At 38.5% G+C, this 144,179-nt stretch overlaps 1 protein-coding gene and 1 long non-coding RNA gene across 5 annotated transcripts; one reads left to right on the forward strand and one right to left on the reverse strand.

The window, feature by feature from the left end:
* Positions 1 to 33,811: 33,811 nt before the first annotated feature.
* On the reverse strand, positions 33,812 to 116,230 carry UGT8 (UDP glycosyltransferase 8). Of its 4 annotated transcripts, XM_087437696.1 has the most exons (8): positions 115,556 to 115,843; positions 103,004 to 103,105; positions 90,167 to 90,239; positions 87,977 to 88,800; positions 45,854 to 45,996; positions 44,297 to 44,373; positions 41,242 to 41,461; positions 33,812 to 36,408 (listed from the first exon to the last, which is right to left on the reverse strand). In XM_087437696.1, the coding sequence occupies exons 3-8, from the start codon at positions 90,183 to 90,185 to the stop codon at positions 36,045 to 36,047; spliced, it is 1,647 nt and encodes a 548-aa protein (XP_087293822.1). In that variant the 5' UTR covers positions 90,186 to 90,239; positions 103,004 to 103,105; positions 115,556 to 115,843; the 3' UTR covers positions 33,812 to 36,044. The 4 variants fall into 4 exon arrangements, with proteins under 4 accessions (XP_087293822.1, XP_087293825.1, XP_087293824.1 ...); XM_087437699.1 differs by lacking the exons at positions 103,004 to 103,105; positions 115,556 to 115,843 and adding an exon at positions 116,056 to 116,230; XM_087437698.1 differs by lacking the exon at positions 103,004 to 103,105.
* A 17,834-nt stretch (positions 116,231 to 134,064) lies between these two features.
* On the forward strand, positions 134,065 to 138,518 carry LOC147915872 (uncharacterized). The gene is made up of 3 exons (XR_015553842.1): positions 134,065 to 134,855; positions 135,580 to 136,356; positions 136,675 to 138,518. It is a non-coding gene; the product is annotated as an uncharacterized LOC147915872 (long non-coding RNA).
* Positions 138,519 to 144,179: the final 5,661 nt, after the last annotated feature.

Below are 144,179 nucleotides of genomic sequence, written 5' to 3' on the forward strand. Positions count from 1 at the left end.
CTCTCCTCAAAACCCTCACATCAATTCCCCCATTACTTTAGGTCAATAGCCTTATTTCATTAAGTAAAACAATCAGAAGATTACATCTGCATGCTAACGCCATTCTATCTATCCACCTTCCCATATCTGTGCCTTGTAATTTCTCTTCTATTACTATGGATGATTCACCTGTACTTCTAGCTAAAGCCACATCTTTCACTTGGATACTAGATCTCATCTCCTTTCACCTACTCCAGGATATCAATCCAGAAATTCTCCTGTGTCCCTGAAGCTTCCATTTTCCCTCTCTACTGGACTATTTCACTTTATATAAGAACACGCTGTTATTTCTCCTACCTTAAAAATTAAATATCTTCCCTTGGTTCTCCCAACCCTCTCCATAGCTGCAGCATTTCCTTCTTTTAGCTAAACTTCTCAAAAGAGTTGTTGACCCTCATTGTCTTCCATTCCTTACCTCCACACCTCCTATGCTCTCTTGAACCCACTCCAGTTAAGTTTTTCCTCAAACACTACAAAATAACAGCTTTTGTTAAGTCACCAATCACCCTGTATTCCAAAATCCAAAGGTACTTATCAGTCATCATTTTGCTTGACTTATCAATAGTGTTTGATCGTGCAGATCACTCTCTCTTTCTGAAAGTACTTTTTCACTTGGTTTCAAGGTCGCCATCCTTTCCTGGTTTTCCTCTTATTCTCAGTGGTGTCTCCTTCTTCATATCTTTTGCTGTGTCCTTCTCATATTTCCACTATTTAAACAGTGCTGTGTCGCAGATCTCACTCGTTGGACCTCTTCTCTATCTGCACTCATTTACTTAGTGATCTCACCCAATCTCATGGCTTGAATATGATGGTGAAAATGTTAAATTAATATCTCTACCCAGGAACTCATCCCTGAACTCCAGCATCTTATATTCAAGACTTTCTCCACAACATCAACATTTGGATGTTTAATAGACATCTCAAACAAAATATCTCTCTTGACTCTTCTTCTCACTGACACACACACATACACACACACACACAATACCTGCTCCTTTTGAACTCTTTACTTCTCACATCTCATTAGGAACTCCATTCTCATAGTTTCTCAGGACAAAACTTTGGGTGACAATTTAACACTTCTCTTTCTATAACATTGATATTCTGTTGGTTCTACATTCAAAATATTTTCAGAATCTGATCATTTCCCCCTTATGTTTACTGGAACATCCCTGGTCAGAGCTTGCTTGGATATGGCAGTAACCTCCTAACTGGTCTCAACTCAGCCATCATCAACTGGCTTCTCATCCCAGTTGGTGAAAGGCAAAACCAAATCCAGCCCATCTGAGCCTTTGTACAAAACATTATGAACCACCCAGGATCGCCAACACAATATTGAAGGAGGGCAACAAAATTGAAGGACTGATGCTACCCAATTTCAAGACTTACCATAAAGATACAGGAATATAAAAGACAGTGTGGTATCAGTGAAAGAACGGACAAATGGATAAATGGAACATAATAGAGAGCCCAGAAATAGACCCTTAGAAATATAGTCAGCTGATCTTTGACAAAAGAGCAAAGGCAATACAATAGATCAAGGATAGTCTCTTTAACAAATGGTGCTGGGATGATTGGACATCCACATATGAAAACTGAACCTAGACACAGACCTTACACGTCTCATAAAAATTAACTCAAAATGGATCATAAAACTAAATGTAAAACTCAAAACTATAAAACTCCTAGAAGATAACATAGGAGAAATCCTAGATGACCTTGGGTATGGTAATGGCTTTTTAGATACAACACCAAAGTCATGATTCATGAAAGAAATAATTGATAAGCTGGGCTTCATTAAAATTAAAACTTCTGTTCCGTGAAAGATAATGCCAAGAGAATGAGAAGACAAGCCATAGCCTGGGAGAAAGTATTTGCAAAAGACACATCTGATAAAGGACTGTTATCCAAAATATACAAAGAACTCTTAAAACGTAACAATTAGAAAGCAAAGAATTAGATTAAAAATGGGCCAAAGACCTTAATAGACACCTCACCAAAGAAGATATACCAATGGCAAGTAAACATATAAGCAAACATACAAATAAGCATAAGATGTTCCACATCATATATCATCAGGGAAATGAAAATGAAGACAACAATGAGATACCACTACACACCTATTAAAATGGTCAAAATCTGGAACAGTGACAACAGCAAGTGCTGGGGAAGATGTGAAGCAATAGGAACACTCACTCATTGCTGGTGGGAATGCAAAATTGTAGAGCAGCTTTGGAATACAGTTCAGTGGTAGTTTCTAAAAAAACTAAACATACTCTTACCATATGATCCAGCAAGTGTGTTCCTTGGTATTTACCCAAAGGACCTGAAAACTCACGTCCAAACAAAAACCTCCACACAGATGTTTAGAGCAGCTTTATTCACAATTGCCGAAACTTGGAAGCAACCAGGATGTCTTTCAGAACATGAATGGATAATAAACTGGATGTAGTACATCCAGACAATGGAATATTATTCAGTGCTAAAAAGAAATGAACTATCAAGCCATGAAAAGACATGGAGGAACCTTAAAGGTACATTACTAAGTAAAAGAAATCAATCTGAAAAGGCTATATACTGTATGATTCCAACTACATGAAAGTCTGGAAAAGGAAAAGCTATGGAAATAATAAAGATATCACTGGTTGCCAGGAGTTAGGGTGGAGGGAGCGATAACTAGGCAGAGTATAGAGGATTTTTAGGGGATTGAAACTACTCTATGATACTACAATGGTGAATATATGTCATTATATTTTGTTCCAAACCTATAGAATGTAACTTACCAAAAGTCAACCCTAATATTAACTATGGATTTTAGGTGATAATGGAAAAGAAAATAACCTTCCTCAGTAAAAAATGTACTATTCTGGTGAGTGATGTTGATAATGGGGGAGGCTATGCATGTGTGGAGTAGGAGGCGTATGGGAGATTTCTGTACCTTCCTCTCAATTTTGTTGTAAACCTAAAACTGCTCTAGAAAAATAAAGTCTCAAAAAACAACATTATAAACCTCCCCATTCCTCTAGCAAATGCAGCCCCATAACAGCGCACCTGGCGTAATCAGAGCCTTCCCCAACCACCCTATTTATAATTGTGACTCCTCTCCTCAGTCCCACTTCACCAGAACTCCCCTTCTTCCTTCTTGACTTTATTTTTCTCCATCGCTTATTATGTATCTCACTTGTTTATTTTGGTTATTTTCTCTCTCCTCCCTCTAGAATGCAAGCTCCCTGAGGATAGATATGTTTGCTTGTCTTGTTGACTGTTGTATTGCTAGTGCCTAGAAAAGTGCCTGACACATAGCAGGTGTTCGGTTATATTTAATTAATTATATTTTTGAATAAGAAAGCCTAGCATAGTTGAAACATAATGAGTGTGCTCAATCAGCAAAAATGTTTAGAATGAGAAAACAGGGCAGTGGAGACAAGGAAGGACACTGAGAAGGAATGGTTAAAATATCTGACTTGATTCTCAAATTCATAATAAACCAATTGCTTCATATGATAGCATGAACCATGCTGATGATTCTCAAAGTTGTCAAATTACTTCTAAAAAATATTATACAAGGACTGTGTGAGTGTGATTGTGTGTGTTTGATGGGGAATTAGGGGAGGGAAAGAGATGACTAACAAATTTAGCCTTACCTTCAAAGGTCAGAAATTTGGGGAAATTCACACCAACTGATGGACTGGCATGTATGTTTGGAAACCTCAGGCTAAAGTAAATAAAAAACAAATGCTCAGTTTCATTCTTGTTTATCTTTTCTCTGATCACTGTGAGTCTCTCTCAAAGTACAAAACCACGAGCAGTGAAAATATATGTTAACAGCTCAAAAATCAAAGAAACTAGCACTCATATTTGGAAAGCAGGCAACAACCCTTTGCCATATCTTTTTATAATAGAAGACTTAAATTTTGAACCTCATTGACTTTACTAAAACTTCATTCCTTTGAGTCAACGTATCTTCCTGGTGCTTAAAGGCAAAATCGTCCAGCTGCACAATTATATGCATAATTTATCAGATCAGTTTCTTTCTATGGAAAGATTTGTGAATTCTCTGTTCTATGCTGTCAACTCTCAGGTTTGTATTATTGTTCACTGTCATATTACTTGCTGAAATGAATCCAAAAGCACGAGTCCCTATCCTGTGACATTGGAGTCCAACTGCAAAAATACCACTTGCCATGAACAGCATGCTCTAGCTGTCTGCTCAGACATGACAGACTGTTCAAGCCAGGTCTTTTCTTTGCCCTTTCCACTGGCCTAACATTTGTCCTGTTCCACTAGCCAACTTGTATAAAATTAATTGCTTAGAAACGGCCAAATGATGTTTAGACTATATAGAAAGCAACCTGGTAGGTGTTTTCCCATTTAAAATAATTTGTTGGACAAACATACTATAAAAGACATTTTGGGGACCACTGGCAAAATTTGACAGTGGGCTGAGTGTTGGATGACATTAGGAATTTTTATGTTCAGATGTGGTAATGTTGCTTTAGGTGAGTGTGTGCTTATTTTTGTAAAGATGCACATTGGAAGTACTTAGAGATGAAATGTAATGATGCAGGTAATTTATTCCACAATAGCTTAGCAAACAAAAAATGGAGTTATAAAGTGAAAAAGAAAGCTATCAATTCCCAAAACATAATTGATGATTTCCATTAGTTCTCATGTTGGCATACATTCTTCCAGTTATAAAATAAGCATGACTACCTGCTAGTTATTGAGTGCTCCTTATGTGCCAGGCACTCTAATACAGTATTCCATGATCTCATCTAATTATCCAACTAACTTATTGGTTAGGTAATAATATTCTCATTTTAAAAATGGGAGCAGTACCTTAGAGACATTAAACAATTTTCCTAGATTACACAGTCTGTCAGTTATCCTCTGTGTATACACACACACACACATATAACAAGAACATGCATACCTCCCCACAGGCATTCATTCAAATGTGATTTTTTTTCTTATATATATATATATATATATATATATCCCTCACTACTTTCTAAGTACCTTAGACACTTCACCTGAGCAGACCTCTAAAGGCATCTGGGCTTGCACCCCCAGATTGGAGCAGTGATTTTCAAACCATCCATTGCAGAGCTGTGGGTTCCATGGAAGACATCAGGATCAGGGGTCCCACCTCGGTCAAAGGAGATTCCCCTGGGGGAGATGTCTCTCTTAATCCATTTTACTTATGAGGCTATGTGTAAAATTCCATTTTATAAAAGTATTTTGCTACGAAAAAGAGTTTGGAAAATAAAAATCTAGATGAATAGATGGATGATATAATCTTCATGCAGTCCTTTATGACTATTATTTATCTCAGCCAAGCTTTTGAAAGTGATTGAAAGACAGTCAGGTCAAGATTAGACTGGTGGGAAGTCCCTCGAGGGCAGTGGCTTTCCTGTGGGAGTTAAGTGGGGCGCTGCATGCTTCAATAGGCAGCTGTGGGAATAGGCTGATGTCCTCTTGTAACAATTAAGAATCCTGAAAAGGACATGTACCTGACTAGAGGGGCTGCTCATCTCTGCTCCCAGGTGAGCCAGGGAATACCCACGGGTAAAACTAAGATTATCATCAGACAGCAGTTCTGCGTGAGCTCTGATACAGCAACAACTGGGCAAGCAACCTTCTCAATTCCAGACCGTAGAGCAGGACTGAATAATTTTAGCTTAGGACATGTTTATAGGTTACTACCCATTGCCCCTTAAACCATATAAAAATGCCCAATAAACCACACAGAGCATGGGATGAGCCTCCATAAATTAATATGCAATAAGATGTGAATAAGCCAAACATTTTACTCAATATATTAACTTCCATTATAGAATATTTTTTTGCAGCTCTTTTTTTCTGCCAGGAAATAAATAGGTAGTTGGAGCTAGCCTCTATTAAGACCACTATTAAATCCTGGTAATAAAACAAATTCATTTTCATCCTACAAAATGTTTATCATTCAATTGTCTGCAGCAGGGGAATATTCATCTAGAGATATAAAATATTTATAGAGTATGTTAAAATGGGGGGAGAGAGAGTGACCAGAACACATCTCGATTTCCTTCCTCTAGAAGGCATTATCCAATGCATCAACAACCCATTCCTACTGACTTCGATTCTCTTAGTGGTATTACAATGCAAATCTTTATACATTGTTAACCAGTTGATGGTAATCAGTGCAGTGCAATCCTTAATCATCTCTGTCCACAAATTTAAAGACTGAGAAAACATCAGTGAAAGCCACAGCCTTAGATCACGTTCTATGGAAATGTTTGGCGACCAAGTGGTACAAAGTTTATCGGTGGTTAGTCCTGGAACAGCAGAGCCTAAATAGAGCCTGCGGTTCCTACAGAATGTTGGCCTGAGACATTCGTACTTGTATGAAGCAAGAAAATAGCACATATTTTAGATTGAAATCTTAATGGATTCATAATTTGGGTGAAATGAAGAGCTGCCTTTTAAAAAATAGGATGGACTACGTTTAGTTATACCAAATAGGAAAATAGTGATAAAAGCCAAGCAATTATGAAAAATCTTTATGCAGTCGTAAAAGAACCACTTTCCCCATCCCCAATACACTATTTAGCCCGACCTTGTTATTTCAGCTCAATTACTATGTGGGTCCCAATCAGAGAGGAGCTAAGAATCTGGCAGTTGGTATTGACATGTTATACTGAGAAAATTAAATCACTCCTGTGTGAATTTGTATCTGAGCTTCGACAGCTTACCTACCAAGTTCATATATGGATGACATGTCTCCTTATCTATCTATCCTCCCTCTTGGATATATCCACCATGTTGGGATGCCCCCACGGAATTTTTTGAACCAAATTGTAAAGTAAACATATACATTTTTACGTTTAATCAGACTCTGAATGACCGCCTCCAAGTTGAACAGATAAAATAACTGTAGGTTACTGATCCCCCCTGGTGGGAAAGGAGAAGCTCTCCCTCGAATGCCGAGAGAGTTTTCCGTGGTCTGCAAGGAGCAGCAAAGCTCAGATACAACCTGAAAGCACCTTCATCCTCTTAGCATTTTCTGCTCCACCCATGTCTTGCTCAATTCAAATTTGTGTACAGAAAGACCCCATATTATGGGGAAAAATGTACTACTTAAAATTATGCTTAAAACCACCCAACCCCTTTCATCTGTTCCTGTCTCAAATAACCCAGCATCAATATCTTTTTTGTGTGTGTGTGAGGGAGATCAGATCTGAACTAACATCGACGCCAATCCTCCTCCTTTTGCTGAGGAGGACTGGCCCTGAGCTAACATCCGTGCACATCTTCCTCTAATATCTTTTATTTTTTTAAAAATAATAGAAAAATACTCTTGCAAACAGTAAGACACACTCTAGCACCCAGTAGACACTCAATAAGTACATGTTGAATTGAATTTTTGAATAAATGAATGAAAAACTACTGTTAATCTGACCTTCCACAGTCTAGCGTAGACAAGCTTCTCTTACACTTTTCCACTGTCTTGAACTCTTTTATTTTTCATTAAACCTTCCAAAAGAATTAGAAGGAAAAGGAGAAAAAAACAAATTCATATCCTTAAATTCACCACATCCAAAACATTGAAGGAAAGGCAAAAGGCAAAACGAAGAAAAAATGAATAAACTCTTTGGTTGAGATGTTTATGTAAAAAGAAAACCCAAACTTAAACAGATTCCTTAGGGTATTAGAATCTCCTAGACATATTTTACACTTGGTTCTGTGTTTGTTAGTGTTTTCCTTCTTGTTTTGTTTCTGTGTTCTTCCTGGTTGGCTGTGTGCAGGAGACCATCTGGTCTCAGTGGACACAGTCTCTGCACCAGCCAGGACGGGTACCCAGTGTGGGTTAGATTTATGTTACAGAGGTCAACTCCTTCATAAAACATAAAGAAAAACAAAAACATAAGAAGTGACTTGCTTAAGATGACTGAATTGATTAGTAAGAAAATTATTAATAGAGGCCACCCAGATGTCCTCATACCTAATTTACTGCTTTTTGACTTTCTATTAATACTATCTTTTTTCTGCGTGGATAATAGAGGACAAGTTTCATTTTTTTCTTCAAAGGGAGCCCTTTGTGAAACGAAGAGATATATTCTGGTAGTCTCAATCCATGATTTTAAAGAAGTCATTATGATTTGTTTCAAAATTGTTATGCCAGTCATCAGTATGTGGTTCACGGCATTGTTTGGGTTTCTTTCTGTTATAAGCAAAGAGAAAATAAGCCTATAATTAAACTAAGTTAGGTATACAAATAAATGTATTAACTCATGCAACTAAAAAAATCCAGTAATGGTTTCAGGTCTAGGTGGATCCAGCGATCCAGAGCCACTGTGTCTAAAGTGTCTGTCTTACAGGTTTAGCGATCCTGGCAGTCTGAAAAGATGGCTTCTGCTGGGTTCTTGTGCTGATCCCTGCACTAACCACTTCTGGCAGGAGATGAATTCCTCAGACTGGCCAAGCATGGCTCACATGCACATCCCTGTCACTGGGGGGAAGGATCCTCCCTCCAACTACATGGAACCCCACAATAAAGAGGGATTCCATTATCAAAAGAACGAGGAGGTATCTTGAATAGGAAAACACACATAAAGATGTCCATCATGGCTTCCTTTCCAAATTTTCTTTCAGTGTGGCTCTTTAGCTCTCCAACTAAACTCTCAAACTTACCCGAGTTTTGAAAAGAATCCATTCATTCCTGTCGGGCAGCATGTACATTGCTTTCTGCGGAAAGGAAAACAACAGGCCTGAGGTTCTGATTTCCACCGACATCAGTAGCTTTTCAGAAACATTCATTGACACAGGCTATGATTTAGTACATCAGCTCTAATGGCTCTTTCATATTTTTTAATTGTTAAAAGACATCCAATTATGTAATACTAGAAAATCAACAGAACATTGACTCACCCCAACCCTACCAAATTATGGGGAAAAAAACGTCCATAATAACTGCTTCTCTTTAGGATGAACAACATGTCTTTTATAAATTCCTTTTAATGTCATGAATATAATTATGGATAAGCAAATGATATCTATTTACTTAGTGACAACAGCCTGATGAACTAAGACACAAGCGTTTGCTTACAGCGTTTCCAATGATCACCCACAATGCAAAGAGACTGCAACAGAAAACTTATGACGTATTTATACAACACCTATGTTGATGATTTTAACACTATTTTAAAGGGACGACACAGAGATATGAATTTATGAGTTGAAATCGAATGAATTCTTCAATGTGGACAATTTCTTAGAAATAGCATAAACAACTCTCTTCTCTCTCTTCAAAGGAAATAAACAAGGTTTAATTTGTCTCTCCATTGAATATCAGTATTGTACCACCAAAATGTCACTGGCACCTTTACCTTGCTGAAAAAGAACTTGATATTTTACCGGGAAACTCAAAAATCAAACGGCTTCAAGTAATTTTACTGCCATCCAACTACCGTCCTCATTGCTTTTGCCTGGTGTAATGCCTTTGTGATGCCTTTTTCCAGCAGCTACAGAATCCTGCTGGTTCAAAAATGAATGCATTCGAAAAACGACTTGAAAATGTCACTACCACTTTGAATAACCTTCAAAACCACTTAGAGGAGGTCAGTACTCTGTCTAGGTTGGTGCACAAGTGAGGATGATTAATTTTTTAAAAGGATAATAATTCAATTTTAAAAGATACACAGTTACTCACCTTGAGTGCAATATCCTATTTGTTCATTTTGGAGGTGGTTGGCAGGAAGCTACACAACGGTTTCTGAAGCTGCAAACGGAGGTATATAGCATATCATAATATATTTATTAAGGACTATTGCAAACCACATTGAGTTATAGGAAGGAAAATGTATTCCCCAGAGCTTAGAATTTACTGAACATGAAGAACTCAAACGAGATTGTTTAGTGAGAAGGAGGAGGAATTTCCATACCTACTGCCCCAAAGAAATAAATCACTACCTATATCCTGGGAATGTTTTCAAATAGCCTATGTTTAATGATACGAGTAGTATTAATAACTGAGTTTATATTCACTTGTCTTTTCTGCTTTACTTTTCAAATGTTTACTTCAGACTAGGACTGCGAATACCTAATTTATGTTCAAGACATAATGCCAGGGTATCAAGGTCAGTTACCCTTGAAATGTCTTTTTGTGCTTAAGACGGTGGCAGAGTGGCTTCCCTGAATGGCTAGCTTGTACTCATCCATAAACAGCACCGAATAATTCCGTGCAATGGCACAAAAGCATCTTTGAAATCATCCCTATTCAATTCCAGAGGAAAGGGTCAGTGGGCTAAATAGAAGAAAGAAGGCTTTCTTTCACAGATTTGCTGTCTGTTCATGCCATTTTGTTAAAAACTTTTTCTTTGTTTCTGAGTCAGTGTCCTGCTGCTGATTGATCAAATGTTAAGTGACTCAACTATGCAGCCATGTAGCTCTTCTTGGAAAAAGTGCTGCCTTGAAAGGGTGATGCTATGTTTTCAGAAGTCCCTGCACGACATATCTGAGATCAAACATATTTTGGAGACATTGAACAAAATTGCATTGAAATGAACAAAAAAACAAAACGTAAAAGACAGATACCTGGACTTGATGTCAGAAGATTTGAGTGCCAATTAGCTTAACAGGAGAAAAAACATATTAAAAATTATAGCCATTTATTTAACAAATATTCCTGAAGGTCAGTGATGGACATAGCATGTAACAGGATGAAACCTGAGCAAGAAGAAAAACAGACCCCTCAACAAGACACAGATATCGGTCCTGATAAACTTAAAACCTCCCTGCGACAAAGAAAGCATGGCCAAATCAGAGTGAGGAAAGCACATAGTAAAATATGTTGGAATAATTGTTTATCAACTTGGGAGAAAATTAGCTCAGGCAAATATCTCACATCAAACACTAAAATTAATTTATATTGATGAAAAACTAAAATATTCAAAATGAAACAACATACAACAAAAATTAGAGCTAAAAGGGGCCGGCCCGGTGGTGCAAGCAGTGAACTGCGCGCATTCTGCTGCAGCGGCCCGGGGTTCGCCAGTTCGGATCCCGGGAGCGCACCCATGCACTGCTTGTCAAGCCATACTGTGGCGGTGTACCATATAAAGTGGAGGAAGATGAAGGCACGGATGTTAGCCCAGGGCCAGTCTTCCTCAGCAAAAAAAAAAAAAAAAAAGAGAGAGAAGGTTTGGCAGATGTTAGCACAGGGCTGATCTTCCTCACAAAAAAAAAAATTAGAGCTAAATATTTATCAACACTCTAGAGGGGACAGAAGTAGCTTTGTAAGTCTGAAAACAATGGGAGAATTCATAAAAGAAAAAATAGATTAAAAAAATTTAAACTATTATGCACAAACATTAAAGTCAATAATACAGTAGGAGACATATTTGCCAGAAAATATGAAAGCTTATAGAAACCCTGAAGAAAAAATTTAAATACTAACAGATAGACAAGAAAATATATACAAATATCTTTCTTAGTGAAGAAATGAAAATTGAAATCAAACTGAGACACGATTTTCACTTAGCAAACTAGCAAAAGAAAAATCAAAAGCTTAATTCCTAATAATGATGCATGATAGGAAAAAAGGTACTAGCGATGTTATAAACTGTTGAAGTTTTTCTGGAAAGCAGTTTGACAAGCCTATCAGGTGCCATAAAATATTCCTCTCCATTGATCAGTTGAATTTCAGTTCCAGGACTCTATCCTAACAAAATAATGCAAATATTGCAGATGTAGCAAACACAAAGGTATTCCTGAAAGCATTTTTCATAATAATAAACAATGGGAAAGGAATATACAACAGAATAAAGTTATAGATTTATATAAATAGATATATATACAATGATTAAGTAAGCTATGACATATATACTCTGATGGACTATTTCACAAGACTACAACTGATAAATATAATCCTTAGCAGTGTGGAAAAAATGTATACCCTACAATGCCAAGTGAAAAAAAAAAGCAGAAAAATGATATACATACACTACTGTGATTATGTTGATTAAAAAAGCATAAGCTCTTTAACAAAGCCAAGAAAGAATACTCTAAAACAAGGACACTCCCCTTTGTCGAGTTATGTTTTACGTACTGTTTTGTTTTATCTTCATTTTTCCAGCTTTGTTAGTTCTATGTCACTCAGCCTTTCTCAGTTTCCATTTCTTTACATATAAAACCACGTGGTGGGAATAACATAACTGGGGCAGGCTGGGGCATATTAGGGCCTCAATTACAGTGGGGGATCTGAATCTGATGGCCCAAGATACCAGTTGCAGCTTTAAAATCTGGATTTGGGGGGCAATAAGACAAAAATTTGTCCACTCTTCTGGAAAATAGAAGGGCCTAAGAATCATATATGACAACAAATCAGAAAAAAATTAAATACTACAGGAGATATTCAAAAACAAAGGTAAGGACTTTGGTTTTCTCAACTTTGATGTTCATGACAGACAGACGGCATTAATACCCTCTCACAAGCCTGTGAAATTCCTGATGCACCAGCTATAGACGCTTTCCACCCCACTCACCAAAACATCAAAACAAATGTGAGTGAGAATAGCATTTGTGGTGACTCTGAGTTGGCTCTACATTTTTGGCGGGGGGGATGAGGAAGATTGGCTCCGAGCTATCGTCTGTTGCCAATCCTCCTCTTTTTGCTGAGGAAGATTAGCCCTGAGCTAACATCCGTGCCCATCTTCCTCTATTTTGTATGTGGGATGCCGCCACATATAGCTTGGTGAGCGGTGCATTTGTCGCACCCGGGATTCAATCCTGCCAACCCTGGGCCACCGAAGCAGAGCGTGCAAACCTAACCACTACGCCACCTGGCCAGCCCCTGCTCTATTTTTTTTAAAAAGTAAGTCATTGTGGCACACGTTGCAACTGATCCTACCCCCAGTGTGTTTTAATCCCGTATTTGAATAAAGTTCTCACTTTCAGTTCCCGCAAGAAGGCAGACTAAAATAGCTTGAAAATCTTTGGCTGAGAGGCATCTAGAAATAGTGGATAAAATATACCTCTTAAATATGCATTCTAAATTTCCTGATAACATTAGAGTCTCTTGTTATTGTAAATTCTCGTGGGGTCTCACACTCGTATTGATTCTAATTTTGTCAATGCCCTTTTCCCAGCTAGACTGAATGCGTGCTCCTGAAGGTTTGGTCTGCTCTTCTCCTTTGTCTCTCTAACACAATGTGCTTGGCACTTAGTAGGTACTCAGTAAACATTATTTGAATGAATTAATAAAAATGATAACTAAAATTTTGACAGTGTATTTCAAATATTCCATTGTTCATTTAAAGTATGATTAATGCAATGGGGCTTATTTAGTGTAAAGAAAACATTTCCTCTGAGAAATGATAGTAATTTGCATTATTACATACTCTCTTATTACTTCCCTGTCATTTCACAGGGCTAAATCAACATTGCAAAGTGCAGATTAAACATTAAATTTAATCAATACAGGCACATTAATGTAGGTAAATGAGGCTATGAAAAATTGAGTTTGGATTTAAATGCCTAAAGTAATTAAATTAACTGGATAATTAACAAAATTCCAATTCCACTTGCAATGTGTGGACACAGCATTTAGAAGTATAATCGCAATTTTTTTTTCTACTCTATGGTAGAATTTTGTTCCAAAGAGTAAATAAAGCAGGTAGTCATAAAAGTCAAAGAAGATTGGGATTCAGAGGGAGCTTGGAGTTTATCAAATCCAATATTTTCATTCTAAAAATAAAGTCCAAGCTTAAAGATATTAAAAATTTGGCCGAATTTCTGTTAGGAGATATACATCTCGATACAGGCCCTGACTATCTCCAGCACAGTGTTTCAACATGGTGACTTAAGCTCTAAATGAGTTCATTTGTTAAAAATAACAGATAATTTTGTCCCTTACAGCCTAGTGAAAATCAAAGACTTCATTGTTTGGCAAGTTATTTTGCTTAAATAATATATAAAATGGAAACGTAGGTCAACAACGTTTGCTGCCACTAATTATAAGTACATCTTTACTCCATCATCCCCAAAATATAATGGTAATAAAGTATAATGAATAATGGTAGATTAAGGAAAACGGAAAATATATACATCTGTCCTCTTTTGGCTCCCATCTAAATTCTCTTAGAAATCCACATTACTGGAATTCACCTAATCAGAACAATGTCTGGTACTTCTACTCAGAATTGGAGAATATCCACATAAGCTAAATATAATTGCAAAAATAAATACATTTATAATATAAGCTGGTGAACAAATTATTTTAAATTTTATTCTCTACACAAATTTCTCTCAATAAAATATAAACACCTTTGGTAAAAGTTTCTTCTTCTCTTTTCTGCTTTCCCTTCGTTCTTAATTAGTTTTAAGGTACTTTTTCTGAACAACAAAAGTTTAGTACATTTCTTCATTTTGTTCCAAACTCCAATTTATCTCAGCATCTCTCAAGATTATATGCAATATTGGCAACTTAAAACTTTGAAGTGAATAAATAAATCTGTATTTCACCACTAGATGTCACCAAAGACTCGTTCATAACATCAGTGACACAGCGCTTAGCCATCTGACCTCTCTGGCTCCTGTCAGAGAAATTATTTGTTCTATTTCTCAGCACAACCAAGAAACCGTAATTTTAGTAAAGTATTATTCATGATATCTAATTCCTCAATGCTTAAATAATGTGTTACCAAATGCAACAATATCTATAAAATATATAAAAGTAGCTCAAGGACATATTAACAGAGAAGTCGCTGTTTATCATTCCAAAGTTCCTAATAGATCCAGCTGTTGGATCCAGGTGTTGTCAACCTGAGAGTTATTTCATAATGAATAGATATATATATTAACATATTCATAATAAATATATATGAATATAACTTCTCTCCAGTTGTCATTAGAAAATAAGCATAGGTTGGCATCTTTCATCCATGAGATACCTCAGTAATGTGGGAAATTATAACACTATTTGCCATTGAAACTATTCATATCACTGTGAATATTATTACGAGCCCAAGATGGAGAACTTAACAATTAATTTTACATGTTTAATTGCCTTAAATAATTTGAATATATGCTTTTTATCATCGGATTTATTCCCACAAGAAATAATAATGGAATTATTTGCTTCATAAGGTTTTATAGTAGAATTCCTTTAAAGAGCAGACTTCCATGCCACATGTATAATTTTGTTTGAAAAATCCAATCTAATCATCTCTTTTCTTTGTTTAGGGTGAGTAGAGTGAGGTTCACAGATTAGCAGACTTTTAAACCTAAAAAGATAAAGAAGGAAAAATTGAAAATAAAATAAATTAAATAATGAATAAGTTCTCTTGAATACAGATTTTATTCTTTATAATGTGCTTTCAGAAATCACTTTGGGTATGACGTTTTCCCTGGATGTGCTTTGTAGCATCTCTTTTTATAAGACATAATGTGATAAAACTGAAACTATTTTGATTGAGCATTTTTTATCTTCCTTTAACGACCAACTAATTATAATTTGCTTTCTAGGACCTAGATGACGTTTTTTCGCAGCTTTCTCAACTCAAGGATAATCTCCATGTTTTGGAGAATACATTGAATATAACCAGGACAGAACATTTAAATTCATATCCATCATCAACTCAGTCCTTCCAAGAAAAAGAAAAGTTTTCTACTCCAGGACTGCCATGTGTAATGTCTAGTCAAAATTATATTTCTGGTATGTTGACTGTTGGTTATACTGATAATTTGTGTTAGCAGGATAGTCAGAAAACAGTGGACTTGGTATATGTGTAATTCATTGCCTAGCTTCAGGCATATTTCTTGGCACATATTAGGAAATTTGTATGTGTTTGTTGAAAGAACGAAGAAATGTGTGAATACTACATGACAATAATCATGAGAAGAGAGACTTTGAGTTTTTCCATTCCAATCCCTACTTCTGTAAATAGTCCCAATGCCACATGTAATATTAATGACAGTAGCTACTGGCAAAATATTTTAACCTGGGCAATATTTTATTTCCACAACTTACACTTGCAAGTAGGCAGAGATTATTATCAACAATTTATGAATGAGAAAACCAGGGGCCTGAGATAAGTAAATTGAGAAATCAAGTCAAGGTATTTAACAAGACTTTCTCTGAAACTCTAGCACGGATATTCCATATCCCTTGCAACCCAGTAGTTTTGGTATTCAAGTCCATGTTGACCAGGGGTAGAGTTTGGAGGGAGTTATTGTGCTTTAAGGAATGTATTGTTTACTTATATTTAAGGAAAGGATATCTACAAGATTCAATGTTACCAACAGAGAGAATATGGGTTGTCTCTGGTTGTTCTCACACTTTATTGGAAACATCACCTCTTTAACCTTCACTTACCAATGATATTTACTTAATAAGTACCAAGTACTAGCCACTACCCTGGTCACTGGGGACTCAGTATTGAAGAAAATCTCTGCTCTCATGGAGACTGCATTCTCACTGAAAGAAATAAACAAACACAAGAGAGAAAGAAATGCATAAATAAGATGATTTTCGATAATTATAAGTGCTATGAAGAAATTGAGAAAGAGTGATTAGATAAGTCGTCACTGGAGAAGGGTGGCTCAAACTGAGTGAGTGATCAGGAAAGGCCTCTCTGAGCAGAAGGCATCTGGACAGAGGCCTGAATGAGAAGAAAGGGCGTCCACTTGGAGATCTGAAGGAGGGCCATTCCAGGCAGAGGGAACAGCAGTATAAAGACCTTGGGGAAGAAATGAGCTCAGCATGTTTGAGAAACAGGAAAAGTCCTGTAAGGCTGAAGCTTAGTGAGAAAGCGGAAAGTGCAGCACAGCTGGTTGAAAGCACGGATGATGGCAAGAACATGTAGGACCAGGTGGGTCACAGTAAGACGTTAGGGAAGCCAGAGAGTTTTGACAGGGGAGCAAAATGACAGGACATAAGTTTTTTGAATAGGACTCCAGTTGTTGAGTAGAAACTAGATATTAGGAAGCCAAGAATGGAAGGCGAGAAGTCTTTCAGGAGCTTTGTGCAATAGGCTAGAGGAAAGGCATTGTGGCTGAGGTGGAGAGAAATGAAAGGTTTCAGGAAAACTTCTAGTGGTAGAGCCAACAGGACTCAATTGCTTCATTGGAGAATGAGAAAAATATAACAATCTAGGTGTTTGAGTAACTAGGTGAGTATTAGTACTATATACAATATGGGAAAATCTTGGGGGAAACTAAAAATTCTGTCTCTGACATTTTAAATCTGAAGTGCTATTGCACTTAGAAGTGAAGATGGGGCCGGCCCTGTGGCTTGGTGGTTAAGTGAGCGCGCTCCCATGCTGGTGGCCCGGGTTCGGATCCCGGGCGCGCACCGAGGCACCACTTCTCTGTCCATCCTGAGGCCAAGTCCCACATACAGCAACTAGAAGGATGTGCAGCTATGGCATACAACTATCTACTGGGGCTTTGGGGGGAAAAAATAAATAAATAAAATCTTAAAAAAAAAAAAAAAGTGAAGATGCCACATAGGCACTTAGTTGGGAACTGTAGGGGCAGGTAAGGGCTAGAGATACAGATCTGGGACATCAGCATATGTATGTAATCAAAGGCATGGTGCTCAGTGAGATCATATAGGAAGAGAGTTATGATAGAGAAGAGAAAGGCCCAGGACTCCAGTTCTGGGGAGCTCCAACATCTAGAGGTCTGATGGCAGAGGTGTAGCCAGAACTCAAAATTGAGAAGTGGTCATTGAAATAGGAAGGGAAACAGGACAGTACATCTTAGGAAACAATAATAGCTTTCATTTATTGAGAAATATTATATGCCAGGCACCATTCTCAACTCTGTTTATGTATTAACTCATGTAATCCTGACAACAAACATGACACAGATAAGCATAGGTACTATTAAATTCTCCTTTATAGAAGAGGAGATTGAGGTAGAAAAATTAGGAAAAGAAAGTATTTCGAGAGAGGAAATTATGTCAAATATGCTGAGAGGTTGAAGTCAAATAAGATAAAAGATACAGAAGTGATCCTTGAATTTGACGAGATGGAGGTCATTGGTGATCTTGGAAAGAACAGTTTCAATAGAATGATGAGGGTGGGAGCCAAGGAAGGTTGGCTATACAAAGAATGGGGGACCTTTTTGAGAAGTTTGGCAATGAAAGGGAAAAAGAAAACAGAAATTAGTTGGAGGGAGACACTGTATTAAGAATTTTTTTAAAAGATGGGAGATACCAAAAAATATTTTTATTCTGCTGGGGACATATATGGAGAGAAATTAATACATGAGAAAGATGGTGAGTAACTGCTGTAGTGAAACCTTGAAAAATCAGGATGGGATCCAATCTGCAAGTAGAGAGGAACTGACTCGTGGTGGGAGCTGAGACATCATGCATTTGAACAATTATCAAGGCAAAAAAGAATGTACATACAGAAGCAGAGAAGGCTTGTAGATTTGATGGGAGTACATGAAGAAGTTCATGACTATTTCTGTTTTCTGAAAGAAGTATGACGTCAAGTCATCATCTAAACCTGAGGGGGAGGGACTGTAGAGGAGTAATAAAAGAGAAGGTAAAAATAGCAAATTGACTAAGAAACGGTAGAGGAAAGGGTGGGGAGTGTTGAGATCCCATTTAAGATTGAGACCATGTGTATACTGAAAGACTGGTTAGTGCTGTGGTGTTCTCTAGCAATATTCAGCTGTTCTGGTGCAGGTGCAGAGTAAGTGAATAGGGTTTTCCCAGGTGAAGTGGTAGACAGGGTTGGGTTTTCCCAGAGCAGTTCCATGAGGATCCACACCTGGACGTTAGTGCAGTGGTTAGCCCAACGTATACATCCACAAGAGTGTCTTTGCTGGACTAAAGTGAGAATGTCTTCTGTCTTCACCACCTGCCTCTGAGTAGGAGAACTTCCACTTCGTATGTGTGATGCTTGTAGAGCCATGATTCTCACCAAGTCCAGTACCAGAGTAGTGTTGCATTTTAAAAGTTTAGGATTTCACCTTTAACTCATATTATAAGGGTTTACATGGGTTCAAAGAAGTGAATCGCAGCCAGGTGTCCTGTTCTATTCTCTAGGACACCCCAAACTCCTGGGGATCTTCCATTCTTCCAGCCTAATGGACTCTTTCAATTTATGCTATCTGATATTACATATTTAGTCAAAATTTCTTTTAGAGTTCTCAAATGGGTAGCTGTTGCTTGATTTCCTGAGCTACTTGGAGTCATTCTTTTTATGTTTGTCATTGTCACCACGGCTATTTTAACAGAGTTGATTGCAACCACATTTGAGAATATTAATCGTACTAGAAATCTCAACCTGGGCACTCTCTACAACATCACACCTGCAAAAACCTCTTGCTGTCAAATTTATCATTAGACAGTAATCTTTGTACCAAAGACAACATGTTATTCAACTTGGTATCCCTAACACATAGTCCTGTGCCTAGCACAGCGTGAGCACTCAATGAATGTGTCTCTAAATGAACAAAGAAGTGAATGATCCTGTGAGGAGTCTAAATACCATACACAGACAAGCTGTAAGTCAAGAGGGGAGAAGGCCATGAAACATTAACCAGTGAGAACAAGTAGGCCTTCATTATGTTTACAACTGAAAAGAGCATGGAATCAAATATTCTGTTCCAGATCACTTGGTGAGATGATTACAGACTTAGAGTGATTATTTAGACCAACATTTTATTGGCCTGGATATACTACACCAAGTGTGTGACAATTCATTTTCTCACATCCCTTAGACCAGGGTCACTGACTGTTTTGTTCTCTTTAAAAAAGCTATTCCAGAACCAGCATCACAAGATCCTAGAGATGTAGCAGATTCTGAAATGCTGGAAGAGAAACCCAAGATAATCATTTCGTTCACAAAGAATGTTACAGGTAAGTTTCACAATTTTATGTAAAGCTGAGTGCCCAAGTGTATCATCTGGAAAAGATTCAACAAGAAAGTAGTTTGTCTCCATACCACCTACCTTATTTTTAGTAATATCTATTCTGTAAATATTAAATGTCAAGATTTTAATCATATCTACATGTACTTTTTCTTTTGCCAAACCATTCAGTACATTTTTATATATTTAACTCTAAAATAATTCTAGGGCTTGGGATAACTGAAAAGTACAATTTCTTCATCTTATCCTGTGGTGCTACTATATATAGCTTATTCTATAAAATGAAAGAAGAATCATATGAGCTCAAATGATTCACATCCAAGTTTTAGAGGCATAAAACCTAGCCACACTAGGGCTGTGCGTAAAACTTGTCCAATTATAAAAACTTTTAATGAATCCTATATTCTCTGGATATTCTTGAATTACATGTTACTATTAATTCATGAAAAGATAAAGCCTTCCAAAATGGGGAAAATGGTGATTAAAGAACTTAAGAAAATGACCGTATGCTGCCAGCCTTTGACATGGCTATAAGTTATTATTTTATTTTGAGCTTTCCACTTGGGTTAAAATAATATATTTGCGTGTGTTTGTATTTTGTTTTAATAACACCTTTATTGAGATATAATTCACATGCCATATACTGTAAATATATTATAAATACAGTGTATAAAATCATGTAAATACAGTATATTGAATTCATGTTTTCCAATAAACATGGAAAACCAGTGTGTTTATGTCTTAATTTATAGCATCTATAACTTAGGGCAATAAGAAAGAAGGGCAACTACTACACAAACAGATAGAGTCAGGAATAAGATTATTTTTAAAGGATCAAGAACAGTGTGGAAAGAAACCAAGCCTCTGGGAAGGGAATCAGTTAATTCCACAGCCTCTATTGAGAACCTATTCTCGGCCAGGCACTGACTGCACATCAATGAATAAGACGGATGTGGTTCCTGCAATGGAGGAACTTATGGCGCAGTAGGGGAGAAAGGAAAATAAATATGTGCTTAGTGCTAGGAGAAAGCTAGAAAGGGGGACTTATTTGAGACAGAGTGGTCAAAAGGTAACAGTTAAATATATTTTGTCTCATTATATATAAGTTTAGCCCTATTCTCACCACAAATTCTCATCCCAGATCCTAACATATGCTGATACGGAAGCAATAAGACAAAAAAGAACTAGAATGCTCTTTCATTCATTCAGCAAACATTTTATGTGTGCTCCCTAGGTCTCAGGTCTATGCTAAGTGCTGGGAATACAGATATAAAGTCACAAATACAGTGTCTTTAGTGGAGAAAATAATATGTGAACAATTAAGATGAGTGGCCACGAGCACAGAAAACTGAAAGAGAAATTGGGGGCAGGAGGCCAAACCCAGACTGAGAAGTCTTAATTGAAGAGGCAGTATCTGAGGTGGGATTTGAAGAGGAAAGAGTTAGCCAAGGAAAGATGAGGACAGAATTGGGGAGAAATCACAGAAAAGACAGAAGGTAGTGGGAATGAAAGAAAGAAAGAAATGGAGAGGGGGAGGAGGAGGGAAAGGGAGAGGAAAAGAAGGAAAGGCGGGAAGACTAAAGCTTATATTTATTAGAGAGCATACTACATACGAGAAATTGCAAGTCTTTCAGTTTGGCAGGTGAGAAGGCACAGTAAGTGGCAAAAAATGAATTTGGGGATGTTGTCAAGCTCCAAATATTGAAAGGCCTTAAATGCCAGTCTATCTAGGTTTTATCTCATTGTGAATAGAGAGCTACTTAAAGACTTCGAGTAATAAGAAGTAACATAATCAAATTTGCATGTTTAGACGGATCATTCTTTAAGTAGAAGGAAAATAGGCTGTAGGGAAGGGAATCTGGAAACAGGAAGAACAATTAGAGAATGCAGCAATAAGTCAGGGAAGTGGTAACCCTCTGAAGTAAGGCAATAGTGAAAGAGCAGAGACTCAAGAGCCACAAAGGAGGTAGAATCAGCAAGACTTGGCTACTACATGGAGCTGGTGAGTGAGGAAGGAGTCCAAGATGATCCCCGGGCTTATGGCTTACGTGCTTGTATTAATGCTAGTGTCCTTAATTAAGAGAGGACATGAGGAAGAGGAAGATATTAAGGGGAATGGAGACGAGAAACAATTGATAATATTGAGTGTGTTCTACATGCCAGGTGCCTTTCTTCTGCAACAATTTAATCTTTATCTGTGGCCGAATCCCAAACACATATCTCCAGCCAGACTGTCTTTCCTGAGTTCCAGATCTGTATATTCAAATGCCTCCTAGATATTTTTATTTGCCTCACAATATGAAGAATTCCAAAGTGGAATCTAGATAATGAAATTAGACTTAGACACTAAGAGGATATATGTGTGAATTTTGGCATCATTTATTTTGTTAGATTGTTATTTTTTCACTGAAACTCTAGAAAGGAAGAAAAAGGTAGGTATGTATACAGATAAGTTAGGAGAGTGGCAAGATGAGAAGGAACACTTGCTTGTGGACACTAATTTTTTTAGTAAAGTAAACGCAAGATCATCTACTGGAACCAATGGAGGTAAATTGGTAAATTAAAAGACCTGAGGGGAAAATGGTGACAGTTTGAAATAGCTTTGGAGAATGAGAGAGCCGAAAGGGAACAAATGAAATGATGAGTAGGTATCATTGATAGTTCAATGAAGATAAAACTCTTGACTTTTTAGTAGCATCAATCCACGTGGCTATTTGATTTTTGCCAGTATTGCTTTCCAATCCAGGGAGAGGAATAGAGAACACAGGTGGTCGGGTTGATCCAGGATTGGACTTTTGCTACATGGGTGCATCAGGAAAGTGGAGGCAAGAGTTTTGTGAGTATAGCCAATAGAATTTTTAAGTTGAGGGTCAAAGGCCCAGACTTATCAAAGAAAATACTTCCAGAAGGAATCTTTTGGATTGAGAGACAAAATGGAGCACTTATGGAAGTGGACGGTAAGGAAGTGTAGTGGAAATGAGTACTGGAATGACAGGAGGCTAGGTCAGAGAGTGGGATACCAGAGTAGAATATTCCAGAAGTGGGGAGAGTTTGCGTGATAAAAAGCCCAGATTTGGTTGGAGATGATGACTGAAGAGGAAGGGAAGAAAAGGTCAATGTCTTTGACAACACCAAGGAAATATGATACTAATTGGTCAGATGGTCCACCTAATATTTGGAAGAACTTTAAAGGCCACTAGTTCAAATTCCTTAGACAGAAACTCATATTAAGGTGTAACCTTCAATATATCTTGGCCAAGAAGCTGTCATTGTAAATATAAAAGTGACACATTATAGAACCTCCTTTAGGAATTATTTAGCTCATGATCTCTAAAGTGAATGTAAAACAAGTCAGTAACACTTTCTTTTTTTTTGCTTAATGATTATTTGCATATAGTAGTTTGTATCTTTCAGAACATGGTTGACAGGATTTGGAGAGAAGGAACTTATGATTCCCTATTGGTCAAAAGCACTAGAGCAAATTGCCTAGAGGGAGGGGCAATTGAGGATGTAACTTCTCTTGGATTTGACATTGAAATTACTTGTCATTGCAGAGGCATGAAACTAATCTCAATTTTCCCACCCCCGCTACTGTTGCCAGCTCTGTTACCTTAAACTCCAGGTTTGGCAGCATACCAGACAGCTAAAACCTATTTTTTTAACTCTCATATAAATGCAGCCCTGGACTTAACATGGAACCAAACCTAATTCACGATCAATGTCTATACTTAGAGTTTTGAATCTATTAGAATATTACACCATTACCAGCGTCTCGCGAAAGGAAACTCAGGCTGCTTGCTTCTCCAGTCTTTTTTTCTCACTTTCTCTCCAAAAATGAGTCCAAATCAAGGAGAAGTGTTTTATTATTTCCCTTCTTCCCCAAGGAGGAGGAGTGTTGCTTATTGCCAGCTGCAAGGCTATAATAGGCACATTGAGCTAGAACAATCTAATCAAACCTGAGTAAAGTGGTTAGAAGATATAAGCAGGAGCTTCACACACAACCCAAAACTTTTCCTAACTCGATCACTTTACAGCCTAACAGTTCTTCATCCATTGACAGAAAAAAGTTATTGAACCTGAGGAGAGAGCTCACTATTGAATTAATATAATAGTGGGACGTCGTGATGGCTTCATTGACCACACTTTGTTACCACACTGGATCCCGTCAGCCGTCCTGAAGTTTGGTTGCCTATCCTCTTCCTTTCACACTTTTGGGAAGTTTTAGAAGCCACAGTTGACCTGATTCTGTGACCTGGGTTTGGGGTTTGGAATACATGATTTTGTGAAACAGAGATGAATAAAAACAGAGAAATAACCGCGAAAGCAAAACCAAAAACCGTAGGAAAAAACAAGTATTAATTGGATTAATATGCATGGCCAGATGTAAAATCTCTAAAAACTATAATATATAACATTCAGTTATTATATTTGTTGTATATTACTCCTGTTCCTTATAGTAATTTCGTTTTCTGCCATAGATAACATTATGTTGTGATCTCTGCACTCCCATTTAACCTGTGACCACCTAGATAATCATAGCCCTTCCTCTGTCGCTGTTATTCTTGAGCACTGTCAGTCAATATCCTAGGCATTTACTTTTCTTTACCATGTAAAGTAAAAAAGTTTAAATTGTTGCTTTTCATGAATCCTTTCATTACCAGAACACAATCCTCCATATGTTGAAATGAAAAAATTCTCATTTCTTTTCCTTCAAATTAGCCACGAAGAAGCTATACATATTACAGGTATTTTGCAGATTTCCTAAGCCAAGCACAAGTCAATTTAAGGGTGTTACACTTTGGTCTTTCTCTACAATTGTGTTTGATGGAAGAGCCTTTATATTATGTCACATGGTCTATAATACAAGAAGCTTGACACCAACAGTTTTGAAAGCTGTGCCATATGACCAGGTATTTAGCACTCGGGTGCAGAAACAGGCATCCTGGGGAAAATTATTGAACAGCTAATGCAATGCAGATTGGGTTTGACAGTGATAAACCGAAGATCCAAAAGGAAGACTGATGTAAGTTAGAAAATATTCTCCTTGTTATGGTGGTCATCTGTTCTTCATCACATACACTCTTGCCAGACCAAACCATGCAGTTTCCTAGTGTGCCACACTGTTCCATGACTCAGTGTCTTTGACCATAGGGCCATGCCTTTCAAAAATTACCTCTATCCACTTCTCTGCCTGGTGAACTTCCATTCATTCTTTATAATTCAACTAAAACAACCCCCAGGTGGAACATTCCCCCATTCTTCTCTATGCCTCAATGGCACATTGTCTATACCTAAATGTCAATATATATTCCACTGCCTGTTGAAACTGCTTTCTTGCTGATTTTGTCTCTCAGAAGTCAGGGACTATGGCTTCTTCATCCTTGTATCCCCAGTGTCATGTACAGTGCCTGGCACTTTAGAAACACCAAAAACAATGTTTGATTGTGTTTTGATAAAGGCAGTCCTTAGAGCAGTGAGATCAAGAGGGTAGTAAGAATAATGACAAAGGAAAGTTACTTAGTGGTGTTATAAATGAAGAAGAACTTTTGATTATTTGTCAGCTAAATTTTATAGACAACACCCAACTCAGCGTAAGAGATATCAGTATGTTCAGAATTGATAACAAAAAGAGCAGGCATCTTTTGATGTAAAATTAAGAAATGTTAGAAAAATAGGAGGTAGGAAGTGAACGTAAGTCAGTCAGTCAAGGACTCGGGATGAAAAGACCACTACAACTTAGTCAGATGGGGGTTTTTAGTAATAGTTTTAGGAATAAATAAGATCAAATAGATATATCAAAAACTATAGTATACAAGAAGGAGAATATTCCATTAAAATTCTTTTTTTTTTTATAATTTTTATTTATTTATTTATTTATTTTTTCCCCCAAAGCCCCAGTAGATAGTTGTATGTCATAGCTGCACATCCCTCTAGTTGCTGTATGTGGGACGCGGCCTCAGCATGGCCGGAGAAGCAGTGCGTCGGTGCCCGCCCGGGATCCGAACCTGGGCCGCCAGCAGCGGAGCGCGCGCACTTAACCGCTAAGCCACGCGGCCGGCCCTAAATTCTTACATTAATAAAAAAGGCAAATAGAAACCAATAAAAACACTGACTTTATGGTTTAACTATAAAAACACCATGAGAATACAGATAACAGAAGAATAATTATTAAAGTAAATGATCAGATAATTCAGGGTGGAATGAAGAGAGGAGATAAACCAGGTGTTGAAGGAAAGATGAGGAACAATTGGCTCGTTAAAGAGACGCACAGCAAAAGCAAAGGTGGAAGGTGGAGACAACCTAGGTGTGACTGAGGAACAGAGAACCAACCCACTGAAGACAAAGTGCTGCTCTGAAGGGCGGTAGATGCTTGGGTTGACATTCAAAATCTGAGTTGAAATATACAAAGCCTTTCATTTCCACAGATCTTCAAGTCTTTTTCTATGGTGCTAACAATGATGCAAATGGATATTTAACTTACAATGAAATAGAGAGTCTTCTAGGAGAAGAGACACCAGAACAAGAGCAAGTGGAGCTGTTTGATGCCGATAACAACAAGATGTTCTCCTACCTTGAACTAATAAGAGCGTTTGGACTGACGAGTAAGGGGCTTCAGAAGCTGGAACACCTGTGAAGCTCAGGGGACAGGTAGCCTTGAACGGTGTTCCATATGACAGCCCCAAACTAACATGCAACCCACAGCTTACAATTTTTAGTTTACATTTGGAATCCAAAAGCAGAGATTATAAGAAAACCTCAAGGCCTGGCCCCGTGGCATAGCGGTTAAGTGCCTGTGCTCTGCTGCTGGTGGCCTGGGTTCAGATCCTGGGTGCGCACTGATTAATAATAAAATAGAACAATTATAACCATATGCTGCAATAAAAGTTATTGTAGATTTTAGCAACCTCAACATACAATTTGTTTTCTTTCCTTATCAAGTTGAGAACTTTCACCTTTTCATGTCAGGCCATGCTGTGGCAGCGTCCCATATAAAGTGGAGGAAGATAGGAAGATGTTAACCCAGGGCCAGTCTTCCTCAGCAAAAAGAGGAGGATTGGCATGGATGTTAGCTAAGGGCTGATCTTCCTCACAAAAAAAAAAAAAAGAAAGAAAAGGAAAAAGGAAAAAAAAAAGAAAACCTCAAAAGTAACTAACAAACCCAGCATCCCATGCCATGCACCATGATAAATAGAGTAAAAAATCGCTCAGTTTAATTGCGTGAATGGAGGGTTTATGTCTTCTGGAGGTTAAGGAAAGGCATAATAATGTTTTCCTCTGTACAGTAGTCCCCCTTATGCGCAGGGGATACTTCCCAAGACCCCCAGTGGATGCCTAAAACCACAGATAGTATCAAACCCTATATATATACTATGTTTTTTCCTATACATACATACCTATGATACAGCTTAATTTATAAATTTGGGCACAATAAGAGATTAACAACAATAATTAATAATAAAATAGAACAATTATAACCATATGCTGCAATAAAAGTTACCATAGATTTTAGCAATCTCAGCATACGATTTGTTTTCTTTCCTTATCAAGTTGAGAACTTTCACCTTTTCACTTAAAGAAAACAGTTTATGGTTTCTCTTTGGCATATCTGAATTGCCAGCATCACTACTCTTGGGCTTTGGGGCCATTATTAAGGAAAATAATGGTGACTTGAACACAAGCACTGTGATATAGCAACAGTTGATCTGATAACCAAGAGGGCTACTAAGTGACTAACAGGTGGCAGATACAGCGTGGATCCCCTGGACAAAAGGATGAGTTACATCCTGGGTGGGATGGCATGAGATTTCAACATGCTACTCAGAATGGCACACAATTTAAAACTTATGATTGTTTATTTCTGGAATTTTCCATTTAATATTTTCAGACCATGGTTGACTACAGATAACTGAAACCACAGAAAGCTAAACCACGAATATGGGGGGACTACTACACTAGCTAAAAGGATTTTAGGATCACACTCTTAAACTGGAACTGTAAAGCCTGAGTAGTATAACGTGATGATAGAAGACACTAGAAGGCTACTATTCATTTAACAGAATAAAACGTTAAAGCAATATAAATGGTATGAAATCACAGAGAATCTAAAACACCTTTTAAAATTGTACTACTTACCCCATCTGCTTCTTTTCTATTTAGTTTTCATAGAATCCATATGTAAGGATTTTGAATACATTTACCATAAATATCGGGGAGCAGTTTCTTAACTAGTGTTGTGAGGAAGAGCAGAAGGAAATATGGATGGCTATGAAGAGGAGGTGTTTGATCGGTAAACTGAGAAAATTCTGATGTGGAAAAAAAGGAAACATTTTTAGGTCTTAAATATTTTGAAGACATACTGGAGCTGACATCTGAAGCTGGTAGATTAATAGAACACACTTGGCCATAAAATAAAATTCCATTAAATGGTAAATTTAATCTATTTACTTTTAAAATTGGAGAATAATAAATTATTGAATCGCTATCATTTCCCTCTTATTTGAGAAAATAGACGATAGCCAGCAAAGAAGTGTTTTGCACCTTTCCACCTCTGTGGGCACAAACACATGAGCTGACTCCACCCACCCCTCCAGTGATAAAGCTACATTCTCAGGGATCACATCTGTTTATGCTGAAAGGGGCATCACTAGAACATCTAGGGCCATAATAGGGGCATCACTAGAACATCTAGGGCCATAATAGGGCCCACATGCCTATAGATACCCAGATATTGCCAAAGTCTTGCATTTGCCAAATCCCATTGACATCTCTAGGTCCTACATTCAAGACCTTTAAAGGTCTTTGTTTGATTTTGCCCCTTCCCACCTCTCTCTGATGAAAAACAAAAAAAGATGGAGTACCATTCCAAAATACAAATTGCACGGTTGTTAGAACCATCCATCCAATTCAGATGAGCCTCTCTGGAACATCATTGAAATATACAAGTGGATAAAAGTATGTCATGAAAAGCACGAGAGGAGTTCTGAGGTAGTTTTTGATCTGACAGTGCTGCCTCCTTCCCAGGTTGTCCTTGCTTTGCTACCCATACCTTTCTGCTTATTGCTACCTGGAAGATGAGCCTGCTGCAATCCTGTTGAGAACAGTTTTTGAATGCCTGCCACCTACCAGTCCCAGGCCTTTCTCTGGCTCTACCAGACAGCTGGCTGCAGTTCCAGCATCTTCTGTTAATATCAGGGATATGAGCAATGCTAAATAAGTGAGAGTAGAGAATCAGAGATAAAATGCATCCCAGGCAGAAGGTCCTTTCAGGAGCACCAATGATGAATATAAGATGTAGGCTTCCACTGGAGAAAGGTAAGGTCTCTATTTGTACGAAACAGTTGTATAAGAACTTTGACTGACCAAGGGAGTGGGGGGTAAGGAGGGGTATCTGTCGCTTGGCAGTTTAAGGATCACTGAGCTACACTGCAAACCAGTTCACGCGGTCCCACAGCCAGAGGATCATGCAGCGCCCTGAGGGAGTGCAGCGCTTACTCAGGGTAGCATTCCTCCCAGACCTGTGAGGAAGCACCATCTGCACATTCATGGTTTTTGATGGACCTTACGGCCCAAATGGCATTCAGCTAGCGCAGACAAGAGATTTTTTTAACACCACTGGACATTTTCTCAATTTGGCCTTCTGTAATTTGGAATGGTTGAACTTCCGAATGTGTTTCCATAATCTGTTAAAAAACAAAAGCCTCATCAGTTACATGAGCACAGTCTATGCTCCAGAAACCTGGAAATGGTCAGGTAACAAAAAATACCGAACAGTAGAAACCCAGGAGGGGAAATGGAAAGCTGGGAAGCAAGTAGGCGGGAGGGCCCAGGTAAGGGAGGAAAGATTTACGTATACGTGGTGTGAAATGTGGAGCTGGAAGCCGACACACTCAAACGCAAAGTAACTGTGCTCTCACAAATGGTCAAATGGACTATCCATTCTTTTGGATCTATGAAATTTATTCAGAGGTACCTAAATAAATTTCTTCCTTGCTTTCATCCTCTTGAGACCCCAAATGAGGAACTCTCCTGTCAGTTGAATTCATTTTAAGAGAGAATGTTACAACTAGGATCTAAATGTAGTTTAAACTTCTAAATCTCAAAATATTTTTTATTCTAGAATAAATAAGAAGATGGAAGTTCCAGAAAGAAGAATATATTCAGAGCAGTGGCTTGATTTTATTTTATAACAGTTTCATCCTATTTTCACATTTTAGCAGGAAGTGTTACAGAGGTACATCTGACGTAGTTGCTAAAACTCGCTAGTTCTTTTGAAATTTATTCAGTTTCATAAAAGCTTTTGTTTCTTGAAATAGACTTTAAGTCCATACTACTGCCATTCTTAACAAAAAAAGAGAGAAAGAATTTGTGATTTGAGTAAATTTTTTAGAATCTAATTTCTAAAGAATTGTTTAGTATAATTTAACAGCTAACTACACACATGCACACACACAGAGTTAGTATTAGCATTACATGTTTATATTTTTTTCTCATTTTGGTATATATAGCATTAGCATTTTTGCTTCTTTGTTCTATTGGCCAAAGCTTAACTGATTGTTCACAGCAGCATTTTTAGGCACTCTAGAACTGCCTTCTTACTCATATGTTGAACGTCTTGCTATGTCCCGAGGGCAGAATCAGGATCAGAAGCACAATTGATGATTTTCATGATACCATAGCCTTGGACTTTTCTAGACATCTGGTCTCTAAGTGCCAATTCCTTCGATTTGTGAACAAAATGCATAGAAGTTACCCAGAAATATAACATCACACATCATCAACTTGAAATTTAATGTTACGTGCAATTTACCTAAAGTTTATACTCAAAAATTCCCATGTGCTGCCAAAAGTAAGGCATATTCATGGACTTCAGTCACCGTCCCACGAGGGTAACTAAAGCAGAATTAGCATAAATACATAAAATTCTTCCTTGCAAATATATTAGTTATTTGACATTCTAACGCAGTGTTGTGCTAAGTAAAAGAGTAATGGATCCTTCACTAGCAAAATTATCCGTTTGGATCTAGGATCTCAATAACAAACTATTCTTGGTTACATTGTCTTTTACTTGCTTCTTACCTAAATGGAAAATTGATCTTAACATTAGGACTAAGGACCCATGGCTTAGTGGAAATTATCTTTTAAAAGTGTGGATACTATATTGAATTCAAGCTAATCTGCCTTTGTAATAAGGAATAATCATTTACTGCACAAAATAGGGTTATTGAAAGAGTGAAAGATAACTGTAGACAGAAACAAACATAGCGATAAAATATTTTCAGTTGTCTAAAATTCAGAGAGAACTTAGGTTTTATTGGTTAATAAATGAAAATGCTTTGTGATACCTAAGATGTTTAATGTTGGTGTTAGACTTTGGGTACATTTACACCATTATAATTGTTTTATTTGAATAGCATAGTATAATTTTACATGTAGTTTTGATTTTTCATTCCTAACTTGGATTGCTCTGTTGAAAAAAATCTGCTGGTTTTATTATAATAACTAGGCATATTATCAGCTATCTTTGGACTTGTGGGCTACATAAATTAATTCTTTCTTATGTCTTATTTACCCAAAAGTAAAGAGTGTGAATTATGTAATTATTGTGTGCCTTTTTGTTTCCATATTTGAAAACTAAGAGCATCCATGCCATTCTCCCCCTGGCTCCAACTCAGCAGCCCAAATACCCAAGTGACTGGGAACTTGTAACATTTTTGCAGAATTTGTAGAATATGGATATTTTAATTATATGGATTTCTAAGGCATTTCTAACTAAAATTTGTTGGAAAAATGTTTTTGCTGTATGCCAAAAATGTCACTAGCATTTTTGTATGAAACATACATCTGTAAAAGCCAGCTAAAAATCTTAAGTGTCTCAGAAGTGAGGAGGATAAGAAGCTCTTTAATGCATATTTCAGAGAATTTTCACTAATAGAATTCACATAATTCTTAAACTTTGTCAAATAAAATTTAATTTTTCTATTTCAAATTGTTTTTGATTATAACAATTGAATGTGATTTTATATTTACAAACTAGTTGAATTATTTACAAGTAAGAACGAAAAATGAATTAATTATACTTTCAATAATAAACAGATCACTAAATTATCCCTTAAAGTTGTTTTGTCACTTTACTTTGGTTCTCTCGTTTTTAAACCTTTTCTTTTCCAAGTGGAGTCATTCCATTTTAGTAGCATTTTGGGATTTGGTGAGTAGCTGAGCTATGAAGACAGAAGACAAGACATAACTGTGACAGCCTAGTGCACCACTGGCATCTAAGTCACCACCAGGTGAACGAAAGACAAAGAATGGTTGGTGAATGAATGGATAAAACACATTTCTTTAAACAACTCTCAAAAACTGAAAGCACAGTAATACGAAAGAGGTTAGTCTGGTCAGTCTATCCAGCACTAACACCACAGAGTTGAGTGCTCATTCCGTGCTGGCCAAGTTTTTCAAATATTTAGTATAGTGGCCAGCCAGAGTGAGTGTGTGTGTGTATGTGTGTGTATCCATGATTAGCCCGTGAGGTAATTATCATTATACAGATAAGGAATTCACAAGTCAAAGATTAGTAAACGTTGGCATTAGCCTTCAAAGTCAGGACCCTCAGACCACCAGAACTTGAGTTAAATATATGACCCTCTCAAAAACATCCAGTTCATGAGGATGTTTCTAATGAAGCAATTAATGACAGGGGAGTTGTATTACAAACAACAGAACAAGCCAGTAGTGAGTGAGGAGTTCTCTGGTGCCACCAAGGCTTCTCTGACGTGTATTTCACCTCCTGAGTCCCGAGTGCTCCCACGGTACCCCGCACATACATCTACCATAGCCCTCAGCATGTTACCTTACAATTACTCACATGTCTGTGTCTCCCACTAGATCATGAGCTCCTTGAAGGAGAGATTGCCCTTATCATCTGTAAGTTCCTCTGGTATCTAGCGTATTGTCTGGCATGTCGATAGGCATCCACTGAACGTCAAATGAATGCCACCCCACATGGCAGTTCCTAAGTTCTTGCAGATAAATAAATATTCTTTTTTCAATTCACTACGGTTGTGTATTTCAGAGAAGGTACTTACCTTTTACAACTAGTAATGGTCCACAAAATATTTTCACAGCAACAAATTAACCTTCTTTCATGTTAATTTCAGTGCATATTTTATGCCCCATAATGTCTAATTACAATGTCTAATATGCCTAATTACAACGCAAAGCTGGAAGCAGGGCACTGAGGCAGGTTTTCAAAATTTATCAAGTCATCTGAGCACAAGTACTCTTGTAGTCTTGGTTGAAGCAGGAAATGGATGAAAAAATCCCAGAATGCTACATCTTGTCTCTGCAGTGCCTCACCACTACCAGTTCCTGGCAAGGAAGGAGGCAGGCAGGGGCACATAGGAGTAGGTTTTTTGAAGTAGAGTCCTCTGAGGATCCAGTGTGGTGGATTCCAGCCCAGTTGGAGAGGGCTGTTGTATATCACAATCGGGGGGAGGGGGCAGGGGGTCAACATGTGGTAGATAAAGTTCAGAAGTGATTCTCTGAGGACAGAACCCCCAAGCCTAAATTGATAATCAGAGAAGACCTTACCAGAAAATGATCAATGTAGTACCTGGGAGCCTGGGAATGTCCCTAAATTGTAATACAAAGTTTCTATATTCTCAGAAGAGAATCTGTAGCCTTCTTCAACTTCTATCATAAACCACTGCTTTAACCCAAACATCAGCTCCCTCCAATCCTGGACATCCAAGTTCGGCCCCTGTGTCTATGTGGAGGGATATTAAATGTTTTGGCTCTGGAGGAAAAATGGATCAGTGTCTTAATTCTCATTTGCATTTGATGTGATGATGACAAGCTATGGAAATATTTGCAGAGGCTCTTTTTAAAAAATAAATGAATAAATACCTTCTTGAAAACTTTATTTTATTAGAGAATCTAGGCCAAGTGTGGAAAATTTAAAATCACTCTATTTACCAAAACTGGCTAACAATAAACTTACTAGAAAAAAAACAACAATGATCAGTAAAGACCTACACTTAACATTTTTAATTCTGGGACAATTTTAAGATCCATGTTGATGTACTTGTAAGGTAAATCCCTCCATTTAATAATAATAAAAAACATTCTCACATGTAACACACTGTTTTCACACTCATATACACATATAAAAGTTGGGAGACCTGTTTTAGAAACATGTTTATAATGGACATACATAATATTGTAAAATAAAATCTGAATAAAAATGTTATTCCAACAACATTTCTCTATTTTTAAATCATGTTTATTGTTTAAGTTTTTATCACAGTGGAGATTAATGTATGCTTAATCATCCAGTGAGTGCCTACTGTCAATTTCATCCAATTCCAAAAACGTAAAGTCAACTCATTCATACACTCTAAGTCCTGATACCATCCCACCTTCATTGCCTGCGTCTTTTTTTCCCCTTTAACGGCAACACTATGATAAGATTGTGAAAAGGTATAACTAATAGGCTTATATGTGTAATACCATTTCTTCAAGTATTCAGAGAGCAGTACATCTGTCTGCACTGTACATTAGAAAACTACTTGTAACATTATTTCTAAGTAGAGGAGAGAGGCTCCAGGTGGGAGTGGAACGAAGTCGTATGTCATAGTGTATGACAAGGATTTACAGCATTCTAGAATTTTCACAACTCTTCCCATGTTAGTGAATGCCATTAGGTAAATGTTGTATTTTTCTACTTTCAGCTGTCAGACATGGGATTTCAAACTACGAATAAATAAAGCACACACTCAACATGTGTAGTGCAAATGCTAAGTAAACAGAATGACATGGAATAAACTCATAGTTGCCCACTGGTGAACGGTTCAGCCGGGAGGTCCTGATTTTATGGTGTCTGTGACTCGCATCCCTACTCTCAAATGAATACTGTCACTGTTCCAGATCAGCGACCACTGGAGAAGGCTGCGGAGGTGGGGGTCGAGGGAGTGAGGAGGGAAACAGAAACTCACTTTCACAAACAAGTGGTAGAATTTCTCTGTCACTTCTGTATCTCAGGTGGAGTCTGATTGGTTAACAGGATCTCAAACCTCTCAGACGAAGCAGGTACCAATATGGAGAACTGCAAATGTTCCAGTTAAAAGAATTAAATCTTGGCACCATATAGATTGTGTGGCCCAGACAATAAAGGGACGAACAAGACGGTTTTTAAAATTAAAACTTTGGAAATATAACATCTTAACATTCAAAAATTACATTGTAGAAAAGCCATCCAACAGTTACAAAAACATTCAAATAATAGCCCTGTTTAAAGGTGCCTCATAAGCAATAATCGTCAGTACTTCTGAACAAATGTCAGAGCTTTGTTGCTTTGTCTTAATTATACATTTAACATAATGTTACTCATTGAAATGAAATAGAAAAAACTATAAAACTCTTCCAAAGGCAAATTATTGGTAGGGGGAAGACAAAAGTAAAATGTGACAACTAATTTATACATTTACTTAATGGTATGTTTTTTCCCCCAGAAGTGTCCATAGTCTGTAAAAGAAAACGAAAAACAAAACAAAACTAAAACAAAAAGGGATGAAAACTGGTGCCATTTATCTTTTCATTTTCTTCCTCTGCATTCAGTTTTGAGGGAAAAGTGCTCTTTCATGGTACTGTTCTGAGTTCACATACATCAAATTCTAAAAGAGAAACATGTGGAACCTGTCTTTCTATTTCATTCTTGAATGTGTTGTACCTTCAACAAATATAACAAGCAGCCAGCTAAAAATTCCCTTAATTAGGAAAAACACACACACATACAAACAAATCTTTTTAAGAGAAAAGAAACCATTCCTTATCTGGGACACAAACATATCAAGATTTAAAACTAAGGTCTGACATGGTCACTTAATTGATTTAAATAATTAAGGCTTCTAAAAGGTTCAGTGCCAAAACTCTGCATCAGTATTCGAATAAAATACATTTTTGCATTTTAGGTTTGTGCTTTTTACAGCCATCTTAATTCCACAGCATTTCATTAGTGAGATCAGATAAGGGAGTGTTAGAATTGTTTACTGATGTTTTACTTTTAGTAGTTGTTAGACTAAATTATAGCAATAAAAATTCAATGACTGAACAGCTCTGTGACTATCACATGGGCTGTTGGCTCATTTCACCTTCTTTTCGTGTTTAATATGGCCATTTCTTTTGTACTTGCCATTGAGGATTCCATTATGGTAATGTCCATTAACTGGGCTATGTTTATTTCTAGACCACAAACTTTTGATTTTCCTGTAGATAAATTTTGTCACCCAGGACAAGAGGAAGTAAAACAAGGCAGCACCAAGCAAAAGCACAAAGGCAATATCCAATAAAAAATACTGACAGAGAGAGATTTGATGGACCGCAGCACGGAGGTGATGGGCTCCATTGTGACGAAGGATGTAATCTATCCAATAGACAGTCCGATTGACAGGGTGACCAGGCTGATCCTTGTGGATTTCTGAAAGCTTCTGGGCCCTCTGACGGTAGCTACGGAGTGGAGGCAAAACACAGAATGATCACGGAGATATAAGTTTCAGTATCGCGACTCTCCCATTCTAAAAATGGGGACAATAATAAAGACAGCTATCCTCTATGAAGTACCTAGTATGTGCCGGGCACTGTGTTAAGTGCTTTAAACACATTATCTTATGTTAGGACAATAAAATAAATTTCAAACAGGTGAGGAAAATGAAAATCAGAGAGAATAAATAACCTGACTATGATTACAAAGTTGAGATTCAGATTCAAGTCCTTCTGACTCCAAACCCCACGCTCTTTCTATGCTATACCATATACCTCTTACACATGTGTGATTCTTCTCTCCATATGCTTTGAAATACTGTTAATCAATGCGTCTCAACCAGGAAGAAGAGTGAATTTATTAAATTCTAAGAGAGGGATAGAGGACAAAATGCAGACCTTTGTCCCAACATCTTTTTCTTTTAGCCATGACATTTAATTTTGTTCTGATTTAAAATAATATTAAGTGATGGTGTGAGGTTATTATAGTTATTAAACAGATGAAAAGGAGTTGAGAAACACCACTATGAAGCCATATATGAAATTATATGCATATATATATGCATATGCATGTATGTATGGAGGAATGTATAAAGAAAACACTCTCTTAAATGGTTAATAAAAAATCAGTTAAAGAGGATAACCACAAAAAGTGATAAAATACCATGTAAACATTTTAATTTAAAATATGTAACTGCACATGTGTGTGCCAACCTGTGACACACAGCCAAAGCCCCTTGAACACGGATCCTTGATTTGATTTTGCACTGTTCAGACATAAGAAATAATTTCCACCTGGAGGGACTACAAAACTCATCAGGAAGGATGTGTCCCTTGAGCTGTGCTTTATAGAGGAATAAAAGTTTGGACACGTGAAAACTTGACGGGCCAAGAGAAGAGTGTGAACTGAATAATGCAGATGCGAGAGCAAGAGCAGGCCTAGAACAAAGTCATTCGGAAAGAGCGTGTAGCATGAGGGGTGTTTGGTTGGAAGTTAGGCTGGAAGATGAGCCTCGCTCATGGGTGTTCAGAATGACAATATATGTAGCCTGGTTCTTAGAACCAAGGAGCCATTAGATAGAGAGACTGGCTATTAATCCAGAGCTTTGGGGAGAGGATTAAAGAAAGGAAGAGACCAATGGCAGGAAGACCGGTCAAAAGACCACGCAAATGGAAAAGACAAACTGCCTCCCAAAATGGTAGTGGGATTAGACAGATGGGGAAATGGTGTAGTGGAAGAGGTGGCAAGGAGTTGGTAAGAGCCTGGATGAAATGCCAAGGAAAGGGAGAAGTCAGATGTAACTGCAATGTTTCCAACCTGGGTGACTCTCATGGTTGCCACTAACAGGACACGGAAACTGAACACAGGACAGGCTGGGGAAATGATCCCAGTTTGCGACAGAATGAGAGGGGAGGTCCAGAAAGCAGATAGAAATATGAGGATGGATTTATGGGAGGATCAGCACCTAATGAAAAGTCTACTCAGATATTTATGCATTGATTTGATACCTTTTTGGGGGGTATGATCTAGCTCTAGTCCTAAACATGAACCAAATATAAGAACAAACCTGAGAAGCAATTAACAGTAGAGGGTTAGGACTGAGAAATCTCAAGTCAAGGCTATTACTTGCAGATTTCTTTCTATAAAACCACATAGGATGAGAAAATGAGAGGAACACTATTATTCCTATATTGCAGATTAGGAAAGAGATTAAACAATTAGGACAACGTCATATATTTGCTAAGTGACATAGCTAGAATTTCAGCCATAATTTTCTGACTCCCAGAGTCCATGATCTTTCTACTAAGCCATATTTCCTATCATGTGTTGAAAAGTTCACAAGAAAACCACAGAACATTGTAAAATGTCTGTTAACTATTGTTACCTTAAATTGTTTTCTTGTATTTTGAAAAATTGTATGTTAATTAAAAAGCGAAAAGCCACATTTTCTCTCTCATCATAGCCTCACAGCAAAACTACTCTTATACAAGAAATCCAGTTGCTTGAAAAGTGTCAAACCTCATCCAGATATTAAGATACCATCTTCATCTTGCTTTGTAATCTATCATTATTTCTAATTGATGGCAAAAGGTAAGTTAGACTTGGATTCCATTTTGTGAGAAAATTCTTACAGAGTAAAAGTTCTCTTTAAAATACAGAAATGAAACATGGTGTCCTCGAAAATAAAATTCAACCTTCTATTTTAACAAAGGAGAAGGAGGATAAAAACAATCTTGGTCCTCAAAGTACCTTAATGTCACTGTGAATATGAGCCACTCTAGAGACGATCAAACAGATTGCATGTGACGAGGATACTTCTGTGGGAAATCTGACTTCCGCCACTGCTGAATAACTGATCGCCTCATATGAAACTCAGTAGGTTCACTGGTCCTGGGTCAGTCCTTATCTGCCTCAGCTATGTGAGTGTGGAGTATGGACTCTCATCAGTCTTACCCTTACCGCCTACCCAGCAGCAGACTCATAAAGCTGGATGCTTACTAACCAATCCAATTTCCTATGACTTCCTTTCAGAGGCAGCAAGAACAGGGATCAATTGGGAAGGGATATTGGGGATTTCACTGAAAGATTAGCTTGAAGAGGAGGTAGTTTCCATGATAGAAGTGGTCTCAAATTTAGTGTTAAGAGGCATTGTCCTTTCAGCATAGTTTGCTTTACAATTCAAAATTTCTTCCAGCAGGCATAGGAAGATTGTGAAATGAAAAAAAAAAAAAAGAAGAATGTGATTAAAATGGCCACTTCTAAACTATTCTTGAGAATCTCTTGGGTAAAGCCCCTTTTAACAAAACAAATTACCTTGTAAGGAGTTCGTGTGACTTGCACATTATATTTTACGAAAAAGTGTCTCCTATTAAAAGTTAATAACCACAGCCTGGATACATGCTAAGTGAATGAAGATTAACTACCCATATTTCTCCACAAGTCGCTTTAAAATAATAAAATCTCCAGCCCCAAGAGAATTCCTCCCAAAGAACAAAAGCAATAGCTTTCATTAAATAAATCCAAAAACTAGTAGGGGAAGAGGTAAGATGTGTAATGATTTCCTTTAAGTTATGAGTAAAAAAAAGAAAGTAATACTTCTTCAGCAATATTGTTTACCTGGTTTAAACTAGAATATCTTGGATGCAATATTAGTGAAGCAAACCAGACTTTTCAATCATTATTGCATGTTAAATATGGGATGTTGTCACATATTTAAAGCAAAGAAAGATAAGTGACTTCAGTTTACATATAATGACTTTTAGCAAAGAACATACTACGCAAATCGTTGTCATTTTCATATTGACTAAGACATCTTCCTATCCTGAATGTACAAAAGGCTTTTAGTTAAATATTTAAACTGTCAAAGGGTTATATGCAATTAACTCATTACATTATATGTCATATGCATACTTTGTGGAGTGATATAAATTTATTCACTGCACAAAATAAAAAATATTCTGAAATCAAGCACTTATACATACTTCAAGATTGCACAGCTGGGATTTAATTGCAGTGTGACCTAAGACTATAGCCTGGTCTCTGATCTGGCCCTGTTTATACCTCACAGAACACAGCCAGGCTGATGACCTGTGGATAATCCAGCCTTTTGCTCTTTTCTGCATAACTAACCCAATCTCAGTAACCATGCAACTACCCCCCACAAACTCTACTTCAGGGCTGCACTTTACAAACCTTCCTAAAAAAGCCTGTATGACACATACCATTTTCCCAAAGAACATCATGTTTGAAAAACACTAGACTTTAAAAGAAAAGCTATAGAACACAGACGAAGCGATCCCATACTCAGGCACCTCTCGTCATAGAACATGTTGCCCCACGTGCCAGAGTTGTGACCAGGACACTGGATCTTGTAAGGGGTCAGAGCATGAAAGCCACCTCTGAGCCCACATAGGGCAGCATAACGAACCTCCATGCCCTTGACTCCAGCCTTTCACATGAAAGTTGCATCATTTTATATAAAAGAATTTTACCGACTGTCAGTTGTTTCTTAGTATATGGCAGCGTTTCTCAATCCAGTGTTAAGCTATATCCCCCCACGGTTTAAACAGAACAAGCTTACATTCTTCCAAAGGTTAATGTCATTTGAAATGCCAGATCAATTAAACGTCATGTAAAGATGGGGAAAATTGCTGCTTTGATTTAAAACTACACAGGCCGGCTCTCCACCCTTTGAGACGTGTTTGTGAACTGAGTTAACTCAAGACACACCAAGAATTTTAAAAAACAAAATAAAATAAGGATTCTGACTAGTCTCTCACCTGAGTAACTAAATCTTGGTGTTCTAGGGATACCCAGTCCTGGGGAAACCCAGCAGTGCAAAGAGCACTCTATGGAACCAGACAGTCCTGGCTCAAATTTCTACTCTGGTGGCTGTGTAACTATGGGCAAATTCCTTAAGCTCTCTGAGCTTCAAGTGCCTCATCTCTACAATGCAAATAATGAAAACGGTGACATACAGTTATTATGAGCATTAAAATGATATAAAGGACACAAAATTTGACACATTACAGGAACCCAATGATTGTTTCTTCCCATGGTAGTTTCTCCCTCTGTTTGGCAAATACTGGTAGAATATTATTCAAGGTCATACATGGCTGGCCAAATGATTGCTATTTTTATTTTTCAAATTATAAAAAACATGCACAAGGCATTATACACAGGAATCTAAAGGATATTTCTATAAGTGGTTTATTGACAACCTATTAGTAATAATCAATAATTGACAATATGCAGTGGTATATATATTCCATCTGCTTTAACATTAATTGAAACCTTACCTGGGATTATTGATAACTTTCACCAGTGCTTCATATAGCTCTCCTTCAGTAACTGTCTTCCATTCCAGCAATATCCCCATGCCTTTTGCCTGTACCCGGGTCATAGTATCATAATGGTCTCCAAAGAGGGGGATTCCCACTACAGGGACACCATGATACATAGTTTCAAAAATACTATTCAAACCTCCATGGCTCAGGAAGGCTTTAATATTTGAGTGCCCTAGAGAAGGATAAAAAAGAAAACAACTTACAACATGATGTATTACTCTAAGAAGAGATTTTCCAGAAATTTCTTAAAAATTGACACTATAATAAACATCCATTTCAGATATAGAATTTTTAAAGGTATAATTTCACTGATCTCTGCTCTATACCAATTAAAATGCTCGTTATACACATAATTATCTGATTTATATATATCAATTAAAAGCCATTTTTAAGTAGCTAAAAATTATAGCTTTAAAAAGCATATTACAACTTTGTCTCAAACACAAATATCAACTGACTAGCAACATCTATTTAAATGGCTAATAATTAATAGGAAGTCAATGAAAGCAAGAAATGTCAAAAAATGCCAGAGTATAACCACATTCTACTAAAAACAGACATCTAATTTCTGGCTATTCAAGCATTCATCTATATTAAAGTGAAACACACTTTGTAAAAAAACATATGTGAAAGTGTGGGGCTGGATTCCAGAAGTCTATGAAGAGTTTATGTGCTTATCCAAGGAGCAACACTGTACAGCACACAGTAATTACAACTTTCAAGTCATGTCAGCATCTGGGCTTCACAATTTTAGGGTAGTTTTACATTTTAATTACGCAAACAAGTAGGGACAGACACTGATAAAAATTAGTTGTAAGAGATGAGATGTCATATAACATCCAGTTGTCACAGGGATAAAAGAGATAATTTATCAAAATTAACGAGGTACGATGGATTTCAAAACCCAGATCTCCTCGTGAGTAGTCTATGTTTCATAAAGGATTGAAAGACTTGCCTAAGAAGCGTAAGTCAAAGAAACGTTGCACTTAGTAAGTGTGTTATGTGGCCAGAAAGGAATTACAGCTTGCAAAAATACAGATGTTTTAAATATACAGAAACCAGGTACAAATGGACTGTGTGTGTGAACCTTGGCCTCAATGGGGCTCCAGGGCCTTCCCACCCCAACGTGTAGTGGGGTTGGTCACTCAAGGTCTCTCGCCCTCACCCACAAGTGGCTTCTCAACTCAGCCCAACGAAGGGAGATGCCCTTGCAATGGATTTCAAACTCTCTTTTTAGCAGCAGAACCCTTTCTTTGAACAAAACCTTACCACCAAGTCCAGCAGTGAAAAATAAAGCAGAGCCAGTGTGTGGAGAGAAGGGAGCAGTATGGTGAGAGGGGTGGAAAAGACATGGATTTATTCCTACTTCCTTTTTTTTTTTTTTTTGTGAGGAAGATCAGCCCTGAGCTAACATCTATTGCCAATCCTCCTCTTTTTGCTGAGGAAGACTGGCCCTGGGCTAACATCCACACCCATCTTCCTCTACTTTATGTGGGACTCCGCCACAGCATGGCTTGACAAGTGGTGGGCCGGTCCGCGCCCAGGATCCGAACCTGCGAACCCCAGGCCGCGAAGCAGAGCGTGCGAACTTAACCGCTATGCCACCAGGCTGGCCTTGGACTTGTTCCCACTTCTCATCCTGGAGGAATCTTCTGATCATAGAAGCCAATAGGGGACCCACAAAGGTCACTCCCAGAGTTAAAAAGTACACTAATCTCAGAAAAGGCCGAGAGCTGAGGTTCTGAGGATCCCAGAGGAGCATGAACTTGAGGAGGCCTGTGGGTATGGACCACTGAGTAGCTACACCTGGCTATAGAGCCTCACAGAACAAATCAGGAGAGTAGTTTAGATGTTCCCATATGGTGGTGTCAGGCTGTTTCACTGCAATAGCTGCTGGTCAAGACACCTTATTTAAATTCCCTGCTTCTTTCCTACCTTCTATGGAATCTGAAGTGATAACAGTAAAGACATAAAAAAGAAAAAAAGAACACAAGTATTGAGAAAAGTAAATTGCCTTTTTTTCCCTTCAGTTTTATCATTTACAGAACAGTATTTATAATGAACTAGATGAAAAGGAATTATATATATACAAAGAAAATTGCTTACTGTTTCTTAGTTACAAAATTCAATTTGCTAGTTTTTAGGAAGGGTCATTTTAGCTTCTAAAAAATATTTTCTAAAGGCTATTTTTAAGAATATAATTTAAAATTTAAAGCAACTTTTACACAATCTGTTAGATTTTAGTATTATTGAACAAATGATGGTCAATATTTCATAATTTCCTTATAAATAATATCTTAGAGGATAATACGGCATTACACTTTCCTAGACATTTAATGAATAAAACAACTTACATTTTTACTATCTGTGCTTATTGAACATAGAGTTAAATCTATTTAGATTCAAATATGTTAAAACATATGCATATAATTGTTATTTTAAGTTTTGACTTGAGGATCGGAATCCCCAGAGATAAATAAATGAAAAGAAATAGTGTTTCAAAAATGCCGGGTGATTTAGAGAGAAATCTAGGCAGATGATCCAAATAAAGTTAAAATAAATTGACTGTTTCATTGGCCTTCTGCTTCTCTTTGGTTTCAAACAAATAATGTCAAACTCCTTGGGGTTCTCAGATATATATCTGTAACAAAACCATAATACAAATCTACATTTTCACTGTTTTAATTTTACTACTTTTAGCTGATTAGCCTAATTAGTCACAACTTTACTCACTGCTAATTTATAAAGTTTAAGTACATTTTCCAGAAAATTAAAATTGGTGACTAATCTAAAAATTTTAATTTATAGGCCCAAATGATTATACTTCACAAATTATTTTCCAATAAATAAAGATTTGACTTGTGGTCTGAAATCGAAGACTTGAGATACTAGATAACATAATGTCCTATCGTGAACTACATATTGTATAAGCCACTCAGGTATATAAATCACATTTACGCAACTAAAATCTAAAAACCAGGTAAGTACCCGCACGTCACTGACTTACCAAGTAGGTCATTTTGCGGTAACCATTCTATGAGCTTAGTGTTGTTTCCTAGATTCTTTGGTTTAGTTCCAGAAAACCTGAAATGTACACCAGACAACGAATCTTTCAAAAATCAAACTTTATTCCTGGTATGGACTGTCTGGTTAAATGATCAGATGTAAAATAAAAGTTACATGATCTGTCGTTGATATTCTTAAGAAGGAAAACATGCTTTGGTAACAACAAAAATTTGATTTAGTTTCTTTTTCACATTTTCACTGACTGAGGGATAAGTAAGAAACACTTTGCTTATATTGAGACCTATTTTCCTTCAGCTCTTCTCAACTAAGATGGAGGAAAAAGTAACCAAATAAACCTGTGCTAGAAAGTCATTCTCCCCCAGAAGCCAGAAGGGGAAACATGAAGGACCAGAGAGGGCCAGCACCCTGCAGTCTTAGCTCCAATCCTTGATACCCGGGGCCTAGGGAAGGCATGAGAATCGAAAGAAAGCAGCAAGTACTCTTCTCTGGCATGGCAGCAGAGATAGGAGCTCTAATTAGGCTGTTTCCTGCCTTCATCTCTGAAAGATAAACCATAGAGGTGCTGAACAACCGAGAGAATGGCAAGAGTCTGAACTGAGTCGACACACTGTCCTAAATAAAGCAGCAGGGGTGCTGTCTGGGTTAAGCCTAATGGGGGGAATCCAACAGGACTAGAATCCGGAGAGAAAAGTCCTCAACCGTTGGAATAAAATCTGTATCTATCTCAGAGCTCAGCCAGGGGAAGCGGAAGCTAACCCTTACACAGTCCTTATAAAGGAAAAGGCCCTATTACTCTGAGCCCACTTGTAACGGCTTGAGACTGGGGCCGATGTTGTTCACCGCTGCAACCCCGGAGCCCAAGCGTGGTGGCTTATACTAACTAATCACATGCTCAATTGAGTATTCGGGTCCGACTTTTACACATTGGGTTGGAAATTCCAGAGACAGACACATGTTGGCAGTGCCTCTCAGAGGAAGCTAGGGTTATCTATGGGCTGTTTTAACCAGTGTTAACTTCCAAGTTATTGTGTTTTTAAAGGCCTGGTCTTTTGGATAAAAGAAATCAAAAGCATTTATAAAGAAGACAAAGTGGGAGACCAGAAGGTTCCATGAAATATTTTACCTATTTATTCATTCATCCATCATTCTCTACCTCATTCCAACGCTGATTTGAAGGAGTATATAAAAATGCATGCAATTACAACAAAAATTTTTAGAACGCTAATAAATAATAGAAGGGTAAATGAGGGCAGAAAGTGGAGGGTAATGTAAAAGGCATTTGACACAAGGATAAATCATTCTGCATCATATCTTTTTTCTATGCTATAATCTAGATGTCTCTTTATCCATCACAGTCTTATAAATTAATCCCTAGATTTCAATGCACTAAGAAATGAAATAAAAAGTCAGGGGCATCCTGCTAATCTTGCTGGGAGTCAATGTGCTGTGCTTTCCTGGGGCCTGCAGGCTAAGCAGGAGGATACTGAAAATCAACAGTAAAGAAACGATCCATATCATGACCTTATCATGACCTTACCTCCAAAGCACTTTTTGGGGCAATCTTCCCAGAGCTCCGGCCAGTTTGTTAGCAATGTCTTCTGACAGATACTTGACACCGGCTCCGAAAGATACCAGCACAAAGCCATGTTCATTAGCACCATTTACCCACCTTTGGAGATCCTGTAAATCAAAATGCAGCAGTTAATTTTATGAAAGACCAATATAGTTCATAATTAGTGTGATCACCAATCCAGGTTTAAAAAAAGCCTTCAGGTAATTTTCTTAAACAATTAGAAAGTAAGGAAGGGGATATAATATTTTCCTTTAAATAACCGCTTTTGTTTAAAATACTTCATCTGACAATGCTCACTGAAATAAAGAGTGCAGACAGTTAATTGATAAGATCAATAAGTAAGTAACAACAACAAAAAATCAGTAGCTAATGGCCTAAGATCTCAGACAGAGGTCGAAAAACGGAAACTGATGTTTAAAACACGGCCAGAGATAAACTTATATGAAGATACAAGGGAAAGATGTGGATTGGACGTATGACAAAACCATTAACTACTGCCCCCACTCCCACCCAGGGAAATCTTTATTTTAGGAGTGGGCTGATTTTATCTTGGTCTGAGCTTGATAATTTTCATCTCTGAAGAACCATACTGTATTATATGACCGAGAAAGAGAAGGAATTCGCTAATAGTTCCAAAGATCCATAAGCCTAATGAGTTTTACCATTTCTCTAAATATTTCTCCAGCTCCCACAGAAGAGACATCGTACATGCGCTGCAGTGAGGCATCCATGGGTTCTAGAAATCTCTGAGTGGTCGCTCTCCCTCCTTGTGTGGGAAAATGCTAAATTCTCAGACATGTCCTTATACAGCCAACAGACTTGGGCCATAGCAGATCTGATGTTAACTAGGGACAACTCTAAAATTGCAGGAATTACTCATTTCACAGGAAGACACATTAACAAATTTTTGCCAGTATGGTTATTTATACTGAAAACGAAAGCAGTTTGTTTCAAGGGACACCACCTTTGCTCTATTTTATTTTATAGGCACAAGCTTGTTTCCATGGTAAGTCATCCCTATGGTTAAGCCTTTGTCAGAGACACTGAGCTTCAGTTTCCCATATGAAAACTAACAAAGCCACAGCACTTTGAAGAACACATAATTCCACTGTAAGGAAAACAAACGTACTGTCCATCCACAACACCTATGCCATAACATAGTCATGAAAACAGGGAGGGACCAACCCACTCTGTATTCAGAATGTACAGAGTGAGCTGTCACAGTTTTATCTCACAGACTCTGCAGGTCTCTCATTCAGGATGAATGAGTTACTGCCATGACTGTGCCACCCGTGCTCTTTGCATTTCACACCACTTTCCGGTGTAACCTGATTTGCAGCTGAGGGTAATCGCACAGTAAGAAATATCATCATAACGGCATCAGCATATAGCTCAATACCAAGTATTTTATGGAAGGGCAGGCCTCTCTCTGTCTTTCTTTTCTCTGCTCTTTTCCTTTTTCCTTTTATCACTTAATGAGATCTATATTAACTGGCTCTATCGCACTCATTCTTAGCAGGGAAGAGAGGACCACACTTTATGCCAAAATGAATTAGTGAATAGTGTCACTATATGACAGAGTGATGATGGAAAGGAGGTACATTCTTCCTGCTACTGAGTGAGTAAAATAGGCTATAATTATTTGGGAGGGAAGAAAATCTTATCAAAATACCTCATTTTCTGGGAAATTATTTATTTATGAACATACAAAAGAAATAGAGGATATACCAACTTTAGATTAAAGCTTTTAACTTATATTCTACTACATTTACCAAGAATATCACATGTGCTGAAAATATAACGGTGTTATCTGTGGATTCAAAGAAACAAGAGTAAACTGATTTAAAATTTTAATTTTATGTACAGTCCTAAGCCAGATGTACTTAAAACAAATATAGATGTTCCACTGTAAAATGACTTGAATACATATGCTGTTTTACCCCTATGGCTTGTCTTCAAATAATTTATCACCTTCTACCCAATTCTCTAAAGATAAAACTTTCAAGGTCAATGCCATTTACAAAAAGTTTACATTCAGATATACCAAGCCTTACGGTAATAATGTTATTTAAATTTTGTTTCCCAAAGACTTAAGAGGTCTTTGAGTTTCAACTGACTCTATGCAATAAATACTTCTTCAGTTGTTTGTTCTGCATAATACAAAATGAAATCCATAAACCTATTTTTCTAGCTTTCTTCCTACCATAGTCATTAACCATTTATAAGAATATATTCAAGTATATAGCCTTTATTGACATGTAAAGGAGTAGAGAAAATTTTATTCATTATGGTTGCCTTCAGGAAAAGTACTTAGTATTTTTAGAAAATAATACTCTCACTTCTATAAACATATACAATATTTTCTGTAGTTTAAGACTCCATCAATTATAAAGTACAAATTAAATAACTCTTTAAAAAATAATAACCTTCATAATAAATGTGTTCAATGTAAAAAAATCTCAATTCCAGAAATTTAACACCATTAAAGATAAAGGTACTTTAGAATGCCCCTGGCCCTGGGCAAATACCAATTTAAAAACTGCACTAAAAAAAAAAAACTCATTTACAATATCAACAAAAATCATACACATATAAGAGTAGAGTAAACCTAACAAAATATACAAGATGTACATGAAGAAAACAAGAAAACTTCACCGAAGGATAAAAAATAAAAGCTGAACAAATGGAGAGATGCAACATGTGCTGGGAAGGAAATATTAATGTTAGGAAGATGCGAATTTTTTATAAAATTAACTTCAATGCATTCCCAGCTTACATTCCAAGAGGATGCTACAGAACTTGAAAAGCTGAGTTTACAATTCATCTAGAAAAGAAAACGTACCTGAAAGGCCAAGAAAATTTTGAAGAAGAACAGGGAAAGAGAGTTTTCCCCTCTAGATATTAAAATGTACTCTAGAACCTAGAACCATCTCCATGAAGTCTTCAGTTTCAGGAGAAGAGAGAGCCACGAAGGCGGCAGACAGAGACAGGCTGCTGTGCAGACGGGAACAGCATTTTCATCAGTGGGGAAAGGAGTCATCCATCACTGATTTAGAAAAAATAATGAGGTTAGATCCCTCCACTAACATAAATTACAGAAGAGCTAAAAAGTCATACTGAATTAAAATACATGAAGTTCTTGAAGAAAACCGAAAAGATCATTTTACTGGATCTGGGTGGGAAGGCCTTCCTGAGCCCGTCACAGACTCCTAAATCATAAAGACAAGACTCAAAGATCTGACCAGAGAATAATAAAACTTCTAGAGTATGAAAGATTTAAAAATGCAAAAGAACAATAAATAGATGCAGAAATATTTACAACAGACATAATAAAGGATTGATATCTAAAACAAAATAATGAGGAAAAAACCCCTACAAACAACTTGAGACAACACCCATTTCACAGAAGGAAAGCAAAGGAAAGATGCTGACCCTCACGTGGCTGATCAGGGAAACACAGATTCACAGTTTCCATCTTGTATTCTCTCCACAGTCTATTCAGTACTCTATTAGATGATGCCAATATGTTATCATTTAATTCCTTTTTAATTTTTTAAAAATGTAGTATTTACCTTTAAGTATTGTTGTTTTATAATTTTCTGTCAACTTTTTGTTTGTTTTGCTAGAAGGATAAAATGTCTTTTTCTAAATGGCCTTTGGGTTTAACTGTCTTACTTAGCAAACTTTTGCCACTTTAGGATTATCTTTGTGTGTGTGTGTGTGTGTGTGTGTGTGTGAGAGAGGAAGATTGGCCCTGAGCTAACACCTGTTGCCAACCCTCTTTTTGCTGGAGGAAGATTGTCCCTGAGCTAAAATCTGTGCCCTTCTTCCCCTATTTTGTATGTGGGACGCCTGCCACAGCATGGCTTGATGAGTGGTGTGTAGGTCCACGCCCGAGATCCAAACCTGTGAACCCCAGGCCGCTGAAGTGGAGTGTGTCAAACTTAACTACTCATCACCAGGCTGGCACCTAGGATTAACTTTGAAATACTCATACTTTTAGTAATTTTATAGTTTCATTTCTTTAATTTTTACCTTTCATCATCCAGAATTTTTTTTGGCAGAGAGAATGAAGCTGGGATCCATCTTTATTTTTTTAGTTTTTTGTGAATGAGATCAGCCCTGAGCTAACATTCGATGCCAATCCTCCTCTTTTTTGCTGAGGAAGACTGGCCCTGGGCTAACATCCGTGCCCATCTTCCTCTACTTTATATGGGACACCGCCACAGCATGGCTTGACAAGCAGTGCATCAGTGCACGTCCAGGATCCGAACCTGCGAGACCCAGGCCGCCTAAGTCGAGTGTGTGAACTTCACCTCTACGCCACCGAGCCGGCCCCCCATCTTTATTTTTAACCAAACAGCCAATCTTCTCAATACTATTGAATACTTCACCTTGTGCTCATTTATTTGAAATGCCACTCTCTCAGTCGATTTCTGAATTCTATTCTGTTCTACTGATCTATCCATCCATTCTTGTGCCAGTGCCAAAGAGTTTTATTTACTGTTATTTTATAATACATTTTAATATTTGCTGTGCTAGATTCCTCTCATTACGTTTCATTCTGGGGATTTTACTAGTTACTCCTGTATTTAGTATATTTTTTAAAGGACATCTTTTTTAACACATCAACTGCCCTTTACTAGCAGTACCACTTCTTATGTATGTTATGGATATCTGTGCATATAAGTGCAGAATAAGCATTTCATTTCACATTCCATACGAGTTTAGAAATCGCATTCAGGCCAGCACTAAATCGGCCAGCACTGTGTGCACACTGCTCCACTAGATGGCACGGCAGGGATGGAGCGTGGACGTCCTGGCTCTGCAGGGTGTTTCCCAGGCTTCAACCATCATCACAGCCCCAAACCCAAGCCTGTCTCTATGGTTTTTCCTGCTCATTGTCTAGGGGAAGGACTGTCATTTTCAAAATATAAATGAAAGCAAAATTATCACTGTAATGGATCAAATATTGAGCAGGAAATTAGCAATCATCAGAGGTGCTTCCCTGACTATATTGCTACGAATAATTCCATTCCCATACAATTAAAGTAACCAATTTAGATACTTACCTATACTTGGTATAAAGTAATTTTACATATATATAGCTTTTGAAAAGACAACTTCACAATAAAAATAGTCATTTTATGTTCTTGTAGGGTTAAGTAGGTAAGTTGTCTTAAGTCCTTTGTGGAAAAAGGCAGCGTAATAAGGAAAAATAGATAACATGTTTATCATAATCAAATGCTATATGTTAATGCATTTGCTCTTTTTTTTTTAATCGTGACCTGGATACACAATGATTTGTTTTCTAGTACTGCCAGACTCCATTTCCTAGAGTAATTATACACCAAATGCCTTGACTTGGTCGTAGGAAGAATAAGGCAATGAGAGTACCTTGTCCTCCCCTCCCTCCCACGTCCCTCTGTGGAAAGCTGGTCAGGACAAGCCAACGTCAAGCGGCCTGGCTACGAGGCAGGAGGTGGGGGTGGGACAGAAGCCAGGGGACGTGCCAGAGCTAGACTGGGGGAGCAATTGCTCCCAAAGCGTAAAATTTTCAATCATTTTAAGAAATATTTTGACATATGGATATTGAGAAATGGGGGATGGTGAAAAAATATTTAAAAAAGGAGTGGAAAGCAAGATCTTGAGACTTTTAGAGAAGACAATCATTGGGTGATTCCTCTTTTTTAGATACTTAGCCCCCATCCCAAAACAAAGAGAAACTTCTTATTAATCATGGCCAATGTAAAACACATCCCAATTCCAGAAATGTAGACGTAGATTTTAAAAAAAGATAATCACTTCAGAGCCAACGAAAGAATAACTAATTAAAAGCTGAATGGTGCAGGCCCACTGTATCCTCTATAGGCTTAATTCTGAGGACATCAGAATCTGGAGAGACTCCAGGGAGATCTTTCACTGCCCCGAGGCCCGGGGACCTCAGGGGGGACAGACAGGCTGCCGTGGTTAGCACCACATCTCTCCTGATGGCAGCCTCTGACCAAACCTACTCTTTTCTCTCCCCTCAAAATAGGAGCCTTGAGAGGGGGCCAGCGCAGTTGAGAAGCCAATAACACTGCAGCCTTTGTCAGCCCCATCCATTCTGAGGCAAAGAATGCCTGGACTGTGAGAGAATCCTACACAGACATGATGATGGGAGAAGAGGGGGTGGATGTTGGGACCTCTCTTCGTGTTCCCGACACCAACATCAATAGGCCTCTTTTCCCATTTTAAAGTGTCTGATGGAAAGAATGTTCCGCGTTCATCAGGTGGGCTGCAGGGACCTGAAACACGCATTCTGCAAAATCCAGTAGGTAAGATGATAAGGAACATTTTGATATAAAATGTTTTAAAAACATCCTGGGACATCAAACTTGATCTGTGACAACTGCTAAGATAGTTAACCAAGACTTATTAACCAAACAAACAAACGTACCATTGAAAATACAAAAGTTACCATTCAAAGCAAAAATGTACCAACCATTGTTTTCACGATTTGATTGGCAAAGGACTTGGTTCAAACCCCAGTTCCACAATTTGCTGTGTGATCTCAATCAAGTTGCCTATTCTCTCTGAAGCCCAGCTTTCTCATCTCTACAAGTGCTGATAATACTTCACAGGGACACAAAGATTAAAAGGATCAAATACAAAAAGTGCACTGTCAAATAAAAATTACCCTATTATTTTTCCCTGGCCAGGATGTCTGACAAGCAATACACAGATATGAACTGAAACGATAGCCACATTGAGAAAAGAAAAAAAAAGTCATTCTGCACCAAGATATTTTCTCTTAGTTATCCTCTGTTCACCATGTTTCAGATTCTTCAGAATAAAGTTGGCTAAAACAAATATATAAATGAGTAGTGTAAAAAAAAATGTTTTACATACAGTATCAAATCTGGTTGACAGTTTTCAGAATATTCAAGTGATTTTTCAAGATTATCCAAAGGAGTTAAGCCACAACCAACCTGAAGCAACAGAGTGATGAATGTCAAGGTGATGGTTCTATTTAAAAACAAATCTCAGCAGATGCCTTTAGGAACACAGTGAACATTCAGGAGAAGGAAGTAAGAAACTAGCAGAGTGTATTTATTTCCATAGAGACTCCGCAGTATCTTTTTTCTTTCTCATAGGGCTTTTAATTTTTGCCATTACAGTTACAATTAAAAGAAGCAAGCAAAATTTGAAAGCCTGATTTGACTTGGAAGAGAGTTAAGTTTTCAAGGTTCTTAAGACCTTCAAGAACCTGCACACAATTGGGATGTCCCAAGGATACGATGATGGTAAGGTCCTGAGGCATTATGAGAAGTAACCACTGGGTATAAAAAGATGAAAAGCTCACCAGAAAAGAAAAATCAGTCCAAAAAATGACATCTAAATCTTTCGTATGTTACAAAAGGAAATTAAGAATCCAGAGGTTTGGGGAGAATGAAAGAGATCTGAGCACGTTTATTTGTGGTAGAGAATGAGGATGGGGGTATGGAGGGGAGGGATAAAGATGCAGAGAGAGGAGGCATACGTTTTTCTTTGCACATCTGAGTGTAGTGTACAGATCTGCAATCCTGGAACATTCTTTCCTAAACAATCAGCTAAATGTTCAAAGTTCTGCTGGAAAAAAAAGGCCACGGCTATCAAATGATAGCTTATCAAAGAATGTGCCAGCAAGGCAGGTGGGTCTCAAAGCCCACTCACTAATCAGCAAACACTATTGAGCACCTGCTGTATACCATACCTGGCATTCTTCCAGGCACTTGAGACGCAGCAAAGGATAAATGAACAAAAATCCCTGTCCTCAGAGAGTTCACATTCTTAACAACGTGGTCATAACCTAACTTTCTACCCTTACCTCCCATCAAGTTTGGACACCTTATCTACTCTTCATTCCTCCAAATACAGCCTGCCCTTTGGAGCCGGAGACTGCCTCCTCACATCATAGTTGTTTACCAAAGCCCTGACAAAGGACACTTCCTCTCTATTGATCTCCTGTGTGAGACATGCTCCCTCACACGACATCCGTCATAACACTTAGAGTCGTGAGTTTATGCACAAGACTTCTCTCCTCCTGGGTTGTGAGAGGTAGTGGGTGCTCCCTACCTATTTCTTCTAATAAATCAAGAAAGCTAACGGTAATCTACATGCTTAAAAAGAGAAGCAATAAATACGTTGCTTTATTTTTTCATTCAGTTAATTAGAGAAACAAGACGGTCTTTTCCCTAGAATTTGAGCTAACAAAGAGAGTGTTGGGCATTTTAAAGAAATACCTCATTTTTAAATTCAAGTTTAGCTACCAAATTATGTGGCCTGTCTAAAGAAAATAAAGGTAGGCTTGCCAGCCAGTCTACCTATCTGCCTTCTTTCCTTCCAGGAAAAACAAAACAAAACAAAACAAAATTTTCTTTGTGCTAATCACAAGGTTATGCCAGAGAGACGCAATGAATAAGGCAAAATCCATGTCTGGGATGGAGGCAGATGAGTGAAAGGGCTGTAATAAAGTGCGATTCGCGCAGGGAGAGATTATCATAGGACATTTTAGAGGAGATGGGGAGACCAGAGCGAGGAGAGAGAGGAGGACAAGATGAAAGTCTAACCCAAGGCTGAGTCGGTGGGAAGAGTGAGGAATGACACATTTGAGTGTTTATTAGGACGAAGCCTTAGTGAGGGGTTGGAGAGGATGGGGTCTAGCATGATTTTCAGGTTTCTGGCTTGGAAGAATTCTATAATTAACCAAGAGAAGAAACATATAGGGAGAAGCAGGTCTGAGGGAGGAAGAAGAAGAGTTTATATTTGAACATAATGAATTTGAGATTTCTGCATAATATCCAAGTAGAACTATCTAGAAAGCAGTGGGAAATAAGAAACCTGGGAGGGAAAACTGGGCGATAGACACAGCTTTGTAGAGCTCTCAACTATATCGAGGGGAAACACAGGAGTGTTACGGAGAATAGGTAACCAGCAGCCTCTTTATTATGTCTTTTCCACAAAAAGAATATGGTGAAGAAACCACTGCAATTCTTAAGGAGAAGTGAGAAAAGGAGAATCTGGGTCTAGAATACCTAACAGGGTAAATTAGTTACATTTCCGTTCACAGCACTAATTAGAACACGACCCACTAGCTCAGTGAGTTGGAATGCAGAGAACCGATGGTACATGCCTGCAGTTCTAGTCCAGGGAACCCCACAGAAGGTCATTTTGGCCCTATACTCAATCCAGTTCCCTCGGGGAGGATCCCAAACCAATAAAAGTCTCAAAATGACCACTACTCTGATTTCTAGAACTAGTCCAACTTGATCTGATGGCTTTAATTCCCTGGACGTCCCACGCAGGGGCTCCCCAGACCGCCTTCAAGCTGAGCAGGAGGAGTGGCTGAGCCTATCTCTGGAGTCTAAGCCACTGAAGTCAGCACCGTTCAGGCAGAAAAGACAACTTTCTGACTAGCAAAACTAGCACCTAGCCTAAAAGAAGATGATACGAAACAAAATAAGGAAGTTTGAGAAAGGGAGACCATATCAGTTTTGATATTTCTTAGAACTCATTATTTTCCACTGAGAAATTCCTGTATAAAACATCTCTGTAACTCCCTGCCCTATCATGTAATATAGTTTAGAACTACAAAAAAATGGACAGTGGCAGTTTACTGACAAGTATGTCTTTGCTATATGTCTGGACTAAGATGCTTTTGATTAAAATTAAAGGCAAGAGAAAAGTTAAATAGCATATAGCAAAAAGAAACGAGAAAAAGTTACCTAGAAGCTGAATATTCACTATTTACTTGTGCAAGAGAAGGATACAGTCATTTTCTTCCTTTACAATCTCATTTTATTATAAATCCCAGCTATTTGCTCTCCAAAATATTAACAAACTTGTAACCTTCTCAGTAGGAAATACAAATCAAAAATTCTAGATAATCTATTAATTTTTGTTTTTAAATTTAAACTTTCCCCCTTCAATTTCAGCATCTGATTAACACATTTAACTACAAATTATTTTTAAAAAAACTACACGCAGGGAATTGGTAAGTAGTCTATCTGGTAAAAGCAATCTAGGGAGATATAAATTATTAATCATATGTAAAAATTATAGCAAAAGACACGGGGATTATATTGTGTGGCAGACTGCATTTTCCCAGCAATAGTTAAAGCAGTAACTCCAGCCCCATGTGTGCTTTTAGAACCTTGGCGGTCTCCACTAAGAGGGGCTGTCTGTGTCCGCACTCCTTGAAACTGGCAGCCTTGTGACTCCTCTGATCAACAGAATATAGTAGAAGCAATGCCATGTGACATTCAAGGCTGGGTCATGAAGAAGGATACAGATTCCACCTGCTTCTCTCTCTCGGAACACGCACCCTTGAAGCCCAATCACCATGCTATGAGCAAATCCACGCCACACGGAGAGGTCACAGTAGCTGTTCTGGCTAACAGCTGCACCCAAGGTCTCAGCCAGCAGCCAATATTAACCACCAAACATGAGACTGAATGAGCCTGAAGATGACTCCAGTTCCCAGTTCTCAAGTCTCTCAGCTGAGGCCTCAGACAACGAGAAGCACAGGCAAGTTATTCTTGCTGAGCCCTGCCTCAATTCCTCACCTACAGATTCAGTGGGCATCATAAATGATTGTTCAAATATCACTAAGGCTGTTTTTACAACTCTAGTAACTGGAATACCTCAATGGATCTTCATTTGGTTACTTTCTCAAGAGTCACAGATCGATTTTAAAAACAAGGCTAAGAGATCCACACGAAGTCCCTGGCATTTTTTTCTCAGAAAAGACTGGGAGAATAGGAAGTGACTAACAGTCACTGAATACCTACTTTCTGACTTTAAACTCATCTAAATTATTCCCTCTAAGAAAATAACATAATGAATCAAGTTGAGGCCCAATAATACCAAAGAGCCTAATTCTGAGCCACGGACTATGGTCCACATATACTGATATCACCAACAGGGACCGAGTCAGTGCCCTTAATTAATCTGCAGGCTTATTCACTTCATCAATAATTCAATAACAGTTAAACTTTTATTGGTCCCTTTCTATAGGCCAGGCACCAGGTTCCAGGAGTACACAAGAGTAAGATCTGGTTCCCTGCCCAGAAGTTCATAGTCCAGTTCAGTCTCCTGGGCTTCACTGGCAGCCACACATGAATACTGCCGTTGCCCCATTTCCTCCCTTAAAGCTGGGGAGAAAGAGACCCTGGAAATAATATAATTTCAAAAAATGCATTTACATTAAATTTCTGTAAAGAATAGCCCAATTTTCTCTGATTTCAGAGTTGAATTTCCAATGGAATAGAGTGGCAACAAGCAATTAAAAGTTGTACACTAATAGTTCCAAAACCAATTAGAAACACATTGATAGTCAGTTCAATCAAATAAAAGGTCAAAAATGCCTTGGCAACTAAAGAATCCCTTAATAAATCAAAGAAAATCTCTCTTTTTCTGCTATTATAATACTGATGTTTTGTGTTTCTAGATTATAAACCTGTAAAGAGAAGAACCATAAACGCAGAAATTGGCTAAAACCAATCTAGTTCATATCACTTCTGGGTAAACCACTCAATTAGATCCTTCCAGGTCAATGCGAGCATCAGAGTGTACCTGAGTCAGCTTCTCCCAAATGCCTAAAGAAATACGTATGAAGCTAGACAAAAACCAAAATATGCAATAAGATCATAATGTATAACCTCATGGATATTTCCATTAACTCTAGTGTCTTTGCATGCTGAGCATCAATAGTGCACACGGCCAGGAAGAAGGCAGGTGATTCTTTGGTTTATTTTTGCTGTCTGCCTGGGGTGAGTGACTATACAGACTAGGAAACTAGGAGCTGATCTACCTCTTCCCCGTCAGCTCACTCATCCTTTAGACAATCTATTTCTACAACTATTCAGGAAGTACAACTCCTCTTATGCAACAAAGCCAATGACCCAGAAGAGCATAAGCAATGGTGCATGGATCCTGGGATGAGTAGTTGAGTCACCTCAGGGAAAGCATTTCTACCTGGGGCAGAAACATGCAGAGCCATAGTTACAGGGCCCACTAGACTGTGTAATCCTCCAGGTACTACCCTATGTAAAGACAATTTACAAAATACATCTCACTCTCCCCTTGGATAGAGAACAGGAAGATCAGAATAAGATAAAGACTCCAGCTGGGCCTAGCAAAGGTTATATAAGTGAAGGATAAACATCAGAAAGCTGTTTCGAGTTGTTATGTCTCTCAGTCTTTCTCCAGGTACAGCTCTGACAGGAGCACTCCATCCTCATATTCATACTGTAAAGTCAATCCTGTGGAACTAAAACTTGGATTTATCAGCTCTTCTAATTCACCAATATTATGACTTCCTTCCATTAATATAATTAACCACTATGCTACTAGAGAAGTCTGTAGTAGAAGTCTATCTTTGAATAAGCGACCCAAAATTTGCTTTCTCACCAATTTCTTTTATCCTAATTCCCGGACCCTCTCATGTAAGTTTACTGCCCAATCTGAACAGATATATTCAAAAAGTCTTATTCAAGAACTCTCCATTCAAAGCTCAAGTTCTCAATACAATTTTTTTTAAGTTTATCCATGAGAAATATTTTAAAATTTTCATTGGTTCAACTACTGCCAATTGACATACAAGGCCCATCTGCTTCTCACTTCTGATGCTAAACCACTCTAGGTCACTCCGCAATCTCTCAGCCTACCCCATCCTGCCCACACTGGTGACTCTGTCCACTCTGATTGGCCTGGCATCATGGTATTTCCATCTATCCAAACTCCATAGGTCCTTCAAGGTCAGATCAAACACCACCTTCTACCTCAACATTTGACTTTGTCAAATTTAAGAATTTATTCTTTATTTCTCTTCTTTGATAGTACTTTATATCTCTCTTACAGTACTGTTCATATTGGAATGTGTTATAAAATTTTTTGTATACATATGCCATCTCCTTTAGTAGACTATAAATTCTTTGAATATCAAAGCACCCAAGACAGTGTATTGCGAATAATTCATGTACACTCAATAAACATTCACTGAGTATATATCTAATAGCTTACATTAAATTTTCACTATTGTTTTGCTAAATCAAACCCATGCAAACATCCATCAACTTATAAATCCGTTTATTGCAAAGGTTCCTTTGTAAATCTCCTTTTTCCGAAATCTATGTGCATTTTCACAAAATATTACTGTTATATACAGTAATTTAGGATAACTGAAGTTGTACTCAGTACTTTAGGTATTTTCTAGATCAATTATTAATTTAACAGACATCTGGGAGATGTCTTAAGAACCTAGCTGTGATGTCTAACATTGTTCCCATGGGAACTTTGGGAAACAAATTCACGTTCTCTACTCCCATTTTTGGGTACCAGTGACTGACGGACTTGCTGCATCTATTCAAAATAGTCATCTCTGCATACGGAAGCAGAGTGCCTGTTCCTGTTAAGCGACAGGAAGCACCTTAAAGAGTTTACGAATCTGAGATATGTTTGTAGCAGAGGGGGCACGAGGGAAACAGCATCAGAGCATGTCAGCATGAGAGCAGAAGTGAGGTACAGAAAACCAGCCAGTACTTGTTTTCAATCTTGAAATTGTCTTAAATCTCACATAAAATTAAAAGGAGTTGTGAGACTCTTATCTTATAAAAGAGAAACATGGCTAGAGAAAAAGGCTTAAGTACTACTTCTAAGAAGATTCTTCAAGACAGAATCAAGATTTGCCAAATCTTTTCAAGTCAAATTGTTCACATATATTCTTGATACACGTGTTTTATTTTACTATATGGCTCCAAAGGAAAATTGGTATGACAATCGCTCACTAGAATGAAAAACTGGAAAAATGGATGAGCAACTTTTCCCTCTACATTCACAACTATAAGGAAAAAGTTTGCTGGCAAGGATCTCAAATATCTCACCTAGCCTTGAAAGAGTGTAAGACTGGGCAAACTGAGAACAAAAGTACAGAAGGATGACTGACCTGAGCAGAGCAGAGACCGGATCTGTCCAGGATCAATCCAGTAAAGAGTTTTTGAAGAGGTGAGTTTCAGGTAGGAAAGTTTATGATATTAGAGACCGGAAACGGTAGCGTAAAAAAGAACTTTTGGGGCAAAGGAAAGGGCATGTTCAATGGAAAAAAGCAGTAAAAAAGATGTTGCAGGATAGAAAGGGAACTTGAACATCTACAGAAGAAAACAATCCTTTCTATGGAAAGACAAAAATGAACACAGTCAGTTAAAGAGTAGGTGCTAGAGGGCTCAAAAGTTTAAAAAAGAAAAAAACCCTGAATTTATATAATGAGTTCATCCCGAATTCCTGTTACCTGACGGTTGATTCTGACAAACCGAATAACCCTCAAAATGGATTAAAAACCGACAACCAAAAGTCAAAAACAAGACCAAGAAAGAAATGCTCTTACTGGAACTAGAAATCATAGTCACCATATTGGACTAAGTATTTCGTAAAAATGTAAGAATGCACATATATCATTTTAAAGTCAAAATGGGCAAATTAACTTTAATATATTTATATGCAGTAGTACTAGACAGACTGCTTCAAAGCATATGAGCCTTTAAAAAATAGCTCATACATAAGAGAAACGTGCATGTGGATAAATTCTCCAAGTGCTCTTTGTAATACAGTAATATGCTCCAGGAGGAGAACAAACAGATAAGACAGTCAGGAAAAGGGCTCCAAGGCCCGCCAACTGCCAGTCATTTAGAAATGATGCAGTTCCAAAGGCAACAACTGTGACTACACAGCTGGAATCACCGCAGAGAATTTAGCACCTGGGCAGAGGGGACTCGGGGATCCTAACACGTATCAGGTCCTCAGGGCAAATCTGAATCTCTATGGGAGCTCAGCTTGGGAAAATCTCTGCATACCAATCACCAACGGAGTGTGGTTAAAAAAAAACCCACTGGTCCAAAATATTGCTGCTTGAAATTAACAGTTCATGTGCCATTTTAAATCAGCGCTCATTGAATTTAAACAATCACACGTCAACCTATACTTCTCAAAGTGGGGAAACACCGAGGTGTACCAGGGTAGGCACCCTATAAAGCCATAAGATACACACGTTATCCTGGAATATTAATTTTTAATCCATAAATAACGTTTAAATCTTTTTTTATATAATAAAACAAACAAGGGTATACCATTGTAGGAGAGACTGCTAGTTGCCTAGCAATATCCATTTCCTCCACTTCCTTAGCAACAAGTCTCAACTTTTAGCTGGACGTATTGCAGCCCAAGTAAAGATGACATTTTCCAGCCTTGGCTGAAGCTGACCATGAACATGGGACTAGCCAACGTTCTGGACAATGAGATGTAAGCAGAAGTAAGGGGGCCTGCCAGTGGCTGGAACGCAGTCACCATCCTGACCACGAGGACAAGAGCTGCACTCCAGGATGGGAGCACAGAAGGCTGGATCCCTGCCGACTTCTCAGAGTTGCCACACCACCCTGGACTGCCTACCTTAGAACTTCCTTTATGGGACACAAAAATAAACTTCCATTGTGCATCGCTACTTGTTTTCTTTTATTTGCATTAAAACATAATCCTAAATGATGCAATGATGATGAAGAATGCAAATTAGGAGACTTCAAAGAAATGTCCACACTTATGGTTGACTGTATATGGCTTTCCCAGTATCACTCAGGCAAAAAAATTCATTACTCTGTGGTGTGTAGGTGTGAGAAGTACCACAATGCAAATTATTAATATAATACTCTATTACCAATCTCTAGTACTCTAGTGACCAGGAGTTGCGCCTGAAAATAAAACATCATCCCAGCATCGTAAAGGTTGAAGAAGAGCTAAAATTCATGTTGTCCTACTAGTTTACTTTACAGCTGAAGAAACTGAAGCAAGACACTAGCTGACAGGAGGTAAGCAGAAGCACAGCTAGGATTGAGTTCCTGTTCTAAGTTCAGCGCCCTCCATTCTAAAATGTTAGTATGGCCATGGATTCTACGAGATAATGCAGATTATTTTAACTTCTTCAGAAGGATAATGTTATGTAAATTGAAGGTATTAATCCAAGTAGTTCATAAGAATTTTTTTTTACTTGCTCAATGAAAAGATATTGTGTTGTATTCTATCCTCCAAGACTACATTTACCCTCCCTTTTGCAGTGCACTGGAAGGAAGAGAAAAGCAGTGATAGGCACCAATAAATTTTAACCTTTAATCTTAATTTTGTGACTGGTAAACACTTTGTGTTTCTTATTTTCTTTTTTAATTATTTTCTTTCCATTAAAATTTTTTCCTTTAGTACACAGGTATTAATCCACTGCCCAAGGAGTTTTAAAAAATATGCCAACTGCTTCTTCCTCATAAATATACTCTTATTTAATTATGACTCATGACAAAATTGGACTAAAAGTATATGGTATTCCAAATCTCATTCTTGTGCAAAATGGCAAGATTAAAGACAAGAATGCCTTCCCCCAAAACTGTTACATACAGCCTAAATATCAATAATTAAGTACCCTATATTTGATTTGACTAAAAACATATAAAGAATAAAAAATAGGTTATCTGTGTGTCTAAGGTCACATATCAATGATACTACTGAGCATAAATGAACTGCATACTCTTCACTTCTCATATGCTTCTGAGTACTGTAAAGCACAAACACGTTATCACATACTGATCTGCTCAGACTTAGTGCAATATGCTGGAATGGCATTCCATCCTCAAAACAAGGAATCTTTTGTTATATATGCCAAGGTACCACAGAGGCAAAAGACTTTAGAAGAAAGGCTGAATTCATTAAATTTTAGATTCTTCGGGGAATAAGAAAACTTTCCCAATTGGCAAACAAAATACATTGAATTGACATAAACTAACTGTAATAATAAGCAAGAACACTACATTATGCACGAGCTAGAATATCTTCTGGTGTTCGAAACATGTTGTCCACAGTTCTGTCAATTAACGAGCTAGAGGATAGAATGAAATGGTACCTGTAAAGCACTCAACACCACGCCCCTTCATGGCAAGCACGCACCAGATGACAACCACCGGTATTATTTTCAAGGACCCTTGCTAATGAAATTCTGGATGCTTATTCCCACTCAAGAAATTCTACAATGGCTTTGCTAAAGATTTTTGACAAATTCTTAGACTTTATTTATTTGTTCATTAAATTTTCTCCTCTATAAATACAGTCTGAATTTACCCATTTTTTTTCAATCCTTGAAGATGGTTAGGAAGCCTATATCTCTGTGCCTTGTATGTAGTGGGTGTTTTAGCCTGTATCTCTGTGCCTTGTATGTAGTGGGTGTTTTAGCCTGTATCTCTGTGCCTTGTATGTAGTGGGTGTTTTAGCCTGTATCTCTGTGCCTTGTATGTAGTGGGTGTTTTAGCCTGTATCTCTGTGCCTTGTATGTAGTGGGTGTTTTAGCCTGTATCTCTGTGCCTTGTATGTAGTGGGTGTTTTATAAACAGTTGAAGCTGAACATGACTTTAAGGAGCTAATAACCAGGTTAGGAATATTAATACATAAAGATCTGAATGAATAACTAGCACGTGATGAGTCCCAGCAAAGCTGTACATCAGAATGATAACATTAGAGGCAAGCACAGCACTTTCAGCTACAGAGGGACCACACAGAGAAGCACACTCACCACTACACACTCAGCACTCAGTACCATGTCCTGCAGACACTAGGCGTTTGATAAGCATTAACTGAACAAAAGAAAGAAGGAGATATGGGATTTTAACAGGCATAAAGCAACGATAGGACATTTTAGGCAGAGAAAGATTTAAAAATGCATAGACCACAAATTATAAATTGCATTAACTCATTCATTCAGTGCATGTTTATGGAAAGACCTATAATATTCTAACTCCAGGGATACAAAATTGATAAAACAAGGTGGCTACTTCAAGAGGCTCACAGTCCAATGAGGGAAAGATGAGTAAACAAATCATTGCAATTCAATGGGATACGCTACAACAGATTACGGAATTCTATTATGGAATATAAAAATATCAAATAGTCCAGAAAGGCTTTCAAATGAAGTGATGTTAAAAATGGGGAATAGATGACTTCACCTGGAGTGAATTGTGAGGAATACAATTAGAAATGTGCAAGTAAGCAGGTAGGCCTGACTGCAAGTCTCAGGTTTTTGAACTTGATCACGAATGTATGGGAACAACAGAGAATTTGTCAAGAGAGAAATAACAGTACTGTATGACTTGAAGATTAATCAGTCATTGTTTTTAATGGAGATTAGATTCAGGGGACAAGGGAGGTGACCAAGGGTGGAGCCTGGGAAACAGTTAGCAGGCTCTATAATTGTTCACACCAGAGGTCATTACAATTTGCAGAAAATGGGAGTGTAAATAAAATGGAACAGAAAGGGACAGATAACATTTCCAAGGAAGAACCACCAGGATTTGCTGAAACCAGAAAGAAAAATGCATCGAAGGAATTTAAGAAATATACTGTATGACGTGCCCTGGCTTTCAAGAGCTTTCAACAGAACATTAAAAAAGAATGACTAAGTTAGCTAAAGTGATTCCCTTTCCATAACTCTGCTATGTATTATGCTTAAAGTATTAGTTTCCATCTGAGAAACTAATATAAAAATTACAAGTGCATTCACGCAACCAACCGAGATTCACTGAGGACCTACTGTGCACATGCCCCCTCAGCTCAGCACTCTCAGAAGAAAATCAACTTTGAGTGATATATTTTTTGTTTGTGAAATAGTACCTTACTCTAAAATAATGCCCTGAGGAAGCTATTTAAGGGCCCAGTATCACTAACCTTACTCAGAAAATGCGATAACGTCTTCTAAGCCCCACAAGTGCTTTTTATGAGCACCAAATGGAACACCACGGAACACATGAACTGCTTCTCCCTGTCACCTTGTGGCCCGGCACTATTTTTTTTTCAAGGATTTCCATGTCTAATTGTCCCACTGTAATTCAAATGGCTTACTTAGGTGCTTTATCCTTCACCAGTACCATGTAACTATTAAAATTTAAACTTAACGTTCCCAGTATTTCTTTCCATCCTCCTGAACATGAGTGCCTAATCGCCTAGGAGCTGCATTTGATGCCACTGCCATCCTCTTGCATCCAGACATTGTTTTTATAACTTAATATAAACAAAACAGGCAGAGAAAATGTGAGCATGCATCTTAAGCACTGGGTCCTGCCCTTTTACAGTTTTTACTTTGGATCTTAAACCAAAATTACACAAACTAAAATACCATTAAAATAAGAAGAACCAAAAAGGTTTTTTGTTTTTCTTTCAAAGCCCCAAAAAAGTGATTTCTCACTTTGGAGAAAAATAATTCTTTAAAGGGACAGGTGTTTCTAATTTTTTTCTGATTGAAGTGTGATACTTATCAGAGATCACAAATCTTATCTCTGGGGCCCACAGACAATAATACACAAGAGAAAAGTACCATATTTTGCATTAAAAAGAATTCTCTAAACGTTAAAGGAATTCCACCCTATTTATTTTTCGATGACTTACCCTTTTATGGGCCTTTAAAACAGCATGTTTTTTGAAATAAATACATTTTTTTCATATACAACAGAAAGTCAAACAGCAAACTTAAATCCTGTTTACAAACTAAAATAGCTATGAGAGAGAAAGATTACATAAATAAAATGAAGTTTTATTTACTGAATTGTTGAGTACTAGTTTACTCAGCTGTCCATGTTGAATGAGTCATTTGTTATACAGCTGCTCATTCAAGTGAAAATACAGGAGTGAGATTCAGGAAGCAAAATATTCTTAGCCTAACACGTTGGTAAAAAAAAAAAAAACAGGTTTCGCTAAAGAATCTCATATTGAAAAGACACATCAATAAAATTCTAACTCAAAAGATTGTAACAGTCTGTCCATCTTGCTACAAGCTAATAGCTATTGATTATTGATTATTGCGGCCCTAGTATATGCTGGGTATGGCATAAATAACGTGCTTTACTCACTCAACTATCCTATTTAAACTGCAAAACGTCACTGTAAGGTAGATATACAGAGTTCACCATTATACAGATGAGAAAACTGCAGGCTCAAAGTCCCAATATCTCACAGATATAAATGGCTAAAAAAAAAAAAAAATTCAACCAAAGTTAATGTAAGTTGAAAAAACTCATGATCTTTCTGCCAGTTTTTGCTACATCTAACCTTACAATTCTATTAAATGCATGGGGGTCTTATCAACAGTTTCAACAAGACAAGACTCTTACTCAGCATATATGTACCACTAACTCCTGTATCTACTACCTTACAAAGCATAATGAGCCCATTTCCTCCTTTTATTGTTGATTATTTCTTTCCTTTTAATAGGAATTTACAGGTACTTAAAAACTATTCAATTTCATCTTGTAACATTTCAAATTCATTTTTTAAATTATCAGTCATGTTGTAATATCCCTCAGTGCACAGGTGGATGGAAAAAAATAAGGACCATAAAGTTTTTCCTTTTATTGTCAAATTGCAAATGAAGAGGACACGACTAATTCAGGAAATGGAGAAATTTAGACCCTGTAATTCCTTCAGATTTAACTGCATCTGTTTTAGGTTCTAAAAATCTAACAAAATCCCAAGCACACAAGTCTGGGTAAACATTCAAAAAACAATTAGTGTAATCCATCACATTGACAGGCTAAAAAAACTTTTAAAATATGCAGAAAAAGCATTTGACAAAATCTAACACTCATTCATGACAAAAACTGTTAGTTAAATAGGAATATAGAGGAACTTCCTCAATTTGATAAAGAACATCTACAAAAACCCTACAGCTAATATCACACTTAATGGTGAGAAACTAGAAGCTTTCCAACTAAGATCAGGAACAAGGTAAGGAAGCCGGCTCTCAGCACTCCTTTTCAACACTGTACTAGAAGTCCTAGCTAATGCAATAAGACAAGAACAGGAAATTAAAACTATACAGATTGGGAAGGAAGAAACAAAACTGTATTTGTTCATATACAACATGATCGTCTCTGTAGAAAATCCAAAAAAAAAAAAACAATCAAAAAAGTCCTGGAACTAGTAAACAATTATAGCAAGGTTGCAGGATACAAAGTTAATATACAAAAGTCAATCATTTTCCTATATACAGCAGTGAACAAGTGGAATTTGAAATTTAAAATACAATACCATTTAAATTAGCATCCCATAAAATGAAATACTGAAGTAGAAATCTAAAAAAATATGTACAAGATCTACATGAGGAAAACTAAAAAACTCTGATGAATGATATGGAAGAAGAACTAAATAAATGGAGAGATATCCTATGTTTGTAGACAGAAAGACTCAATATTGTCAGTCAGTTCTTCCCAACTTGACCTACAGATTCAATGCAATCCCAATTAAAACCCCAGAATAGCCAACATAACACTGAAGGAGGAGAACAAAGTTGGAGGACTGATGCTATCTAACTTCAAGACTTAACTATAAAGCTATAGTAATCCAAATGGTGTGGTACTGGCAAAAGAATAGACAGATAGGGCAGTGGAACAGGATAGAGAGCCCAGAAATAGGCCCACGTAAATCTAGTCAACTGATCTTTGACAAAGGAGCAAAGGCAATACAATGGAACAAAAGAGAGCCTTTTCAACAAATGGTGCTGGAACAACTGGACATGCACATGAAAAAAATGATTCTAGACAGAGACCACATACCCTTCAAAAAATTAACTCAAAACGGATCACAAACTTACTTGTAAAACACAAAACTATAAAACTACTAGAAGATAACACAGTAGAAATGCCTTTTTAGATACAACACCAAAGGCACAAGCCACGAAAGAAAGAACTGATAAGCTGGACTTCATTAGAATTAACAACTTCAGCTCTGTGAAAGACAATGTCAGAAAAATGAGAAGACAAGCCACAGACTGGGAGAAAATATTTGCAAAAGGCCCAACTGATAAAGCACTGTTATCCAAAATACACCAAGACATCTTAAATTCTGCAATAAGAACACAAACAACCTGATTAAAAAAATGGGCAAAATACCTGAACATACACCTCATTAAAGAAGATATACAGATGGCAAATAAGCATATGAGAAGACGCTCCACATCATCTGTAGCCAGGGAAAAGTAAATTAAAACAGCAATGAGATACCACTATCAGAATGATCAAAATCTGGAAAACTGACAACACCAAATGCTGGTGAGGATATGTAGCAACAGGAACTCCCATTGCTGGTGGGAATGCAAAATGGTACAGCTACTGTGGAAGATAGTTTAGTTATTTCTGAAAAAACTGAACATATTCTTACCATATGATCCAGCAATCACACCCTTTGGTATTTACTCAAAAGAGCTGAAAACTTATGTCCACACAAAAACCTGCACATGGATATTCAGAGCCGCTTTATTTATAATTGCCAAAACTTGGAAGCACCCAAGATGTTCTCCAGTAAGTGGGTAAGTAAACTGTGGTCCATCCTGACAATGGAATGCTATTTGGTGCTAAAAAGAAATGAGCTGTCAAGCTATGAAAAGGCATGAAGAATCCTTAAATGTACATTACTAAGTGAAATAAGGCAATCTGAGAAAGCTACATACCATATGATTGCAACTATATGGCATTCTAGAAAAAGCAAAACCATAGAGACAGTAAAAAAGGATCAGTGGTTGCTAGGGCTTGGGGGAGGGAGGGATGAACAGGTGGAGCACGGAGGATTTTTAGGGCAGTGAAACTCTTTTGTTTGATACTATAACGGTGGATACATGTCATTACACATTTGTCCAAACCCACAGAATGTACACCACCAAGAATAAACCCTAATGTAAATTATGGACTTTGAGTGATTGTGATGTGTCAATGCAGGCTCATCAATTGAAACAAATGGACTACTCTGGTGAGAGATGTTGATAATGGAGGAAGGTGTGCATGTGTGGGGGCAGAGGGTATATGGGAAATCTCTGCACCTTCTTCTCAATTTTGCTGTGAACCTAAAACTGCTCTAAAAAAATAGTCTCCTAAAAAAATTAATAAAATTGTTTTTTCTCCAACCTTCTCTCTCATTTTCCTACCAATTTACTTCAATGGTTAATCTCTCATTTTATGAATCAGTATATATCATCAATACACTTAGGGTCTTAATCTCATTGAAACCCTGGCCACATAAATGTACATGAATAAACCCATGTCTAACATCCATTGAGGTTGGTAGACACCATAAATTCTTTCTTTTTTTTCTTTTCTTCTTTTTAACATTATTATAAAAAATTTCTAGACCAATATTTACATAATGACCTAACTTTCTCACCACTTGCATGAATTGGAATCTATATAGGACTGAGTCATTGAAGACAGTCACCAGACCAAAATTTAGTATAATCCAAATTCAAGTTTTGCTTTGTTTATAAATAGAAACAAAGTGAGATTGAACAAAGAAGGACAGATCTCTCATATGGTTGGAGGAAAGGGAAGAAATAAACAAAATGATGCTGTATTTTAGGGTAACATTATCGTCTATGAAGATAGCAATGCCACCAACAGTAGGACTTTTGTGGTTCTTTTTCCAGCAATTGATTATCAGTTGACAAAGATTCATTACAAATTATTAATTCAAACTTCATGCTAATTTTAACTGTTAAATTTAGATTTTGCCTGTTGGATTTTTGAACACAGAGACATTCAAAAGTTTAGCACAAGCTCTCCACAGAAATTACTCTAAGATTGACAACAATAATTAAAGTGTCACAAAAATTAGGGCTTCACCTTTAAGGTGAGAATATCCTGTCCTTGTGATACTTTCTAGGATAGATCTTTGAATTAAATAATCTGTAGCAATATATTACCCAAGGTCATCATATATATATTTTTTACTTTAACACTACTTTTTTTTTTTTTCATGAGGAAGATCAGCCCTGAGCTAACATCCATGCCAATCCTTCCTCTTTTTGCTGAGGAAGACTGGCCCTGGGCTAACATCTGTGCCCATCTTCCTCCACTTTGTGTGGGACACCGCCACAGCATGGCCTGACAAGCGGTGCATCGGTGCGCGCCCAGGATCCGAACCCGGGCCTCCAGCAGCAGAGTGCGCGCACTTAACCACTACGCCATGGGGCCAGCCCCTTTAACACTACTTTTAAAAAATGTTCTCTCATGTATTTATTTTGGACAGCAGTCAGCGTCTATTGGAGTCAATAGCTATAAATTTATTCCTCCTGAAGAATATTACAGAAGTGGGAACCTGAGGAATGCTTTCCTTCTATGAAAAACTATTAGGAACTTTTCTAATATCTCTTGACATGAAAATTATCAATCTATTAGATCGTAACAGTAAAAAGGAAAAAGCACTGTGTCACATGAAAGTAAAGTCAACAGTTTGGGTTGCATGCATCCACTAAAGCCTCCATCATCTCCATTCCAGTTCAGTGCCTGCCTGCACTCCCCTGTTTCCCCCACCAGCTCTGCTTCTGGAAGACAAGGCTAGGCAACCAAGGAAAAATAGGTCTGCGTGTGCCAGGTACTTACGATTTATCTTGTTTATTTTTACAACAGAATTATTTTTCTTATTTCGTGGATAAAGAAGTTGAGGTTCAGAGAAATTAAATTACTTACCCAATAACCTAAAACTAGGAATAGTGAAACCATGATTAAAATGCAGGTTTGCCTTGTGTTAAAGCCCTGTGCCCCTTCCAGCACCAGGCGGCCTCCTTGGGTCAGTTCCAACACAGATGGTCAACGCGCACTGTACCTGGACCTTCTGGGAAAAGTCAAGGGACAATAAAGGAAGACAAGGTGAAGCAAAAAAAGGGGAAAGATGACAGGGCGCAGATTCTTCACTCCAAATTAACTAAAGCCTAGCAAAGCTGCCTTTCCTGGCACCACTCTGAGCTCATAATCCCATTTCGACTCTTTGCCTCAACTGTGCTGCGTAGGCATAATGGGAATATGCAAGTCCTCGCTGAACAAGAGAGCCAGGGATGTCAGAATGCCCACAAGGTCAAGTTTGGGGATGGCAGGCTCCTTCAGTTCCTTTAATGGTTAATACACTACTCGGCCATGGCATTTAGAACAATGCCTAACCCTCAATAAATATTGGCTGACAGAATTGATGAATGAATGAAATGAGTGAATGGAGTCTGATAAAGAGGGTGGCAGAGAGCCAGAGACTGCTGTCCTTTATTTTCACTTGGGCTTTTCTTTCACAAGTGGAACGAGCATTGGCATCCCAGAGGACTATAAAACTTACAGACTGCATATAAGATCCTTTGGTGTTGCAAGGGCCATGACGTTTTTTTCTGTCTCCCCAGCATCTAATGGAGAACCCTGCACACGATAGGCACTCAACAATTATTGCTCAATAAGTGAATGAGTGAATAAAGCAAGGATATAGTTATGAAGGACTGGGCATTTTCTTTCACAAGGATGAAGTCATGTTCCCAGCTGAGATCCCCATCAGATTAGGAAAGTTGGTGAGACCTAGAAATCCTCCGTGAGCTTAGGATGGAAGCTTAGGGAAATCTTCTGCAGTATGAGGTATCTAAGAATGACAGCTTGACCTGAGTACAGATTTGCTGGTGACAGCCAACCTATAAAACTTAGGGAAATTGCAAAATGACAAAGAGAATTCATCACCCAAACAAGCAGCTCATGGGAGGTTATAACTTTCCAATAAACAGAGAACATTCAGCATGAACCAAAGCTCAGAATGACCTAAAACGTCAGCCATCGTGGCAGCAGCAGGAGGTCCTTGCTCCCTATCAAAGGAGAAGAGTTTTAAAATGGGAGGGTGCATAGTACCTCACACATGGTGACCTTCGATAAGTTATTATGGAAACGATGGCAAAGGAAGAAAAAGAGGGACAGAGGGAAGGGGGGAGGGAGAGAGGGAAGGACAGATGAACGCCCCCAGTTTGCCTAGTCTGCGGTTTTCCTCACTACTCCTTTCAAGGAGCTGTGGTTCCGGGTTCCCCAAGGGTCTTGTTATAAAGCAATGGTCTTACCCAGGAAGCATTTCCATGGCACAGATCCAGAAGCCAGGGACAGAAAAATTACAGTGCAGCATCCTTGGGACCCTCAGGTAACAAGCTCTTATGGACCCCATTCCTTCTCCCTAGGTTCTAATGCCATACTCCTCAGGTCCCTGTGTTTTCTTTCATAGTCCTCCCAAATGTCATTTAATGTGATTAGAAGTTTACTATCTGTCTCTCCTGCCAGACTTAACGTTCCTTGAGGGCACAAGCCTATTTTGCTAAATCCTGTGTTCCCAGAAGGTAACAGTGTCTGGATTTAGGAAAGTGCTCAATGTACATTTATTAAATAAATGAATAAATACCTTAAAATTTTCTAAGTGTTATTTTATGGTCTGATCATAAAGATAAAAGGCATTTTTGCTGTTTTTAAGTAAATAAAACAAGCACCATGTGTCATCCTATGTCTGTATCATATGTACTCTATGGGAAAACTGATTTCAAGAATGCTGGCAGAGTTTTAAAACATATATTATTCTGGTAGAAGGGATATATGAGGTTCCATATTTTCGCCTGTAATTCTAAAGGTTAGTTTAGCCTAACGTCTTCATTTTGCAAATGAATAAACTGGGCCTATCTTGATGAAGTAGCTCTGGATCCCTTAACCCAAGTGCAAAGACAGCTATGAAGCCTGTTGTGAATTGTACCGTCTGGGTAGCTTGGTTTACATGACAGCTAAGGCCTACTGCAGATGGAAGTACTTAGAGAAGGCCCTGTGCACCTCCTTCATCGAGTACACAGAGAACATGTAACATATGAACTTAATTATGTTTTGAGTCACTCTCACAGAGTGATGTCCTCAGGATCTGTGACACTAAATGGCCCAAGAAGGCTACGCTCTTTGGGTTACTTATATTCTTATTAGAGTTATTCTGGAAGGGTCTCCTTTTTCTCTCAGGTTATTAGATTATCACTTTTCATTGTTTTCAGTTGTCTACCTCAAACATTTATTGTTTTAATCTTGGATGGGGTTGGAAATAAAATAACCTAGCTGTTTTGAGGGTATATAATTAGAGTGAATTAAATCCAGGTGAAAAAGGCCTAAGGGCATCTCCTGTGAGTCAAATACATGCACCTTAGTTCCTGGACATTTTGGCATTTATTTTGGCTTCTCACATGTCTTTTTGACTTAACTTTTCAGCTCTTGGTTGTCATCCAGATAAGCAAGACTGCCAGAAAAATCCTGTTTGTTATTGGAGTTAATGGGAGAAATGGCACTGAAACTCGGATCTTTAGCTCTTCACTAAATATTCTCTCAAAAATGCAGCTCATCTTACTAATATTTTTAAAAATTCATAATGTATATTTCCTACATAATGTTTCAATATCCTTTACTTTTATATAATGCTCTGTCACTTACAGATACAAATATTATTTCAACAGATCATCCATGAACGTTTTTGACACAGACAAAAATACTATTATTCCCCTCTTTTTACAAATAAGAAAACTGCTTCTGGAAAGTTCATGTGACAAGCCCCACGAGGACAAAGCTAGTAAGCGGCAGACGTGGGACTCACGCTCCAGTCTCTTGGATCCCAGGACTCTTCTGCCACTACAAGGACACAGGGTTGACAATATGAATTAGTGGAACACAGCTCGTCTACAAAGGCTAGAAACAACAATAACAACAAAAAAAACGAAGGAATGTGTACTTGAATTTCAGACAATCATTACTTCAGTACTTCCCCCAAAGCATTTCTAAACAAAGAAAGGTTTTCAACAAAATCTGTGCCATTTAAATATTTTTAAAGCACTTAAATATTTTCTGCACATCTTAGCTTCTCAACATGGTATTTGTCTGGCCTATTTAATCCTCAAACCGAAAAGGGAAAGTCAAATCTACGAGAGTGTTAAGCACCCATTACATTAGCACCAGGTCAGGCCCCACAACATCCCTATTACCTTTGAACTCACAAAGGACTGTGAGATCTGGGGCTGTAAACAGCTAAAAAAAACTGTATTACCTCCCTCCTGGAAAAAGTCTGAACCCTCAAGAGTATAATCACCCTTGTGAGTGGCAATAAGAACTGATATTAGGGACACCCAGAGTGAGTCCCTCATTCTCCAGAACCATTAACTCTGCCTTTACTAACCAGACTAATGATGCTGCTGGTATTGATTCTTCTGACTTACGTCTTACTGTCGCTAGACCTCCGATTTCAGTATAAAATATTCACTACTCCTAGAAAGGTAATACGTTAAATTGCTATCAGCCATTCACACAGCACGGAACACATTTCTAGTCTTATCTTTGCTACAGCTAACTACCTGCATCTGAGGTTCAGAAACAACAGTGTTTTAATAAAAGAAAAGGAGAAGAGGATTTTGGAGCATTAGGCAGCCTAAGCCAGAGCAAGGTCAACTGAGGGAGCTAGAGTGGGTTCCCATCTCAGGGTTCAGATTGGGGCAAAACAAAGCAGAGGGGAGTGGTGGGCGTCAGGCTGGGGGGCTGCTGAAAGGGAGCAGAATAAGGAAAGTGAAGAATAGAAAGAGAAATCGAAAGGCCACATGCAAACTTGACAACTGTGACTAAGGCTGGCCATGTTCTGGAGAGATTCTAGATTTCTGTGAAAGGATAATCTTGATAAATTATTCCTAGCAGGTTAAAACATTTTGTTAAACATCGCCTACTTTACATACTCGGCACAAATGCTTATTAATGAAACCACTAATGCGTAAAGATTATTTATTTATGTTTCTCAAACAAAAATGGTATTGTATCAACTCCACTGGGTACGCTTTGTCCAGTTTGATGTCCTAATTAGCAATTCTTAGCATGATTAAATGCTAAATACACAGCTGTGTGAGACTTCAGCTGGTAGTAACCAGTAGTGCCTAATACTGACTTTTTAAAGAGAAAAACAAAAGTACTCAAATACTGGATATAAAACTTTTGAGGCCCTACTCAGCTGAAAGAAGTAAAATTATCAATATAAGCACTGATTGTGTACAACATGTGAATAAAGCAATGGCTATGTACTATTTGTCATCTCTGTTGATGGACTATTTGGACTAGAAAGAAAATAAGCCTGGACTAAATAGCTTATTTAGATGAACTCACATATATGACACATTACATATGATTTCCATTAAATCATAATAATTTTAAAAAGACTTTACTCTTTAGCAGGTCTAGAGAGATAAACTATCTATATTCAAACATTATTATAGGAAGCCCTTGTACTTTTTGAAAAAAATAAACTTTTCTGAATTCAACTGAGAATAAGTTGTACATAAATTGGTACATAAATAACTTCACTTTTTATCCTTACCTAACTTTATTCCTTATAACATCTAACACTTCTAAATAGTTGAAAACAATGGAGACTTTTCTATCTTCATAACAGAAAAGTGACCCAAATTACATATCAGCATAAATTTCTACCCTTTAAATCTGTAAAGATCCAGTAAATAATCCATATTTGAAGTTTTATTGACAAAGCAAGTTACTTAAAACTTAACTGAAATGATTATAAGTTGTAAAAAGAAAAGAAAACACCTAAATGCATTGTTTGGTAGGCATTGTTAATAGAAAACAGGTTTGTGTTAAGCTCTTCAGACGATTGATGGTTCTCAATCTTGTATTTCTATTTACAACTAAGCCAAGTTTTCATGCATCTAAGTTTTGGCGTCATAGTGGGCGAATTACCTCCTTTTTTCTACTCTATACAGTATTCAACTAAGTATGAACCTTACCAAAATGAAATCAAATTTGGAAAAGCTTTAAGCATTTTCCTATAATTTCAATTTTTGTCTTTTAGAAGAAAAAATATTTTACAAACTCTACTCACAAATTCTCTATTGCAAACAGCTGAAAGATATAACTTCTAAAGTCAGAAGAAAACAAATTAAGTAAATGGCTTAATGTGTATTAAAATTCTATTCAAGATTACAGTTCAAGATTTACCACTTCTATAAAAGTGGTAATCCAGTGATATTCCCTGAAAATAACACGTTTTCTGTATGGTACAAAATAAAACCAAATGATTGTTTGAATTTTTAATCATAAATTTTTTAAAAAGTGAAAATTCTTTATCTTAATACTATTTCTAATTATTGCCCCTGATTTACTAGCGAGTCAGTGCTTCACTATACATAGATTGTAGAATCAATCCTTTTCCATTCCTGTCCCCTGTCCACCCTCTGTAAACCTTTGCCTCTATGAACTATTACTTCTAATACACCTACAGAGAGGTCTGCTTGATTTTGGTCCTGTCAACATAACTGCACCAGAAATAAAAATTTTAAGTTAAGAATCTAAGTCTGTATTTATTTATTTATTTACTTACTTACTTACTTACTTATTTTTGTGAGGAAGATCAGCCCTGAGCTAACATCCATGCTAATCCTCCTCTTTTTGCTGAGGAAGACCGGCCCTGAGCTAACATCTATTGCCAATCCTCCTCCTTTTTTTCCCCAAAGCCCCAGTAGATAGTTGTATGTCATAGTTGAACACCCTTCTAGTTGCTGTATGTGGGACGCGGCCTCAGCATGACCTGACAAGCAGTGCGTCGGTGTGCGCCTGGGATCCGAACCCGGGCCGCCAGTAGCGGAGCACTCACACTTAACCGCTAAGCCACAGGGTCAGCCCCAAGTCTGTATTGAAATGTATGCAAGGTACTCAAAATGTTCTATTTCACACCATCACTGAAGTGGAAGAAACTTCAAAAACCAGTCCAATCCCCAGCCACTGACCCACCCACAATTCAGTGATAAAGAAGCTGGGGCCCAGAGAGGTAAGGTGACCTCCCCAGGACCCAGCTGGAGACCTTGAATCCACGTATTCGCCTGGTTCCCAGTGAGGGTTCCTTCCACTTGACCAAGGGACTGATGCAGCAGACGCAAGTGGACGGTTAAAGGTGAGCATGAATTCAGTCTTGCGTTGCTGTTTATCCACTTAGCAATCACTAACACTGTCCGGTGACACACGACCACATGTATATGTCCCCAACTCTCACACATATACACCCGATTCAGCAGCAATGATAACTGGTGGACCTTCCTTCCTGAAACACTCCTTTCTTGGATTCTAGAACCCCACTTTTTCCTGGTTATGCTTCACTTCTTCGGTCATGACTTCTCAGAGTTCTTGGAGGCTCCTCTTCCTCTACCAGCCTCCACAGGGTGGAGTGTTGCTCACACCTAACTCTTCCTCTCTTTCTACACCTCTCTAAGTAATTTCGTTTATTCCCACCACTTTAGTACATCTTCTGGAGGATAACCCCCACATTTGAATACCCAGCCCTGACCTTTCCTATCGACCCCATGCTCACATATTCAAGGTCAATCTGACATCTGCACTCAGATATCCACAGGTTTCTCAAATTCAACATGCCCCAAACGACGCATTTTCACTCAAAACTCTGTTCATCCCTCTGTCAAAACTGACTGTAGTGGAGGCGTTTTAAAATGGAGTCAGAGCTGACTTTCCAGAGAAAGTGCCTTGCTGTTGTGAACCTTGGACTGGGCCAAACCTTCCAACAGGGTCAAAACAGCCATTGTTTTACAAGCAATTGTTTGAGAAGTCAGCAGGAGAACGGACATCCTGATCACAAAGACTGAGGATGGTGGACTTTCTGAAGACAGAATCAACAGTCAGTGTTCAGCCAAGATCAGCTTCTGCCTCCAACTCCAATCAAAATTCTTTATACTGCAACCTCCCTTCTTTGCCTTTAAAAGCCCCTGACTTTTACTCCCTAGCAGGACACTATTTGGGTTTCTACCTGAATCTGTGCACCCCGAACAGCGATTCTTTGATCCCAAATAAACACTTTGCCTCTTGAACTGAATTCTGTTTTTTGAACACCTCAGTCTTTCCCATCCCGGAAATGCCATCTACTGGTTACTCAAGCAGGAAACCCAGCTGTTTTCCAAGAATCCCCCTCCCCCAACTCCACCCCAGTTGGAGGCAGAATTCTACCTCCCAAATCTAGCTGGAATCCTCCCTCTCCTCACCACGTCCACATCCACCAACCCACCTTCTCCTGAGCGACAGCACCACACCCTCAACTGGTCCCCCGTCTCCTCTCTGCCTCTCCTACAATACTTTCTCCACAAAGCAACCAGAGGGATTCTTTCTAAAAGCAAATCCAATTACACTCAAATTCATTTAACGAAATCCAAACCCCTTATAGTGTAGGGTTAAGGCCTTCCATGATACGACCTTTGCTCTCCTCTCAAAACTCACCTGAGCCTGCTGCCCTAGCCCCATGCCTTCACCTCTTCAGCCTCACTGAAATTTCTGGAGTCTCCAAAATACAAGCTCCTTGCCCCTGGGAATGGGTGTGTCCCCTGCCTGCAGAGCTTTCCTTCTTGGCTCCGCCTTCTCAGGAGGCCCTACTCTGTCACCTGGGAAGACTCTGTTCTCTACCAGCGCACCCTATTGGTTTCTTTCACAGCATTTCAGCATTGAAATTATGCATCTTATTAATTTGTTTACATCTTTATTAATTATTTCCCCCATTAGACTATAAGCAGTACAAACAACGAAACTATGACTTGCACTTAATATTGCTGGCCCAGTGCCTGGTACATATTAGGCTCTCAATAAATATGCACTGAATATAGAACCAAATAGCCATCTATTCTTTCTATGAGTGGCCAGCCATCCCTGTCTGGTTTGCAACACACATGAAAAAGTGCTAAAACAACTTTGCAGTGAAAAAGAAAATGTCAAGCTGGTTTAGCTGTTCCTCACTATAGCTTGAGAATGGCAGTCAGAGAACTGCCTCAAGGTTTTAATAATATTTATCAAGCCATTGGAGCTGCTTTTCACTGATAAAAGCTCTGGAAATTTATAATGTAAAAATAATTTTATCCCATTTTTGAAAAATAAATAGGGCAAGTGCATCAGCTTTTACAACTTGAAATTACATTAATTCAAAATACATGAATTAAGGTTTACACTTTGCACAGTGCTGCAGTATGAGGTATGAAAGTGGGTGGGATAGAAAAATGACTGAGCTGGGAGCCCTGCTCTCAGAGAGTTTCTTCCATTACTCTTTCCGAAAGGTCTTCAGTTTTTTAGAACTTAGTGATTTTCTCAAAGATCTCTGCAAATTAAATCTTTTCAACTGCTCTATAAAGGACTTTTCTCTAGATCTAACTGAGTATAAAACATTTCAATTCAACAGACATTTATTAAATAGTTGCTGTATTCAAAGAAGCGTAAAATCAGGTCAGCTTACTTTGACAAGTATTTTTTTACTGTATCATATATCTAGGGAAAAAAGTAGAACAAATCGAGGGAAAAAAAAGTAATATCCTCAACACGGCATCAAGTTTCCCCTCTTGTATTTGAATACCATAATTCTCCTGAAAAGCTACCCTATCAAAAAGCCACCCAGGGTTGGCCCGGTGGTGCAGCGGTTAAGTGCACGCACGCTCTGCTGCGGCGGCCCGGGGTTCGCAGGTTCAGATCCCGGGCGCGCACAGACGCACTGTTTGTCAGGCCATGCTGTGGCGGCGTCCCATATAAAGCAGAGGAAGATGGGCACGGATGTTAGCCCAGGGCCAGTCTTCCTCAGCAAAAAGAGGAGGATTGGCATTGGATGTTATCTCAGGACTGATCTTCCTTACACACACACACACACACACACACATAAAAAGCCACCCATATGAAATAATGTAATTATAAGTAAATGACGACTTTAATAGGCATTCTCTGAAGTAGATAAACTTTTTAGGAAAAAGGAAGACACGCCACTCTCTCTCATATCTCATAGCACTTTTATCTCTCACGGCACTTTCTAGAATGGATGCTCTGCTGACAGATGAATTAACTGAGTATATTTACAATGATAGAATTAGAATTCTTGAATCTCCTACTAAAAGTGATTCCGATAATAGCAATCAGTGCTACTTTACAAAAATCTACCTTGACAGAAAGCCCAAAGAAAATGGCGGAGGTACGCGTATCCCACTCTGGTCCATTCTGTGCCCATCTGGTGGCACAAATGTTTCTGATGGTACAGAAGGTCTCTGGGGCTGCAAGTGCTTCGTGTTCAAGGTTTAAAGAACAGGCCTTCTACCACAAATAGCCAGGGTTCTGGTCTGCATACTTTCGTCATTTTTATTTTGGGGCCCAGTTCCTATCACTGAGCACAGGTGACAAAGGAAGGGCAGGAATTCTGAGTGCCAGCTGCCCTCTCCCTTGTGCTCTGTGAAATGACCTTCATCTGCACTCTGCTAGGAGGAGCTGTCTGTATCTCTTTGACTTCAGACGGAACTAGAACACATTCTGGATTAAGACGAGCCTGAAAGACTCTGTCCCACTACTTCAATGCCTATTGCTCTTTGGCTGTTTGTCCTGTTTTCTTGCTACAACTATACCCATTACAAAGCAACTCACTGCCCCAGGTCGATACCGGGCATACCTGGCAGGGACCAGTGTTTTGCTTAAGTGCATGTTCAGCATTTGCAAACTTATGAGAGAGATGCCTTCAAAGTAAAAAGATAAAGTGGTTCTCACAGCATAAAAATATTTCCTGAGTAAGCAACCTGTATAAAGACTGGACACTAAAAAAATAAACCCTTTCTCATTTCTTTGTATTTATAACATGTCAACAGGTAGTGAGCATTTATGGAATACTATATTGACTACATGACATTCTGCTTGCTACTAGATTTTGGATATAAGATTGTAGGTAAGAAAAAATTTCAACATATAACTTCTTAGAATTTTAGAAAACAGGCATTTATGTAATATGACTTTAAAATCATAGCCTGCTTTGATCTAATGCTGTATATTAACTTGAGATAAAATATTTTTAAGTTGTAAAAAAGAGAAAAAGAAAAAAATGGTAGAGATGAATGAAAATAGGGAGAAGAGCAGAATGGTATTACTTCTGAAGACCTTACCTATTGTCAATGCGGCTGCACGTGGACATTCTGTTTAGATCCGTGTCTTAAAGCAAGGGTTGATAATTGAACACTGCTGATAATTCAACAATCATCTTAATTTCACAAAACAAAATTGTAAGGTAACGAGCGCTCCGGATGTACAATGGAATCTAGGGCTTTTCTAGTTCTTGAAATATAATACACACACACACACACACACATACACACACAAACACACACATATGCATTTATGTTGGTACAACTTACATTGAAAATAATTTTCTAGAAGAGAGAAAACCCATAATGATCAGAAAAAAAATGATTCTCATAAAAAACATATCACATAATGTAATTAAAAGTTACAGATCACATAGACTGTCTGAGTTTAAATCAATGGTTCCCAAAGTGTGGCTGGTCCTCAGCCCAGCAGCATCAGCATCTCTGTCACCCGGGAGCTTGTTACAAATTAGTAGCCCCATCCCAGACCTACTAACTGGCCCTACAATCCGTGTTTGAACAAGAATGTCATGGGATTCTGATCTAAACAATACTGAGCAGAGTGAAGGATTATACAAAGGATACAAGCGGTGCATGCTATAGAGATACAGGAAGAAGTCGATTGCTGAGTCTGCACTCTAGATCTTAGAAGAAAATCTTAAACATTTTTTTTTGAGGTTTCTAGGTTATCTAATCTACTAAGCTAGTTCAGAGGGTCTGAGTGTGGAGGAGAATCTGGGTAGACTCTCTGGCAAGAAGGCAGGCAGGCGTTTATTTGCCTACAGTTTCCCCTAAGCTCCCTCAGGAATGGGAAGCACAGAGGGAGGAGAATGGACCGGCTGGAGCCAGCAGGACAGGAGCTGCAGTCCCGGCTCCTCCATTTATAGGACTGAAAAACCACAGACAATATCACTGCGCCTCAAGAACTGAGCATCCCAAGTACCACGGAGCTACTCCCTTAATTCTCTTTCTCTTGAGAAGATATACCCATCAGCTTCTGATCGTTTCTTAAGACTCTCAGATGGCCTAATGTCCACATATCTCACTTGTCATTTTTCTTCTACATCAATGCCGAAAGGGATGAGGGAAAGAGATATAAACATACCCAAGACGGAAGGACAAGGACCAAGTGCCAACCCCAAAGATGAGTAGAGGTGAGGCCACAGACACTTCCTCCACAACCCTCTTGGCCCCTGAAACCATTCTTCTATTTGCATGTGGAAAAGAGCAAGTGATAGTGATTCAGTAATCATCTTCAATACCAGGAGTCACTACAAACAATAACAGGAGCAACAACCTCCACCCCAGGCATCGCCGTGGCTCTCATCCCAGACGCTCCCAGGGAAGCACCGCGACCTCATTTTCATAAGCCTGACTCCCTCTTCCAAAAGAGTCCTGTTAAGGCCAAGATTAAAAGCCAGCACCATTTGGTGGAAAAAGCCCATGATTTCCTACTTTGCTACTTTGCCACAGGCCCTGGAAAGTTGGTATAAAAAATTCCATAAACAAAACTATGAAATAGGTAGTCTGTCTCCAAGTGCCACCAATTCTTCAGAAGCTCACGCTCACTCCCTCCTCTCTGCGAAAATCTGCACTCAGGAAGAGATTGACAAACTCACTGACAGGAGAGGTTTTTTTGTGTGTGTGAGGAAGATCAGCCCTGTGCTAACATCTGCCAATCCTCCTCTTTTTTTGCTGAGGAAGACTGGCCCTGGGCTGACATCCGTGCCCATCTTCCTCCACTTTACACAGGACGCCGCCACAGCATGGCTGGACAAGCAGCACATCGGTGGGCACCCGGGAGCCACACCGGGAACCCCCGGCCACCGCAGCAGAGCGCCCACACTTAACCGCCTGCGCCACCGGGCCAGCCCCAAGAGATTTTAATTTCAAAAATAGAACTGTTTGGCTTGGAATGAGAGTATTTGTGAAGAATATCATGCTAAAAAACTGGTGCCAACATCAATTTAATTACAAAAATTATCATTTTTAAAAATGATCAGTTAAAAATATTTCCCTTGATATTGCCAGTGTTTGAATTAATATCTAAATGAACAATTCTATAAGGCATCTTAAAGCTTAAATACTTAAGAGCAGAGGGGGGAAAGTGTTTAAAATCATGTCAGACTCTGTAATTTCAATTATACACAAGTTTGTTTGAATATGTTCATATATTTGGGTCTCCTATCGTATCAGGAAATCCTTGTAATCCCATAATACTTACAGAAGCCACTGATAAGCTACTTAAAACTACAGTGCTGCATAGAAAACTACCATATCAGTGAACTGAACAGTAAGTTATTGATCAACAGTGCCTGATTTACTTCCTGGAGAGATTCACTTAGCAAGGTAATCTGGCTTCTTACAACAAAATAAAGACAAAATATATGATCAACCTACAAAACTTCTGCAAGAAATATCTGCAACAACATTTTACATTAATGAGTTCCCATAGGAAATCTATCATTTCTGCCCAAATATCATGTTCTGGTGAATATTTAAGCTCAGAATTAGTAATTAGAATTAAATCCTTAGTCTCTTCCAAACATTATAGTTCTCAATTTTCTGATCTCCACATAGCTACCAATATACAGTAGTGCTATATAAATGAAGATATTCTAAAAAACGATTTGTGAGTGATGGTATCCCAAATAAGGAACCAACCATAAAGGATATGTATTTTGATTAAGTGATACTTATTTAAAAGTGGACATTTTAATCAATATGGTACAATAGTTATACCCATCTCTAGCTTTATATTTCATGAGATAACATAACTTCTATGTAACACATTATTAAAACGGACTTAATTTTCCACATCTGCTGCAATCCTGGACCAAGTCTTTTATCCCCACAAGGACTCTGGTCCCATATCTCAGCCCAGACACTTCATTCATTATTGTGGAAATCAGCTTTCCATTCCCATATGTAACGGCTTCCAGGTGAATCAATGAATATGGACTATAGAAAGCCATTGTTTTGTTTCTTGGTGTTATTCTTCTTCTCATGTCCTGATCTGCGGTTAATCTAACAAATCTGTTTCTCAGTGTCTCAAGCCCTTTCTCTGTGAGGGAGTTTTGGCAAATAACAAAATGACAAACAGTATCTCATGACCCTGTCCTTGGTCTCACGCTCTTTCCTATCTCTGTTTATCTCTTATCTTATCTGTACCTCTCCCCAGGACTATGTTTCCCTAAATTAAAAACGTCTCTACAACTGATGAAAGGAAGACACCCTCCATACTCCTAGCCTGGCAACAGAGCACCTCTGAGGTGCACCAAATGAGTGCCATCCCACCCCAATCATCCTTCAAGACAGCAACAGCCGCCCTGCCTTACACTACTACCCCTGTTCATGTGCACATCTGGAACACAGTAGAGACCATTTGGCTCATCAACTGGGTAATGTATGGTGATGCCTTTTCTCAATATCAATAACATTAGGTAACTATTCGAATTCATTAAAATAACTTAGCCTGGAATGTTTGGTTGCTTAATGGCTGGGATGGTATGTGGACATGAATTTGGAATAAACAGATAATGGTTATAACACTAACAACATTGTTGTGCTAGCTGAATCGCCTGGTTTTTGGGCAACTATTTCTATTTGATGCAGTTCACTTAATTTTAAACGCTTATTGAGAGCCTACCATTTTGCGGGTACTCAGGGTACACAGATGAATAAGTAGGGTATCCACCCTTTGAGGCATCCACACTCTACTTAGGGAAAGGGCCGAGTGAAAATCCAATAGTTAACCCAATCTGTCAGCTGCAATTACAGTTCTGGGCTGGAGAAGCTGAAAAGTGGCAGAGATCAACTGCCTGGCAGGGTCAAATCACTTCAGCCAATGGAAAATCTCTAAAACTTGTCACCTGAAACATGTTAATTTTAATAATCAATAGATACCCTAAGTAAATGTACTATCCTTTAGTGGTATTATTACCTCCTAGTAAAACTACTAAAAGCTACAATCACTCCCTATTAGATGTTAATATTTCATTCACATTTAGTACTTAAAGGACTTAATCAAACAGGAATCTGTTTACAGATCTTCCTGACGAAAGCAGATCTTTTTTTTCTCTTTTTTTAAATTTGCATCCATGTTCTCTACTGCCCTGCAGTGATAGAGCAGACAAGCCACTATAGGGATGTGATCCAAACCAGACCTCTTCTCTTTGATCCACATATGTTAAGGACTCCTCCTGTAGGTAGGCAGGTAGTAAATACTATGATAAGTAAGCCACGTTGCTAACATGAATTTTAAAATGATTCCGTTATCAAGGCGCACAAATTCTTCACTCTACTGTAATACACTTTGTAATCAAAAGCATTTGCATTCTGGCTGACTTCTATTATTAAATCTCTAAAGCATTAAGTAAGGATCCAAATAGTTTAATTTGACTCTCATATTAAGTCTGTACAATCTCTGTGATATCAAATAAAGATTAGAGAAATTGCTGTCTCTGCATAGTTTTGTATACACTATAAATGTGTAAATAAGTAAAATGAGTGATAAGAGATGCAGGCATCTTGGCAAAATATCTAATCAATAGCAAAACAATCCACATTTCTCTTGGCTGTGCCATGAACTATCTGTGTGGCCTTGGATGAGACAATCAAAGTCTTTGAATCTCCTATGTCACAAATGAATGGACTATTCTCTGTATTTTGAGGGGAAAAAATAAACTAAATCAATGGAGCTGAACTAGATGCTCTCTAGAGTTACTTTAGGCTCAAACATTATGAAAGCTTCTAAAAAATGTCTTTTAGAAATTTTCTCTACCCTTTCATCCCAGGTTGTGAAATGAAATCCCACCGTCAAATCATTTCCAGACATCTGGAAATCCCAATCCATTCCCAGTGTAAGATACCAAGACAGTTAACAATTAAGCTATTATTAGTGAATCATGTGTTCTAAGCGGCCACTTGCTGGGCCCTATTATTTTAGTGTCACAACCATGACCCGTAAATAATTTGAGAAACTCATTAACTTTTAAAACCCTAAGTATCAGTTTATCATATTAGACAAATCTACTAGAGAAATCCCAATAGGAACTCATGTGTTCCTAAGCATATAAACCTCACCAGAGAAAATACCTAAAAGAATAAGACACACCATTCTTCAAAATACTTCCTATTGAAAAACTTCATAAATGGCACACTGGAATTTTCACACTTATAACCTAACAGACTTTCAATGATAATAATACACTTACCTAGGTCCACATATAACACAAGCACATGCCATGTGTGTATGCTTCCATGTGCGTGTCCTAATTGGCGCAGCCAAAGTGATTATTGTAAATAAAAAGCACGTTTTCAAAAGAATCATTACAAAAAGCCCAAAGAGGAAAAAAGAACAGGGAAGCCCACAAAGTAGGTCAAGCCAGTGTCAAACTAGAAATTATGTCAAATCAGAAAGCATTTTGAGTAATAACCTTATCTGAAGCTCCAAAAACCACTCAAAAGATGCTTGTAAAGTCAAACAAAATAGTGAGACTAATGGGCAGAGGGACCCATGAGGGAAAAGATAAGCTTGAGTTATAGGGAAAAAAGAAACATCTCACATGATATGTATCTTAACAATGGGTATAGTATAGGAAACAAAGCATAAAATATTATTCTGTACTTATGCTACACAGTTCAAGTCACAGCAACTCAAGAAAAATGGGCCTGCATTGAAGGTAAAACAAGGCAATCAGAAGATTCCTTTTCATCATTGGTTCCTTCCTCAATCAGGTGACTGAAGAAAGGAGACAGCACCCAAACAAAAGGAGCAGGCAGAGGGCTGTGCTCTGGCTGGGAAAAGGTGAAGATGGGGAGGCAACAGGGCTGACCTGTGTAACATTATGGGCATTCAGTTAAGGCAGAGACAGGCTTGCTTACCAAGTCTTTTAGAAGCTGCCTCTAAAATCCTTTGGGAAGGGAAGTAATACATCACACAGTGACTCTGGCAGAGAATAGTTAAGGGTTCAAAATGGGCTTGGATAAATTCATGAATGGTTGAGACAAGCTGAGATTAAACCCTATCCTCTACACTTGATGTCAAGAGAACAACTGCCCTCAGAGCCTCCACCAGCGGCATCTATTTGAAATGCTAGGGCTGTACCAGCCAAAGACCTGGCAAGTTCTATTCTTTCCCGTTACATGAAAAACATCAAGGTATTATTTATTAACTTTACTTCTAATCCACGTATTAGAAAAGTCTACAGGTTGTACATTCCAATCACATTACTTCCCCATGAGAAAATTCTGCCCAGTGACTGCCCTTATCTGATGCCTATATGAGAAAATCTGGATTTACTCTTCATCAAAGCCCTGACAGGTTTTCTAACATGTAGTGACCAGAGCTAGAAATGAACAACTTAGCAGAGTTGCTGGGAGTGGCTATTTTCAGAATTTTAAGAGTAGAAATAGTTCCAATAGAGAAAATCATAGAATAGACCCTATGCTTCCTGGTAAATGCCATCAGATGTTGAGATTAAGTCCAGAGTCAATCTGAGGTTAGAACACCCACTACAACAACAGATACACAAGGGCCGCTCCTGCGAGTTTGAGATACTAAATTAACACAAACTAGGATGGAGAACAGAACACAGGGATTCGCCGACAACTCAACCAGCAAAAAGAATTCAGATTTGCCTTAGAGAGTAGACAGGTTTTGTTAAAGTGTAATTAATTCTGTCTTTGAAATGAAATCACAATGGGGTATGATTTCTTTAAAACAATGACATTTGCTTACTAACTTAAAATTAGTTGGCTCCTAGTTGATGGAAGTTACTACCTCATTTTCACAGTTGGACACAAACTGTCCAGTGGTTATGACTGTGGAAAGAAGAACCGCCATTCACCTGGTTTCTACTTATCTGAGTTCACTGAACCTAATCTAGACGTAGAGACCTGTGACTGTGCCATCTGGGAGAACAGAGGGAACTCTGTTTAATTAAAAGCAAAATCACTTAAACTCATTAAATTTAACTATCTAATTCCAGTCTCCTCACATACTACAGTTATCACTTAACCAAAAATCTATTTCCCAGCCAGTCTATTGAGCGTATGGCAGAGTGGCCTCTCGGCATTACAGAAATGCTCATTCAAAGCAGGAACGTGCTCCAGGGGAGTGGGGCATCCACAAATAAAGGGACCTTGGTAGGCTCTGTGTCTTAACCACTTTTGGGAGTAGCATTTGTTATCCAACAATAACCAATCCTATCTTCCAAAAATCAGAACTGACAAATTGACCTTTATAATTAGAAAAGATTACCAAGGAGTTCAGCAAACCTTACTTCTGGTAGTGGGCTGGCTGGTTTGGTTAGGATTCCTCCTACATAAACGACATTAGGCAGAGTAGGTCTTGGAAACTCCAGGGCTACATCAGTACACAGCATCCACAGGCTGGACCCATGGACCAAATCATACATGGACTTCTCCGGCAGCAGGTTGTACTTCTGCATTATCCTTTCGTATTTGGGAAGAACCAGAAGGCTGACCCCTATTCTGGAAATGAGGTAAACGCCGGTATTTTTCATCCTTTGCAGCAAGTTCATGTGGTCTGTGAGGAGTGAGTTAAACTCTGGGACATAAGCCAAGGGGGCAGGAGCACCCACTTCGGCAGGATACCAAAGGCCGGTTGAAAATACAGCATATTTAACTCCTAAAAGATGAGCTATCACAAATCCACACATGTCATTAGGGTCCACGAGCAGCAGGTCAAACTTTTCCTTTTTCAGACCCTGAATCAGGGCTTGGTTTCCAACCATCATGTCACAGTTCTGAGTATAGTGATCCAGTATGTCAAATAGCTCGATTGCTGTCAACCTCCCAGAGAAAATATTCCGCATTTTGGACTGCAGGAAAGCATCCGAGGTGGTACTGTTAAAGATCCCTGGGTAGCGCTGGAGGCTGTAATGATTAGATGGCGCGATGTCTCTGCCTTCAGAGAGCAGGAACACTGTATGGTGGCCTCTTTCGTGCAAGGCCGAGGCTAGCGTCTTGAAAATGTACATATGGCTTTCAAACATTATTGGCGGCACGATGATGATTTTGGCAGCCTTCGCTATCCCAACAGCACTCCACAGCAGCATGAAATACGGAGTGTAAGACTTCATAGCTGAAATGACAACCAGAAAATTACTTAGAACAGAACTCAATCCTTACCATTCAAAACAATCACGAAGATCTTTTTTCAAAGTATCTGATGATCCAATATTTTGTTTAAGGATCACTTTAAAAAATTATCTCAATATTTATTCTAATTAGCTGTTTATTTTTGAAATATAATTTTTTCAAAGTACAGAATTCACAGCAAAGCTGATATAAACAAATATATTTAAAATGTATCAGTTTTAGAGCATACAATTGCATCAACTAACGGAGAACTAGATTTTTTTTAATTCGAAATAAAACTTCTATAAGATTGAATGATATAAGATTTCTCTTCTTCGAATAATAGCTCGGAGATATCTATGAAACATTTGTTTATCTTTTAATTGAACGTCAATGTTAATCCCAGAAAGAAGAGCCAAGATTACTGATTTCTAGGTATATCAGCATGTGTATCTCTTTGTAAATAATTTTATCACAGCAGTTACATTCCCAATTATGACCAAAGCATACTGAACAAAGATTATGTCTTAGAAAATAATTCTTTCATGTGGTAGTTCCCGAAAGGACATTTTTCAACAGGAAAAATAATCTTTAATGTGAATTTCCCCTTTATCTAAATACCCTTAAGTAGCTTAGCAGTCTCTATTTATGTAATTGATATGAGTTTGCTGATTCACTTCAGGGCATTATCTACAAGAGAAACTTTTTTTTTTGTTTTTTTGTTTTTGCTGAGGAAGATTTGTCCTGAGCTAACAGCAGTGCCAAACTTCCTCTATTTTATATGTGGGTTGTCGCCACAGGATAGCTGCCGACGAGTGGTGTAGGTCCACACCTGGGATCTGAACCCGCGAACCTGGGCCGCCAAAGTGGAGCACGCCAAACTTAACCAATAGGCCCTGGGGCCAACCTCGAGAAACTTTTAGTGGAAAAGTTCAAGAGGGTTAACTAGATCTTGAGAAAGGCTCATGGAAGAAGTGACTGATGAATGAATATGGCCCAGACCATACTCCCTGTGTTGTACCTGTAACTCGGGTGCAGACGGCAAGCCAGATGATGGCTGTACTCCTCACGGCTAACACTCTCCTACCTTTCCAGGTTAATAGATTATGTACAATAGTTAGAGTCATCCTCTATCATTTTTTAGAAATAAGTACCCTACCTATGGGGTCCACATTGTGTGAAAACTCCCCCTACCCTACTCAACATAATTTTTACTTAGACTCTACATAAGCCTCCAAATAAAGATCTAAGTAATAATTATCCATGCAAACTGGACACTTTTACTTCAAAGAACGACTCACAATAGATTTATATGCACATCACCAAATCAATATCTATTTTTACTCATTATCTTATATTAACCATCCTACCTGCACAAATTCCCATCATCTAAATGCAGATTTAACAATTATACCTTCTCAACATTCAAACACTGCAAGCAACCTAAAAAAAAAAAAAAAAAAGAAATCAATAACAGGCAAATGATAGATTCTTCCAATATCAAGGTTAACTATAAAGTACATTATATTTTCCATATGTTTTTTCCCTCTCTCACTCCAGGGAAATTTTCAAACTATTTCTAGATGAGTAGACACTGTATCATTAAGAATAAACAGAAGTAATGCACATCACAAACATATAGAAGCCTATGTTAAATGTTGCTTGGCTATTGTCAATAATGCTGCAATGAACATAGGAGTGCAAATATATTTTTGACTTAGTGTTTTCATGTTCTTTGGATAAATACCCAGAAGTGGAATAGTTGGTTCATATTTGGGCGGTGAACATGATGTAGTCTACACAGACATCGAAATATAATGACTTACACCTGAAATTTATATAATGTTATAAACCGATGATAGTTCAATAAAAAAAAATGTTGCTTGAATTAATATGAGGGCTTCAAAAAAAAATTGGAGGGGCCGGCCTGGTGGTGTAGCGCTTAAGTGCGTGCGCTCTACTTTGGTCGCCCGGGGTTCGCAGGTTCGGATCCTGGGCACAGACCTACGTGCTGCTTATCAAGCCATGCTGTCGCAGGCATCCCGTGTATAAAGTAGAGGAAGATGGGCACGGATGTTAGCCCAGGGCCAATCTTCCTCAGCAAAAAGAGGAGGATTGGCAACAGATGTTAGCTCAAGGATAATCTTCCTCACCAAAAAAAAACAAAAAAAATTTGGAGAAAACAGTTTCTATAGCAATGAAGTAAGTTTATTCTATAATTACAAGGTCAATGAAGGAAGAAAATGAGGTAGCCAATCTTGGAGAAAACTTTCCAGGCCTTTACTCTACTGTACTACGTCTCCAATGTGTCTCTCTGGTGTAGCCTTCTTCCAATTCCAAGGAAGAAAAAATTAGGAATTTTAAGTAGACATATTATTAATTCTAGGGATGAGATTTATGCAAAAACAGTTATTTCTGCAGCTACTGCTCACTGCTGTGATTAATACTGCCTGTCACTGTTTGCAGGTCCCAGAAGATATACGGGATGATGGACCGGTGGTAGGCAACCGCTCTGCCTCCTGTGTTTTGCATCTAGCCGAGCAGACTGAGCACACTCAGTTCGTTCAGCCTCAGCTAAAACTATTACTTTATCTATCATAAATAACTAAGAAATAAAAAATAATAGTAGGGAAATAAATCCTTTCACTGTGTTTTTTACTCTATTCTTCCTTTTTTATTTTAACATTTTATGTCACTAATTACTACAAAGTAAAAAGAAAACACATAAAATGGTTTTTTTTTTAATGCAAAACTGCTCATGCTCTAGATCAGCCCTGTCCAATAGAACTTCTTGTGATTATGAAATTGTTCTATATCCTCACTGTCCAATATGGTAGCCTCTACTGAGCAGCTGAAATGTGGTTAGTGTAACTGAGGAACTGAATTTTAAATTTTACTTAATTTAGTCACATGTGGCTAAATGAATTTAATACTAGTGGCTACAATACTAAAATAAGGTTAGAAAAAGTGCATAGATTCTGGACATATAGATTCTAAAAGTAACTATTCAGAAATACCAATATTCATGTGGCACAATATCTTCTAAAAATAACGTCTACTAGATCTTCATAGTCTTCAAGCAAAAATACTGACTACCAACAGATAAGCATCATTTGCACAAGTGTGTAATTCTGCTGTTCTAAAACAAAATTAATTATAAAGGACTACAACAGCACTTTAATCTCATATATATCATTGTGGGGCATAACAGAATGACTAACACAACTACCAAAAACGGTGAGACTCCTGCTAGTCCAGAATTATCAGTGTGTGTCTATTGATGAACTGGACATCATTAATATTAACACTTCTGCTCTGAGAAAGATAATGCCAAGAGAATGAGAAGACAAGCCACAGACTGGGAGAAAATATTTGCAAAAGATATATCTGATAAAGGACTGTTATCCAAAATATACAAAGAACTCTTAAAACTCAACAATAAAAAAACAAACAAGCTGATTTAGAAATGAGTCAAAGACCTTAATAGACATCTCACCAAAGAAAATATACAGACAGCAAATAAGCACATGAGAAGATACTTCACGTCATCTGTCACCAGGGAAATGCAAATTAAAAACAAAGAGATACCACTACACATCTATTAGAATGGCCAAAATCCAGAACACTGACACCACCAAATGCTGGAGAGGATGTGGAGCAACAGGAACTCTCATTCACTGCTGGTGGGAATGCAAAGTGGTACAACCACTTTGGAAGACAGGTTGGTGGTTTCTTACAAAATTAAACATACTCTTATCATATGATCCAGCAATGGTGCTCCTTGGTATTTACCCAAAGGAGCTGAAGACTTATGTCTACACAAAAACCTGCACACGGATATCTAGAGCAGCTTTATTCATAATTGCCAAAATTTGGAAGCAACCAAGATGTCCTCTAGTATGAATGGATAAATAAACTGGGGTTCATCCAGACAATGGAATATTATTCAGTGCTAAAAAGAAATGAAATGGAGGAAGCTTAAATGTATATTACTAAGTGAAAGAAGCCAATCTGAAAAGGCTACATACTGTATGATTCCAACTATGTGACATTCTGGGAAAGGCAAAACTATGGAGACAGTTAAAAGATTGGTGGTTGCCAGGGGTTGTCAGGGAGGGAGGGATGAACAGGTGGAGCACTGAGGATTTTAGGGCAGTGTAACTATTCTGTAAGATGCTACAAGGGTGGATACATGTCATCATACATCTGCCCAAACCCATAGAATATACAACACCAAGAGTGAACCCTAATGTAAAGCATGGACTTTGGGAGATGATATGTCAATGCATGTTCATCAGTTGTAACAAATGTACCACTCTGGCACAAGATGTTGATAGCGGAGGAAGGTGTGCATGTGCAGGGGCAAGGGGTATATGGGAACTCTACCTACTCTCTGCTCAATTTTGCTGTAAACCTAAAACTGCTCTAAAAAATAAAGTTTACCAATATAAGAAAAAATTTTTAAGCAACCTGAAAAAAAACCCTCAAATTAATGAAAAAAATAAACAATAAAAAAAAGGATGTGGATATATCGAATGTACTATAAAGAAAATTAAATGGAAAATAATATTCTAGAAAAACAAGATACATACAACATACATATTATACATATGTATTAAACATACATATGTAATAGACATTTAACTTCCATAAGCATTTTCATGAAGTCATTATTTTGAGCAGGATTATACTGTTACTAATTATAAACCTTCGGAGATATGTTAAATTCCCAACAATTGGAGACTGGTTAAATAAATTGTCACTCATTCATACAATGCAGCCAGTAAAATAATCTTGTAAAAGAATATTTAACGCCATGGAAAGATATTCAAGATTTCCTACTGACTGAAAATTAGGTTACTAAACATTACACTTAGCATGCACCACTTTGTAAAAGACACACATATGTGTACGTACACAGGAATGATAAGGACCACAAGAGCAGTGGTTTTTTCTGGATAGTGTGAACTATTAGGGATTTTAACTTTTTCTACAATGGACATGTGTTACTCTTCTCTTAATAAAAATAATAAGAAGAATTATTTTTATAGAATATGCGATGAAAAAAGATCTCATTCACAATAACAATCAAGTACATAAAATACCTTTAAAATTAACTAAAAAGGATATTTGTTGGCTATACTAAGTATGGCAAGCCCTTCTCTGAAGATCTATACATAGAAATAATGCTAAATGTGTAGAAATACTATATTATTTTAACGGAAGACAATATTCTAAAAGTCAATCCTTCCCGTATTATAAATGGACAACAAAATCCTCTCAAAATCCTACTGGATGGTTTGTTTTGTTTTGTTTGGAATTTGACCAAATTATACCCATGTTCATTTGTTAGAATAGGCAAAGAAGAGAGAATAAACTTTTGAAAAAGAAACAGTAATGACTTGGGACAGCAAGGTAAATTTTAAAACATATTTTAATTAAAACACTATAGAACTAGCCTAAGAATCCTAGTTCAAATCGGTGAATCCGAGTAGGTAGCCTGTAAAAATTCCTTGAATAAAGATGACCACAATATGGGATGAAGGAAGTACCAAAGGACATGAGGAAGGAACAACATATTTGATATGAAGTATTAAAAACTGGCTTTATATTTGATAAACAAGATCACTAAATTTTTTACCTTAGACTTTCCCCAAAGTAAATCAGATAAAATAGTGTTAAAAATGTTTTAAAATAAAGCCATTAAAAGAGTTGAGCTTTAAATGATCTCTGGAAAGAGAAAAAAATTTCTGAGCATAAAGCAAAGAAAAAGTTACTATTACAAATATTATTAGATTTGATTACATAATCATTAAATATTTTTGGAACAGAGGTTTCCAGTCCAAGATGGTTGACTGAACACAAGGGTTTCTACTGCTTTCCTCCCAAAGCTCCTTTGGAAATTAGAGTAAAGAATATAAAAGTGAATAAATACCTAATGTATCTGAGAATTGGTATGAGGAAATGAGGTGTGGGGAGGGCTACAGTCACCAGTGGAATCGATTTTTGACAAATTTCTAGAAAACAAATGCTAAGAATACCTTACCAAGGGATCAAAGTGAATGGAGGAAGTCATAACCCAAGACCCAAAGAGGAGAAGCCCCCCGCAGAGATGCAAAGTGTTTCCAGAATAGCTGAGAGCCTAAGGGGACATGTCGGGAGAGCAGTAGTGGGAGGCAGGAAGAAATCAAGGGGAAGAGCTCTAACGAGGAGTTGAACCAGTTTCCCCATCTGCCATCTTCCCTTCACTCCCACAGGGCAAAGCAGTGGCAGTCGCGTTTACCCCCAAAGGTAAAATGTAGATCAAGTCTCTAGATAAAGTGGATAATCTGCCTGGAGAGGGATCAGAACTGATAACTCAGGGTAAAGGCCTCCTAATGTTGGCAAACGGGAGGTGGCATATGGTTCCCCATCTGTGCACCCTAGAGAAAGCACTGGTCATGAACATGCCACACCCATGGCACCGCAGTTTGAACTCAACTTCTCAGTTAGCTGCAAGGAGCTTAACATTTGCTGTACGATTAAAATGAACAAACTAGATTTTTCTTTCATAAAATTAGCAGGGATGTCATTTTTTGTGTGTGTGAGTAAGATTGTCCCTGAGCTAACATCTGTGTCAATCTTCCTCTATTTTGTATATGGGACCCCGCCACTACATGGCTTGATGAGCTGTGTGTAGGTCCACGCCTGGGATCCAAACCTGCAAACCCTGGGCCACTGAAATGGGGTGCTCGAACTTAACCACTAAGCCACAGGGCCAGCTCTGCAAGGATGTCATTTTTAATGCTACTGCTCAGCCCTTGCAAAGGTATACCATAGTCTTAAGTAGTTGGTGAAAATGTAAATTGGTGCAAATGTTCTAAAAAACAACTGGCACAGTATTTTACATTTATGAAACTACTCAAAATCAGAAATACCAACATGGGGCCAGCCCAGTGGCATAGCGGTTAAGTGCACACGCTCTGCTGAGGAGGCTCGGGGTTCAGATCCCGGGCACACATTGATGCACTGCTTGTCAAGCCATGCTGTGGTGGCGTCCCATATAAAGTGGAGGAAGAGGGGCATGGATGTTAGCCCAGGGCCAGTCTTCCTCAGCAAAAAAGAGGAGGATTGGCGACAGGTGTCAGCTCAGGGCTGATCTTCCTCACCAAAAAGAAAAAAAGAAAAAGAAAAAGAAATATCAACATATACGCACAAAGAGGTTCCCTGCATTCACTTCCAACAGCAAACAGCCAGAAACCACTAAGAATCCAGCAGTAGAGGATTTACCAAATTATAGTACATTTTACAATGGAATATTATAGAGCCATCAAAAACCATGTTTAAAAAAAATTTTAATATGAGGAAATGCTCAAGACATAACATAACACTAAGAAAGCAAGAAACAAAATATATGTATAATATACATACATGTATACATAAAATGATTAAAATGACAACGAAGTAAATAAACTTTTGGCAGTGGTAAATTTGGATTGTCAAATTAAGTGATTTTTTCTTTTCCTATTTATATTTCTAGATTTTTAATATTTCTACCAAAAATTTATAATATCTATAACATACTCATTCAGTTTACATGCCCCTTGAGCTGGAGCCTTACTCTCTCTCTCCCTTGGGAGTCAAGTGCTTAAAACATCTGTCTCCATTTACTGAGCTCCGCTTACTCCCCAAATGATTCCAGTCTGCACTGACTCCACCACAAGCCAGCTGAACGCTAAGCACCTCCTAGCGTTCACACGAATGCCCCTTTTTCCAGCATTTATCTGACCGGACTTCTCTCTAACACTACACACTACTGATCGCCTCCGCCTCCAAATTCTCTCTTGGCTTCTGAGATGCTACTGCTACTTGACTGCACTCCACCGCCAGAATATTGAAGAAAATCCAAAATTCAAATTTAAAATGTTTATTTTTAAGATTTTCATTTTCAAATATTTTTCATATCGGCCTGCCCTTTCTTCTTCATGTTAAAAATTATTTCTATGCCTGCATTCAAGACAAGAAACAATGCCGATGTTAATAAGTGTGCCCACCCCTCACCAGAGGGAAGCCCTTCAACATTTAAGGGTGGATTAATTTGGGCAAAACAACAAGGATAGCAGGTGGCACTTTACTTAAATGTTGCATATCCAAGACACTCACTTGCAAAAGTGATCCCTCTAAGGCCAAAGGAAGGGCTCTAAACCCTTAGAGCACCAGAACAGCAATTAGATTAGCTGTATTTTCTTGCTCCTAAGCATCACTGGGTCACACAGGCTGAAATCTGACACAGGAACAGCCCAACATACTACTGAGATTTTTTAAAGATGAAAAATAGACTTTGTGAATGCCTTATTTTTCCCATTTTTCTCAAACAGGGGTCTACAATACCAGAGTCTAACACCATACTAGACCTCTGGCAACCTTACTTTAAAATGTTATTTCCAGCTACTTATTTAAAAAAAAAAAGTAGAGGAATCACCTTTGGCCACCACTTGAAAGAAACATTTCTCTGGCTTTTCCTATGTGAGGTTAGATCATTACTAACTCTGACCTGGAAAGCACACACAAGGATGAACTAGGGAAAAACATGACAAGCACATAAACCACGGGAAAGGACTGAGGTGTTGACCGCCTACCATCCCAGCAGCTCAGCAAGTCACAGTCCATCATTTTAAACAGGAATTAATCAAAGTGTTTTCTCATTAAAGGAAAAACAAAATAAGGCCTAATGGGAAATTTAAAATTGTGTCTGTACATGGTGAATTTGGCTATTCAGAAAAATGAAGTGGATGATTTAGTCCCCAAAGCAGCTTATGTAGACTGGCAAACTGAAGCGCTGAAATCCTTAGGACTTGTAAGTTTCTCTGCCGTTGAGTATGACATGGACTGCAATAACATGAGAAAACAGACCAATCATAACTGCCACCTGAGGTCAACCTTGGTACCACAGGAAATATTGTTAGAGTAACTTCATCTCTCTTCAGAGCACCTTCTGCAAGTAAGCCTTGAAAAATAATATTTTTAAAATAAAAAATAAATCCAACAAAGTAAAGACTAATCAGGCATCATTACTAGTGCTTTGAAATAAATATAAATTTTAAATATATACAAATTTTAAAAATCTATTTTTCTGTATCTCTCTAGTGCAACTTAAGCTCCCAAAGGGTAGAGGTTTTAATAAAAGTTTCTGGCTGTTTTATTTTCATTGCCTAACCATGTGGTATGTGCTCCATAAAGATTACTGAATGAATAACTGCGATTGTGATTTTGACCAGGAACTGTAGCTGGACCACAGGCACTGCCACTAACAGCCCCATTTTTTTTTCTCTAATTTTAAATGAATATACTTGTAATTATATCAATTGCCTCACTTCTGAACAAAATTCTAAATCAAAAGCTTTTGCCTGAGGCACTGAAGTTAGTTACACACCTCGATTACGGAGAAAATTTCTGGGTAAATGGGTACTGCAGTCCAGAGAAGACAGGAGAAGTCAAAGTACAGATTTCATTACAGCTTTTTCTTAGCCTAGGGGTCTTTTTTCATCTTATTTGTTAACTTCTTACATATTCACAGCAATGTTGTAAACGATCAAGAAAATTACCATTATATTAAATAAGAACGATATGAAAGGCAGCTGGACTTTGTTGCCACACATAGGCATGTAAGAGACAGCTGTGGTATATCTTTTCCCCCTCTTTTCTAGTATTGGAATCCTCCGCGTTAGCTCGACTTACAGCCAAAAAGACTCAAGACATTTCCCAGCCTCTCTAGGAGTAGTTTTAGCCATATAAGTAAGTTCTAGTAAATGGGCAGAAGTGGAAGCAGAAATGATATCTGCAGTTTCTAATTTACGCCCTTGGAGATTTCACCTTCCTGCTGGCTGCAATGAGGACATGGTAATGATTAACATCCTGGACCATGCAGAGAGATGTATAAACCAGGAAAGGCGTAACAACAAAGATACTCGAGCAGACACTGTGGAACCAGACTATCAGCCCTGCCGGCTCATGCCCATGACCACCATCTGTGGGGGGGCAACTAAAGTACCTTTCTGAAGCCACTGTTATTCTGTGTCTCGGTTTCCAGCACTAGGGTGACCAACCATCCTGGGTTTCCCAGAACCGAGGGGTTTTCCAGGATAGGGGACTTGCAGTGCTAAAACTGGGAAAGTCCTGGGCAAACCCGAACAAGCTGGTCACCCTACAGCTTGGATCTATATCCTCACATAAAACTAGCGACAAACAGCAGCTCTTGCAAGAGCTCTGCTGCGTACCATGTCCCTCCCTGTGTCACAGGCTTCATGAGCATTCTCTCATTTTACACTGAGAGACCATACAAAGGCAAAAATAGTCGTTCTCATTTTACAGATAAGGGGAATAAGATTGAGGAGGATAAGAATTTGAGCAAGATCTAGCATCTAGTATATTGCAGAGCTTTATATCCACTTTTAATCCACTTTTATCCCAACACGTGAAGAGAATAAGAAAATAAAGTTGAAAAAATATGTTGTTAACTGTGGGCAAATTCGGAGAAAACTCAGCTTTATCACTACAAAGTTGTTAAATAGCCCAGGTTTAAACATTTGTCTTTCATAGGTAGGCAATATCTTCTGTTCTGAAGTCAATTATGACTGTCCATTTGTAAGTAAACTACTAAAAGCAAGGAGTCCCCTAAATTCACACTGTGAAATGGGAACACCTTGACTTGGGGAGGGGTGATGGGGAGGAGAGAATTTGGAAAGTTAAGGCCACTTGTTATTGGTGAATGCTCCCCCCACCCTACAAAAAGTGGTGATCTGGCAATAGTTTGGCATCTTTACTTAACTAACAGTGCAATCCGGGTAAAAACCCTAGGTTGGGAGTAGAACAACTCAGGTTGGCTGTTGACAGTTAACAAATAAAGATAGGTAATTCTCAGATTTTCAAAGTCTGCCACTTTACCAAATTAATGATTTTGGTTCATTCAGAAAAATTAAAGAAACTTATTTATTTGTATAGAAGTGCACAGTTTAACTACAGAAATACTACCGGAATATGCTGAATGCAAAGGAAGAAATTTGGTTCCATTTCACAAATTATAAAATAAATTAATCCAAAGATCCCTGTGAAAAATTTTTAGTCAAAATTTTTAACACAGTCACTTTTGCTTTTTTTTAAATATTTTTTTAGTCTAATAACAAAATCACTTGAAAGGCCATGATGAAAAATATTCTATTCATGATGAAAAATATTCTATTATTAATATTACATTCCTTACACTAACATATCACCTTAAAAAAAATAAGACTAATATAAATTTCTAGAAGTGCCACACAAGCAGATCTTTCTTTATACACACAAAGTACTGAAAGGAATAAACTATTGGCAGTACCATTCAAAATGTTCACTTCTGCACCTGGGACTCTGATGAGGGCCAAGGGGCACACAAAGACCCCCTCCTGAAAGACAGGTTATAAAGAACTTTTGTCGTTGGTGGTTGTTGTGTTGCTGTGGCAGCATTCCAAGCCAGCTGCACTTACCACTTTCCTACACCACCAGTCTCTGCACTTATCTCTGTTCAGACATCTACAGCACAGGTGGCAGACCTGTAATGAGAAACTCAATGCTGTCCGCTTATCAGCAACAACTGGCCCAGGCCCACTGGGGCACTTCTCTGAAGGCATCAGGTGGGAAGGTAAGATAAAAACAAGAAAATAGAGAGGAAAGACAAATAGGATAATATGGACACAAACAGATATTACCCTCAGGACCTTGTATATAATATGCATCCAATTAATGCTTCATGATGGTGACTAAATTTAACTATATTAAACACAAATTTAATCACCTAAGGAAATGGTTCTCAAATGTTCGTGTCCAAAAGAATTACCCGTGGTGCTTATTAAAAATGCAGATTCCAAGCGTCTCTTCAGCACATGGGCTGTTATGAAATCTGGGGAGAAACCCAAAAATCTGCATTTTTAATAAGCAGCTGGAGATTTTGATGCAATTCAACCACCAGACTGAGAGTTAAAGATCTAATACTTAATCTGCATGTGCAATAAGAGAAATAGTAGTGATGCAACAGACGAGGATCTGAGATATAAGGATCTGACTTCAAGCTCAATTGTCCTGGGGATTCAGAAGAGCATACTGCCCAGCTCCAGACCCTGAGGAACTTAGAATAAACAAACAAGCTCGAAATATTTTTTTTAACGTCCTCTTACAAAGTACCCACAATCTCTCAGGAGCACGTGAATACAGTTTTAGTAATTTATAAGGACATGGGAGTACCTTTCAGTTTTTATTCAGTTTAATGTTACATATTCAACTTTCCCGTTATCACCTAATTACACAAATTATAAGATAATTTGAAATATTAGTGTATTAGTAAAGTATTATCCATGTCACTTTAGACAGATAATGTAAATAAATATCAATGTGTATTTAAAATTTTGGTTTTTTGGATTTGTGTCATATTTGAGTAACCTAAGACTGTCTTTTCAAGTAGCTCACATTTCAAGCTGTTTATATTATGAAAATAATATCATTTTAAGTGACCCTATAATGAAAGGAAAAAATAAAAATATATAGCATATATCCATGGATGCCAAAATTTAGACCAAGTCATTTACTTTTTCTGCACCTAATTTCCTTCACCTGCAGGTGAGGCTATTAAATTGGGTGGTCATGAAGATGCCTTACAATTCTAAAACTTATCTGAAAAATAGGTTTAATAGGTTTAATGAGATTGATATGATTTGGTTCGTAAAAGTAGTTAAAACCAGATCAATGGATGCTAAGGAAAAAAATGAAGAAAAAGGAAATTTACCCTGATTTTAAACTTTATGTTCCAGAGAATCTTTAAAGGGAAAACAAATTTCATAGGAATACTGCTAAAACGCAAATTCTGATTCATATCGGGTATGGGGTTCCAGACTATTTATTTCTAACAAGCTCCTGGTGATATGGGATGCTGCAGGGGCATGGACTGCCCTTTGAGTAAGCAAGGATTCAGAGTAAAGCCCAGAGGTAGAATTAAGACGACCAAACATGATCAATAACATGATCAACCAGTCAACAATACCAACAACCTATTGGGAAACAAATTACTTTTTAATCACACATACACAAAAGACAATATGCTTAAAATAATGAAAGGACCTAATGGACCTAATACACAATTTTTTAAGGGACTGATATGTGGTAGGTGAGCCAATCTTTGAACATATGGCTACATTCCAGGGGCGCTCAACTCCAACCGTACATTATAGTCACCTTGGGAGCATGTAAAAACTAGAGATGCCTGAAAACCTGCCATCCCCAACCTAGATCAATTAGCCTTTATGGAGATGTGGCTCAGGTCTTAGCATATTTTGCTTTTTTAGTGATCCCCAGATAATTATAATATTAAGTGCCACTGGGCTATACTTACACAAAGTCACAGCAAAATACACAGAAGTAAACAACTAATCCAACCCAGTTGTTGTTGTTGTTTTTTAATAAACTGAAGAACTATGTGTGTGTGTGTGTGTGTGTGTGTGTGTGTGTTTTAACTCAATTAAGAATACCTGAATATGCCTAAGTGACCAAGTAGTAAATAAAATACATCATAAGTTTAGGTTATAAAAACTAACCAGGAAAGTGTTAACCAGGAAAGCATTTTGAAATCTAAACTGAATTTTTCTTTTGTCCCTAAAATGATCAGAAATTTTTTTGATCACATGAGAAAATCGAATTGACTCTATTTCATATCAGAGATCAGTGGTTCTCAAACTTAGCATACACCAGAATCACCTGGAGAGCTTGTTAAAACAAAGACTGTTGGGCCTGCCCTCACAGTTTCTGATTTTAGAGATCTGGGAAGGGCATAAGAATTTCCATTTCTAACAAATTCCCAGGTGATGCTGATGCTACTGGTCCAGGGACCATTTTGAGAATTATTGATAGAGATAAAAGTTCACAATTTTAAAAAATGCAATTTTCTTTTCTTTTTTCTGAGGAAGATTTACCCTGAGCATTCATCCATGCCAACCCTCCTCTATTTTTTTTTTGTATGTGGGACACTGCCACAGCATGGCTGGTGAGTGGAGTAGGTCCGTGTCCAGGATCTAAACCTACAAACCCGGGCCACTGAAGCAGAGCTCGAGGAACCTCAACCACTCAGCCAGAGGGCCGGGCCCACAATTTTCTTTTTTAACATAGAAAATGGTGGCATTAAAACACTTTCAATCTTTATTACATACCCAGTTTTAAAATATATATATATCTCCCCTACAGGATTAAGGTGTGGGTTTCTTTTTCTGCAACTCTTCAAGATCAGCTTGGTACCAGTTATCTCCACGAATCTGCAACAGATGATCAACATTCAGCAAACAATAAGGAATTTCTTTGTTTTGATTGTGATCTCATCCTCAAACAAATGAGAAAAGTTTCATAAATCATATAACTGAGATCGTATGAGGCTTTAAGTTCTGACAGATACATGCTTTCTTTAAAAAACTGATGCTTGATTAAAACACTTTTTTAATGTTTAATGATGCTTTTTAAAAACATTTTGTTAGGACTTGTTATAATTCTCTTTTATTGGGATTTTAATTAGTGGAATACCACTGTGAATATGAACGGAATCCAGATCAAATTCTCACCATCTCCCACAGTGAGACAAATTCACATGTAGGGGAAACAGCTTTTCAATACACCATTACTAAGAGATTCTTAAGGCTTCAGAAACATACCAGAATCACAAAAGGTCATGGGATTGTTTTCCCTACTTATTAATAACATCCTTTCTTTTATATCACTAGTTTAAGTGGATTTCTAACATTATCTACATTAACATTATTAAGAGTTACAAAATAAATTCTCAAGTGAAGTCTTAAACATGTTTTGGGACCAAAAATGTTTGGCCAAATATAGCCAAAAAACAAATCAAACAAAAACCAAAATTCTGGATACTTCCCTATTCAATTTGTTGGAAGTTCTCAAGAGTGAACAAATAACAAATTTCCCACTGTTGTCTCAAAAAATGCCAGCATAATCACTAAGAGAAGGTTGTTATGGAGTATTAGATAAAAAAGCAAAGTTACATTATTCCCCAGAAGAGAAAGATTTTGGTAGCTTCTGCAGAAAGGCAGAATGCATCTTTCTGAGGCTCCCTTACAAACAGGTAAAAATGTAGTTTTGTGTCTTCTAAGCATCTGGGATTCCGCACAATGAAACAAGTTCAGAAAAGTCGTTCATATACCATTGCCATTGTTCTTAGTCTTGCAAATATAATAGAAGTATACTTGAATTGGTACTTAATATATTTGTTAAGAAATGATACCAAATATTTTTTAAATTATGTAATTTCATTTAAAAAATAAATCAGAGTCCCAACTTAAAAACTAAAGATAACTGAGTCCAAGTCCTCTCATTTGTGGGGAAAAGGACAAGGTCTCCAGGGGGCGGTTGCCTAGCATCGCCTGGCTAGTTGGTAGTTTCCCATTGGCAGAGCCGGAACAGGCACTCAGGTTTCCTGGGTCCTAATCCAGGATCTCTTATCTGAACCATAGAAAGACTCTCCAAAGATGCCACTGCCATATGTCAGATAATAGATCAACTTTTTCTTGAATTCTGGGATACACAAATCAAAGCAGCAGTCTTTCAAAAGCCTTAGTGATGACCTTCTTAAACCTTCATACATAAAACCTTTAAATTCTATACTAGATTAAAAAAAATATCACTGTGTATTGTGTTCTAAGGCAGAATAGTTCTATCATACGATAGGCTGCATGCTGAATGAATGGCTGAATTAATTCTTATTGTCTCAGAGGCTCACAATAAGAGACCTCTAGGAATTCAACATGTCTGGTTCAAAATGCCTCCCCTTCCAAGCCATTTTGGGCAGAGCAGTGTGAGCAGGAATAGAGACAGGAATGCATTTAAGTAGTATCAAAATGATAAGCTGAATTATTTTTACTGGTAAAAATAGTGATAAGAAAGCATAAAGCATTTAAGGCCCATATAGAGGCTGGACAAACTAGAGGATAATTTGAATAAAATGACCAGATGGGTAGACCCCTAACCCCCCAACACACACCTCTACCCACATCCTTCTCCCCTACAATTTGTAAGCCAATCCCTAGGATCTCTCCTCTGAATTCCCCACCAGAGGCAGAGACATTCTCTCCAGAAGGGCAGACAGGTGTAAGAGAAGAGAAAGAAAGAAAGAAAGAGTGGGACAGCAAAAAGAAGGAGCAGGACAGCCAGAGGAGCTTGTTTCTGTATATTGTGCACAGTTTGGAAATTCGAACAAAAAGTATATTCCAAAGCATATGCTCACATAAAGTCGAACTGATCAAAATAACACAGTTACCTCTAAATGCTCTCAGGAATTATTTAAAACTGGCAAGTAACAGAGTCAGACATCACTTCTTTCACTTCTTATTAATAGTTTTACCTAATCTGTTTATTTCCTTTTTTTTTTTTTGAAGAGATTTTTCAAAATGCAGTCTTATTCCTATCCCTTCTCCTACTGCCCTGCCCAGAAGGAGACGGAAGAGGAGACATTCTGAACTAGAGAACTCTGGCAATTACTAAAGGAAGAAATAAGCACAGAAGACGGAACAAAAGAACTCTGCCTGGGCTGGTGTTTTGAATCAATTGATATAAAAGGTCTTTTAGTGGGGTGGGGGATGAGGAAAAGAGGCTACTTGAACGCTTCCTAAGTCAGATCTTCCTAATGTGTGTAATCATTCTTTTCTCCATCTGCTGTCTCATGACATCAGGCATACTTATATTCAAATATAAATACAAAATAAAAACTAAATCCACTTAATTATCTCTGTTGTTATTTCCTTTTATTAGCCTTACCTAGAATTAGCTGTAAACATACTTCCATCCATTAGAAGCCCTGGCTAAATTTAAAAAGAAAAACCTACTAGACCGTTATAAATTTTACAACATAGAGTTCAAAGGACCTATAAGATGACCTTTCTACAGATCAGACTTTTTTTCCTATTGTGACTAAACAATACAGCAGCCTATATAGAACATTTCATTTAAAGACAAAATAAAGGAACATTTCAAGTCTGAATGATGCAGTTTTGGGAGGAGGGGAGGAAAAAGCATGAATATCCATATAGAAAATTAGGGAACTTACCTCGCTTGCTGCCTTATGAGTCACTAAAGGCATCATTCAATTATGTTTGAATATCTTATCTCTGATCAGCATGTTTGTTCAAGGCATTATTGGGAAACTAGGTGTGAGGGCGCCCTCTGAGAGCCAGACTCTCCTTAGAGGGAGAATTAACACAATTAAGTGTTAAAGGATCATCAACATACGTAAGAATGAAAAGTCAAAGAAAAGTAAAAGACCAGGAAGCAACAGCCTGAGGTGGGACTTGAGTGTCAAAACCGAGAAGGGTGAGAATTTGAAAGTACAGAGGACAATTCAGGTGGGGAATGCCCTGAAGCAAATGCCTGGAGGGATAGATGGAACCAATCACTGGAACCCTGCTGGGGAGCAGGAGGAAATCAATAAGGGTGATCAGAATGCAGCTGGGCCATAAAGAGCCCTGAAAGCCAGGATTTCCCGTGTGAAAACGAAGGGCACAGTCAAATGGTGCTCATGGGGGCAAACGGATCCCAGTAAGGACAACTGACTAATGGAGAGCAGAGGGGATCAAATGCCAAGAGAATGGTGACAAAGAGTCATTGGGCTCTGCGGTCCTGAAGTGCCAGGGACTGCACAAAGACAGCTGAAGGTAAATGGAAATATCAACGTGTGCAAGGTCTTCATGAGGAAGACAGTGATGAAATTAGGGACCAGACCGGATATCACGGACAAAGGAGAAGGTGTACTCCAAGATAACACCAAGGTCTATGCCTGAAGCCAGCCCTGGGGGTCTAGTGGTTGAGACCCGGAGCTCTCACCATTGTGGCCCCGGTTCATGTCCGGTGAGGGAACCACACCACCTGTCTGTCAGTTGTCAGACTGTGGTGGCTGTGTGTTGCTGTGATGCTGAAAGCTATGCCACTGGGATTTCAAATACGAGCAGGGTCACTCACGCAAAAACTGGCCAGGAAAACCCTATGAATAGCAGACCATTGTCTGATACAGCGCCAGAAAGGGAGAGGACGGCGCTCTGCTGTCCACGGGGTCACTAGGAGTTGGAATCAACTCAACAGCACTCACAACAACTATGCCTGAAGACTGACACAAATGAGGATGTCAGACCTGAGTTTGGAAGTTGAGCTGGGAACTCTAGGTCTTGAGAGAGTACCTAAGAAGTCAGAGCTGGAACTACATCTATTTACAAATAAAAATCCATTCCATGAACATGAATAACCATTCCAGAGGGTAAAGGGGAAGGAAATCTCAACAAGTGGAAAGCAGTGTGTGGTGAGGACTACAGAGAGACCATTTAGAGGTCACTTCATCGGGCTCAAGGTTTCAGCAGGCGGAGTTGCAGGTCCAGCGCAGTGCCCTAGGCGGGAAGCCGGGTGCTAACAAGGAATCCTGCAGACTTTCCTGGCGACCTCCAGAAGTTACTTAAGAGCTCTGCACCCCCAAGTCATGGTCTGTAAAATGTGACTACCTACTGGACAACGCTCAGAGGCAGAATGAGGATAAAATGATAGAATGTATGAGAAAGAGATACGCAAACTACAAAAAGCTGCATGAATGTAACATTTTACATGGAATTGAGTATTCCAAGATAAAGTTAGTGTCAGAGACTGTAATTACAAGATTTTCCACCAATACTCCTAATAAACCTCAGCCCTGACCCAGTAGGGTGTTCCCTTCTTTGAATGTTGAAGACCACAGGCTTTTGCTTGTTTGAATTAAACTCCTTCTCAGATCAATAGCATAGTTTCCTGCTATACGCACCCAGCTTACACAAAGCCCAGACAGGACACTGAAACACTTGTCCTTTCTCTCTTGTTTTTTTTTTTCTCCACTATTGTTTTTCCTTTCTCTCTCTCCACCTTGTTCTAATTCCCTATTTCTTATTTACTTCTCCTTCCTCTTCCCCTTACTCTCACTTTAGCTCCATTAAGATATATTCTCACAAACGCCTCCAAAGCATTTTCAAAACCAGGAGAAAATACAGTTAGTGATTAGCATTAATATTCCTTAAAATAGTTTCACCCTTGACCTTATCCACAAATTTCACTGCTCCCCCGCTTTAAATAGAGAGGCAAACCTGTTTGACTAGTTTTTCCGCTAAGCCCTGCTCTCCCGATTGGCTGCTGAATCCAGATGAACAGCAGGCACAGCAGCACAGACGCAAAAGCCATGTAAAGCACGAGGGCCTTCTTCACAGGGAAACCCCACAGTGAAGGGCCTGCAGGCCCTGCATTCACTGCCCCCCTCAGAGCCACCCCCTAAAGCAGGAAGGCCACACCACTGCATCACTTACTCCATTGCTAGGGGAAAAAAAACTCCTCCTGTGAGGCCTTCTCTTCTGAATAAGGGATATTATGATGAGGATGAGGTATAGAGCCAAATTAAGCCTTTACCTTAAGTTTAGAAGTTTAAGAAATTCTGGTGGATGCAACTACACTCAAAATGTGGTACAGAGGTGTGCCCAAGTTTTGTTGTTGTGGTTGTTGTGTGTGTTTGCTTAAGAAGATCAGGAAAATCTGAATTTGCAAAACAGATTAATCAAAATAGGATTCTCTGTATAGAAAGATTTACTTTGATATTGCTTCAAACAGCAAAGTCTCTGGGTACATTTAAAATATGATATGCTTTAAAATCATTGTCCACATTTTTTTTTACTGTAGAGTAGTTCAAACATACAGAATAGTATAAAGATTAATATAGCAAACATCTGTATACTCCTTGCCTGTATTTAAAAAGTGTTAAAATCTTGCCCTATTTTCTTGAGGTGTTCTGTAATTATGATTCAATTTATAAAAACTGAATTTTTATATAACTTAAGTTAGAAAATTCAGCATATTATAGAAAATACAGCATATTTGTACATCTGATTCTACTTCCTTTTTTTAAAAATTTTTTTAAATTCATGGGAACATATTGAAACTAAAACGTTTCACTTGGAGGAAAACCAGCCCCACGATTATTACTTATTAAAGAAAGTTACAGCCAATGTAACAGCTAAAAAATTATGACTCAATGTCTTAAAAATATTTCAAGTAATAAATCTCTTCAGAACAGAATAGAAAAGTACAAAATAATTTTACACATATTTTATATTAATAATATTCCAAAATCAAGAAAATATCTACCAAATCGTTATAATGTAAATTTATTTAGTGAACTAGAATATCTGCAGATGCATTTCTGTTATCTAAATCAAGTCAAAGGAAACTGATTATACCTTCAAAATAAAACCAATATAGTGATTATTTCAATTATTAACAACTCAGATAAACAGCACAAAGCTATGAGCAAAACACACAGTATCTCTGAAATGCTCTTAACTACACATTCTTTCTATCTAATCCAAATGTTTTAGCACTCACATAAATTTCCAGCCAGAGAATAGAAACTGACCTGAGCGGTCCTACATACCCTGCCATTTGGAAATCCAAGGTTCCACCTTTGTTTTGGCTCTGCACTCCTAAATGCCGCCCTAAGTATGGCACTCCTGTCTAACGCAGTTTCAACCTGGCATTTGTCATCTCTGTAAGGGAGTGCTGAGCAGGACAGTACATAGTCTACAACTGAGTTGGTGAATGTACAACATGTAACTGTCAGAAGTCCCAAACTGAAAATCACCTGCACAGACCACTAGGCTTTGCAGGAATAGGACCACGTGCTGGGAGGGAGTTAGCACAATGTACATAGAGACTGAAACTCAACTCCACAACAGAGAGGTCCTGATAACAAAAAGTCTTTGGCTAGAGAATTTCAGGATAAATAAAGAACATCACCAAAGAGTAAAAACTCCATGCATGACGGGCTTCAGTTCACCTTAAAAATATGAAACATCTAATTTCATTTTACTCAAAAAACATTTACTGGCTGTCCTAAAAACTATGTACTACTCTAAGTGCTACATAAACAAAAGATAAGTGGTAAATAACAATAAGTATGTATTGAAACAGACATTAATTTGAACTAAAAAAGAATAATAGCTATTATTTATAACCAATTAATCACCAATATTCCTTACAACCAATAATATGTACTATGTTCAATTGTTGATTGGCTCCCAAACCAGTTCATATATGTAAACATTTTCTCAAAATACGCACTAATTATAGGGTAAAAAATTCATATACATATTAAAATAGTAATCTAATTTTAGACGTATGTCTCTAATACAAAGCATTACTTCATCTAAATAGAGAAAATTCTAAGAAAAAAGTAGGTATTTTTATATATTACTATAGTAGACTCAATTAAAAAAAAAAATCTATGACTCAGTCCTTCCCCTATCACATAGGTTAATAACCGCTTTCCATAGTGTTGATTTTTAAGACTCCATAAGATATGGAAGTGCCTTCCGAATTATCAAATACTAAATTATATTTTATTCAGTTTTAATACCCTCTGTCTTTTTTGTTTTCAGATTCTTTTTTTTTTTTTAAGGCACATCCTTGTTCTATTTTTTTTTTTTTTGTGAGGAAGATCAGCCCTGAGCTAACATCCGTGCCAAACCTCCTCTTTTTTTTTTGCTGAGGAAGACCGGCCCTGAGCTAACATCTATTGCCAATCCTCCTCCTTTTTTCCTTCCCCAAAGCCCCAGTAGATAGTTATATGTCATAGTTGCACATCCTTCTAGTTGCTGTATGTGGGACGCGGCCTCAGCATGGCCGGAGAAGTGGTGCGTCGGTGCGAGGCCGGATCTGAACCCGGGCCGCCAGTAGCGGAGCACGCGCACTTAACTGCTAAGCCACCGGGCAGGCCCTCAGATTCTTTTAAAATGAATAATCTTTGTCCTTATCAGTTTATCTACGAAACTAGAACTGATAATACCAAGAATATTTTAAACAAGACATTAAAAATGTCTATGATTTGATTACCAGATGCTTTTATTTTTTTTTATTTTTTTTTTAAAGATTTTATTTATTTTTTTTTTCTTTTCCCCCAAAGCCCCAGTAGATTGTTGTATGTCATAGCTGCACATCCTTCCAGTTGCTGTATGTGGGACGCAGCCCCAGCATGGCCAGAGAAGCGGTGCGTCAGTGCACGCCCTGGATCTGAACCCGGGCCGCCAGCAGCGGAGCGCGCGCACTTAACTGCCAAGCCACGGGGCCGGCCCCAGATGCTTTTAAAAAACAACGTTTTTGCTAAGGACCCCTCTAGGCTGGTGGAAACGTGTCTTGTGCTGAGGAAGCTGCTATCTCCCCAGAGCTCTTGATGCAACTCTTCCCTCTCTTCAAGGAACGAGTTCCAGTGGCTCTCTGCTCTCTTCAAAATTGTCAGTTGCCCCTATTCCACTGGCTTCTTCTCCAAAGGCTATAAATATGATCAAGTTTTCACCTTAAATATATCTTTTAATCATTCTCCCTAAACTCTGAGAGCAAGTACTGCTGAAAGCAATCGTCTCTACAGACCTCCTAATCACCAAGCACAAGTTGTGCTTTTCATAAAAACAGCTAGCATTTATTGAACACAAACTAGTAACCTACTCGGCAGTGAGTCTGACAGATATTTTGTCATTTGATCCTCAGAGCAACCCTATGAGGTAGGCATTTTGATCCTCATTTTGTAGATGAGGGAAGGGAACTAAATTCTGAGTTCAAGGTCACAGAGCTAGTCAGGGGCAGAACCAGGACTGTCTAATACTCCTCATTTTAGCACTTGACCTCTCACTTCTCGAAATTCTTTCCTCCTGCAACTACCAAAAAGCTGTTTCCCCAATTATCCTCCTGCCTTTCACTCTGTACCTTCTTGTTCTTTACTGCTTCCTATTTCTCTACCCAGCTCTTAAATTGTAGGCTCTCCCCAGGCCTCTATTTCCCTCTTATTCTTTGTACCTTCCCTGGAAGACCTATCAACTTCCTTTTTTTTCCACAACCACCTATATGCTGAAAACTACTAAATCAGTCTGTCCATCCATCCATCCATCCATCCATCCATCCGTCCGTCATTCCATCCATCTATCCATCCTTTTATCTACCTACCATCCATCCATCCATCCATCCATTTATCTACCTACTTATCTAGCCCAGACCTCTCTGTTCAGAACTTATGTGCAATGATTCCTTGGACACTCATCTCCAGTTAGATTTTCTATAAGCACTTCAGTCTACACATCCAAAATTGAGTTCTATCATCCTTGCTCCTCAAACCAACCCTTTAAAGTCCCTATCCCATCCTCCTATACCACCTACCACCTAATCCGTCACCTAATCCTAGAGACTCTACCACCTTAATATCCATGTGGCCAAACCCTTTTTTTCATCTCACTGCTACCACTTTGGTGTAAGGTCCTCAACCTCTCTTAACAAGATCACCCCAATACCTTCTAAACTGCCATTCCAGTCTCACATTCCTCAGATTCATCCTTCTAGATTGCTGTGAGAGCTGTCTTCTCACCATGTCACTCCTTTGTTTAAAACAACCTTGAACAGAAAATGATCCACACTCCTTAGGATGACAAACAGCCCTCCATGATCTTGCCCTGGCCTACACTGACTCATCTTTTCTGCCACCTTCTCTATGAAGGCTCTCTAGTTGTCCGTCCCTATGTAGAACTGGCCACTCCAAACGCCTGCTCAGGGTCCTCTGCGCATATCTCGAGCACAGCGCTCACAGAACTGATAGCACTACATCGTACTTATTGAAACTAACTTGTTTTCTATCTATTCAACCCTCTTACACCCAGAGCGCTTCCAGGGTCTTACGTATCTGCATATCCCCAGAGCACAAGAGCACAGCGCCCAACACATGGTATGCTTTTTAATAAACGTTTGTTGAATAAAAGAATAAATGTTTGTGACCTGCTTTAGATTAGGAAGATATGATTACCACTGTTTTCAAAACTAAATTAAACTACTTTATTCAAACTAATTTGATTATGGATAAATTAAACTACTTTATTCAAACTAATTTGATTATGTAGCTCTTCCATAGGTAGCTATGCAAAATAATATTGAAATAATGGACCTAGCCTCAAGTATGGTTATCAGGATTATCAAAACACACTTCTTATTCCTGGCTTCCAGAGCAGGGAAACATTACCAACATTACATACGGCTAGCGGGCTTCAATGGCACAAAATGGTATGTAAAATATCATAGTATACATATTCCTAAACAAAGACAATCTGGGCCTACCATTAAAAAAGTAAACTATTTTTAAGGGCTGCTTCAATTTCTCAGAAAAGCATAGATTTTCCAGAAGACTGAACTGTCTGAAATTAAGACACTCTTCTAAAGATCTCATATACAAAATTTTCTATTAAAAAAAAACACATTAAAACCATTTATATAGAGGTCACTCTTCTAGGAACCTCAGCCATTCAGCTCATGATCCAGCCCAGAAATAAAGCATGAGGACAGCAAGTATCTGTCACAAAGTCCACAGGCTTTATACTCAGGCAAGAGTCCACATCATTTCACAGAAAAAAAGACAACAGATAATACAGCAGCAGGGCCCGCTCACAGCCTGACAGCAGCAGAAAGGGATAGCTGATAACAGAAAGAGGACCCAGAAAAACCATAAAAAGAATAGTACTTCTGTCTCCATTCTAGTATTTCAACTGGGGAGACTGAGACCATTTACCATAAACAACAACCACTCTACACACCTCAGCGAATAGCACTGTTCAATTCTTTATGCATCCGTGTTCATAAAGACAACCCCACAAAAAAATTAACTTACATCCAAGGGAGCAAGGAAGAGTGTAAGAATTAGAAATTGCTTATTTGTTTTGACAGCTAATTTTTTTGACGTTTCGGTAATTAATAGTGTGAGGGGTCAGCTATTTAGAAAACGTGCTTATGTAAACAAGCAACAACCCAGATGGTGTCAAATAAATGAGATACTATATTTTGCAAAAACAATCAAAAGTTCTTACCTCCTGGTGTACTTTGGAAATCTAGTGTGAGTTAAACAGCATCAAATCAGTATTACTTGATAAATAAGGACATAACTTAGAAAAGGAGTTTGAGAATTGAGAGTGTGGTTATTTTCTTCCTTTGACATCAATATTTAAATGGTAATTAAGCTGATGGTTATTCATAAGGTACCATGAAATGTTTTAAGTTATTTAAATTAAATGTGAACTGTCAAACTCTTTATACAAAGAATAGCTTTTACAAAAAATAAATGTTATTATAAATATCTTTATTACTTCCATTGGTTTACTTATTCTAATATGTGCACCAGGCATTAATACAACAAGCATAAAGCTCCGGAAATTTCAGATTTAAAAAGAGTTCAAATCTCTACAGTAGTATTACCCAGAAAAACTCTGAAGTATAGTCTCTACTCACATATACCCAAGCTACTAATACACTATCAAGCTTTTACTAAATCCTCCTAAGCACTAAATCACACAACACTAGATATCAACTTTACCTTGTGGGTGGAAGGCAAACCGAACAATATTAGAGTATTTCCCTCTGGAATTATCCAGAATAGTTGCTGAACAGAGCCACATTCCTAAAACAAAACCTCAAACTGCCAGGAGATAGTTTCTATGGGAGAGAATTAAGTCCACTGGTTCCCTCTCTGAGACAGAAAAAACACAGGCTGATTTACGATTCAATTCAATTAACACAAAGTTCTGGACTCCCTTACCATTTAATATTGAGGTACATGACTCTTGAATTAATTTAAAAATCTCCAAGGAACAAAGTGTGATTACTTCTAAAACTATTAAAATACCAATTAAAAAGCACTTTCTCTCCTTCCTTCAATGGCAGTCTGGGGATGTGTGGAAATAAAGCACACTAATTCCGAGCGGAAACTTTCTCTTGAACACAAAATTATCAGAAATAGAAACAACAGCACACTTGGTATCTGGCCAAACTGCCACACCTTCCTGTCATTAATCTTGTAAAACTCATTATACAAGGTGACAGCCTGAATGGGCCTGAAGATTTTTAGAGGAGTAGTGGCTTTTTTTTTTTTTATCTTTTCCGCGTGGAAACTCTCTGAAATAAAAGGCTATCTCTATTACCAACAATGGCTCATAATGGAGGTGACTCTCAGGTCACGCCTGATTATGAATGCCACCGCCCCTTCTCCTTGAGATACGCCCTCTTCCTCTTGAGAAGGACTAGTTAACACAATCTAGCCTTCGACTTAGTTTGCGGGACTCTCAGCAGTTCTCCCACCTTCTCAGCTCCCTCGCCCCCGGGACGCTTGAAGGTGACGGGAACCAGCGGTACAGGCACACGTACAGGTACAGAGGGGGTCCTGTCCCTAAGGAAGTGCTGCAGGCGGCACGTTCCTCGTGCCACACTTTATAAACCCTCAAGGAAACCAGTGAGTTTATACATACGGATTGGTCGCCCCCCTCGCCACCTCTGCGTGTCCTTCTGCCCGGTCGCACTGCATATACTTGCGCCCTTCGACGCGGTCTGCCTCCTACAAGCCCAAACCAGGCGTCCCGGGCCCCCTCGCCGCTCCTCCAGCCCGCGGAAGGCGCCCTACTTCCCGCAGCGCGCCCCGCTCTCGCCTCCCCTCGGCCCCGCGGCCCGCACACGCTTCTCCAACACAAGGGCACGCCGCGGGGCTCCCCCACCCGCGCGGGAACCCGCGGAGACCCCGCCACCGCGGTCCCTTCCTGGGGTCACGCGGGCACGTGGGCTCCGGAGGGCGCTGAGAGGTCCCAGTGTGTGCGTGTGTGGACAGCCCCGAGACACTCCCCACCCCAACGCACCCAGCTCTAGGTCCCCCTCAGGGAGAGGACGAAGTACAGGAGAGTTGGAGAGGTCCCGAAGCACCTCCCGGCCCCCCATCCCCGCCCAGCAGCGGGCTCTGGCCTTGGGGCTCCGCGGTGCCCATCCCTGCAGGGTCAAGTGCAAGGTCCTCGGCCGGATCCGCGCGCGGTCATCCCCTTCCTCCTCCGGCACGCACGAAGGCGAGAGGACCCTCACACGGGTGCCGTATGGCAGAGAAAGGAGTGCGGCCGCCAGCCGGGGCAGCGCTGAAAGAGCTCCTTTACACTCCCCCAAGCCTCGGCCTCTCTCCTGCCCGCTCCGCTCCCACCCTGGTCCCTAACTCCCTCAGCCCAACCCCATCCGCACTTTCCGATCCCTACCCCCGCCCCTGGATCGCAGCCATTCGCCCAGCACTCACCTCCGAAGCAAACAACGCCCCTCTCCTCCTCCCAGCCCGCCCCCCTTCCACCAGCTGGAACGGCGTGGTCCCTCCGCTCACCTCGGCTTTCGGCTGCTGCGCGTGAGTTTGAGTGTGTGTCTGCCGCGTAATTGTATCCGGGGACAGCAGGGACCCGTGTGTGTGCGCTGGATCAGGTGTCGCCGCCTTCGGTGGTTTGGGGGCGTGAGGGAGGCTGCAGAGTTAGTGTGTTAGCTTAGAACGGACTCTGGACTCACAATTGATGGCAAAGCTTTAGCCGTGCCCTCCCTCGGGCCCGCAGCGCGCCTGCTCCTCCGCCGCTCCCCGCGGGCGGCCGGGGCCCCCCCAGCCGCGCCCCGCCCCGCCCCGCGCGTGGCGAGCAGAGCTGGAGCGCGCCCCTCTCCTCCCGCGCCTGGCTCAGCGGGGCACGACGCGGGCGCCACGCGCTCAGCCTCGCGTCACACGCCTGGGGCTGCGAGCGCCTCCCGCTCCCCCGGCTGAGGCATGGATGCGGACGCGCCTTCGTGCCACGCGCTCGCGCCCGGGCGAGGCGCCGCGTCCTGGGACGGGGATGCTCGGCTGCGGAGCGGCGGGCAGGCTGGGACGCTCTCGAGCCCTCCGGTGGCGCTTGAGCTGGGAACCCTGGGACTGGCACGTGGCCCCGCCCTCTGTTCCCCCCGCAAGGCGTGCCCTGTGCCCTCTTGCCACCACCAGTCTGGTCTCCGTGCCGCCCTTTTTCATCACGCCAGCGCAACGCGAATCTGCGTGATGGTAGCGCGCCTTCTGTCATCTTCCCAGCCTTCTAGCCTGCCTCACTCGTCCCGAATCCATTAAAAAGTTGAACTTGGGCAAAGAGGTGGAGGAGATAGGCGAAAGAAAGCGAGGGGGCCGCTTAGGTGATCGTGCACCTGCCTCGTGAATCGGCAAGCGTTAGAAAACGCGAGTCAGGGGATCCCAGAAAAAGTAATCGGGTTGCTGCGCTCAGTAACACCCCTCCTCGTGCTGAAAGGGCCATTTATGCTCTGCTCGGTTGAGCCTTTGGCGACTGTATCCTGACTAGTCTGTGTTTGCCAGCAGCAGATCCTTGCCAAGTTGGCGTTCCGGCCGGGAAGCGACTTTGCGCCTACCCAGGCTTGCTGGAGCAGTCTTCCTGTGGCGCCCAGACCTTTGAGGCCAAGCGCCTTTAAGAGTCTGATGGTAGATTGTGAGCTTCCTGGAAACCAGGAAAATCTAATAGTGTTGTTCGCGTTTCCTCTGAGCCTGATTGCCATTGTATTCAATAAACATATATACCCTGCGAGTGGAATTGTTTACGTTCCAACTTTCAGAAAAGCAAAAATCATGTCAGGCATAAACTCCAGAAGCTAAGGTGCCGTCTCTGCGCACAAACGTTACACGTTTAAACACTGGAAATCACAAAATGCCAAGTCAGGCCATGCTTTCCTTGCTCCAAAGTGAATTCAGAAATAGGTTGGGACTGTCTGCCCTTAGATAAGAAAATGAAATTTGTTTTATTGTATATATTATTAATGATAAATGGGAAAAAAACACATACACCATTGTTCTCATTTTATTAATGTTTCTATGTTTAATAAGTGCGGGGTCTAAAGTGCATATACTAAAGAACGTTCCCCGATGGAGAGGCTTGCAAATGCCGATTTGAAAGAAGACTGCGCTTTCCTTCTTTGCAGATTAGAAATTTGAGATGTGAAAAACACAGGGAATATTTTCCCAGCCTTTGTACTTGACCTAAGGAGATTACTGTCTTCTATTTTTATTTTATTTTATTTATTTTTTTATTTTTTTATTTTTTGTTTATTGCAGTAACATTGGTTTATAACACTGTAAAAATTTCAGGTGTACATCATTACACCATTCTATTTCTGCATAGATTACATCATGTTCACCACCAAAATACTAATTACAACCCATCACCACACACATGTACCGAATTATCCCTTTCACCCTCCTCCCTCCCCCCTTTCCCTCTGGTAACCACCAATCCAATCTCTGTCCCTATGTGTTTGTTTATTGTTGTTATTATCTACTACATAATGAAGGAAATCATACGGTATTTGACCTTCTCCCTCTGACTTATTTCACTTTGCATAATACCCTCAATGTCCATCCATGTTGTCACAAATGGCTGGATTTCATCGTTTCTTACTGTCTTCTATTTTTAAATTTTATTAGAAAAACCAAAAAATAATAAACGTTAAACATAGATAATCTGACATAAGAGAACTTAAGCATTTACTCTAAAAGCTCTGTTCTCTTAAGTGTCAATCTTCAAACTATTGTTCAGGCAATTGTAAACTATTGTTTTGATAATGCATATATAAATATTTGGTTAAAAAAAGACGATTAGAAATTAAGCAAAAATTCTTTTATGAATATCTTTCTAAAATTTCTCACGTTCCTTTGTTTAATAAAATCATGTAAACTAAGATTTTTGTCAGACTTTTGGAAAGAAAATGCATTATGTGTGGATATGTCCATGTTTATTGTTTCTAGTGTCTCTCTATTGCCTTCCACTTCTTTATATAATGATTATTGGATTTTCACAGCTCTGCATGCAAAGGACTTTCCGTAATTTAAAACGAATTAAGTCAATCATTGTATAAATAGTTAAATTTTATTTTTGGAGCTTGAAATTACAGAAGAAATTGATGAGGTTCTCTTTTTAAAAAAATCTGCTAGCACTTAGCACTTATTATTGACTGAATGACTGCACAAAGTAAATAATGACAGAATTTGCTACTTCTCTTTAAGGTAGAATGCACATTTTTCATATTTAATCCATCTTCCCAACTCTCAGCCAGATTGACACAAAATTCTTCCTGTCATCTTGAGTTTATAGAATGTTGGATTGGACAGCATATCTGTAGAAAGGAAGTTCTAGCCAATGTGAAGGATATTAAAATCTCCTCATTTCTGTAGACCACGTGTATCAGTATACTCAATTGTTAATTTTTAAAAAATGCTTGTTATTATTCTTTAGCCAATTGGGCTCATATGATTTTATTGGAAAATAAACAATAACCTATAAGAGATACTAGCTTAGCCTGGTGATCATTAACTACCAATCCTAGAATCAGACTTCCTAAAATTGAACTTTAATCAATTATTAATGACACAGTTTTGTGTCATTTGACCCTTAATATAAACCATACAATATAGAATACAGCAGAATGGAGTTAAGTTCAATCATGAAGAGAAATATGGGTGGCTGTGCATTCCAACACCTCTTTGCTAACAGTCCCAAATATGTGAATATATTGCAATGGGGCACTGTGTGACTGAAAACATCACTCATGTCGCAAACCAGACCTTTGAGCTCTGCTAAATTCCCTTAAAATGTGACTATTTTGGAGCTCTGAGGAGCATAGAGTCTGAATGTACAAAAAGACTCATCAGATCTAATTCGATGCTGCTCTCCACAATAATAGTAATGATTATTATGATTTCTACTTGAGTTTTCAAAGCGTGTTCCAGGCACAATGCTAAACAGTTAACGAGAGTGATCTCATTTCATCCTCATAAAAATCCCGGAGATAGGTACTATTATTTTCCCTGTTAAAAGTAGAGTAGCAGAGGGTTGGGGAGTAAAACTTACCCAAGGTCACAGCTGAAAAGTGGCAAAACTGGGAATTGAATTGAAGTCTGCCTGAGTCAAAGATCATGCCCTGAACAAGTAGGGCTATTCAGACTGGGTCTTCTACTGCCGTGTAAATCTTGGTCAGAGAAAAAGCTGAAGTACATAAATCCAGCCCCGCCCTTTGGGGAACCCTCAGAATTCACGAAGCACATAACAAACCCAATCTGCCTTGCTGTATCTCCTCTTTTACCGCAGAACAACTGCTTCATAAGCAAGTCACAGTACAAAGATGATTCGTGATACGAGGGGCTTAATTTTTGTGTATCCAATTTTTTTTTTTTTGCTGGGGAAAATGCACCCTGAGCTAACATCTGTTGCCAATCTTCCTCCTTTTTTTTCTTCCTCCCCAAAGCCCCAGTGCATCGTTGTGTATTCTAGTTGTAAGTCCTTCTAGTTCTTCTACGTGAGCTGCCGCAACGACATGGCTACCGATAGACGAGTGGTGTAGTTCTGCACCTGGGAACTGAACCCGGGCCACTGAAGCAGAGCGCATCAAACTTTAAACACTAGGCCATCAGGGCTAGCTCTCTAGGTATCCAATGAAAACTTTTTGCTATTATTTTGTTTTAATTTCTGATTCCCATGGACTCTGACTTGCTATATTGATAAGAGCCCCAAACCTCAGAGCAAACAGAACAAAGACCATCACCAAGTCCATGAGGTGAAAATAAGCTCACCATCACCTCCTCACTTTTCCTTTTGGCTCTTTCCTTTTTCCTTTTCCTTTGTCTCTTATTTTCTTCCAAACGTCAGCTTCTTGTTTTCAGTTTCACCTATACACTCTATACTTACGTGCCATACTCCACATATTTTAAATGTGCAAATTAATTTGTTCATGTTTAATAATTTTTAATATGTGCAAAATAATTTTTGTCACTTTTTGTCATAATTCTCTTTTATTATGCATTATAGACTGCATTACAAAATGTTGATCTATGGATCAAATTGTAACAGAGAACAATGATCAGAGGAACAAAGATTTCCAGAATAGTGGAAGTGATGGAGATGGCTAGATCACCCGATGAGTTTTAGATTCTCATCAAAAGATATATGTTTTTTAAATTGTGAGGAATATCTCATATAAAGAGCAAGCCAAAAAAAAAGCTTATACTTTTAATGATTTTGATTACATGATAGTAAACATCATTAGCTTATTTTATATATCCTTATAAAGCAGAATTTATTTTCAGGATTAGAAAAATGTCATCAATGAAACTGCTCTCTAATCTAGTACTCAATAAGTTAAATCTTTTAAAATAATTTCCAAAACTTCATGATGAACTCTGTTCAGAGTTAGTTGTAGAAAAGTTATGGAAATAGCAAATCTGCCTTATGGACTTTGGCCTTTTAGAACTGGAAAGTCTGCTATAGTGGATTCTTGTATAGCCCTGTATTGAGTCTCTGCCAGTGATAACCAGCCAAGATTTTAAAGGTGAGTCAGGTGGTGCTACATAACATCAAAGCTAAGGCTGTGTCCACAATAGCTTCTTGTCCTGCCCATTTTGAAGGTGTTACTTATCATAGCCTTTCTGTGATTAGCTTGTAATGCCTCCTGGGAATAAAGAGCTTCATAATATATTACAATTATTGCAACATAATTTATTTGACTTAAATACATTGCTGGCTGCAAGCAATACTTACTAGTCTAATAGTCCAGCACTAAGTAAATGAGGTCATGTTCACCATATCCACTTAATACTTTTATAGATGCTAATCTTTGTCCATATCTTTTTGTTCATCACCCTTCTGCAGAAGCTCTCAGATCCGTTGAACATAATTCTAAAATATCAAAACTTCCTGACCTGTGTTACATCCTCCTGGTATCACGGTCTGTGTGCTTCCCAAAATAAACATTAATTTATCTGCATAGTCAACTGGCATTTATTGGGAAGGTTAAAGATGACTCCCGGAATCCACTATTCTTTTTTAGGATTATACCCTCTGCCTTTTAACATAAAGAACTAATTGTATTGTTTTCAAAAAAGAAATAAGTGATTTTCCCTGGCAGATTGGTATAACCAATATTTTGTGACTCTTATTTCCTGTGGTTGTCTTAAAATCATGATGGCCCCATAGTCACTTTCTCAGGTCAGGCTTTAGCTCCCAGATGAGACTATTAACTATGTGTTTGCTCATAAGTGTCAGCGCTAAGCCTGACCCTGCACAGAAGGTCGATTTCTGCATCAAAGAAAGGACTTTACCCCTAGTGTTCAGACTTGTCATTATGTCACCTGTGTGTATTTTACTTTCTGGTTGCAATCCTGTTTTCAGTATCTTTGTTCTTGCCTTGTTTTCCATTCACTGTCTCCCACACTTTTTTCCTTGTTGTTTTTGAGGAAGATTGGCCCCTGAGCTAACATCTGTGCCAGTCTTCCTGTATTTTTGTGTGTGGGACACGGCCACAGCAAGGCTGGATGAGTGGTGTGTAGGTCCACGCCCAGGACCTGAACCTGAGAACCCTGAACTACCGGGCTGCCAAAGCAGAGCACGTGAACTTAACCACTATGCCACTGGGCCGCTCCCCAGTTGTCTCCCTTACTTTTGTGCAATAAAGAACTATGGTGTAGTAAATGAACTGTCTGAAGGAATATCCCACAAAAAGGGCAAGCCAGGTAGGAAAAAAAGTTAGTCAGTGACAGCATATTTGTATAATGAGAGGATATCAAGATTGTGTAGGTCTTTCTAGGGTGTAATTAGAAGCTGAGGTTTTCGTACTGTAAAGCAGATGCAGACTACTTTTAAAATTGTTTTTAAAATGTGATTGCTAATTAAATGATGCGCCTACTTATATTTACTAATTCCTTATCCTTTCATACCAAAAATAATCCTCTCTACCAGGCCATCTTCCCCAAACCATTTGGTTAAATACTCCCCTACCATTAAAACATACCTAGAGTTTCAGAAACCTGTCCTAACCCTGATCAAGCAGAAATTTTTACAAAACGCAGATGCAGTAAGATGGCTTTATTCATAAGTTTATCTTTTACATAACCTCTCTGTTTCAAACAAAAATTAATGACTGATAAAATATAAAAGGAAAAACACACCAATTAGACAGAGAGGAATTAAGAAACAAGGTAAACATCTTCCTGAACTAGAAATAGAAGCGAAATGCAGAGCAGGAAGCCAAGCTGAGGCCAAGGGTTGTAACTTCTGGGATTGGACACAGATGGTGGCCTTGGGTCTAAAGCTGCTTGTAGCAGACAGACGCCAGGGTGACCCCAGGATTCTCACCTCCTGGCATCATGCTCTCTATAGTTCCCTCCCTTTTCGTGTAGGTGGGAGCTTGACTTGCTTCTAGCCACTAGAATATGGCAAAGGTAAAGGGATTTTTCACCTGTAGCTAAGTCCCCAAATCGGCTGATGTGGGGTCAATCAAAAGGGAGGTATCCTGGGTGGGTATGACTTTAAGGGTTTCAGGTGAAAGCCCTTAAAGAAGACCTGGGCCCTCCCTGAGAAGAGAGACTCTCCTAGCAGGTTTGGTGAAATAAGTGGCCATGTTGGGAAGTCCTCGTGGCAAAGAACCGTGGGCAGCTTCTAGGACCTGAGAGGGGCTCTCAACCAATAGCCAGCAAGAAGTTGGGGTCCTCATTCATACAGCTGCAGGGAAATGAATTCTGCCAACCACTGAATGAGCTTTAAAGTATAGTCTTCCCCAGTCAGAAGGCAGCCTGGCCAACACCTTGATTGTAGCCTTGAGAAACCCTGGTCACAGGACACAGCTAACTTTCAAACTCTTGACCCCAAAATTGTGAGAAGATAAATGTGTGTTGTTTTAATCTGCTGAATTTGTGGTAACGTGCTATACAGCAATCGATAACCAATTCAGTACTCCATACCGTAAGAGGATAGGCCAGGTTCACCACTGGAAACCAGGGGCTGGGCCAGGACTCCCACACGTGTGAATAGAGTCAGAATAAAAAGCCTGGAGACCTGGCTACACAAAACCAGTGGCTACAGGGAACTGTGAGGACTCAAAACTAGGAATCAAATCAAGTTGCCAGTGGCTGGACCTTTGATATCCCCAATTTCTCCTCGGAGTAGGAGCCTTAAAATACTGATATAAAACTTGGTTCTGGGTTCAGGCTCAGGAGGGCCAGGTGAAGGCAATTACAGGCACCTGAAAACTATTAGACAAGAAAAGGTGAGACCAAAAGACAAAAGTCGTCCCTCTCCAGTCAAAACCAAATGTATACTAAAATCCAAAGACACATGAAGAACTAATGTTAAGAAAGCAAACAAACAAAACCCACAGTGCTCAAGGCATGAGTTCTTTGTAAATGAAATTAATTTTATGGAATCATTAGACAAAGACTTTAAAATACACTTAATGCAGCAATAACATCTATTAAAATAAAAATAAAAAATTCCTTTTGAATGTGCAGAGCAAAAACATATCCCAAAAAAAGTTTGAAATTGAAAAAGGAATAGAAATCTTAAAAATTCATTGTATGGAATAATTCTACAAATTTGTGAAGAGAAATTAGTAAGTCTTAGTATTGTTCTGAGAAATTCACTCAGTATGGAAGAGAGAAGAAAAATAAACACACACGCATGCATGCACACACATGAAAGTTAAGAGACCTGGAGAATATATTAACTCAATGATAGATGTAACTGGAGTTTCAGAAGAAAAGAAAGGAGGGAATATCAAAAGAAATAAATAATAGCTAAGAATTTTCCAGAATTGAAGAAAGATTAGATCCTCAGATTTTAATCTTTAACTGGTGTGTGGTTGTTACTAGACAGAGCAAACAGCTCCTACCAGAAGAGACGATATAATCAATGATCAAACCCTGGGGAGATTTTGAAAAATTTTAAATTCTTGAGCTCCACCTCAGATCCACCAAATTAGAAACAAATACAGAAATGTGTATTTTAGGAAATCTCCAGTCTGCCTCCCCAAAACTCATAATCCCAGTCTAATCATTAGAAAAAAGCATCAGATAACCTCCAATAGAGGGGCATTTCTACAAATTACCTGGCCAGTATTTCTCAAAACTGTAAAGGTCATGAAAAATAAAGAAAGTCTAAGAAGCTATTAGAGCAAAGAGATGCTTAAGGAGACATAATGACTAAATGTAATGTATCCTGGATGGGGTCCTGGACCAGAAAAAGGACATTAAATACAAAGTAAGAAAATCTGAATATAGTATGGACTTTAGTTAATAATCATGTATTAGTATTGCTTCATTAATTGTAACAAATGTACCATATTCATGTGAGATGTCAATAATGAGGGGAAATGGATGTGGGGTGTATAGGACCTCTCTGTTCTGTATTAGCAAGTTTTCTATAATCTAAAACTATGCAAAAATTTTAAAAATTATTAAAAATAAAAGCTCCCCATTTTATTTTGATCATCATCCAGATTTTAGAATTAATTCTTTATTTTACTCCCTCATGTTACAGATGAGAAAACTGGGGCACTCTGATTGTAAGCATTTGTCTAGTTCTAATAATTTTTAGAAATAATAGAAGTTGTTAAATTATGATTGTTGTAAATTGTGATTACAAGTTTCTTGGAAATATCTTAGAATTAACCCTGATTTGAATTTTGTAGATATAACTGAACAACAGCAATATAATAACTGTAGTTTAACTACAACAAAAGCTTAGTTTTCAAATCTTTAAATGGTACTAAGAAATGGAGTGGATTGCAAAATCAGCCCGCATTCATATTAAATAGTATTAAAGTTTGTTGCTGAAATATTTTTTCTGCACCGAGCCCTCACTCAGTGTATATACAGTTAATGAGAAGCATACATTCTTAAAAGAATAAGACATTCTTTCTTGCTTCCTCTTTTCTCCTTTAGTCTCCTCCCTACAACTATTTCCTCAAAGCCTTCTTTCTTCACACTCACTTTCTTTTAGTTTCATGGAAGAGAATCACCTCCACACAAAAGAGTTACTGTCCCACCTAGCTCACATATCAGCATAGTGTGTTGTCAGAACTGGTTTTTATCTGCTCTGTCTTCTAAAATGCCTCTCCTTATATTAAACTACCTCTCTGAGGCAGCTATCTTTAGTGAAAGGAGCTTCAGAATTTTACTCTGATACTGCCACCTACGAGGTAGGTGAGAGAACTTAAGCACAGCACACAACTTTTCAATGTCCCATTTTCCAACTTGCAAAATGGCAATGGGATACCTACTTTACAGAGTGTTGTAAAGATTAAATGAGGTAATGTGTAAGAGAATTTTCTAAAGTTTCTGATATTTTGTAGATATGTCACCAAATGCCATTTCTGAGAATACTTTCCACTTTATAAGGAAGCTTTATATAGACTACATGGGAAAAAAATGTATTCACTTCTCATTTATGTTCAGTAGTCAAACCAGTTTTTCCTAGACTGACTAAGCCTTGATGTAGTGAACTTGGATGTAGCCGACTCTAGATGGACTGAAGCCAGTATTGGTTTTGTAGGTTGTTGCTACTACAGTTCTTTTTTTTGTGTGTGTGTGTGAGGAAGATCAGCCCTGAGCTAACATCCATGCCAATTCTCCTCTTTTTTGCTGAGGAAGACCGGCCCTGGGCTAACATCTACTGCCAATCTTCCTCCTTTTTTTCCCTTTTTCTCCCCAAAGCCCCAGTAGATAGTTGTATGTCGTAGTTGCACATCCTTCTAGTTGCTGTATGTGGGACGTGGCCTCAGCATGGCCTGACAAGCAGTGCGTCGGTGCACACCAGGGATCCGAACCTGGGCCGCCAGTAGCGGAGCGTGCGCACTTAACTGCCAAGCCACGGGGCTGGCCCCCATCTACTACAGTTCTAAATGTTATTTTCCCCCAATATATTAGACATGGTGCAAGTGGAGTAGCTGTTCAACTACCACTTTCCTTTGCAACTCAATTTTAATTTCATCTCTAGGAAACAGCTTCCTTGTATGTACTTCCCTCAGACTCTGATGCCAAAGTAGAATAAAAGAATAAAATATGATGCTGCATGACCACAATTAGCTGATACATACCATCGTTACCCAACTACGTTAACATTAAGTTCTGGAAATTCCCAGCTTAAACGAGGTGGCCTTCTGAAACATTTGGAGCCATTCTCTGCATTTCCCTCCAATCCTATTTCAAAAGCTATGTGTTTTATAGCCCAGAAGTTCATGCTGAGGTTTTTTGTTTGTTTGTTTCTGTTTACTGCTGATTGCAAATTAAACATCTACCATCCAAGTTCCATGCTGTGTTATGGAATCTCAAGTTTGGTTCATATTCTTGTAAATCCATATATACTGGATTTCCATAACACATTGAGAGAGAAATCTTGGTGAGGAGACCCCTAAAGATTTCACAAACATAGTGAATACCAAATATTAACTACACTCATTCATTCACTTATAAACATCTATTGAATACATTCTCTTTTAATACAAAGGTGATAAGATATTGGTCTTTGCCCTCAAGTAGCTCGCACTTTATTGAGGGGGGTAAAGGGAAAGAAGGAGGGATGGCGAGAAGAGAGATAGAGCTACAGAGACAGAGGGAAAAGCAAATCATTGTTGTAGAGGGAGAAAACGCCAGTAGAGCTAACAACAGAGTAATACGGGAACAGAGCTGAAAAATGTCTGAGGGCTTTCTGAGAAAATGACATTCTAGCAGAATTTGATAGCTAATTTATTTTCAAGCTAATCAGTGCTGCCATTAGAATTTAGTTTCCGTGAGAAGAGGGACTTTGGTTTTTATAGTCACTGTTACATTTTCAGTGCCTAGAACACTAGCTGGTTCATAGTATGCTAAAAATCTTGTGTTAAGTGGATGAATAAATGACTGGCTGCTTAGCACCAGAAGCCCCTGCATGAAAAGATTTGCTCCCTAGACAGCTGAATCATATCTAAATGTATGTGACAGCTCCTGACACCATTGGTTTTCACCTAATTTCAAAGACAGCTGGAGTCAGGCTGATTAAATAGGTGACTCCAGTCTTAGATATTTCCATGGGGGCCATGAAGAATTTTAGGAAATAGGAAGGACCTGATAAGAACAAATAACTTCCAAAAAATAGTCTGAAGTTGAGAAAGAGGAAAGTAGACCTATTTCTTCCACTAAAATTCCCCCCACAAACACTTAGATGTACATGGCCTGCTGGGCTGGACCAAAATTCAGCAAAAGCTATATGATATGATAAAAACTCATATAGAACAACTTCTTGGATCAATTGAACAGAAATAGAATGAAGGTGGAAACTGATCGCAGATGTTCAATATGCTCTTTGAGATACAGCCCAAACTAACGACATTCCATTGTAAAATCTTCACTTCAGCAAAATCAAACAGTCTCCAAGCTGTGGATGTGAGCTGTGTGGGAGAAATTATATTATAAACATAGAGAGTTATGGAACATACTCTTCCCCATTTCCATTTTTTAAAAAATCCTAACCATCATTGAAATGTTAGCTCCATTGTGAAGCATTCCTGAAATGACCTCTCTTTCCTTCATGCACCCATAGCTCTTTGGTCAGGCTCTTCTCATGACAATATGGTCTGTACTGACTTATGTACATCTCAAAATCCTGTTAGAATGTGAGTTCCTTGTACACATTAACTATGTCTTTTCATTCTTGCATCTGACCCCGTATCTTCTAATTTCCCCTTTCACAACAAAGAAACATACACACATACATTTGTTGAATGAATGCTGAAAGAAAACTATAACCTGATATACTCAGCAGAAATACATACTTGAAATTTTCTAAAATAAAGAGGAATCCATAAAGCAATACTGATACAGGATTTATGGAAGGCAATGCAACTATGGAAAATAAACAGTAGGTAATCAAAAATTCATGATATAAAAATCATGATATGACGTTAAGAATACTCACTGATACTGGTAGACATATTTTATCAAAATTAGGGAATTTATGTTAGATATGTTCTTATGGGAGACTATACCTCTGCCTCTGATAGCTTTGGAATCAATAGCACTTACACATTATCAAAATGCCTTTTAATGATCACCCAGGAGCCGGTGCTTATCCCGTATATCAGTTAGGCTGCCTTTATCTAGAAATATTGCATTACTCATCTACAGTGGCCTAAACAATAAGACCTTTATCTCATATAAGAAGAAGCTTGGAGGTAGGTGGTCTCAAGTTTGGTGCAGTGACTCAATGGTGCCATCAGAGTTTGAGTTCTTTCAATCTTTCTGCTCTCATGGTGATAATATGGATGCCATAGCTGCTGATCCAGTAACCCAAGCAAGAAGGCAAGGAGCAGACAGTAACAAAGCCTTTCTCCTTGAGTCCTTCTCTTTTATAAGGAACATCTTTCTTAGAAGACATTTCTCAGCACATTTCCCCTCACTTCTCATTGACCAAGTTGGGTTAGGAGACCAGTCACTGACAAAGAGGAAAGGTATTGCTATTATGTGCTTAGACCAGTTAAAATACACCCAGTAGAGCTGGCACATCACTGCCTTAACAAAACTGTGATTCTGTTAACAAAGACAGAAGACCAATAACTCTTGGAAAGGAAACCACTGGTGTCTGTAACATCACACAAGATAGTCTCTGTAATCATTGTGAAGTAGACAGCAGACATTTGTTAGCCTTGATTTTCATTAATTAATAAAAATACCTGAAAATCCTTTATTGCTGTATTATTTAGTTTCAAATGATCTCTTCTAAGTTTGGGTAAAGTGGCAGTAAGAACTGTTTTAATTTACAGGATCTGTAAATAGCAGAGAATGATTACATTTTAACTTGTAATGCCTAATCAAGTAATATAAGTTAATGAAACAGATTGTTTTAACAAAAATAGCAGAACTTAGACATCCCAATGAATGTTTTCCTACAAAGTAATTACCTTGAGAAACTGTGTACACTTCTAAAGTAGGTACTGGTCAAAGGAAGAACTAATCTTGAAGAGCTGCCATGAGGGCCTGTGGCACAATTCTTAGGAGTATTTTCAATAATCTTTGTCTTTTGTGAATGAATTTACTTATTGGGAATAAATGCCATTCTGAGCCACGCCTGGTGAATTAGATCAAATCAAGATGAGCCAGGGCATATTTAGGTCAAAACATAATATGACTACTAAGAAACATCTTGCATGTGTAATGTGGCTTGTTAACATGCTCTAGAATCAATTCCAAATGGGAAATTCCAAACCTACATTGAGAAACAGAAACAGAGTGGAAGGGCATCCCAAAACATAGTTGAAGGATGATTTTTAGGCAGTTACATATGAAAGTATTTTTTAAATGAGTTTATATATGTATAGTCACCTTCAAATCAAACCAATTTTTAATAATATTAGCCTTAAACATATGGTTCGATATAAAATATGTATTTCTGAAAATATATCGTTGAAGTGAGATTCTCAGTTATTAAAGACATGTATCTTAAGTGCTTAGGACATAATAGGCAATTGATAGATGCTGCTGGATAATTGAGTGATTCAGTCAATCTCAAATAATAGGTTGAAGAACACTTAGAAATGGTGATTTTTTTAATTATGATTTTGTGATTAATATCTGGTAGTAAATGTAGTCTTCCTATTGACATAGAGTATTTGGAAACTCAGCTCATAGAGAAGTCGCCTACTTAAGTGTATCATAATAGAACCTGTATTTTCCACTCTACCTACTACTGTCATGTTCAATGATACATTGCTGTGAGAGAAGATTCATCACATAGAATAATTGCCTAGGTTTTCAGAAGCAATACAAATTACATAGATCCAGGATTGCAAATCTCACCATGGATTTGGCCTGCAATGATGGTCACAACAACTAAAACGTTACAAAATAAGTAATCAAGGTAGCTGGCACAATCCTAATGATATACGTGCTTTGCTCTCTCCTGTAGATGTCTTAATTACTAAATTAAGCAATTAGAAAACCACTAAGTCATTTAGAACTTTAGTTGTCTAATTATAAATCTTACTGTACTGTTTACGGAAATTACCTTGAAGTAGCAGTAGCATAGTTCACCTAACAAAATGGTTGTGTTTAATTTTAACTACACTTGTATGAAGGGAAATTAGCCCACAAAGAGAGGGATAAATTAGTGTATGTGAACATGCTTTCTAGATGCAGAGCTACCCCTGTCTTTAACTTAGGACATGATAAGAACAAACAGAAAATAGTGAAAGACGATCAGGTATTTAACTGACATAGTGTCTTGGTGTCTTGTTAATGCGATGCACATTTATTCTACCTGAGTGCAAAAATTCTCCATAAGATTTTGTTTGCCTTTAACCTGTTGCATTTTCCCTGCTTTGTTTTCCCAAAAGTTATTTTAATTTTCCCATTTGTATAGGAATGTAACACAGACACATACATAACACATCACTCTGAGTGTCTCAAATGGATGTATTTTTATCACAAGGACCGTCAGTTCATGGCTTTCTTCATTGTTTCCTTTAATACAGTATAAATGTAAGAAGAGCTGGAAACTATCTTGATTGTATATTCCTGAGGAACTGCGCCTTTACTCCTGCATTTCCCAAAAAGGATGCTTAGCACACGCTTGCTGTTTGCTGATCTGGACTGGGAGATAAGTATCCTCTCTTGGCCATCTCACAATTTGTGTAACTTTGGAAAAATCGCCTTTTGTATCTGAGTCTTTTTCCTCATTTGATTATTGAACAACTTGGGTTATTCTGTGTATGCTATGTTAGTCCCATTTTGCATGTGTATACTGTCTCTGCAGAAATTAAGGCATTAAAAATCTGCGTTTTCCAATTATTCACCCCATGCTAGTTTCTGCTACAAACACACACACACACATATGTAGACACATTTATATTTCATCATCCTTTCCCACTTGATGGAGAATATTATGAAAAACACTGTTGCCTTTTTTTTTTTTTTTACGAGGAAGATCAGCCCTGAGCTAACAACCATGCCAATCCTCCTCTTTTTGCCGAGGAAAACTGGCCCTGAGCTAACATCTGTGCCCATCTTCCTCCACTTTATGTGGGATGCTGCCACAGCATGGTCTGACAAGCGGTGCATCGGTGCGCGCCCGGGATCGGAACCCAGGCCGCCAGCAGCGGAGTGCGCGCACTTAACCGCTACGCCATGGGGCCGGCCCCTGTTGCCTTCTTAATCAAGTTTAAGAGTGCACGAAGTGTAAAGGATTATTACCATTATTTCCCATTTGTATAGGGATGCATTCTCCTATTTAATGCTAATCTCCTGCAATGTACTGTTCCCCCAGAGAACACCAGACAGCTTTGAAATCATTGTCTCACTAATCATTTGTAGAATCCTTGGAGGTAGCCTGATGATAAATATCACATGTATTTTATAAAGAAATAATGATCTAGGACAAAGTATGACTTATTAGCTCAGAGAATAAGAGATCATTAAAGACAGGTCTGGAATTCAACTAAGAGATTTAGGTTTCCTGGCCAATGATGTTATACAACAAATAATATCATGTATGAAAACTACTACAAAAATTGATCTTTTATAATTAAGTTGTTATTTCAAGTGTAAAAAGAAGTCAGGAACGTCCAGTCATTTCACACTGAAATGATAACTCCACCAAGACATTCATAGCAATAGTTCTTTGATCTCTGTAACACAATGAATGTACAGTCAAAACCAAGGACCAAGAGGGAAAAAAATGTGATGCAACAGCTTTTGAAGGATCACCCCATTACTATTGTGTTTAGGAGTGCACAGCTATTCATATATATATTACAGGATTCTGAAAGTATATCTCATATACATAGAGATATCTAGATAGATAGATATAGCCAGCCCTGGTGGTCTAGTGGTTAAGATTTGGTTCTTTCACCGCTACGGCCTAGGTTCCTTTCCTGGCCAGGGAACCACACCACCCATCTGTTGGTTGTCATACTCTGGTGGCTGCATGTTGCTGTGATATCGAATGCTCAGGTAGGTCCAGGGTCCAGTTTGTAGGGTCACCTATGGTGGACAGGTTTCAGGGGAGCTTCCAGACTAAGATAGATTAGGAAGGCCAAAAAAAATTGGCCACGAAAACCCTATGAATAGCAGGAGAGTGTTGTCAGATATAGTGCCAGAAGGTAAGAGGATGGTGCAAAAAGACTGGGCAGGGCTCTGCTCTACTCCAAACAGGGTTGCGTGGTGTCAGAATCAAATGGACGGCACTGAGAACAACAAAGATAGATACAGATATATAAACTGGGTTATTATGAACTGGATTAATTGAATACAGTTCAATTCCTTCCCCACTTTGTAATCTGTTCCAGTATGTCAGGGTGCTCAGCTGATAATTCAAGACCGCAATGTGTGACAGATACTAATCTCACCAGATAGACCCTGAGCCATAACAGTATAAAACTATAGAACAGTACTTTCCAAGTATGTATTGAACTTTGATTATCTAGTCAGCACTCCACTGAATTCTCTAGAAGGACTGAAAAGAAGCTATGACATCCTAAGCTTTTCAAGAAATAGGACTAAACACTCTCACTGTGCAATCTGAGGATCATCTTTAATGTTTCTTGAATGCTAGCTTTTCCATTGTCACTAATAGTGACAAACCTTTTGCTTGTAAATTATTTTTAATCTTACAAAGTATGTGGAGTGCCTCTCTTCCCTGCAAGCTTTGCCTGGCTAGCCTACTCAGGTCTCAACTTAAGTTCCTCTTCCTTGGAAAATATCCTCTGAGCCCTTGTTAGGGTTGGTTGCCCATCTCTGTTACATCCTTCTACTTCCCCTGTCCTGGCCATATATTACTTGATTATAATTGTTGTCTCTATCTTCTGCTAAACTATAAGTTCTATAATGACAGGGACATGGTACATAATGGGAAGATGATGAATTAATGAATGACAGTAGATATATTTCAGAATCCTGTTTCTTGAAATGTGTATATGAATTTCCAGGTATATTACTATAAATCCAAGCTCTCCCAGATGTTGGAGACTTGTAAGTTGAAAACCACTGGAGCTATAATATAGTCAGAAATTTTATTTAAAAGAAATCGAGGTACTATCTTGCTATATAATGCAAGTAAAATGTACAATAGCTAACATTTGTCACACACGTACCTGTGCCTGTATGCCAAGCAGTTTACCTCATTATTGAATTTACTTCTTACAACTCCCAGATGTTAACACTGTTCCCGTTTGGGGGCAAATTAATTTTGTCAAGCATAAGTCACCAAAGATCACATAGCTATTAAGTGACGGGGTCAGGAAGTAAATTTGGGCAATCTACCGGTCCCAGCTCTTACCTACCATGCAATACTTATCGTATGCTTCCTGCGCCGGTTATTAACTTACGTCTCAGCTTCACACCGCCTTTCCCCCTTGTACTTGGTGATTCTGAGGCCGGGAAGCCGCATTTCTGCTTTTTCCTTGGGTCTAGGGCTCCGCCGAGAGGGGGCGCGAGAGGGCGACTGCAAGGCTGGGGGAGGAAGAGGCGGGAAGAAGCCGCGCGGGGCTGCCTGGCTGCTGCCTGTGGGCTCCTTGTCCGCGCGCGCGTCCAGCGGGCGGGTTGCAGGTGCAAGGCCCGGTTTGTATTTGTTCGACACTTACAGAACCCGCTTCCTTAAGCCCCCGGCCTCGGAGGTCTGAGTCCATGGTCCACCCGGCCCTTCCCCTAATGTTGTAAATTTCAGTAACTCCATCTTCTTGGTTCCCCCGTGTTAGAGATGAAGGCTGCTTTCCGCACTTGCAACCTTCGAGAAATCTAGAGTTCTCCTTCGTTTACCTAAATTACAACTTTACACTTAGGTAACATTCAAGCTCCTGGTGTATCTCCTGACTGAACCCGCACCCATGCAAAGTTATGCATGCATCAAAGAAATAAATTAACAAAAAGAAATTAAGTTTAAAGCTTAGAAACTGTCAAGTTTAAATCTATTAGTCATGCATCACATGAATTCTTTAAATAATCTTTTCACTTCTATTATAGCCGTGTATATAGAACATATACATATTGCTGGCTAGATAACCATCCATCTCTATCTGTAGATAGATATATATTTGTAGATATCTTAGGCTAGCTAGCTATATTATATAGCTAATATTAATTATATAGCTAAATAAAGCTAGAAAACACCAACTAGTTCAGCTCCTAGTTTGAGCTTTAAGATGTTTGATGAGGGGATGAAGAATCATCACTTTCCACATCTAAAATGGATAATTAGAATATCTGTACTTCTTCCTTTCCAGAAAAATTGCCATAAGGCAATCTGTGAGTTTATATTTCCGTGTTTCAAGTTACTAGATTGTTGCTGCTGCTGATACTGTTACTGTTTCCACACCATTCTAGCTGTAAGTTTAAGTGAAAATTTTTTCAAGTTTTCATATTTGGAGAATTTTTAGCAAGTGGTATATGTGGCCTTCATCTGATCATCTAATATTTTAATCACTCCTATGCTAGATACAGAGCCAAGTGTTAGTTATACAGTACAAACAAGACAGAACATGCAGCTCCTGCACTGCCCCACAGTCTAGCAGGGTAGATAGATGTCAAACAAATGGGTATTTTATAAAAAGTATTTAATTTTAGGTCATTTATGTCTGAGTTTTTTGGGGGCTCTTTGGTGAAAATAAGAAAATACTTGATATATAACTGGACAATAGCAATAAAAGTTTTAAGATTTTTTTTCTAGAAAATAAATTCATCTCAATCAAGTTCATGAGTTACATGGAAACCTCAGCAAGATCAAGGAGCTACAAAGTGACCATGTGTTGATAACCCTACCTTCCCTAATTTTAGGCCATGTCTCCAAACTTAAATGTCTACACATAGTCAGCTATATTTGTAGAGTAACAGGGTGCAATTTCGTTGACTCATGAGTCATATCTACCTTTAGTATGTACAGTTCTCACAATCCACACCCTAAACACTTTAAAAACTTTTTTTAGTATTACTACAGAGTGGCTTAGTTTCACTTTATGAAGGGTGTGTGACTGGGAAGAAATGAGAGCTGGATGATAATATCTGAGTCTTGGGCTCCTAACATTCATTGTCTTCTCTTGCTCTGCATTCCAGGCAAGTTTTAATGCTGTCATTTGCAACTTTTGCAATACCCAGGAATCACCCAGGAGGCATGTTAGAAATGCAGATTTCTGAACTTCACATTCAGAGATTCCCACTCATTAGGCCTGGGATGTGGCTCAAGAATCTGCATTTTCAAGAGTAACTACTGGTTGGGAAGCTCTAACGCAAGAGAATCATTGCTTTGAAGATTAGCAAGGTGCACCAGACTGAGAGTGAACCAGGAGATAGGTGTGATATGGGGTTAAGATCAAAACATAATGTAAATTACATCCACGAGGGTTCTGAAGACATCAGAGAAGATGATCACTGTCATTGAAGATGACCATCTGAAGATCATTGTTCTCCAAACTTACCTGATGAATCACCTGTAGAACTCTGTAAAGCAGGTCATTCCTGGCTTTGTCTCCTAGAGCAGTGGCTCCCAACTTCGTGTGCCCCATAGAATCACCTGGGAAACATTTAGCAATCCAGATATACAGGCCACACTGCAGACTGAATCAAAATTGCTAGTACTTAGGCCCAGCGTGAGTCTTTTTTTAAAGCTCCCCTGTGATTTCAATGTGCAACCAAGGTTTGAGTGACTGTGTTAGAGATTGATTCTAGAAGTCAAGGGTAGTGACCAAGAATCAGTATTTTTAGCAAGAGCTTCAAGTGATTCTTATGAACACAAAGTTTGGAAGTTACTAAATTTGATATATAAGGATCTATTTCAAATTATTTAAAGAACCATCCACATTTGACTAACTTCATGCTATACAGTGCAAAAAGGTAGGTTTCTCTTATTTGGGATTGATGATTCTGACAGTTTTTAGCTCAAACTACCTACTTATATTTTCACCAACAACTGCATTAAATACACACACACACACATATATATACACACACATACACCCTATAGCATTTTTACCCTTATATTGTGAAATAAGAACTCAACACACAAGTGACAAGTTATTCTTTTAATAAGACTTCCTGCCACTTTACTAATGTGATGAAATATTACTTCGCTGAAAGATGATTTTTAGGGTGTGGGGTTAAAATTGCTTTTCCTGGTTTAAACTTACTATTTGTCTTCATCATGTTCTTTAGAAATCAAAGTGAAACAACTTGTTCCTAAGAAGAGAAACTCCACCCCACCTTCAAAAAAAACCAAACTGGAACACAACGTTATGTTCTACTGAGCACAGTAGAACATAGTGAGGTTATGTCTTAAACCCTGTCCAAAAGGGTAGAGAGCTACCTAAAAAATACCTCAGTGATATCCTACAGCACAGACACCAGCGTAGCACCATGGTCGGATTCCAGGAAACCTTACCTATGATTTCTTCCATCACGTTCTGTAGTCATCTCATAGAATCACAAGATTTTACATCTGACCTGGACAGCAGAGACGTCTGGCCTAGTCCAACTGCCATGCTTGAAAGAGAAGGAAACTGATGGACAAAGAAGTGAGCTGATTTTCCTCAAGTCACACAATGAGTCGGTGCCAGGTTTCCATGCTTCCTGACTCTCAACCTAAAACTCCTAAAACCCTCACACACTATTGGTCTTCTCTTCCAACCCACACACCCCTCCTCCTTCACCTCTGAGGAAAAAAAAATCAGCCAGATAAAACTGTGCTAAGAGGATGGTGCTGTTGTTGTGACGCAGAAGATGTAAAAGTCTTTCTGGGTCTGTCCTTTGTATGTATTTTCTATCTTTCCCTTCCCTTGAGTCTTTTAGGAGTAAGAGTAGGGCCTGAGTCAGGAAGGTAAAGACCGGAGGAACTTAGTAAACTATGTCCTATCCTTTAGAGAGATTTCTCTTTCTTTTGGTCCTTGTGTGCTTATTTCTGCTCCTCTCGCTTCTACTATAGTCTCTGTGATTTTAAGATGTCGTGAACAGGGTATGTGTTCCTGGGAACAGCCTGTTTTTCATCTAGGCCAGAAATTCTCCAACTGGTATGTATTCTTTGGCACCCTAGAAGTCTCTGAGAAATTAAAATTAATCTTAGTGTATTCTGTATCTTTTGGAAGACAACCTGTTATCCTAGTGCCCACATTTGTGTTTGTGTTCATAGGTGTGTTCTCATCAAATGAAGGCCAAATAACAACACAGGATGCTATAGGAAAAGTTTGTAGTGGTTCAAGAAAAATGGGAGGATAATTGTCATTACAGAACAGAGGGTAGCATAGACTCCATAGTAGTCAGACTATATTTTTACTGTAATTGGGTATTTTGCTGATTTGGATCCACTTATTTGTGCAAAACAACTTAAAATAGTGTAAATGGTAGCACTGTGGCTCATTCCAGGAAACCTATAAGTGAAGTAGTAAATGCAGTCACATGTCACTTAATGACAGGGATACATTCTGAGAAATGCATCGTTAAGCAATTTTGTCATTGTGTGAGCATCATAGAGTGTAGTTACACAAACTTCAATGATATAGCCTATACATACCTAGGCTATATGGTACTAATCTTATGGGACCACCATCGTATATGCGATCCACTGTTAACTGAAACATCGTTATGCGGCACATGACTGTAGGCCAAAAAGTAATTTGTATGTTCCTTATTCCAGCAATCACCAGATGAGATACTGTATTCCAAAGGATTTCATAAATTGCCATGATACTTATCTTTAAGTGAACAAGACTGTCCTGTATGGTTATCAAATTATATCTCATTAAATTATCATTTGTATATTGCTTGAGGGCAGTTTGATTAAATATTAAATTTGATTATACAGACCTAGCAAACAGGGATGGACTAAAGCTTCCTGGTCAAAAGCTTGGGCTCTAAGTTAGGATGCCTGGATCCAAATCTTAGTTCTCTAAAGCCTAGATCATTTTACTAGACAAGTTACTGACTATCTGTCTCTTAATTTCCTGATCTGTAAAATGATGATAATAACAATTTCTACGTCATAGAGTTGTTGTGAAGATTAAATTAGTGACACATGAAAAATACTTAGAATAGTGTTTAGTGTATATTAAATGCTCAAAAAAGATATAGTAGTATTGAAGTTGAAATATAGAAACATTTTAAATCTGATTTTACATCTTTCTACCATTAAATCCAGCACTGGTGATTTAGGTTCAGTAAAATAGCATTATCTGTCACATCAAAAATACTCGTATTCAGGGGCTGGCCTGGTGGCACGGTGGTTGAGTTCGCACACTACGCTTCGCCAGGCCTGGGGTTCGTGGGTTGGGATCCTGGGTGTGGGCCTATTCACCGCTTATGAAGCCATGCTGTGGCAGGCGTCCCACATATAAAGTAGAGGAGATGGGCCAGGAGGTTAGCCCAGGGCCAATCTTCCTCAGCAAAAAGAGGAGGATTGGCAACAGATGTTAGCTCAGGGCTAATCTTCCTCAACAGAAAAAAAAAAAGAAGAAGAAGAAGAAAATTCGTATTTAATTTCATTTAATGGGTGAAGAAGGTTCTGCCTTAGGAGTTAGGCAATCAGGTCAGGAATGGTCAGTATATTCCAGGTTCCTCCAGAGGAAGGAGTGTGAGAAAAAGTGTTAAATGAATGTTCATGCCAGTTTGATCTGAATGGGACACAGGATTATGTGGTGCAAGATAGAACTGAAAAAGTAGTTTGCTTTCATTCATTTATTCAATACATATTTAGTCAATATTAAGTAAGTACCTGGCACTGGGAATATAAAAAATAGGGGTACTGCCTGTCTACTAAACATATATAATCATATCATTATAATTATTCCCAGTGTTTTGGGGACCCAAGAGGAGATGGGCCATGAGAGTACCAGGGAAGGCTTCTCAAAAAGGGTGATTTATCAGCTTGGTCTTATGGATTATAACGAGTTTCTTTTCCATGTGGAGCTAGAGGTGGGAAAAGTACGTCAGGTCGAAGGAAAGCCGGTGGTATGAAGAAGATGATGCTGAATTCCTTGGTTTGAGATAGGAATGGTGGAAGATGGAAAGTAGAGCTAGACTTCAGACTTGATCTAGTAGGCAGTGGAAAGTAGTGATCAGAACTGAGGGAAATGAACCAAAAAGGGGAGAGGTCAAAATTTCAAACAATAAATTATAAGTTCTTCCTTTAAGACAGAGTCAGTGGGGAAGGTGAATGTATATTGAAGACTATTCTTTTGAGTGTCTTTGATATCATGGAAAGAAGGGAATTGGTAAGTAACTTGAGAGGTTAAAAAAAAAAAAAGAGATTTCTTATTTGAAAACAAGTTCAAAGGGATAGATAGAGAAGTCTCAGAGCCCAAGAAGAAGGGAGTGCTACCAAAAAAAGGAAGTATGTGAGGGAGGGAGAGAGAAGAAATATAGGAAAGAGAAAGTAGTAAAAACAAGAGTTAGTTATCTAATATCTGATCCTCCACCCAAGCTCAGCTTCATGAGGGCAGGAACCACAAGTATCTTGTTGAGCACTTAGTAAGAAGACAATAGTGCTTGTCTCACAGGAGATAAGAGGGGGCTAGGTCAAAAATAAGAAAAGGATGGTCTTTTAGTCTGCCTGGGCTGCTTTAACAAAATACCACAGACTGGGAGGCTTAAACAACAGAAATTTATTTTGTCACAGTTCTGGAGGCTAGAAGTCCGAGATCAGGGTGCCAGCATGGTCAGTTTCTGGTGAGAGCTCTCTTCCAGGCTTGTAGACAGCCACCACCTTGCTGTGTGCTCACAGGACCTTTCCTTGGAATGAGGAAGCAAGAGGCAGGGAGAGAGGGAGAAGGGGAGAGGCGAGGGAAAGAGGAGAGAGAGAGAGAGCTATCTCAGAGCTCCCTTTCTGTTTCTCTTCTTATAGAAAACACCAATCCTATAGGATCAAGGCCCCACCCTTATGACCTCATTTAACCTTAATTACTTCTCTAAAGTCCCTATCTCCAAAGACAGTCAGATTAGGGGTTAGGGCTTCAACATATAAACTGGGGAGGGACACAAACGTTCAGTCTATAACAGATGGTTAGATTTTGAAAGGAAGAGGGACAGGAAGGGAAAATGGGTAAAGGAATGTTGCAAGAGAATAAAGAATAATGAAGTTGTTTCATTCTTTTGGTGTTAAATTTAAGCAAATTAGGAGGAAGGCTGAGCTGTAGCTTTAAGGCTGTGAAATAAATTCAAAGAGTTTCTCTTTGGGAATTACGGAATTATCTATGCATTGTTTCCTAAATTGCCCAGATTATAAGAATCAACTAGAATATTATTTTAAAATACAGATTTCCTTGGAGATTCTTTTTCTCTAGGTCTGGGTTTGGGTTCTAAAATTAACAAGCCTCTTGAGAGATTTTTTATAATTTACAGTTGTGGGAAACTAGAAAATAGGGAGTTAAGTAGGAGTGAGGAAAGAGATTGGAAGATAACATTGAGGGCTCAGCATGAAGGTAATCTAATCACATGATTTTCATAAAGATTATTTATAGCCAAGGGACAAGCGTATTTGGTTGAGTGTACCTTGAACTAAGGATTGGCAAAAAGGTTGGGCTCAGGTCAAGGGGCAAAAGAGATCCGAGGTGTTTGTGAGTGTACAGTAGAAATGTTGATCCATGCATCTCAGGCTGAGTAGGCACAGGAGTGAAGGCAAGAGGGAAGAATCGACTTGGGCAGGGGAGAAAGATTAAGGGGCTGTCAGTGCTTAAAAATAATGAGGGTTGTGTTTACTGGGAGACTTGAAAGAGCAGGAGGTTATAGTAAAAGATTTCAGAGATCAAGGTTTCAGGAGTATCGTGGATTCTGAATTTGTATAGACATGGATGTCATGAAAAATGGCATAACAGTTCTTTTGGTCTTACTTCCTTCACATCCATGATCCATAATGCTGCCAAAGTGCTCTTTTTAAAATGAAAGTCAGATCATATTTTTCTGTGGCACCAAATGCTTTCCTGTCTCCCCACTGTCTAAGGTAATTCCAAACCCTTACCACTGCATTCAGGGCCCTTCATTATTCCTGCAAACAGTACATACCGTTAATACCATGCTGCCTAGACATCCTTGAAAACACTTCCTCCGTTCACCCTTTGCCTTTTGATTATGTAGTTCCCTTGGCTAGGACTACATGGAAAAATGGCAAACTCATTTTTATTTTTTAAAACCACTTCAGGAAGGTTTTGATAAAATAGTCCTCCTTCCAATGCCCCACCTCCCACACACGTCAGCTCATCTTTTCCTCTTTGAGTCTGCTTTTATCCCGGGCACGTGCTTTTGTTGTTGGCCTTAACACTGTAGGGTGACGGTCACAAACCAAATAGCTGCAGAGGGTGTGCACTTAACACAAATGCCAGAAATAGGTCAGATGAAAGACAATTGGTGCAAAGGTGCTTGTATTGTAACTAAGTGTAACACCAACTAGTTAAACTGCTTTTTCAAACACTGTTGGTATAATGAAACAGATCAAAGAAAACACATCCAAGGCATGCGTAGTCCCCTTCTGCTACACGGGTCACAGCATAACTGAAATGAGAGGTCAATTTTGAGAAGTAGCAAAGAAGAAAAGCAATTAAAATTTCAGGTGAAGGGAATTGTATGTGTAAATAGTAGAATGACATGATAAATTCAATATTTTGGAATAATAGTGCCTAGGCAGATTCCTTTGTGTCTCTGACTCAAAGAGGCTCAAAGAAAACTAGAGACACAGAATCATTACCCAGCAAGAAGCTGAAAGAGTGAACTTTGAACTGAGATGTGGAGACCTGTAGAGTCCAGCTGTCACCTTGTTGGCTCTCCCATCATATTGGCCTCTACAATGTCTGAAAAAGATCACATGATTTTTCCCAAAGTTATAAACTTTCTTCTGTGATTTATTTCTCAGTTTATGGACTGATTGGAGTCAGCCTAAAAGAGAGACCTTTAAGAGCAAGTCAATGGAAGCAGTTTGCAAGAGTCCTTTAGCTGCATCAGCAAAAGACAACTTTATTATTTATCTTCTGATGGCTCACAAATCTCTGCCTCCAATCAATCTCTATCTCTATTTCTCCCATGAGCTTCAGAGATATATATCCATCTTCCTCTTGTGCATCTCTTAGATGACGCCACAGGCATTTTAAACTTAATATGCTCAAAACTGAATTTCTCCCTTCATCACCAACAACAAAGACAAAACATTGCTTTTCTTCACAATTCACTTAGCCGCCTGATGCAGAAACCTATGGGTCATCTTGGAGAACACCATTATTCTCCCCTCCTTACCTAACCAGTCACCAAGTCTTATCAATTTCTCTTCCTAATTCCCTCTCAAGTCCACTCCCAATGGTATAATCCCAGTTTGCTCAGGTAACTAACAGACTGACTCCTGCTCTTTTCTAATCTGTTCTTTACACTGTATTCAAAATGATCTTCCTAAAGTGCAAACAGTAGCTTAAAGCTCTTTCTCAGTCTCCTACTATGTACTCTTAGAATGAAGGTTAGAACTCCTTAATATGGTCAAGAAAACCCTGCCTAATTTGTCTCCTGGCTACCTCTCTAGCATCTTTTCTGCTATTCCTTCCCATACCTCTCAGCCATTTGTTCATTCAGCAAATATTGAGTGCCTTTCTGGGCCAAAAAGTGAGGTGAACAAAACAGGCAGTGGGAAGATTTTTAAAAATCGTATAAATATGGAATAACACATTGTGGTAAGTGTATGTAGGAAAAGTAGAGGACACATTGAAAGAGTATGAGGGATTGACATGATTTAGATTGGTTATCCAGGGACCCCAATCCTAATACTCCAGACACAGCTTTCCTGAAAAGAGCTATGTTTTCACACCTATGGGACTCTTCCTTGTCCATCAATTCACTAGCACCTGCTCATCTATGTGGGATTTCTCCCAAGAAGCCAGCCCTGAGACCCAAAGCCCGGTTTCATACTTCCCTACAGTGTCCCTATCATTTGTATTGTAGTTGTTTACCATCCTGTAGTTCAGTGATGCAGGGACTGTTTTTCTCGCGTTGGATGCTTAACTTCCAGCATGGTGGCTGTTACAGAGCAGGAGCTCGGTAAACATTCCTTGGATGAATCAGTGGAAGAATGTTGCTGCCACTGACAGAATCAAAGAAAATTCTAGGGAACTAATGTTCATGAAAACTCTGCCCTTTACTACTGCCCCCATGAGATTAAATCTTAAAATCTTTCTCTTGTCCAGTTTGCCCAAACTTCAACCCTATTTGTATTATTTGACGTACAATAGGTGCCTGACAATTGCAAAAGGGTAGAAGATTGCAAGTTGTGTAAGTGGATAGATCCACAAGAAAGGAGTTATTACTGAGGACCTAAGACCCGTGTCTCTATTATAAATATAATCTTATTCGGTCTTCAGCTATTTTATCTCCTGGCGGGCATCTTCAGCACCACCCTATGCATGAAAAATCAGCAGTTTAATCTATTTGTTTGATCTCACATGAATCACCCTGAGATGTTGCAAGAAAAACCTTGCAAACTTGACATGTTAGGGAAGAAACACATAGGTAACTTTGCAAAACAAGATTTGTGCGCAGTTGAGGAGGCATTACAGAGACAAGAGGTAAGATTTAGGAGGGCTACGTTATAAATGGGCTAATGGGTGAGGTCAGTTTTTCCGAAAAGGAAATAGATGAAGTTCATAACCTAATGACTTCATTTCTGAATCCAGGTGTGTCATAAATAGATCTCCGATGTAAAT

The sequence above is a fragment of the Ceratotherium simum genome, chromosome 12 (genome assembly GCF_057802395.1).
Source record: "Ceratotherium simum simum isolate JZ-2026a chromosome 12, ASM5780239v1, whole genome shotgun sequence".
NCBI classification, from domain to species: Eukaryota; Metazoa; Chordata; class Mammalia; order Perissodactyla; family Rhinocerotidae; genus Ceratotherium; species Ceratotherium simum.

What these genes read in the sequence shown, in the direction of transcription:
- UGT8 (XM_087437699.1), bottom strand. An exon ending in CAGCCAGCCCACTACCAGAA is followed by an intron (nt 45,997 to 87,976) that starts GTAAGGTTTGCT and finishes TTTGATTTACAG; the next exon opens with GATCTCCAAAGGTGGGTAAA. An exon ending in CCCCAAAAAGTGCTTTGGAG is followed by an intron (nt 44,374 to 45,853) that starts GTAAGGTCATGA and finishes TGTACATTTCAG; the next exon opens with GTTTTCTGGAACTAAACCAA.